A 140,891-nucleotide genomic window follows, 5' to 3' on the forward strand; every position below is an offset into this window, starting at 1 on the left:
ATCTGCTGATGATATTAGTAATGAATCCCTGTGAGCTTGTGTGGATTTTTCCAGCATGGGTATTGTAAGGGCAAGACAACATGTTTGCTTGTGTGTATGTGTCTGCGTATGTGTGTGTGCATGCATGCATGGATGGGGCTCTGTGTGTGTGAGTGACTGTTGTGCATGGGGATTGCAGGTGTGTGGCTGTGTGTGAGTTGTGCATGGGTGTGACTGCACGAGCATGCGCTTTCACGTAGGTGTGTAGCCCTACGTGTGTTCGAGTGCCCCTTTCCATGCATGTGTGTAATCAACTGTGCACATGTACATCTGTGAAAGCATCTGAATTGGCTTGTACGTATGTGCGTGTGCAACACTGTGTGAGTGACTCACGCCCATGGATTCAGGTGTGTATATGTATAGCATGTGTGTGTAACACCAGAAGTGTGTCTGCACATGTTTAGATGTGAGTGCCAGAGGGGAGCTTAATGATAATTGGAAAAATGAAGACCCACATCCTACCTAACAACTGGTCCCGATGCCAAGTTCCTGATTTTGAGAATGTACTAGAGTTATGTAAGATGTTACTACTTGGTTGGGGGGGAAGGCAGGGGGTACAAGAGAATGTCTGTGCTATTTTTACAACTTCCTGTAAAGCCTATAATTATTTAGAAAACAAACTTTTTTTTTAAATCTAAAGATGAGAAACATGAATTTCACATATTTTCTTGTCTCCTCAAAACAAGCAGTAGAAAAATGGAAAAAACCTAAGCTGCCAACCAAAGATTTCTTTTCAGTGAGGTTTTATCTGAGAACATGGTTGATGTCCCCAAGTCTCCTGGGTGGGGGATGGAGATACAGGCATGCATGCTGGTGAGGTTGGGGGAGGTGGGGAGGCTCAGGTTGGCCCCAGGCAGGTGCAGTCAGTGTTAGCAGGCACATGGCTGTCTAGTGACCTGGGAGGGGACTGGGAACATGCAGAGTGAAGGGCAGCATTGGTGAACACACGGGACTTCACAGGTGAAGATGAGGAAATTTAATCAAGGCGGAGAGGACAAGTCAGCAGTGTCAAATTGCTTGGGTTGGCAGGAGAGGGAGGGGCAGAGCAGCTAATCCCTGAGTTTCAAGTTGTCTGACCACCTGCCTTAGTGGAGGTCCGCCCTAGACCCCAGGGTCCCGAGTTGAGTGGGTGTCGGGGTACAGAGGGAGGCAGAGACATGGAGATAACATGGAGATACAGAGAGAGAATGTGAAAGAGAGGAAGAGAGACAGAGGCCAGGCAGAGAAACAGAGAGAGAGAGAGGCAGAGACACACAGAGAGAGACGAGAAAGAGAGAAAGACAGACAGACACGTAGAGATAGAGAGAAAGAGAGACAGAGAGAAAGCAAGCTTTTATTGTCTCTGTTGAGCCTCTGTTTCCTTGCCTAAAAGGATAGATCAATTAATTGGTCCATGAGGGGCATTCTCGCAACAGGGCAGTAATTTATCAGTTACATTGCTGTATTAACAAACCACCCCAAAACGTAAAGGTTCAAACAACAACAGTTTATTATTTTTCAATTATTCTGTGGTCTGGCTGGGTGGTTCTTGCCTGGGATCATTCATGCAACTGGACTCAAAGGGCAACAAGTTGGGCTGAAGTTCTAAAATGGTCTCATCCACATGGCTGGGGCATCATGAGGTTTCTGGAAGCCTGGAGTCCTCTCCTTCTACTTCTGGGTCTGGAAGCTTAGAAACGACATTTCCCAGAATCCTATGCAGCTAAACTTTGGAGGCAATTACATTCTGTTAAGGGAATATGGTGATGCAGAGGCTGTGTTTCTGTTTTATTTATTTTTGGCTGTGCTGGGTCTTCGTTGCTGCGTGGACTTTTCTCTAGTTTCAGAGAGTAGAGGCTACTCTCTAGTTGCAGTGTTCAGGCTTCTCCTTGCAGTGGCTTCTCTTTGTCGTGGAGCATGGGCACTAGGGCACTCAGGCTTTAGCAGTTGCAGCACATGGGTTCAGCAGTTGTGGCTCCCAGGCTCTACAGTACACAGGCTCAGTAGTTGTGGTGTGTGGGCTTAGTTGCTCTGAGGTATGTGGGATCTTCCCAGATGAGGGATCAAACCTCATCCTGCACTGCAGACACCTGCAGTGTCTCCTGCACTGGCAGATGGATTATTTACTACTGAGCTACCAGGGAAACCCGAGGCTGTGTTTCTGCCACACCTGCGCTGTATTTCTTGGAAAGCAGGGTGGTGATACGATATGAACAGAGGCATGAAAGTCCAGGTACCATTTTTTTGGTGGGCATTGAAAGGCAGGACGTGGGGGAATCAATTTTTGTTGCTGTTTTCATGGACATTTATTGACCAATAACAACCTGTTTGAGATGGGTTTTCTGTGACTTGCAACCCAAAGCATCCCAACTGATGTGGTCAGGAAGGTGAAGTCTTCACGGATGGATGTTTTATACACAAGGAAGCAGAGGAATTAGATTAAGGAAAATGATTTCCATGAGATCAGGTTCCCAGCTCAATCAGAGCAAAGAGCAAAAATGCTGGAGCCACGTAGGATAGCAGAGACAGAATAGCCCTCAGAAAAATGTTACTGGAACCACAGCAAGGAAAACGGTCCAGCGGGAGCAGAAAGGCTTGCCCAGGATCACGTCATGATGCCAGATGAAGCTCTCTTCCTGTTTGTGGCTGGGGGGAAGGAAAGATGTGGGAGGGAATGGGAGGAAATTTCTCTGTGTACAGAACAGGAATAGCAAATGTGTCATCAGCAAGATAACTGAGAGATAGAGCCTTAAAATGTCACTGGTCTGGGAAGGGCCAGCTCTGATAAAAGATGGAGAGATGTACAGACAGACATCAGGGGAGATGGTGGCAGGGATGATGAGTGTTTTTTAAGCTCTCGATTTAGTCTCTGAATTCCTGGCTGAAGAGCACACAGTAGCTGATATTACCAGGATCCCAGGGTGCAAAAATGGCCTCTATTGTCCTAGCTATGGCCATACCAACAGTTATAACATGGCATACTGTATCAGGTAATGAAAAATCTCTGCTTGTTTCTGTGATGAAAACAGTGAGATTTCAGAAAAACCAAGGATGTATCATTTAGGGAAGGCTAAGGTTTGGCTGCTGTAACAAACATCCCCCAAATCCCAGTGGCTCAAAACCTCAAGATGTACTTCTTGCTTGTGCCAGCCCCTCTATTGGGATTTGGCTGAGGGCTGTATATGGACTTCTTCAGGACACAGGTTGATGGAGTCACCACCGTCTCAAACTTTACTGGTCACTAGTTGAAGGAAAGAGACAATGTGATGCATTGTGCTCTGGCTACTAAAGTTTCCACCTAGAAAGAGCAACTCCCTATGGTAGTGCTAATGGTAAAGAATCTGCCTACCAATGCAGGAAACATAAGAGACATGGGTTCAACCCCTTGGTGATCCCCTAGAGAAAGACGTGGCAACCCACTTCAGTAGTCTTGCCTATAGAATTCCTTGGACAGAGGAGTCTACAGTCCATAGGGTCCCAAAGAGTCAAATAGGACTGAAGCAACTTAGCACACACACAAAGAAAGGGCACGTGTCACTTCAGTTCAGTTCAGTTCAGTCGCTCAGTCGTGTCTGACTCTTTGCGACCCCATGAACCGCAGCACGCCAGGCCTCCCTGTCCATCGCCAACTCCTGGAGTCCACCCCAAACCATGTCCATTGAGTCGGTGATGCCATCCAACCATCTTATCCTCTGTCATCCCCTTCTCCTCCTGCCCTCAATCTTTCCCAGCATCAGGGTCTTTCCCAACGAGTCAGCTCTTCGCATCAGGTGGCCAAAGTATTGGAGTTTCAGCTTCAACATCAGTCCTTCCAATGAACACCCAGGACTGATCTCCTTTAGGATGGACTGGTTGGATCTCCTTGCAGTCCAAGGGACTCTCAAGAGTCTTATCCAACACCACATGTCACTTAAGCTCACATTTAACTGGCTCAAGGCAATCTCAATGGCCCCCAGCTGACTCCATGGGGGGACAGGGAAGTGCAATTCTGCCTGGGAGAAGACTGGAAATTTTAGGGAAACAGCATTTTTGGCTAACTTGAAAGACAGGGGAGGGGAAATGTTTTCTAGAAATGAGACACTCATACCAGTTTTTTTTTTAAATTTATTTGGCCAGGTCTTAATTGCAACACATCGGATCTTTAGTTATGGCACACAGACTCTTAGTTGCAGCATATGGGATCTAGTTCCCTGACCAGAGATTGAACCTGGGACTCCTGCTTTGTGAGTACACAGTCTTAGCCACTTGACCACCAGTAAAATCACACTCATACCAGTTTTTTTTTTTTTTTAAAGACTAACTATTTCTAAGGCCCTTGGATATTGGCTCTATTCTAAGCATTTGATATGACTTTACTAATTTAATTCTCATGACAACTCCTTCTGACAGATAAGGAAACTGAGCCCAGAAAGGTTGGTTAGGTATCCTAAGAACCCAAGAACTAGCCTAAAAACCCAAATTCTGAAGTAGCAGAGGTAGGGATTTGAAACCAAGCAGTGTGACTCTAAAGCTGGTGCATTTAAGCACTACACTATAATGCCTCAAATCCAGAGAAGACTTCAGGGTTAAAAAAAAAAAGAGGCCAAGAGATGTCAGTGGCTGTTGGACCCCATGGGAGCCCCTAAGGACTCTCAAGGTGACAACCAGCCCAAGGACAAAAGTAACACACTTGAGGATGTTAGGATAAGCTTTGGGCACACTGAAACATTTCTGAGCCAGGCAGGCACAGGAAAGCTGTGAAAAGATGTCTGCACTCACTTAAAGATATGGAAGACATTTGTACAGAGGCCATGGACCAAGAGAGCTTTGAACATGGGTCTGTGGTTAGACCCAGGGGCTTTGGACCATACAGACTCAAACCCTGGCTTGTCTGCTTCTTAGCTGTGTGACTTTAGGTCAGGAACTTATCCTGTCTGTACCTCAGCTCTCTCATGCTTGGGCAGCCCTTTGGAGAGACCCACGTGGTGAAGAACTGAGGCATCCTATCCACAGTCATGCAAGGGCATCATTCTCAAATTCCCGCCAACCATTTGCTTAGTCCTGATAACAATCTGATTGGAACCTCATAAGAGACTCTCAGCAAGCATCAGCCCGAGTCTGTCCTGGACTTCTGATCCTCAGAAACAATAAGATCATAAATATTGTTTGAAGCTTTAATGTTTTGGGGGAATTTGTTACCTTGGACAAGAAGGAGATCAAACCAGTCAATCCTGAAGGAACTCAACCCTGAACACTCATTCAGCTGAAGCTGAAGCTCCAATACTTTGACCACCTGATGTGAAGAGCTGACTCATTGGAAAATACCCTGATGCTGGGAAAGATTGAGGACAGGAGGAGAAGGGGGCAAAAGAGGATGAAATGGTTGGATGGCATCACTGACTCAATGAATGTGAGTTGGAGCAAACTCTGGGAGATGATGAAGGACAGGGAAGCCTGGCATGCTACAGTCCATGGGGTCACAAAGAGTTGGAAATGACTGAGTGACTGAACAACAAACACTACCACAGAGAACTAATATACTGGGGGGAGGAATGGGTTCCATGTGGGCTGAATTGCAGGATTAGCAGACGGTTTGGGAGCCAGGTCTAGCTGGTGCAGAGGAGCTGGGAACCAGGTAGGTGGAGCCAGGGAAAGCCAAGGAGAACAGTCAAGGACAGTCTCCCAACAGGGGGCCACACCTGCCTATGCCATCCACAGTGTTCCACCTTGAGACTGCTCTGGTGGTCCAGGGGCTAAGACTCTGTGCTCCCAATGCAGGGGACCTGGGTTCAATCTCTGGTCAGGGAATTAGATCCCACATGCCGCAACTAAGCATTTGCATGTTGCAACTAAAGATCCTGCATGCCACAACTAACAGACCCCACGAGCTGCAATGAAGATCAAAGATCCCACGGCTTAGGCTGCAGCTAAGATTCAGTGCAGCCAATTTTAAAAGGAAATCTTTATTTTTTTATTGGAGTATGCAATGGCACCCCACTCCAGTACTCTTGCCTGGAAAATCCCATGGACGGAGGAGCCTGGTAGGCTGCAGTCCATGGGGTCACTAAGAGTCGGATACGACTGAGCGTCTTCACTTTCACTTTTCACTTTCATGCATTGGAGAAGGAAATGGCAACCCACTCCAATGTTCTTGCCTGGAGAATCCCAGGGATGGGGAAGCCTGGTGGGCTGCCGACTATGCGGTCGCACAGAGTCGGACATGATTGAAGTGACTTAGCAGCAGCAGCAGCAGCAGCCAATTTCAAGGTAGAACATTTTTTTTTTTAATTTGGCTGCACCAGGCCATTACAAAGAATGAAATAATGCCATTTGCGGCAACATGGATGGACCTAGAGATTGTCATACTGAGTGAAGTAAGTCAGACAGAGAAGGAGAAATATCATATCCCTTATACGTGGCAACACACTCCAGTATTCTTGCCTGGAGAATCCCGTAGACAGAGGAGCCTGGAGGGCTACAGTCCATAGGGTCACACAGAGTCGGACACAACTGAAGGGACTTAGCATGAGCACATAGCCGTTAACACACAATGTTGTGGCGGCTTCAGGTAGACAGTGAAGGGCCATACATATACACGTATCCATTCTCCCCCAAACTCCCCTCCCATCCAGGCTGCCACGCAGCATTGAGCAGTTTCATGTGCCATATGGCAGGTCCTTGTTGGTTATCATTTTAAACATAGCAGTGTGTACATGTCCCTCCCAAACTCCCTAGCTACCCCTTATCCCATCTTCAGTAATTTCAGCATGCAGGCTCAAGAGTTGTGTCACCCGGGCTTGGCTGCTGCACAGCATGTACGATCTTCCCGGCCCAGGGATCAAACCTGTGTCCCCTGCATTGGCAGGTGGGTTCCTAACCACTGGCCCACCAGGGAAGCCCTCTGGAGTTTTCCTGGCTCCCTGTGACACACCTGCCTCCCCCTCCCATGTCCCCAGGCAGCTCTGGGAAATGTCAGCCTGAGCTAGTCACTCTCTTGCATAAAAGCTTCCCACGAGAACAGAAAATGGTACCACCTCTCGGGAGAACCACTTGACAGCTTTTAAAAATGTTAAACATACACCTCCCTTAGGAGCCGTTGCGATCCTTGATATTTACCCCAGAGAAAGAGAAACATATGTCCATATGAAGATATGTCCATACATGTTTATAGCAGCTTTATCTGTCATTGCCAATCGAAAGAAAGCTGTTTAAAAGTGACAACTTCCCATGAGGGCAATCGGATGACATCTACCAAAATTACAAATAAGCCTGCCCTCAGACTCTATAATCGCACTGCTGAGAATTTACACTCCAGATGGGGCCACACACGTGCCAAATGACACACGTAGAAGACTGTTTCTCACAGCACAGTGTGTGTGCGTGTGTAACAAAAGAGTGTAAACCACATAAACGCCCATCAACTAGAGGCTGGTTAAATCAATTACGAGAAATCCATGCCATGAGATATTATACAGTGAGTGAAAGCAACGAGAAAGCTCTTTATGTACTGAGAGAGAAGCTCTTTATGCACTGAGAAATACCTTCAGGATGTTACTATTAAATGAAGAAAGCAAAGTGCCTAACGGTTTTTACCAGTTGATCATGTGTATATGCGCATGTGGGTGAAATGTTTCCATTCAGAGTCTTTGCAGTGGCTGTTTGCTTAAAAGGCTCTTCCCTTGGGGACTTCTCTGGTGGTCCAACGGTTAAGAATCTGCCTTCCAGTGCAGTGGATATGGGTTCAATCCCTGGTCGGGGAACTAAGCCCACGCACCACAACTTCTGAGCCTTCAAGGCATGTAGAAAGAAACCGGCTTACCAGTGAGGATCTGCGTGCCAAGACTAAGACCTGCCCCAGCCAAATAAACAAATAAGTATTAAAGTGCTCTTCACTTGATAAACTAGAGGGATGGAGGGAGCCTCAAGAAGGAGGGGATATATGTATACTTACAGCTATTCACATTGTTGTACAGCAAAAACTAACATAACATTGTAAAGCAAGTATCCTCCAATTTAAAAAAAAGTGCTCTTCCCAGGATTTCCCTGGTGATCCAGTGGTTAAGTCTCGGTGCTCCCAATGCAGGGGGCATGTGTTCAGTCCCTGGGTGGGGGACTAAGATCCCACATGCTGTGTGGCCAAAAAAAAAAAAAATGCTCTTACTATAGACTCTACAGGTCTCATTCCCTCTACTTTAAGCCTCTGCTCAAATGTTGACTTCTCAGCAAGGCCTTCTTTGGGCACCTTATCTAAGATTTTTCACACAACTCCCATCTTATATCTCATCTCTTTTCCTTAATTTATTTTTCTCCATAGCATTTAACACCATCTAATATATTTATGTACTGATACTGTTTCTTAACTCTTTCCCCCACAACAGTGTGAACTCCACCAGGACGGTGATTTTTTTTTTTTTTCACTTGCTTTTTGCATGCTGTGTCCCTGTTCCTATAATAGTGCCTGGTAACCGACTTCACTTTCACGTTTCACTTTCATGCACTGGAGAAGGAAATGGCAACTCACTCCAGTGTTCTTGCCTGGAGAATCCCAGGGACGGGGGAGCCTGGTGGGCTGCCGTCTATGGGGTCGCACAGAGTCGGACACGACTGAAGTGACTTAGCAGCAGCAGCAGCAGCATACAGTAGATACTCAGCAAATGTTGGTTAAATGAGTGAGTGGATCTCTCTCTGAGGTCTGAAGCTGCCCACAGGTATTCTAGATGGCCACCACAAACAAATGGATGTTTAAGCCTCCAAAATCTTGGCGGCTGCCTTTGAAACATTTCCTTTGTAGCAGTCCATTTCCTGCTCTAATAGTCAGCTATTACTCTGTAACAAATTTCCCTAAAGTGTAGCCATTTAAAACAATGAACATGTGTTATCTCACAGCCTCTGCCAGCCAGGAATCCAGACCTGCTTAGCTGATTGGTTCAGGCTCAGTGTCCCTCTTGATGTTCTAGTCAAATTCTTGGCCAGGGCTGTATGATCTGAAGGTTTGACTGGGTCACTAGAGGAGCTGCTTCTCAGATTGCTCATATATTTGTTGGCAAAGGCTGGATGGTATTCAGATTTTGTTTCCTTTTATTTTACTTTGAAATAATTTTAGACTTACAAAATATTGCAAAAATAGTACACAGCAAACCTCTCTACCCTTGACTCATCTTCTAATCTAACACTGTTGATAACTGCAGGAAATTGCCACTTATACAACACAGTGAACTGATTTAAGATCTTATTCAAGTTTCCCTAATTGTCCCATTGAATACTATTTAACTGAACTATAGACCTTGAGATTTATCCAGCCCGGCATTCTGCTTGATGTACTCTGCCTATAAGTTAAATAAGCAAGGTGACAATATACAGCTTTGATGAATCACAAGCTGGAATCAAGATTGCTGGAAGAAATATCAGCAACCTCAGATATGCAGAGGATACCACTCTAATGGCAGAAAGTGAAAAGGAACTAAAGAACCTCTTGATGTGGATGAAAGAGAAGAGTGAAAATGCTGGCTTGAAACTCAACATTCAAAAAACTAAGATCGTGGTACCCAGTCCCAACACTTCATGGCAAATAGATGGAGAAAAAGCGGAAGCAGTGACAGATTTTGTTTTCTTGGGCTCCAAAATCACTGTGGACTATGACTGCTGCCATGAAATTAAAAGATGCTTGCTCCTTGGAAGGAAAGTTATGACAAACCTAGATAGCATATTAAAAGGAAAGACATCACTTTGCTGACAAAGGTCTGTATAGTCAAAGCAATGGTTTTTCCAGTAGTCATGTATGGATGTGAAAGTTGGACCATAAAGAAGGCAAGCACCAAATAATTGATGCTTTTGAATTGTGGTGTTGGAGAAGACTCTTGAGAGTCCCTTGGACTGCAAGGAGATCAAACCAGTCAATCCTAAAGGAAATCAGCCCTGAATATTCATTAGAAGGACTGATGCTGAAGCTCCAATACTTTGGCCACCTGATGCAAAGACCCAACTCATTGGAAAAGACTCTGATTCTGGGAAAGGTTGAGGGCATAAGAAGACAGCGGCAGAGAATGAGATGGTTAGATAGCATTGCTGACTTAATGGACACGAGTTTGAGCAAACTCCAGGAGATAGTGAAGGACAGGGAAGCCGGGCATGCGGCAGTCCATGGGGTCGCAGAAAGTCAGACATGACTGAGCGACTGAACAACAATAGATCTTACTCAGATTTCACCAATTTTTCCTCTTAATGGGATTAATATTATTGGATGATTAATCCTATTATTATACATATTAACCTAATCTTCTTAAATATTAATAGGATTCTGGTTCAGGCTCCCTCATGGCATTTCATCTCCTCCTGTCTTGTCTTTCACAACCTTGATACTTTTGAAGAGCATGGGTCAAATCGTTTTGTATAATGTCCCCTAGTCTGGGTTTGCCTGAAGTTTGCTCATAACTGGATTGAAGTTAGGCATTTGGGGGAAAGGATGCCACAGAAGCAATGTGCTCTCAGGGCATCTTCTGGAGAGGCATGTAATGTCAAATTGTGTCATCACTGACGATGTTCACCTTAATCACTTGATTACAGTGGTGCCAACCAGGACTCTCCACTGGAAAGTTACCATTTTCCCCTTTGTAATTCATAAGTATCCTGGGGAAGATACAACAAGATGATGCGCATAACCCGATGATTTGAGCATGTGGATGGATGTGGAGGATCAAACCAACAGGATATCCCAAGTTTCCAACGCCCCCTCCACATCCCCTCAGCCCAGCTCAAATGTCACCTCTTCTTCGTTCAAGAATGTGGTAAACTGCGGTATTCTCTGGCTGGGCACTGAACTTGGTCAGCATGTCAGGGAGCTACTACCCCAGGAGGGACCCTGGAATGATCAATTAAGGAAGAGGCAACTCCAAGGTGCATCCCATTGGAGCACCTTCTGCCAGCCCCCTGCCTGCTCTGTCTCTCTTCCCTCCCTGCTTCTGGGGCTTCCTCTGCTCCCACATGAGCTATCAGTCTTCAGATCTTTTTTTAAAAAATATTTTAAGGAGAAGGAAATGGCAACCCACTCCAGTGTTCTTGCCTGGAGAATCCCAGGGACAGGGGAGCCTGGTGGGCTGCCGTCTATGGGGTCGCACAGAGTCGGACACTATTGAAGTGACTTAGCAGCCGCAGTGGCAGCAGCCATCTTGAACCTACAATGACACTACATCTTTGATCTTGTTTACATCCTGTAACTTATTCAGAGTGTGCTAAGTATGTGCTGTGTGTTTACCCTCAGGCTTATAAAACCAATTGTGAATTCTGTTCAGTCTAAATATTACCATGATCTTTTAAAGCTGTATTTAGAGTATTTTAAACACTATCTATTAGATATACTAATAAAGCCAAATCTGTTCAATATTTAAAAAAAAAAATATTTTAACTTATTTATTTGGCTGCACCGGGTCTTAGTTTTGACGCATGGGATCTTGAGTTGTTGCATGTAGAATCTATTAATAGTTCCTAGACCTGGGATCTGAATCCAGGGTCCCTGCATTGGGAGCGTGGAGTCTTAGCCACTGGACTACCAGGGAATTCCCTGTCAGTCCCTAGATCTTGTCTCTGGAGCTGCAAAGAACTGGTGTTCAAGGCATTCTTATGAGCTCCAGCTTGGATACAAAGATTTTTTTCTCTCTCTAAAACAGCTTTAGAAGAGTGTGCATGCTCAGATGTGTCGACTTTTTGCAGCTCCATGGACTGCAGCTCACCAGCCTCCTCTGTCCATGGAATTTTCCAGGCAAGAATACTGGAGTCGGTTGCCATTTCCTCCTCCAGGAGATCTTCCTGACCCAGGGATCAAACCCACGTCTCTTGTGTCTCCTGCACTGGCAGGTGGATTCTTTACCTCTGAACCACCTGGGAAGCCCATAAAACAGTTTATTAAGATATAATCCACAGGCCATACAATTCACCCCTTTAAATATACAATTCCTACTGGGTTTCTTTTTCTTCTGTTTTTAATATATTCACAGAGTTGTGCAGCCACAGTCTAATTCAGGACACTTTCCCTCCCCTGGAAGGAAACCCCGTGCTCATCAGCAGACCCTCCCCATTACCCCTCCACCAGCTCCTGGCAACCATTAATCCACTTCCGGTCCCCACGGATCTGCCTGTTCTGGATGTTTCATATAAATGGACTCAGACACTATGTGGTCTTTTGTGTCTGGCTTCTTTCATCGCAGGCATCAAGTTTTCAAGGCTCATCCACGTGTCACATGAATCAGCGCTTTGTTCCGTTTTGTGCTGTGCTGTGCGCTTAGCCGCTCAGTGTGTCTGACTCTTTGCAGCCGCATGGACTGTAGCCCGCCACGCTCCTCTGTCCCTGGGGATTCTCCCGGCAAGAATACTGGAGTGGGTTGGCCATACCCTCCTCCAGGGGATCGTCCCAACCCAGGGATCAAACCCAGGTCTCTTGCATTGTGGGCAGATTCTTTACTGCCCAAGCCACCAAGGAAGCCATGTTCCTTTTTAAGGCTGAATAATATTCTATTGTCTGGGTGGACCACATTTTGTGTGTCCATTCATCCATCGATGGACATGTGGATTGCTTGCACTTTCTGGCTGTTATGAATAATGCTATTACCAACCCTGGTGGGTACATTTTCCTGTGTTGTAATTTGTCTTGGGTGGACTCCCTGGATCACATGGCACCTTATTGAGGAGGGGGTGCTCCAAGCCCAAGGCTGAGCAATTGTAACCGCTGTCTCTGATTGTTTCTTACAGACTTTTTGGTTTGTCTCTCCCACTAGAAGGTCAGCACCATCAGGACAGGGGTTTCCCTCTGTTTTTTTTTTCCTCTGCTGCATTGTCACCAGGGTCTAGCTCAGTGCCTGGCATGTAGCAGGTGCTGGGTAAATAAGTTAAAGATCAAAATGAGGTCCATCCAGGGCTCAGTGCAGGGTCTGAGAGCTTGTGAACACAGGGTACCTGTAACTACTGGTTTTACTGCCAAAATACCTTAGGGGCGGGGCGGAGGGAAGGTCCTGGGCTGGTTCTATCACTTGAGTCCCCGCCTGAGTCTGTTTAGCCTCCCCCTCACCCCCCACCACTCATGCCTCCCTCCCTGGGAGGATCGCCCAGGCTTTCTCTATGGTGCACCGCCCCCCGCATCTCCCTCTGACAGATGTCACTTGTCGGTTCACGGGCCTGAATCACTTTCTCTCTTTTAGTGTTTGGTTGTTTGCTTCTTTCTCCTCTCTCTCTCTCTCTCTGTTTTTCTGTCTTTTTCTTGTATTTCTCTCCACGGCTCCCCCTACTCTGGCCCATCCCTCTTCCTTTTTTCTCCCAGTCCTCTGGGGCTCTCCCCCTTGGAGACTCTGTGTCTTTCCATCTTTGTCTGCCTTTATCTTTGCACTCTTTCCCTCCCCGCCAGACTTGCGGTCTGTCTTCAGCTTCTTTGTCTCTTCCCCTCCGGCTCCCTCTATCTCTCCATCTCTGAACTTCTGTGTCTCTGGCTCTCCTGCTCTCTTTCTCTCTGCCTTTCTGCCCTATGTGACCCCCTGCGCATCTTTGTCCTCCATGTCTGCCTCTCTCTGGGGCTGTCCTTCCCCTCCTCTCTGTTCCCATCCCCCATTAAGTGCACACAGGAGGGAACAGCAGCCCTGTGGGCCTGGGGACACCCCCTCCTTGGTTGCCAGGGTGCTGGGGCCTGGGAGGGGCTGTGGGCTCATTACCCTAATGGTGTCTGTGGTGGGCACCCAGCCGGCCCAGGAAATGGGCCACTTAAGCCTATTGGAGCTGATAGCAGCCTGCGGCCACTTCTCCCCTGCTGCTTTCAGGCGGAGAGCTGAGAGAGGGGAGAGAGGGAGCAAGCAGGGACTGGGAGCAAGCGGGGAGCAGTGGAGAGAGGGAGCGGGGGCAGGAGAGAGAGGGGAAGGACGTGGAGGGGAGGGAGGGAGGAAAATGCCTCTTCATCTCAGGCCTGGTAGGTCCTGGAAAACTGCACTGGCTGGACCCTGGACGCCAGGAGCAGGGCCATCCCTTGTACACACAACTTGCACACCCCAGAGAGCGCCACCCATAGGTTTCCACTCAGTGACACCATACGTCCCCACCCCGGCCCCCACCCCTTATGATCACAGATGTCATCAGCACACCCATGCATCAGGACAGGCGCAGACCCTCACCGATGGTCATAGTTGTACAGCTCACGCACACACTCACGCTCACACAGGGCACTGACACATGCGGGGAACTAAAAAGCAGGGGCGCCCACGAGGAAACCTCTCACACGCAACCAGACACACACTTGTGGGCTGCGGGAGCATGGACAAGACCCGGTGACCACATCCCATATACGTGGTCCACAAATCCCCCGTCACACACCCTCACACCATGGTCAGGCACAATCCATGCTACACAGACCCACAGATTCACAAACCTGCGGACACCCACAGAAGCGGCAGCATCAGAGACAAACGACAGGTACAACCACAGCCAGCCACGTCTCGCCCCAGCCTCTGCTCACGGCCACATGTCACCACAGAACAGCAAGCCTCGCTTGGCCAGATCCAACCATTTTTTCTGGAGAAGCCCGAGATCTGGATTTTTATGTGAAAGCATTTAAAAAGAGGATAAAATGTATGCCACTCTGGGACTTCCATGGGGCTCCAGGGGTTAAGACTCTGCACCTCCACTGCAGGGGGTATGGGTCTGATCCCTGGTCAGGGAAGTTCCACATGAGTTGTGGCCAAAAGAGACAAGAAAGAGTGTGTGCTTCCCAGACCAGCAGAACTGATGGTCTAACCTTAGCCTCTATTTTCAAAGGCCCCCAGCTACACCATGAGTAGCTGGGCAACCCTAGGCCTTTCTAGGCCTCCACCTTCAGTCCCTGGGTCAGGAAGATCCCCTGGAGAAGGAAGTGGCAACCCACTCCAGTATTCTTGCCTGGAGAACTCCGTGGATGGAGGAGCATGGTGGGTTACCGTCCATGGGGATGTAGAGTCGAACACAACTTAGTGACTAACACATACACCCTCTTCTAGAAAACTCCGTAAGAAAGAACCTCCTTTCCCAGGCCTGATGTGAGGACTGTGGCATGATGCCAACTGAGCCATGGGACAGAGGGAGGGCCTCCTGCCCTCTGCATATCCCCGTGCCTGCCTGCCTCTGCTCCTCTCCTGGGTCCTACCCCTTCTGTGTCTTTTTGTCACATGCACACACACACACACACACATTCACACAAGTGGCCTGGAGTCCCAGCCAGGAGGAGGCAGAGAGGCCACTGGACTGAGCTGGGTTCTCATAGGGTCTTTGATTTTGAAGAATCTGCAGAGAAATGTAAGTGTGCGTGTGTGAGTGTGTGCATGCATGAAGGTGACTGGTGTGCCCGCATTTGCATGTGTACCTTTGCCTACGTGCAGGCATGAGCTCACAGGTGTGTGGTTCTATGTGTCCTAGGCAGATGTTTGAAGTGGGTGGTAGGGTGGGCCGTTCTGAGACCCATCTCTGCCTAAACTGGATCTTCATCTTCTTAAAGAGAGGGCCCTTCATCCCTCTTCCTTGGGTGGGGTCCCCATCCCAGGAGCTGCATTCCACCCCTGCTCCCATCTCTGAGTGCCGCTCATTCGCTTGGAGCCATTTTAGACAACCAAGCAACCACTGCCACACCACCACCAATGACGCAGAAAATATGGCACTCAAATCACCCCCCAAAGGACACTTGTTGACAATCTGAGTGAAATCAGAAGACAGGAATTGCCTGGCTCAGCCTCAGCAGGGAGAATGCATGGTGGTGATACATTTTTCACCATTCTGCGCACGTCCAGGAATGACCGTGAAAGTCAAACACATTGCTTTGGAGTTACAAAAAAATGTTAACAATGAGGTGATTTTGCATATACCAAACCTGAAAATGGATCTTCTGTAGGGCTCAGACAGTAAAGAGTCTGCCTGCAATGTAGGAGATCTGGGTTTGATCCCTAGGTCAGGAAGATCCCCTGGAGAAGGGAATGGCTATCCACTCCAGTATTCTTACCTGGAGAATTCCATGGACAGAGGAGCCTAGAGGGCTACAGTCCATGAGGTCACAAAGAGTCGAACATGACTGAGTGATTAACTCTTTCATTTTCAAGCCTGAAAATAATGAGGATTGACTCTATAAAGAATGTGTATCCAGGGCCCAGTGGCTGGGACTCTATGCTGCTAGTGCAGGGGGCACAGGTTCCATCCTTGTCCCTGGTCAGGGAACTGAGATCCTGCTTGCTGCTTATTGTGGCCAAAAAAAAAAAAAAAGCCCCCAAAGAACGTGTATTTAAATTGCATTATTGCTGTCTGTATTCCCCAGCTAAATTATCACCTGGGCAGGTGTCTTGATCGCTCTTGTTCACAGCTATGTCACCTAGCTCTAAAGAGAGAGACTGGCACACAGTAAGTGCTCAATAAATACTTACTGGTGGACAAAGAAAGAACCAATAGATGCCTTTCTTTTTTGGCCACATAGCATGCGGGATCCTGGTTCCTAAACTGGGGACTGAACCCTCGCCCCCAGTATTGGAAGCATGAAGTCTTAACCACTGGACTGCCAGGCAAGTCCCTGATGGATACAGTTTTAAACAGCTATCTTGTGGTATAATTGACATAGAATGAACTGCATTTAAAGGGCTTCCCTGGTGGCTCAGTAGTAAAGCATCCACTTGCCAATGTAGGAGACATGGGTTTGATCCCTAGTCAGGGAAGATCCCACATGTCTTGGAGCAACTCAGCTGGTGAGCCACAACTATTGAGTCTGTGCTCTAGAGTCTGGGAGTCACAACTATTGAGCCCATGCACCCTAGAACCCATGCTCTAAAACGAGAGAATCTACTGCATGAGAAGCCCAAGCTCTGCAATGAAAAGTAGCCCCTGCCGTCCACACCTAGAGAAAGCCCTGAAAGCCATGAAGACCCAGCACAGCCAAAAATAAATAAATTAATTAAATTATATATATATAAAAGATTACTATTTAACCAAAGAACAAACAATGAAGTGATTTTTTTTTTAAAAAGTGTACAACTTGCTAGTTATTGACATCCATGAAGCCATCTACTTCTACTACTACTAAGTCACTTCAGTCGTGTCCGACTCTGTGTGACCCCACAGACAGCAGCCCACCAGGCTCCCCCGTCCCTGGGATTCTCCAGGCAAGAACACTGGAGTGGGTTGCCATTTCCTTCTCCAATGCGTGGAAGTGAAGTCGTGTCTGACTCCTAGCGACCCCATGGACTGCAGCCTTCCAGGCTCCTCTGTCCATGGGATTTTCCAGGCAAGAGTACTGGAGTGGGGTGCCATTGCCTTCTCCATCACCACCATCCAAATAGTGAACACATCTATCACCCCAAAAGTTTCCTCCTGTCCTTTGTCATCACTCCCTCCTACCCTCCCCTGCCAATTCCCAGGCAACCACTGACCTGTCAGTCACTAAAATGAGTTTGCACTTTCTAGAGTCGTCTGTAAACGGAATCCAACCATCTGTACTCTTTCTGTCTGGCTCATTTAGCTATGGATAACTGTATGAGATTCATCCATGTGTTGTGTGGATGTATTGTTTGTTCTTTTTTCTTAGTGCATAGTATTCCATTGTGTGGATGTACCACAATCTCTCCATTTACCTGGGATGACATCTCCGTCATTCCTGGGCTTTTTGTGATACAGTACAATACAGTTCTGACACTAACCACTTGGAGTTGAGGCAGACCCCATAAGGTAAGGGCACAGTTGCCGACAAGACTGTCCTCACTTCAGATTCATTCACCAACCAAGAACCTCTACCAAGCTTCAGTGCTCAGAGTTTTAACTGGAGTTTCATTACATAGGTATAGGTTCATTTCCTGGGTCAGGAAGATCCCCTGGGAAGGAAATGGCCCACTCCAGTATTCTTGCCTGGAGAATCCCATGGACAAAGGAGCCTGGCAGGCTACAGTCCACGGGATTGCAAGAGTTGGACACGACTTAGCGACTAAACCACTACCTACATAGGTATGAACGATCAAATCATTGGCTGTGAGACTAAACTTAATCTTCAGCCACCCTCCTGTTCCATCCCTTAAGGTCAGTCAGTGTTTCCTGCACGACCAGTCCCCATCCTGAGTTGTCTCATTTACATAAACTCAGATGTGGTCAAGCCGCACCGTCAACAATCGACATTTCTTTTGTTCATGGAAAACCCAAGGATCTAGAGGTTGTCTTTCAGGAACCTGGGACAAAGACCATATATATATTTTTAAAAACAATACAATAGTTGGTTATGAATAAAGCTTCTATGAACATTTGTGTACAAGTCTTTTTTGTTGTTCAGCTGCTAAGTTGTGTCCGACTCTTTGCAACCCCATATAGTGTAGCACGCCAGGCTTCCCTGTCCTTCACTGTCTCCCAGAGTTTTCTCAAACTCATGCCCACTGAGTCAGTGATGCTGTCTAAGCATCTCATCCTCTGTTGCCCGCTTCTCTTCCTGTCTTCAATCTTTCCCAGCATCAGGGTCTTTTCCATTGAGTTGGCTCTTCAAATCAGGTGGCCAAAGGATTGAGAACCTCATGAACACAAGTCTTTATACGAACATAAATTCCCTTTTCTCTTTGTTAAATATTATTACATAGGAGTGAAAAGACAGTCATGGCATTTTTTAAAGTTTTTGTTTTTTTAATGTGGACCATGTTTTTTAACAATCTTTATTGAACTTGTTACAATATTGTTTCTGTTTTATGAGTTGTGGGTTGTTTTTTTTTTTTTCTGGCCTTGAGGCATGTGAGATCTTAGCTCCCTAACCAGGGATCGAACCCATACCCTCTGCATTAGAGGGAAAAGTCTTAACCACTGGATCACAAGGGAAGTCCTTGGGTCATGGCATTTTAAAAGCATTTGATTTGGGGAACTTTCAAAACACAGGCAAAACGAAGAGTACAGAATAGTGACTTCCCATTCCCTGTCCCTGTCTCAAATTTGTGGTTATTGGTTGTTGTTTAATTGCTAAGTTGTCTCCAACTCTTTTGCAACACCATGGACTGTAGCCCACTAGGCTCCTCTGTCCAAGGGATTTTCCAGGCAAGAATCCTGGAGTGGGTTGCCATTTTCTACTCTAGGGGATCTTCTGCCCAAGAATCGAACCCAAATCTTCTGCATTGGCAGGTGGATTCCTTACCACTGAGCCACCTGGGAAGCCTTTGTGGCTGTTTCCAGGCATTACATCTCATTTACAAATACCCTAATGGTCTATAAAAGATAAGGGCTGTTTAAAAAAAAAATGTAATCCTAGTATTATCACCACTCTTTTAAAAGCTGGCAATAGGGCATGTCAGGAAAGGCGGGCAGCTGCTGAGCTCAGTCTGGTCTTCGCTATCTGTCCTGGGCTCGTAAAAAAATAAAAAAAAAAAAAAAAAATAAAAGCTGGCAATAGTCTTTAATAAACTTAGTAGTGTGGACTAGGAGCCTGTTAGAGCTCATAACATTTTTATACAGTTGGTTTGTTCAAATAGCCCACATATGGTGCTGGAATATGGTGTTTTTTTTTTTTTTTTTAATCTAAAGGAATGCTCACCAAAAAGTTACCAGTGTGGTGGGGGGCGGGGGTGAAGTTACCAGTGGGAAGTGGAAATAGGAGTGCCTGCTATTTTCTTCTGGGTATAGCTGGTAATAATGATCGTTAAAATTTATTTTTAAAATGTGCTTACCTCAGTGTCTGTCGGCTGTAGACTTTAAGCTTTTATTACTATTTGAGTGTTTGCTGTGTTCTCAGCACCAAGCCCTTTAGTACATGGTTTATCTTATGTTATCTGGACAACCGCTCCCTGTAACAGGCATGGTTATCCCATTTTGCAGATGAGGAAACTGAGGCTCAGAGAGGTGAAATGACTTATCCTCGGGGACACCCAGCTAGAGACCAGGTGTGCCCAACTATATTTCCAAGTCAAATCTGGGACGTCCCTGGTGGTCCAGTGGCTAAGATTCTCCATTCCCAATGCAAGGGGTTCAATCCCTTATCAGGGAACTAGATCTACATGCCACAACTAAGAGTTTGCATGTTTGTAGCAGGCAACATGCTACAACTAAGAGTTTGCATGCTGCAGCTAAAAATCGGACATGACACAACTTAAAAAAAAAGATCCTGTGCTGCAATTCCACAACCAAGACCTGGCAAAGCCAAATAAATAAATAATTTAAAAATTTTTAAATAAATAAACAAATAAAATCTGTATATCCTAAAGGCTTTATTAGTACAAGAAATATCTATGACTTTAGGGGAAAACAGGGTGTATTCATCTCCTGCGGCTGCTGTAACAAATGATCCCAAACTCGGTGGCTTACAACAACAGAAATGTCTCCTCTCACAGCTCTGGAGACCACAAGTCCTACATCAAGGTGCCAGAAGGATTGGCTCTTTCTGGAGGGCGTGGGGAGAAATTGCCCCATGCCTTTCTCCTAACTTCTGGTGCTTTCCCCAAATCCTCAGTGTTCCTCGGTGTATAGATGTACCCGTCAAATCTCTGCCTCCAGCTTAGCATCATCCTCTCCTCTGTGCCTCCCTGGGGTCCCCTCCTCTTAGAAGGACACCAGTCATTGGATCTGCAGTCGTGACCAACTCTTTGCAACCTCATGGGCTGTAGCCTGCCTTCAGGCTCCTCTGTACTTGGAATTCTCCAGAGAAGAATACTGGAGTGGGTTGCCATTTCCTCCTCCAGGGGATCTTCCTGACCCAGAGATCAGACCCAGGGATTGAACCTGGGTCTCCTGTATTGCAGGCAGATTCTTTACCATCTGAGCCACCAGGCCCTTGGGTCCGGGGCCCATCCCAAATCCAGCATGACCTCGTCTCAACTAATTACCTCTGCAAAGATATAATTTCCAAAAAATGGTCACACTTGGGGATTCGAGGTAGCTACAAATTTTTTTTTGGGGGGGACACATCAAACCCACTACATAGGGTTAACTTTTTAAAATATTTATTTATTTATTTGGTCACACTGGGTCTTACTTGCGGTACACACGATCTTCAATCTTTGTTGCAGCATGCTTGATTTTTAGTTGTGGCGGGTGGGATCTAGTTCCCTGACTAGGGATTGCACCCAGGCCCTCTGTGTTGGGAACAATGAAATCTTAGCACTGTTAGCATTTTAGACTCAAAAAGGCAGAAAGGAGGACCTTTCACCTATTCTCCATAGCCTTATTCTCCTAGAGCCCTCGACTTGACTCCTCCAGCCAAGATGGGGCCGAGTTTCTGGGCTGGGGGCAGTGCAAGCAGGGAAATGGGGCATGTGGGCAGATGGCCCCAGATTATTGGCAACACAGTCAGGAAAAAAGCCTGGCTTCACGGCTCCAGGCTTCTAGGCTCCTCCTGCACTGTGGGCTTCTGACACTTCCAATCCCCCCCAAGCTCAGGATGAGGACATAGAAGTAACCAAGCAAGGCAAGGACACTGAGGTTCTAGGGACAATACCCCCATCTTCTCCCTGGGGCCAAACAGCTCTCTTTGTATGAAGGAATACCTTTTGTGGTATTTCTTCTACTTTGGATGGAGACATCACCTGCTCATGTGAGGCAGACAAATCTTGTGTGTTCAGCGTACTGAGACCACACATGTGTAGATGTTGTAACCACCATCCTGCTGGTTGTGTGGAACACTCTGGGGCTCCCCCAGAGGGTCCTGGGAAATCTTTCAAATGGGAAGTGTGGTCCTGCCCTCCCTCACCTAAAATCTTTCCATGTCCCTTCACCATGAGGATCACACTCATAATCATCACCATGATGACTGCGCTCAGTGTACATCAAGCACTTGATCTGCCTCACAGAGCTTGTCTGCACGGACTGCCTTTCCCTCCTGATATCCTTTGGACACGGAGATTCCCTGGTAGCTCAGCTGGTAAAAAATCCACCTGCAACGCAGGAGACCCCAGTTCAATTCCTGGGTTGGGAAGATCCCCTGGAGAAGGGGTAGGCTACTCACTCCAGCATTCTTAGGCTTCCTTGGTGGCTGAGATGGTAAAGAATCTGCCTGCAATGCAGACAGGTTCGATCCCTGGAGGAGGGCATGGCAGTCCACTCCAGTATTCTTGCCTGGAGAATCCCCATGGACAGAGGAGCCTGGTGGGCTATAGCTCACAGGTTCTAAAAAAGTTGGACATGACTTAGGGACTAAACAGCAATGCTTATTATACCCATTTCATAGATGGGGAAGATACTGCATGGAGTGTTGGAGTCACTGGGCTATATTTGAAGCCAGGTCGTCTGGCTCCAGCCCCACCTCCAGATAGTCATGGAGGCTGCTTCTTGTGACACAGCTGTGTGCCTGAATGTCACCTCCTGTGATCCCTAGCACCTAGCAGTCTGGGTTGAGAATTCAGGACAGGGCACCAGAGATGGGGAGAGACAGAGTCAAGGTAGGAATAAAAAGGCAGCGAGAGAGACTTCCTGGTGGTCCAGTGGTTAAGACTGCTCGCTTCAACTGCAAGGGCATGGGTTCCATCCCTGGTGAGGGAACTAAGCTCTCATATGCCCCATGATGTGGTCAAAGTGGGGAGGTGGAGACAGAGACAAAGAGAAAGAATCGAGGAAAGAGAGAGAAACAGAGAGGGATTCGGGATTCGACAGAAAGCAATGGATGGACACAGACTTGTCCCAGGTCCCTAGTACGTGCTTTGAATTTGTGGGTGGCTGGGGAATGCCCATGAGATCATCAGACACTGATGCTGATCAGGGAAAGGGGAGAAGCAGCAAGACCCCAAATATAGGCACCTGGCACAGAGGATGGGTGAGAGGGCGCGGCGGTGTGCCAGTGTGTGTGTGCGCGCACGTGAGAGCCCTGCGTGGGTGCAGCAGTTTGGCCTTATGGCCGGGCGAGCATCCTTTCTCCTCTCTCCCAGTCTCTCTCCCCCATCCTGGGTCTCCCAGCTTTCCCCCTGTCTCTCTGTTTCTTGTCTTGGAGTCTCTGCGTCTCCCTGGCAGCCAGTGCTGGGTGTATGTTGGCACAAAAGGCACCTCCTTGGGGTGGGGTCCCCATGGCAGCGGCTGATGCCTCACACACACTCATTCACAGCGGAGTTCTTCTGCCCCCACCACTGAATCCCCAGGAGGACTCACCCACGGCTGACAGTCACAGTGTGGTAAATGGCAGCCCCCATCCCATCTCACCCACGAAGTGTGGATTGCAGACCCACAAGTGGCCTGCTCTGACACCAAGAAGGGGAAATGGATGGGAGCCCGTCTCCCTCAAAACCCGCAAAACCTGGCCGAGGAAGGATCGTGAGGCCTCTCAAGCTAGGCCAGGATGAGGACTCCATCTTTAGGATTCCAGGCAGGGAGGCTGGTGGTGGTGGTAGGGTGTTCAGGAGGAGGAAGAGGAAGAGGAGGCAAGGGGCTCTGGAAACAGAGGGGACTCGGAGTGGAGGGGGCACAGAGAGGGGAAGTCAGAGAGGAGCTCAGAGAGTGGGAGGGGGCTCTGAAAGAGGATCACAGAGAGTGGGGAGGAGACAGCACCCAGGATTGAAGACTCCCCAGAGAGGGCCTGCAGCAATCCTGGAGAGCTTCCAGGAGGCCTGGCCTGCTTCCCCCTGGGAGAGTCCTTCCCACCCCACCTCCCAGCTTGAAAGAGTGGACCCCAGAGCCCACCAACTAATGACCAAGGGACTGACCAGCTGACCCTTGTTGACTAAGGAAAGCCCGTGTCCTGTTCAGGGGTATGTGTGTGTGTGTGTGTGTGCGCGCGCGTGCACGCACTTGCCAAGGCTGTCCTGTGGACCTTTCCCCAAGGAGCCCTGTTGCCCTTCCAGGTCCCCAGGGCATCCCTGTCTTCCTAATAATGTCTGAGGGAATAGGCCTGGCCAAGGACAGAACCTGGCTCCTTCTGCGCTTTTCGGGGGTCGTTCAACTGCCCCCTCTGCACAGTTCCTGTGGGCCTGGTGTGCCCCCACCCTGGATCACATGATCCCCTACCCCCCTTCCCTCCCGCTTCCTCCTCGGCCCACTCGGCCCCCTGCCGTCTTTAATTGGCTTTTGTGGAGCTGAATTCATTGGGACTCTGCACAGCCCTGCGAGGTGGGGCCTGGCTGCTGCTCTCCCGCCTCCCTCCCTGGCTAATTGGGGGGCTTCATTGTCTAGAGGAGGCCCCCCCAAGCCACCGCCCGCTCCCGCTGCTGTCTGCTTGCTCCCGCAGACAATGCTGGAAGCCTGCTGTCCTTAGGGGCGGGCTGCTGTAATTTGGTTTAATTCAGCCCCGGAGACAGCGATTACAGCTAATAAATAGACCCCAACCCTCCTTTGTCTCATGCTTCCCTCCATCCTGCCTCCACCCTTCCCCCCAGCTGCTCTGTTCCTCTCCCTTCCCACAGCCAGAGAGGGCAGAAAAACAGACAGGGCCTCCAAGCCTCAGTTTTGCCGTCTCAGTTCAGTTCTGTTCAGTCGCTCAGTCGTGTTCGACTCTTTGCGACCCCATGGACTGCAGCACGCCAGGCCTCCCTGTCCATCACCAACTCCCAGAGTTTACTCAAACTCATGTTCATTGCGTCGGTGATGCCATCCAGCCATCTCATCCTCTGTCATCCCCTTCTCCTCCGCCTTCAATCTTTCCCAGAATCGGGATCTTTTCCAGTGAGTCAGTTCTTCGTATCAGGTGGCCAAAGTATTGCAGTTTCAGCTTCAGCATCACTCCTTCCAATGAATATTCAGGACTGATTTCCTTTAGGATGGACTAGTTGGATCTCCTTTCAACCATCTAGGAAATGGTTATAGCATGGGTCCCCAGGAGCTGGTGCCCATCTGTCTCCCCTGCACCTTGGGTTGGGTATGGGCAGCAGCAGCTTGCTCAAATCAGCACCCTGCCATGTCCTAGACACACCAGTGGGCCCCATTCTTTAGTGGACTCTCTCTTACTCCATCCCCCCCAAATCAAGGTCAAGGTCTGGGAATCTGGGAAAGGACTATGGACCCACCAGACTGGGTACTCCTCCCCTCACATATATTAACCCTGACATGAAACCACTCCTGATGATGGCTTGGAGCACAGAGAGGGTCAGACACTTATCTGATGTCACACAGCAATTAAGGGGCAAGGTTGAGGGAATTCCAAGAAGGTCCAAAGTCCAGTGATCAGGACTCCGAGTTCCCACGGTAGGAGGTATGGGTTTTATCCCTGGTCGGAAACTAAGATCCCACAAGCTGCATGGTGCTGCCAAAAAAAAAAAAAAGAGGTGGGGGATGTGGGCAAGGTTGAGATGTGAACCAAGGCTTTAGGGATTCAATGCCCAAGTTCCTAACCATTATGCTATAGTAACTTAGAGGATGAACTTGCCTTAGGGGATGGACTTTGTTTTAGGGGGGCTGTTTTTGTTTTTAAATATTTATTTACTTGACTGCGCAGGTTCTTAGTTTCAGCATGTGGGATCTTTAGTTGTGGCATGTGAGATCCAGCTCCCTAAGCAGGGATCAAACCCGGGCCCCCTGGATTGGGATCAAGGAGTCTTAGACACTGGACCACCAGGGGTTCTGGGGATGAACTTTGAATGTAGTAGAATCATGGGCAAGTTGGCTAAAGGAAAGAGATTTCTAGAAGGAAGTCACAAAACATTCATTCATTCATTCACACAGTTAATGTCCTTCCTGAATACCACAGGCTGTGTACCATGGACAGAGCCATGGCTCAGATAGGTAGGCAATGCTTGGGGAGAAGCAGAAACGACAAGGAGATGTCCGAGGGACAATCTGGAGACTGAGGTGTTTCCCTGCCTGAGTGGAGACAGGTCAGGGCACAAGTGGGGAGGGGACTGAGCTGAGCAACAGGAGAAAGGACTCCACTGACTCGCCAGGAGCCAGGGGTCTGCGGTAGGAAACCCTTCCTGCACTTTTTTGCTGTGCACTCACAGCTTCCCAGGTGGCGCTAGTGGTAAAGAACCTGCCTGCCAACACAAGAGATGCAAGAGACTCAGGTTTGATCCCTGAGTTGGGAAGATCCTCGGAGAATGAAATAGCACCCCACTCCAGTATTTTTGCCTGGAGAATCCCATGGACAGAACAGCCTGACAGGCTGCAGTCCATGAGGTCACAAAGAGTTGAACACGGCTCACACACACACACACACACACACACGGCCATCCATGAGGGAGTACTATTTTTATCATCTCCGTTTCATAGATGAGAAAGCTGAGGCTCAGAGAGTGAAAACCACCTGCCCAGTGGCACACAGTGAGGCTGAGTTCACCAGGCTGCCCAAGAGAGAGTAAGAGAGGAGTGTAGTCCTGGGCAAACTCCAGTAGGATACTTATGTGCGTGTGTGTGTGTGTGTGTGTGAGGGTCGGGGAGACAGATCTGGGGAATGAGAAAATCTTTCTCGCATCCCTCTATACCCTGCCCCCACCACATCCATCTCCCCCCACATTTAGCCTTCAGAGAATGACGGTTTGATTGTGCAGAGCTAAGAATAACCCCAACTGTAAAGTACCCTGGAACTGCAGGGAGGTGAGAGGCAGAGCCTGTAGGAAGGAGGCGGGGAAAAGGGCAGGTCTCATCCACACATGCCCCCCACCCCGGTGCCAAAGCTCTCCACTCTGTAGCTTCTACCAGCAGCCCAAGGCTTCTGCTTCTCCCATCAGCCATCCCTGTCTCCCCATGACAGAAATAACAAGCTCACTGTGTCATCATCTCTTGACGGAGAAGGTCCTGTCTATATTTATAGGTGCTAGGTTAGCCATGGAGAGGTTTAGAATCGTGCGTTCTGGAGTCAGAATGCCAGGTTAGAGTCGGTGCTCCCCAGCTGGCTGAGATGAATTCATCTCTTTGGGCCTCAGTTTCCCCATCCATACGATGGGATTAATGATCATACCTCTCAGTGTCACAAGGATGAAGTAGGTTAGAAGTGCACCCAGCGCCTACGAGGTCTTCCCTTAATGTTCTCTGCAGTTGTAGTAATGGTGATGGGTGGAATAGAATTTAAGGACCTCCCTCTCTGTGTATAGCACCAGGAGCTCAAGTCGCTGCCCTGTGATGACCTAGAGGGGTAGGATGGGGGTGGGTGGGAGGAAGGTTCATGAGGGAGGAGATGTATGCATACACATAGCTGACACATTGTTGTACAGCAGATACTAACACAACATTGTAAAGCAATTATACTCCAGTTAAAAAAAATCTAAAAATTAACAACAAAAAAAGAATTTATGGGAGCCCCCACCCCCAGCACTAGGGATTGTCTTCAGATGGCAGGGGTCGGGGGAGGAATCCACATGGGCTGCAGGCAAGAAGGCATCATTTCATAAATCAATGAAAATTATAAAGATAAGGTGGGCAGGGGAGTTCCCAGCTACTGCAAACCTCCCCAGGTAATCAGTCAAAGAATTGATTCATTCAAACATGACTGTTGTGGTTCCAACACCTAGGGAATAAATAGTTTAAAAATATTTCTCCATAGCAAAAAACAAGTGAGCGAGGTTGTTTATGAAATTAATCTCTCTGGGTGTCTGTCTTCCCAGTACACTGCTTCTTGTGTAACTTAAATCACCAAGCCTAGTTTCCCCATCTGTAAAATGGACATAATGAGAGTTATGATAAAGAAATTACGGAAACACGTAGTTCAGGGGCTTCCCTGGCGGCTTGGTGGTAAAGAATCTGCCTGCCCAGGCAGGAGATGTGGGTTCGATCCCTGGTCTGGGGGGATGTCACATGCCTCGGAGCAACTAAGCAGGTGCGCCACAGCTACTGAGCCTGTGCTCTAGAGCCTGCTGAAGCCTACGTGACCTACAGCCCGTGATCCACAAGAGAAGCCGCACAATGAGAAGCCCTCGACCACAACTACAGCAGAGTCCCCGCTCTCTCTGACTAGAGGAAAGCCCGTGCAGCAGTGAAGACCCGCCACAGCCAAAAATAAATAAATAAATAAATAAAATTATTTAACAATAATAATTAAAAAAAACTAGTTCAGGACCTGTCACCTTAACTATCATTATTTAACTACTAGTTAACCAATTCATTAGCTAGTAGTTCACTATCATGATTTTTGTAAACTAATTTCTAATCGAAAATGTGATTGATCCCTGGTCTGGGAACTAAGATCTCACCTGCCAAGTGGTACAGCCAAAAAAAAAAATAAAATAAAAGGTTTTTGCATTAGAGCCACGATTCTTCTGTCCCACAAGTTTTTCTGTATGTTTGGAATGGTTTCCAAAATAGGGATACAACTTGTACACAAGCTGAGGAGTAGAAAGTCAGTCCTTGGAGAAGGCAATGGCACCCCACTCCAGTACTCTTGCCTGGAAAATCCCATGGATAGAGGAGCCTTGTGGGCTGCAGTCCATGGGGTGGCTAAAAGTTGGACACGACTGAGCGACTTCACTTTCATTTTTCACTTTCATGCATTGGAGAAGGAAATGGCAACCCACTCCAGTGTTCTTGCCTGGAGAATCCCAGGGACGGGGGAGCCTGGTGAGCTGCCGTCTATGGGGTCTCACAGAGTTGGACACGACTGAAGCAACTTAGCAGCAGCAGCAGTATATGCTCTATTGGCAGTTTTTAAAGTATTGCCTGTCAAGGCTTAATAGGGATTTGAAACAGGATAAAAATTATTATAAACATGTAAACACAGATACTATTTGCCACTTCTACAATTTTACAATAATATTTCCATTTTGTGTACTTAGTCCTGCAACTGTTTAACTCGTTAAGTGGTTCAAGATGAAAATATAAATAATCCTGTGATTATTTTCCCCCAACATCTTATGACTGATGTTTAATGAGAGAAAGTAAGAAAAGACCACATGTTGCTTCAAAATTAGCAGCACAGAGCCTCTCCCTCTTACTTTCAATATTTATAGTTTAAAAAATTCTAGAATTTGGCTGCTTTTTAAAATGACAGATTCAGGAACAAAAAATACATTTTTTCCTGAAAAAAAAAAAAAAGAAAGTCAGTCTTGCCCAAACCCCCAGCCCCCAGCCTACAGGAGCCTCTCACCCAGAGGTCATAGGCAGTTACCCTTGCTGCCCATTTCACAGGCTCCTTCCAGGGCTATTTTGTGGGCACACCTCACCATGTTCATATACATTTGTGTCCTTTCTGGGTTGTGATTATTTTGATAAACGCTGGCATAGGCCATACAGTTGCCCAGACTGCCCCAGTTCAGAACATAAAGGGTCTTCTCATTTATCACACAGCTGTGGGTGGACAATTGGGCTGTTTCTTCTCTTAAAAAAAAAAAAATTATTTGGCTATCAGTTCAGTTCAGTCGCTCAGTCGTGTCCGACTCTGCGACTCCATGAATCGCAGCACGCCAGGCCTGCTTGTCCATCACCAACTCCCGGAGTTCACTCAGACTCACGTCCATCGAGTCAGTGATGCCATCCAGCCATCTCATCCTCTGTTGTCCACTTTTCCTCCTGCCCCCAATCCCTTCCAGCATCAGAGTCTTTTCTAATGAGTCAACTCTTCGCATGAGGTGGCCAAAGTACTGGAGTTTCAGCTTTAGCATCATTCCTTCCAAAGAAATCCCAGGGCTGATCTCCTTCAGAATGGACTGGTTGGATCTCCTTGCAGTCCAGGGGACTCTCAAGAGTCTTCTCCAACACCACAGTTCAAAAGCATCAATTCTTTGGCACTCAGCCTTCTTCACAGTCCAACTCTCACATCCATACATGACCACTGGAAAAACCATAGCCTTGACTAGACGGACCTTTGTTGGCAAAGTAATGTCTCTGGTTTTGAATATGCTATCTAGGTTGGTCATAACTTTCCTTCCAAGGAGTAAGCGTCTTTTAGTTTCATGGCTGCAGTCACCATCTGCAGTGATTTTGGAGCCCAAAAAAATAAAGTCTGACACTGTTTCCACTGTTTCCCCATCTATTTTCCATGAAGTGATGGGACCGGATGCCATGATCTTCATTTTCTGAATGTTGAGCTTTAAGCCAACTTTTTCACTCTCCACTTTCACTTTCATCAAGAGGCTTTTTAGTTCCTCTTGCTGCTGCTGCTGCTAAGTTGCTTCAGTTGTGTCCGACTCTGTGCGACCCCATAGATGGTAGCCCACCAGGCTCCCCCGTCCCTGGGATTCTCCAGGCAAGAACACTGGAGTGGGTTGTCATTTCCTTCTCCAATGCATGAAAGTGAAAAGTGAAAGTTAAGTCGCCCAGTTGTGTTGGACCCTCAGCGACCCCATGGACTGCAGCCCTCCAGGCTCCTCCAATCCATGGGATTTTCCAGGCAAGAGTACTGGAGTGGGGTGCCATTGCCTTCTCCGTTAGTTCCTCTTACTGGATCTTAATTGTGACACGTCAGATCAAACTTTGTTGTGGCATATGGAATCTAGTTCCCTGACCAGGGATCGAACCCAGGGCCCCTGCATTGGGAGCACGAAGTCTTAGCCATGTAACCACTTGGGAATCCTGGTTTCTGTTCTTTTGCCCAGAAAGCTCTTGGTCTACTATGTCTTAATATTCTCATGAATGACCCTGGTAGGGCCCAGGCCGAATGTTCTAGTCACTGATTCCTGTTCAATGAGCTTTTATTTTATCTTTAGTCATCTTGATTACCTTGAACTTCATCTATGTAGTATGCAGTCTAGTTTTGTGCCATGAACTTTGGAGCCAGACCACCTGTCTTTGAATCTCTAGTCTATCATCAAGTTGATGTTGTTTAGTCACTAAGTCGTGTCCGACTCTTGAGACCCCATGGACTATAGCTCGCCAGGCTCCTCTGCCCATGGAATTTCCCAGGCAAGAACACTGGAGTGAATTGCCATTTCCTCTTCCAGGGGATCTTCCCCAACCCAGGGACTGAAACCACTTCTGCATTGGCAGGCAGATTCTTTACCACTGAGCCACCTGGGAAACAACTATTTATAAGCTGTGTGACCTTGGGCAAGTTATTTAACCTCTCTGTGTCTCCTTGAGCATGTTACTAAACTCCCTATGCCTGGGTCTCTTCACCCATTAAAAAGGGAGCTTCTGGGGGGTAGTTGGGGGTTTATTTATTTACTTGACTGCGCCAGATCTTAGTTGTGGCATGTGGGATCTAGTTCCCTGACCAGGGATGGAACCTGGGTCCCCTGCATTGGGAGTTTGGAATCTTAGCCACTGGACCACTTGGGAAATCCCCTAAAAGAGTATAAAATGTGACATTTTCTTAGAAAGGTTCTGAGCTCACATTTGCTGGAGGTAAAAGGGATCTGTTGCAGACAGCCTTTACAAGAGATGTTTCCCAGACTGAAAACATTGAATCCTTACCCACTTCCCTTCTTTCTTTCCTCTTTCCTCTTCTTCCCTCCAACCTTCCTGAAGGCCCCTGGAAGGCTAAGCACTTTGATAGAATAGACTCTGCCTGCTGAGGCTGCCTGCTTGGGGACAAGGACACTTCTGCAAGTACTGGGGGTGGGTGTTAGGGGAGAGAAATCTAGGCCTCAGTGAGGAGCTGGAAGGAAGGATGGGATGTGTGGCAGGAAGGGGATAATGGTGGGGTGGTATGGATAATGCAAGGTGCCTGTGGTCTGGGCTCCTGCTGACACCTAGTGGAAAGATGAAACTATCGTCATTTTCATTCGAGGCACCTGAGTTTCTAGCCTCCTCAAGGACATCTACTGGACACAGACTCAGAGAAGGGGAGCGACTTTCTGGGCATCACACGGCAGACTGGCTGCCTTGAGTCAGTTTGAAGGACACAAGAAATGATTGTTTAATGAACTCCTTCAATGAGCTTTTAAAAATGTTTTATTTTTATTTTAAAAAATTATTTATATTTTGACTGGGCTGGGTCTTCATAGCTGTGCTCAGGCTTTCTCTAGTTGCAGCAAGTGGGGGCCACTAGTTGGGGTAGGTGGGCTTCTCATTGAGTGGCTTCTCTTGTGCAGAGCACAGGTTCTAGGCACGCAGGCTTCAGTAGTTGTGGCGTGTGGGCTTAGTTGTCCTGTGACATGTGGAATCTTTCTGGACCAGGGATGGAACCTGTATCCCCTGCATTGGCAGGCTCATTTTTTTTTTAATAATTTAAAAAATGTATATATTTTTGGCTGTGCTGGGTCTTTGCTGCTGTGTGGGCTTTTCTCTAGTTGCAGCGAGCAGAGGCTACTCTTCATTGTACTGCGCAGGCTTCTTACTGCAGTGGTCTCCCCCGTTGTGGAGCACAGGCTCGAGAGCACCGAACTTCAGTAGTTGCAGTTCCCAGGATCTAGAGCATAGGCTCAATAGCTGTGGCCAGTGAGCTGAGTTGCTCTGCGGCATGTGGGATCCTCCTGGATCAGGGATCCAACTCGAGTCTCCTACATTGACGGGTGGACTCTTCACTACTGAGCCACTAGGGAAGCCCCAGCAGGCGGAATCTTAACCACTGGACCTTCAGGGAAGTACAAGAAATAATTTTAAAGAAGGTTTTCTTTTTGTTGTTTTTTGTTTTTGTTTTGTTTGCAGATAAGTGACCTCTCAGATCTTGATGCAGGAAAGAACAGGCTTTGCAAGGTTTTGTCTTTCACCAGGAAGCCTACCTGTGTTACTCCATCCCCATAACCAGGTATTTTCACGCCATCCCTTGGTATTTTCTCTCCTCTGAGCAGCTATTCATTTGTTTGTAATTTCAACACATGTTTCCTGAGCCCATACTGACATGTAGGGAACAAAATAGATTCAAACAAACAAATAAACAAATAAGTAACAACAACAAAAACCCTGAACTGGTAAAGCTTACAGTCCAGTGGGGTAGACAGAGGAGAAAGAAGTAAACGGATCTACATATGGGGTTGTTTCAGAGACCAATAAGTCATTGAAGAAACAGTGACATGATTGGGAGTGAATTTATGGCTGTCAAAGTTAGGGGAGAAGATTAAGGTTAGCTGGGCTCAAGGAAGGCCCCTCTTCAGAAGTAGCATTAAAACCAAGACTTGGAGGAGAGGAAGGAACGAGCCCTGGAAATAAGTAGGAGAACGTGGCAGGCACAGCTTGTGCAAAGCTGTATGGTCCTTGGGGCAGGACCATACCTCGTATGGTGGAGGGACAGCGAGCAGGCCCATGTGACTGGAGCAGAGTGAGGGGGAAGGAGAGAAGGAGAGGAGGGCAGGGAGAAGATGGGGCAGGTTGTGCAGGAGCTTATGGGCCATGGGAGGATGTGGACTTTTATCCCAAGGGAAATGGGAGTCCTGGAGGGCTGTGGGTAGAGGAGTGGTGGGGCCTGAGTCGGGTGCTCACAGGTGCAGTTGTTGCTGTAAGAAACCACGTGCTGTGGGGGTTGCGGGGATGCAGGTGACCACACTGGTCCACATGGGCCATGAGGGGGAGGATGAGAGAGATGGTCACATAATAAGTAGTCAGCAAATACTTGTTGAATGAATGAATAGACGGAATACTATGCAGCTGTCAAAAAGGATGCTGCAGAAGAATTTTTAATGGCAAGGGAAGGTGTAGTTGGCAGAATAATGCCCCCCACAATGTCCACATCCTAATGCCCAGAACCTAATGCCCAGATGCTCCCTTCCATGGGAGCACAAGGGACTTTGCAGGTGAGATTACGTTCAGGGTCTTGAGCTGGAGCAATTATTTTGCATTATCTGAGTGAGCCTGCCATAATCAAACGGATCCTTGTAAGGAGAAGAGGGGACTTCCCCGGGGGGCCAGTGGCTAAGACTCCATACTCCCAAAGCAGGGGGCCCAGGTTCAATCCCTGGTCAGGGAACTAGACCCTGGCTTGTTGTGACTAAGAGTTCACATGCCACAACAAAGATCAAAGACCTTGTGTGCTGCAACTAAGACCTAGTTCAGGAAAAGGAAAACTGTGTGCTTTTCAGTGTGATTTTAAAAAAGATTATGTATTTTGCTGTCCTGTGTCACCAGGGATCAAATTGGGGCCCCCTGCACAGGGAGCTTGGAGAGTTAGCCACTGGACCACCAGTGAAGTCCCTCAGTATGTTTTAAGCAATTTTTAATAGTAAATCCCCGCCTCGAGCCTATGTTGAAAGTGTTATCCATATGTTTGCTTCCATTAAACACAGAAACATAAAATTATAAGTTCTTAATGTTGTGAATTTTAATATACCTACTTTAAAGTTTCAATATTTTCAATGATATTCTGGGGGGAAATAGGACTTAAAAACATGTAAAACCAGACATAGAAGGACACACATTTTTGTTCTTGCTTCAGACTGCAATATGGCTTGGTAAGACACTGCCAAAACCTGTCTTGATTTAACATTTTGATATTTTGTCCACTGTGAGGTTGCTTTTTGCCATTAATTTGATATTACTATCTTAGGATAATGTACTAAAATATTATTTATCTTGATTGTTGAGTTTTTTAGAGCCACCTTAATTTTTGCACCTGAGGTCTGTGCCTCACTTTCCTTCTTCTAATCCTGGCCCTGCAAGGGGCAAAAAAAAAAAAGCAGATTTTAGTAATCTGAATCTAAATCCTTATGATTACCTCCCTTCCTTCCACTATCTCTCTTAAAAAAAGAAATGCTCTAAAATGAGTTAACTCCAGTTAAGATGAAAACTCATTTAAATTATCTTCAATTAACTTCTATGTCCTGATTTTTTTTTTTTCCGCTTCCAAATTCGATGCACCCAGCAGCTAGATCTTTTACAGAAAATTACTGTAGAAAGTGGTTTGGGCTGAAACAGCATGGTTAATATTTGTAGACAGGAAAGGGTTTAGAATAAGGACTCGTGAGACGAACTAACGAAACGTTGACTTCAGGATGGGTTTGAGAGCAATTTCTGTCTTGTTCGTTTTAATAGTGTGTTTGTGCTTGTTGAGAGGGGTTATTTTCCTCCTTCTAGCTTCCACGGCCGGAGAAGGCAATGGAACCCCACTCCAGTATTCTTGCCTGGAAAATCCCATGGATGGAGGAGCCTGGTAGGCTACAGTCCACGGGGTCATTAAGAGTCGGACACGACTGAGCGACTTCATTTTCACTTTTCACTTTCATGCATTGGAGAAGGAACTGGCAACCCACTCCAGTGTTCTTGCCTGGAGAAACCCAGGGACGGGGGAGCCTGGTGGGCCGCCGTCTATGGGGTCGCACAGAGTCGGACACGACTAAAGTGACTTAGCAGCTTCCACGGCGTCAGGCAGAGTGATGGACATTTAGGAAGAGTGAAAATCAACGTGGGGGGACCGAACCAAATGATAGTCATTTCAGGAGCGACAATGTAACAACTTCTGTGACATTGTCTATAATAAACTCAAGAAGTGTGACTCTTGTTCGTTTCCTAGTATAGCGGTTATCACTGTCACCTCCCACAAGAAAGATCCCTGGTTCAAAACCCAGATGGAAACACTTAGATATCTTTACTATGGGACTTTAAAATTTACTACAGTAGAAGTTCAGATTAGGGGCTTTTCAAATTTCTTCTTGTTTTTTTTTTTTTTTAAAGCTATTCTGGAATTGTAGAAGTTATTGCAAAGTAATAGAAATACTAGCTTGATGTTTAGGAAATTTTAAATAGACAGTAAAAAAAGAAAGTGTTAAAAAAGAAAAAAAGCAACCGTTGCGTTGGCCGGGAATCGAACCCGGGTCAACTGCTTGGAAGGCAGCTATGCTAACCACTATACCACCAACGCCCCAATAAGTGAGGGTTCCTCACAATGCCCTTAGTAAAAGTATTAGCGGTTTGGTTGGGTGATACCAAGTTATCAGGGGTGTCTCTTCCCAGCGTCCCTTCTTCGCACAGGAAGACGCCACCCGTGGCACGTCTCACCCCTCTTACTGCGGGGGGCCCTGCTGACGCGTCTCCCCCAAGCGCCCCGGGCTTCTTGGTACAGGCCGGGCCGCAACCAATCCCAGGCCGCCGCCTGGGCCGCTCGACTTCCGGGTCAAAGGGGCCTGGGCTGCCGGGTACCCCGTGTCCGCCGGCCCCGCTGTGCCCCGCGCCCGCCACTTCCGGGGCCGCAGTCCCGGGCATGGAGCCGCGAGTTTAAGGTGCCGCCGGCTCCGGGACGCCCTGCCCAGCCCGGCTGCCGTCCTCGCGCCGGCCCCCAGTCCCGGTGAGCAGCACCCCCACGCCCCGTCCGGCCTCGGCCGCAACCCTGAACCCGCCATTGACCCGCCCCGCTTCAGTCCCGACTCTGGACCCTACGTGGAACGGCCTCCCCGGGGGCCCTCCGTCCCCGCCCCCGCGCTCCCCGGCCCGGCCGTTGACCGTACGCGCGGTTCCTCCAGTCCTCGCCTCCGTTTCCCCTTCGCCCCGCTTCTCTCCTCACTCTTCTCCCGCCAGTTCCCTCCGCTTGCCCGGCCAGCTCTCAATCTCTCCTCTGCCCGGCCTGACCCGACGTCCTCTCGCATCCCGTTGCTGCCCGGGCTACCGGGCTCTGACCCCTTTCCCGGGGTGGCCGCACTCAATAATGCCTTCTCTTCCCCGTCGGCTCTGGAGGTCCCCACCTTGTCCTCTCTTTATACAGACACATGCTACCTATATGAGAGCAGAGGCCACCGCCCCGCCCTGCGTCCGGCCCCCACCCCTTCACCCCACATCCCCACTGGGTCCAGCCCGCTTCCCTCAGCCTCCTTCCCAGCCCTGTCCAGCCATCCACCCTCTTCCAACAGAGTCTTGACACTTCCCCATCTGTGCGGCAGAAGTGGCTCCTGTTCCTTTGAGCGCATCCCTGCCCCGGACTGTGAGGAAGTCACTTGCCTGAGCGGCAAGCATAAACCTTTACAGGAGCTGGGACTAAAAGCCCAGGAAGGGTGCAGTGTGGTCACCAGTCCCTGTAGTCCCTTGCTGGATCCTGGTCGAATTGGCACCTGGTGGCAGGACTTTCCTGCGGGGTGCGGTCCAGGGCGCGTACACAGCGCTGCGGGGCTGTGAGGCATCACTAAGATCTACTGGGTACAGTGAATCAGGCCCAACCACTGGGGACTCGCCAGTGGCAGGAGCATGAGGGGGTTAGTCAGTCCATCTTTTAAGTCGCCGCGTTAATGACACATTTACTCTCTCAAGGTCTGTGAACCACATCTGCAGCTGAAATGGAGGCTCTCTGGACCCTTTAGAAGGTCAGTGGGGTGGGGCGGCTGGAGTGCTGGGTATGAGTGAGTGGGGTTTGTTTGTCTGTTCCAGGATATAGAATCTGGGAGGAAGTGGTTTTCTACAGCCCTGGGGGACAGTTAGCCTGGCCCCAGGCTAGTGGCTTCAGCTTTGCTCTGGTTGGAGACTTTTCTTTCTATTCAGGAAGAGAAAAAAAAGTGTTTGGTGGATGTGTGGCTACACATGCAGACAGACACACCACGCCCACCCTCCACCCCCCACTCCCCATCTGATAGGGTGCCTGGCACTGGGTTCTGGAATGATGTGGATTCTTGCTCTGAAAGGGGCTTGAGTCCAGTTCTCCTCTTGGAGATTTTAAGTAACTTGTTACTTTGTTATTAAGTACTTGTTATTTAAGTAACTATTGATTTTAAATAACTTGTTCAGATGACAGTATTAACTGCCCTGTGGTTTCTATGTGTGTGATTTTAACCCCTGTAATCTCATTCAATCCTCACAGTAGCATTAGGCATTGGCCCTGCCAACAAACAGGGCATTGATCCTGTTTTACAACTGGGGAAATTGAGGCACAGGGGTGTTAGGCGACTCCTTCAAGGTCGCAGTGGTGGAATCAGGATTTGACCCCAAACCTCTCTGACACCAGAGCCCACGAGTGGTGGAATCAGGATTTGACCCCAAACCTCTCTGACACCAGAGCCCACGAGTGGTGGAATCAGGATTTGACCCCACACCTCTCTGACACAGAGCCCACAGTTTTCATCCCTGGTCTGCGGTGAAATCGGTGCTGCTTTCTAGTGACGTTTTGCTTCACTTCCAGGTGATTCTCTATCCTGGGACCAGGCGCTGCTTTCTTTTTCTCTTTCAAATATTTACTTGGTTGAGCCAGATCTTCATTGTGCCATGCAGGATCTAGTTCCCTGACCAGGGATCGAACCCTGGGTCCCTGTGTTGGGAGCACAGAGTCTTAGCCACTAGACCACCAGGGAAGTTCCACTGCTTTATTTTTCTTTAACCATCGGGGCGCCTGTCTTGTCAAGAAGGTGGTGGAGTGCCCCCCACACCAATGGTCCCTTTGACTTTAGACAGCATTCAAGTGAGGACAAGGACCTGTTCATTCAACCTGAGATGTCTGTTGAGTGCATCCTGTCTGTCAGGACCACAGTGGGAAAGAGACAAGTGAAGGTCTGCCTCCATGGAGCTGACATCCTCTTGGGAGTGGTCATCTACCCAGAGAGGGGTTCTCAGCCTCAGCTCTAGTGGCATTAGGGGCCAGATTATTCTTTGTGTTGGGAGGGGGTTTATCCTGCTTATTGTGGGGGCTTAGCAGCATCCTTGGTCTCCACCTACCAGATGCCAGCCACCTGCCTCCCAGTCCTGACAACCAAAACTGTCCTCTGGGGACACTGGGCCTCGCTGAGACCCGTCTGCGTACCAGGATCACCTGACCTGCAGAGGCCCTGGGAGGCTGCACACATCTAAGCACACAAACAGAGAAGGGGTGACTCACAGGCCCTGGGGGCCACCCTGGTATACCACCTAAACCACAGGTGATTTACTTTCATGTCTAGTGTGAGGCTAAGAATCTTACTCAGTTTTTGCCCCCCAGACAGTAAACACAGAGTTTCTTCCCCTTGGCACTTAGGACACTGAGACCAGATCATTCTTGGAGAGAGTGGGGGTGGGCTGTCATGGACACCGTAGGGTGATAAGTAGCATCCCAGACCTCACTGACTAGGTGTCAGTAACCGCCCCCCCCCCCGACCATCAGAACAACCAAAAATGTCAATAGGCATCACCAAAGATGCCCTGGGCAAGGGTGGAGGGCAAAAATTACTCCCACTGAGAACTACTGTCTTAGAATGAGTGCCTGCAGAAATGCTCAGGCATTGAGATGGGGCTGACAGGGTAGCACTTTGGACCGAGTACCAGGAACGACCTCTGAAGAGCTGATACCGGACCCGAAGGACAAGAGGGAGCAGGTCTTACAAAAAGCAGGGCAGGGGTGTTCTAGGCAGAGGGGCTGGGGAGTGCAAAATCCCGGAGGTGGGCTTGCCTGAATGTTTAGGGAGGTTGAGGCCATTGTCGCTGGAGATGGTGGTCAAGATCTGGGAGGAGTGGGGTCGGAACAGCCATCGGGGAGCAACCACAGTGGCGAATGTGGGTTTATTTGATTCCCCAAAAGTGCAGTGGGTGGTATGTCCCTAGTCATGTGAAACTTGCATCTTCTCAGGATTCTCAACTGGGGAGAACTGCCCGCTTCCTGGCAAATACCTGGATAGGCCTTCAGATTTCTAATGTTAGCCCCATGAGAAGGACTTCCCTGGTGGTGCAGTGATAAAGAATCCCCCTGTATATGCAGGAGATACAAAGACACAGGTTCGATCCCTGGGTCGGGAAGATCCCCTGGAGAAGAAAAATAGCTGCCCACTCCAGTATTCTTACCTGGAGAATCCCATAGACAGAGGAGCCTGGCAGGCTACAGTCCATTGGGTGGCAAAGAGTCAGATACGACTGAGCATGAGAAGGCCCTTGGTGCTGAGTGTTCTTTGCAGACCAGAGGGCTGCCTTTGGGTTTTTTGTGTTTTTTTTTTGGTCACCCCACATGGCATGTGGGATCTTAGTTCCCTGACCTGGGATCAAACTCGAGCGCACTGTATAGCCAGGAAAGTCCCGGGAGGGCTGTGTTTGAAGGGGAGCGAGACCTCGCCCCTCCACACTGCCAGAGCTGTAGCCCTGCGGTCTCCCCCCTCTCAGGCTCACCCACCCTGAGGTCAGCCAAGTGGTTAATGCGGAAGGTTAAGAAGCTGCGGCTGGACAACGTGAACACAGGACATTGGAGAAGGTAAGGGGCGCCTGGGGATCCCTGGTCAGTGGGGATATCGCAGAGTTTCCCGAATTTCTAATGGAATCTTAGGTCTGGAGGGTCTAAGACAAACCTTGGTGGTCCCCAGGTTTCTGGTTTTCCCCAAAGTGTGCTTCTGGCTCTTCTGTGAGGGCGGCAGCATGGGCTAGCAGGGTTACTCAGCCTTGGCATTTAAAAAATATATTTTTATTTATTTATCTGGCTGTGCCGGGTCTTAGTTGTGGCCTTCAACCTCTTAGTTGTGGCATGAGGGATATAGTTCCTGACCAGGGATCGACCCGGGCCCCCTGCACTGGGAATGTGGAAGTTCCAGCCTTGGTATTTTCGCCACTGGGCTAGGTCCTTCAGTGCCTGCCCTGGCATTGCAGGAGTGGGGCATCCACCCCCCCCCGCCAAGTCATGACAACCCCAAGTGTCCCCAGACATCACCCAGTGTCCCCTGGGGAGGAGACTGAGAACCACTGGCCAGATGGTCAGGATGTGGGCTTGGGGCTCCTGCCCTTTTTTGTGGGGAAGGTTGGCTGGGCCACTTGACTTCAGAGCCTGCTTTCCAGTCACCTTTAGGGAGAACTCACTTCCCAAGGTTTCAGTGAGGATCAAATACAGTTATCCTCACAAGGCCCAGTCACTCATCCGTTCTACATGTGGGGCCTGGCACAAGAGAAAGTGACCATGAAAATTTCTCAGCTGAGCCAATCTCTGTCAGTATCAGTTTTCTGATCCGCAGGCTCATCTGCTTTCAGTGAGTGCAAGGATCGGGGCAGAGGACGGCAGGCAGGGAACAGAAGACGGTTCTGGAAGACAGGGCTGGCATTAAGTGCGTGATTTGTTACCCAGAAGCGGCCCTGAGTCGGTGTGGTGCCTGTGCATTCAGGCTCCGGTCCACAGTGGGGCTGGGGTCTCCTCTCCCCTGTGCACCGGGTCTGGGGCGGGCATGGGCTGGGCTGCACAAGGACTCAAAGAAGCTGAAGGCCTGGGCGGTGCTAGGGGTGGCCCTCATAGAGTGGAGGATGGCTTGCTGTTTCCGGGGAGCCCCCAAAAGGAGGGGTGCTATGAGGTCCCTAAGGCCACTCCCAGGCATTTCTGGAGCGTGGTGGCACTGGGCCCCACCTCCCTTCGTCTGGCACCTCCTGCCTTCTTGCCTTCCACCTGCTTCCCTCATCACCTGGGACTCTGGCTGATACTCCAGGGGCAGGTGGTTCCAGCTTGAGAAGCGCTGGCTCAGTCAAATCTCAGAAGCCAAGCGGGCCTTGACAGCGTCCCTGCTGGCAGGGCCCGACCTGGGTGCTGGTGGTGGTGTGGGCTGTGGGCAGTCCTATCGATTGGCCAAAAAAAAGGCGTAGGTGGGTCTGGCCTAGGTGGCTTGGAATCCGCTTTCATTTCCCCAGCTGTGTAAACTCTTGACTGAAGAAGCCGAGCCCCAGCTGACGCTGAATGAGGCAGGGCCGGCACAGGCTTGCTTCCTGAGGGCTGCATTCTGTTCACCTGTTCCCCTCTCCGAGCCTCTCTTTCTACCCCTGGGGAGGAGAGAGGCGAGCCGAGGGCCAAGGCCCAGCAGCAAGTGTTGGCCTGCCTGCGAGCTTGGGCTGCCGAGCCACGTCTAGAAGGTTCCTAGAAGGTCCTCCCGATGTTTCATTTCGTTTCTCATCTCCTGGATCGTGTTTTTGCTTCCTGGGCTCTCTGCGCTGATCGGAGGCAAGATCATTTTTATTTTCCTTTGCTGTGGATATAAGCCATGAGATTCCATGAGGGTTTTTGCCAGGTTTGCTTTCTGCCTCTGGGGTCCCCCATGGGAGCACCCGAGGCCAGTTTGTTTTTCTGCCGTGATTGCAGCTGGAATTGTGATGGCAGCCTGGGGCTGGGGGCGAGGCGGGGGGTTTGGCGGTTAGGGGACTTGTCCTGCCTTGGTTTTCTGAGCTTGTTGCCAACAGTGCTGGGGCTGCGTGGGCTCTGTAGCGCCCAGCTGGTCCTGGCCCGGCCCCTTCCCAGCCCCACCCACGGCCCCTGCTGCCGTGAAGGTGAACCGCAGCTCTGTGGCAGGCCAGGACAGGCCATGGGTGCCCCTTGGCAAGGGTGCTATCCTGCCAGGGTTTGCTTTATTTGACCTGAGGTCCCCAAAAGGCTCTGATGGCCTGTGGTCCATATCTTCAAAGCCAGAGTGGGGGCAGCTGGTGTCTGGGGAGCAGTTTGTTGCCCCTCCCCCAGCTCAGCTGGGTCAGAAAGGACCAAGCAGGGCCCAGTTGGAAAGAGGAGTGAAGATCAGCCTGCAGTGGGTGCTCAGCAGCCATGGGTGCCTGCCATATCTCTTGCTTCTGTCGCCTCTCACAGCGGGCAAGGGATCTCGTACTAGCAAGGAGCAAAGCCTTCTGGAAGTCTTAAGGCCCCCACGTGAAGGTGGAACCCTAGCTCTGTCCACAACTTCTTGAAAGCCAGTTCCTCCTACAAGGGAACATGTACATGTGCCCACAGAGGCGCTAATCCCAGAGGATGAGGTATCCCAGAGTCTAAGCAAGACCTCTGGCTATTTGGTGCCCTCACAAGAAATCCAGGCTGGCCTGCCCATGTTGGCTGGCCTCACCAGACGACCCTCGCTCTTCTAGAACCAGGTCACCGAGGCTGTGTTTAGATTTCCATAAAATAAATATTTGCCTGGCCAGTCTAGTTCAGTCAAGAAGCCGCTAGTGCAGGGGGTGGGGAGGGATTACACAGCAGCAACCTTCCCTGGAGTGGGTGGAGAGAGTGGAGTGGCCTCTGGGGAAGGGGGTGCCTGTCCATCCTCTCACCTGAGGCTCTCTGATGACCAGCAGATGTCTGCCTGGCTCTCTGAGCCCCTCTGGTGAGACAGGACAGCTTCCCCTGCTGGCTGGCGAGCTGACAGCATGGGCCACGAGATCTGCCCATCTGCATCTTAGGCTCAGTTCTTGGGGAGTGAGAGAGTGTCTCCCAGTAGAGATTGTCACTCTGTGTCTCTCCAAAGAATGCCTCCTGTGTGCCAGGGGCCGTGTGAGGTTCCAGGGACACTGCCATGGCCAGGACAGACAATGTGGGGGCGGGGAGGGCAGGTGGGAACAGGCAGGGGATCCGTGAACAGTCACCATGACAAAACACTCTGAGGGTGGAGCAGCCAGGGGGCAAGTGAAAGATGGATGGACAATTTTGGTCCAGATGGCCATCCACAGCCCTGACAGACACGCTGAGATCTGATTAGAAGCTAGTCCAGTGTGGAGTGGGGCAGAGGTGTTCCAGGAAGAAGGCTAGCACAGACAAAGGCTGTGGGCTGGGAAGGAGCCTGGCTTGTTTGCAAAGCTGAGAGAAGGCCTAGATTGATGAAGGGGGTGAGGTTTGAAGGCCTGGCAGAGGTCAGAGGACAAAAGCCAGCAAAGGCCATGTGAGTGCTTGGTCTTATCCCAGGTGTGTGTGGGAAACCAAGGAAGGGTTTTAAGTCGCAAGGTCAGATTTGCAACACATGTGAGGTTGAGCTGGGAGACAGTGGCAGTGTTTCAGCCAGGAGGTGCTGGTGGTGGGGGTCTGTGGGTTCATGGCTGGAAAGAAGTGGAAGAATTTGAGGTGTCCTCAGGGGCGGGGCAGGGTGCCCAAGGTTGGGCCTGGCCAGGGGAGTCGGGGGTAGGGGGCAGCTTTTGGGCGGAACTTGGGTGCCACCCTGCTTCTCATCGTCTTCCCGCCTGTCCTTGTCTCCCTGCCCCACTCTCCTCGTAGCTTCTCGCTGAATTCCCAGGGGGCGGAGAGGATGGCCACCGGGGCGCTGACGTCTGAGCGGGGCGACGCGGCGGAGACCGAGGACCCGGCCTCCCGCTTCCAGGTGCAGAAGCACTCGTGGGAGGGGCTCCGCAGCATCATCCACGGTAGCCGCAAGAACTCGGGCCTCGTGGTCAACAAGGCGCCACACGACTTCCAGTTCGTGCAGAAGACTGACGAGTCAGGCCCCCACTCCCACCGCCTCTACTACCTGGGTAAGGCCCCAGGCTCCCCGCCCCTGCCATGTTGCTGGGCCAGCCGTTACGCCGTCCTCTGGTCCCCAGAGGTCAGCCAGTCCAGTGAGTCAGAAGGTCCAGACAGAGGTCTGGGCCTGGGGCAAGCTGTTCCGCAAATGGTGTGGTCCCACCCACAGGTGACAACTGTGAGCAGTGATAGCCTGGGGCAAGGGTCCCCCAGGGCCTCAGCTGTGTGGAGGCCAGCACAGAGGGCAGTCCTGCCCCAGCCATGGAGCAGCAGCTCCAGGTTTGGGCCTGGTAGGTGTGCCCACACCCCTGAGATTGTTTCCAGGGCCTGTCAGCTAGGCCCGCCCCCTGAGTCACTTCCCAGCGGCTTGGGTTGGGCCGGGGTGGCTGGTGAGCAATGTGACTCCCCACAGTGGGAGTGGAACGTCACTCCCGTGGAGCCTTGCCGGCTCATGGCATGTTGAGAAGGACCCGGAGGCTCACAGAGAGGTGGCAGGATTGCATCACCGTGGGCGGATGGTTGGGGGTTTGCTCTCCCAGCCCTGGATCCCCGGATAAGCATATCAGTTGCTGCTCACTTCCGCCTCCTGGGGTGTGCCTCGATGCAGGGCTTCCTACGTCATCGGCAGTTAGGTCTGCGCTTGTGTTCCCCGCTGGCCTTTGGGGCATGGTGTGGCCTTATGCACACCTGTGGCCTGGACAGCCGGACCCTGGGCTGGCTCCTAGGAGGTGGATGACAGATAACCTATTGAGCAAATGAGTATTGCCTGAGGGTCTTCCAGGCCAAGAAAGAATGGCACCAGTCCTGTTCCTTTGGACACAGCCTGACCTGTGATTGTTGATCCGAGGCAGGTTTTTAACCCCAGCTCTGGATCTTCGGGGCCAGGTCACTCTCCACATACCCTCAGCCTGATCCCAGTCAGCCCTTGGTCAGTATTGGAATGAGTGATGGAGCGAACGTACAATTGAAGGTCATCCCCCACCCCATGCTGCCCCCACATCAAGACCCTGACCAGTGCTGCCCTCATGCCAAGGCCTGTGACAGTGACCGTGGGGGCTGCCGGATGCTCTCCCTCCCTGCAGAGGCCCACGTGGAGACCAGATGGCAGTTTGGCAGGCGGAGTCAGAGAGAATGGTCTAGAAGGGCAGGTGAGCGGCGGCTGGCTGTTTTTAGAAATCCAGTTGTGCTGGTGTGCCGCCACACCCGTGGGTGTACAGACCATTTCGGGCGGCTTTCGAGCGTAACTGGGACAGAGGTTATGTGGGCTGCACAGCCAAAAATACTTACTGTCTGGCCCCTATGGAAAAAAGTTTGCCAGGAGAGATTAGGGCAGGCTTCAGGTTTCATTTACCCTGGGGAGAGGAAAAAGAGAGAACTGAATGCGGCCCAGACTCTGTGACCGTGGCAAGCTACAGCCTCTCTTTTTCTTTTTCCTGTGGTTCCGTGGTCCCCAGTCCCTCCCCTATCCTGCATGCAGTCTCACTTGGGTCCCTAGCTTGCTCAAGTTCAAGTTGCCCTCCCAGGTCAAGATACTTGTTTGAGTGTCCCAGGACAGCTGCTGACACTAGTGACCCCTGAACTGGTGGTTTAAAATGACAGAAGTGTATTTTGTCTCAGTGCTGGAGGCAGAAGTCTGAAATCAGTTTCTCGACCGAGAGCCGGGCGTCTGCAGAGCTGGTCATCTTCCTGAGGCTCAAGGGGTTGGGGGTGTGTTCTTTGTCGCTTCCTGCTCTTGGCAGCCATCGGCGTTCCTCGACTTGTGGTTGCATTGCTGCAGTTTTTGCCTCCCTGGTCACATCGCCTTCTCTCCTGTGTGTCTGAAATCTCCTCACCTCCCTCTTATCAGGCTCATTAGGGCCCCCCTGCATAATCCAGCCCAATTCCCCATCTCGAGATCTTTACCATAATCCCAATGGTAAAAGCCCTCTTGCCAGGCAGGTACCATGCTCACCAGCTCCCGGAGTTAGGATCTGGGCGTCTTTGGGAGCCATCATTAAGCCAACCACAGAGCTGCCAAAAGGGCAGAAACGCTCTGAGTTACTCTGAGCCTCATAGTAAAGATGTGGGTGTTAGGGACCTCCTCCAGCCCGCCCCGTGCCTCCCAACACTGAGAAGCCTGAGCTAAATGGAGTCCAGGCATCCGCTTCATGTGTTTCTCTCTGCGGCTCCACTCTCACTTCCCACCTGCCTTCTGCTGCCACACTCCCAGGATCGCATGCCTGGTTCCGGCCACCAGCAGAAACTGACCACCTTTCTCTGAATATGATTCGCTCCATGTAGGTCAGATGTCCACTCCTCTGGTCGGCCTCAGCCTGTGCACGGGTCTGGGCCTGGGGTTTGCAGAAGGTTCTGAGCGCCCACCCCAGGGGTCTGGGCCAGCTCCAGACAAGGGCGGTAGAGCCACTGAGACCCCGAAAGGTGCCCAGAACAGCCCAGAGCCATCCCGCTTCTCTTGGGCTAGATCACCCTTGAGCTGATCCAGTGTGTATCACTCAGCACCCTGGGGTGCCCTTGACCTCACGTCACATCCAGGTTCCTGGATCAGGTCTCCCCCGAGCCCCCGTGTATTTATAGTTCAGTGCTGGGGGAGTCCTGGTAGTAAGACACGTTTATGGATTGAACAGAAAGGACCTCCCAGGTTGATGCCCAGCCTGCTCTGGTGCTCTGAGCATGTGGCCTGTGCCCCTGCTCCTCCGGGACCCCTTCCTCCCTGGCGAGCCCCATCACCACCCTTTGGGAAGTCTCTCTTGGAGTCCAATGCGTGTGGGACAGAGCAGAGAAGAGAACATGCCTGCTGCTGTCCCGGAAGACGGGCTCCGGTTCCAGGGCTCCACTGCTCCTTAGTGGGTTGGCTCTTCCCTGCTGCAGATGGGTGTCACGTGTCCAGTGGAGGAAGGCACTGGGCCCCAGATGGCACTGGGAGTCCCTTCAGGCGTAAGGGAGATCTCTCGTGTTCTGTGTCCAGGTCCTGGGCCACCTGACATGCTGGGGGGCTTTGGGATGGGGTGCTGAGATGGTGGAGCTGGTAAGAGAAGTGACAGCAGAAGTCAGGGGCCGTGCTCAGCCATCCCAGACCCTCACTGTGCACACCGATCCCCACCAACACCAGGGCTTGGGCAGCTGCTTCAGGGAATGTGCCAGAGCGCATGTCCCTTTTCATGTCAGTACTTATTAGTCAGTGGGGAGGGGAGGTGTCTCTGGTGTTCTTTGGTAGGGCTGCACCACCAACTTCCTGTCTGGAAGGCTCGGGCTCCCAGAGAGCCTGTGGACCGGGGCTGTTCAGAGCCCATGGTGCTTGGTTGAGAATGGCCACCTGCCCCCTCCCAGCTGTCCACGCTGGCCCCCACAATGGGCCTTGTTTGTTGTTTAATTGAGAAGTAATTCACGTCACATCAAATCCCTTCTCTTAAAGGCAGATGGCACGGTGGTTTTGGGTACAGTCAGTCACAGGATTGCGCAACCGTCCTCACTGTCTAGTTCTAGAACATTCCATCACCCAAGGCAATCCCCATCCCCGTGAGCGGTCACTCCCCATCCCTGCCCCCAGCCCTGGCAACCACTGACTCGCTTCCTGTCTCTGGACTTGCCTGTTCTGGACATTTTACAAGAAAGGAGTCACCCACCACATGATTCCCGTCCCCATTTGTCTTGTGAACTTCGGAAGGAAGATGTCCCCGTGGGTGGCCTGGGTGGGCGGTATAGAGTCTGTGTCTTGAGCTGAGGGTGAGTCTAGCTGCGGCAGCTTAGAGCAGCGGTTCCCAACCTTTTTGGCACCAGGGACCAGTTTCATGGAAGACAGTTTTTCCGCCGACTGGAGGTGGGATGGTTTCAGGAAGATTCTCATGAGGAGCTTGTAACCTGGGTTCCTCTTTTGTGCAGTTCACAGTAGGATTTGCTCCTGAGAGACTAATGCCGCTCATCTGACACGGGGCAGGGCCCAGGTGGTAACACAAGCAATGGGAGCGACTGTAAACACAGATGAAGCTTTGCTCACTAGTGCTCCCCTCCTGATGTGAGGCCTGGTTCCAGACGGGGTTAGGGACCCCTGGCTTAAAGTCCTTAGGTGTTGAATTGTGAACACTTCTCATTTGTACGTCCAAGTTGGCTTTGCATTTTCACTTCTTTACCAGCTATACTTCATGAGTAAACTGTCACGAGTCGAAAATGCAAGTCGCTTGCTGTATTGAGAAGCTACCTATAAGAGTCACTGTGGTGGGATGGGTATTACTTATGAAGCTCTGTTTAGCTCTAGAGGCACCAAACTTGGGGCCCCAGCCTCCAGTCTTAGAAGTGAGGGTGCATATGAGGCCAGGAGACCAGTACCAAACCCAGTCTTCCTCCTGGAGGAGTTTGGGATTGAAAAGGGGTCAAAGAGAGGCGCCCACTCTCTGTGATCCACTGTCGGTCATGGTGCATTCCTGGCCACAACCTGCTTCCAGGGAGCCCTGCCTCAGTCCCCCAGCGTGGTACCTGGAGAGCAGGGACCCCCAGGCTCCCCGAGAGAACCAACCTGCTCCCACAGCCATCATGCCATTGTCCATCAAGGCAAAGACACTTCAGGTTGGAAAATGTGTTCTTGCCGTATTTGCTGCTGTCTGTGCTGCGCGCTCTATATTTCTTCCCTCATTCACCCACACAGAGTTCTCCCCAGGCAGCCACTCTGCTCTACAGATCAGCAGCTCTCAGTCGGGTGCTCCTGCCCCAGGAGACGATGCTCAGTCGTGTCTGGGGACATCCTGTGGTTGTCACACTGATGGGGCTCTTGAGGGTAGGGCCAGGGAGGCTGCTTCACACCCTCCAGTGCCCAGGATGGCCCCGCAGAAGCTGACCAACCTGGTGTCAGCACTGCAGAGGGGGAGGGGCTGGACTTGAATACACTTCTTCCTGTCATTTTGGAGTTTTGCCCTTCCTCTGATCCGAGACTAATTCCTGGCCTTTGCAAGAGCCCATAGTAGAGCAGGATACATGACCGGAGCCCAACCTGTGGGGAGTTGGGGATCACTAACCCCCCATTTTTTGTCCTCTTGGGTGCTTTTTGTTCAGTAACTGAGGCTGACATATTTGGCTCTAACATTTCAGGTGGAAGAGCCTGCTGCTCCTGCTGGCCAGTGTAAATTCTGTCTATGGATTCTCTGGGGAGGGACGTGTGGCCAAGGGGCTGGAGAAGCGGGAGGAGCCAGCCGGGCCCAGTCCCAGGAGCTGTGGGGAGTCTAGGTCCTAGGACTGTCCCACCTGAGGCTCTCTTCCTGCCCTGAGCTAGGCTAGAGTTGGCAAGGGTGCCCACTCTGCTTTTTTCTCTTCCCCACAAGGGATGCCTTATGGCAGCCGAGAGAACTCCCTCCTCTACTCCGAGATCCCCAGGAAGGTCCGCAAGGAGGCGTTGCTGCTTCTGTCGTGGAAGCAGATGCTGGATCACTTCCAGGTGAGCCCCATGGTTGAGTTGGGCCCTCCCTGTGGCTGAGGCGGGCAGGTGCACTTGGCCTCTGAGGGGGTCCCAGCCTTTCCCCTGGGGAGGAGTGCCTGGCCCTGGACACCTGCCCTACGCCCGCCCTCCCCTTCCCCCTGGGCACCCGAACCGCAGCACAGGCTGGTGATGACAGCGCCTGCTGGAAGCACCTCTCCCTTTAAAAGCCTCATCAAAAGCGTGCGAGTAACTTGGGCTTGAGGCCCTTTTATAGACGTTTAACTAATGACCCATGTGGTCCAATTCATCTCGCTTCCAAAGAGGATGTGGCTGGTGAGTGGGGAGAGTGCCTCTTGTACTGGTTTACACTGACTGCTTTTGGATCATAAACATATGACAGTACTCTGGGGAGAGGACCCATGCAGCTCTCTCCTCTCTGCTTGTCGCCTGTCCTGGACAGAAGCCACCAAGCCCACCAGCTCCTTCCTATTTGCATGGCTTTCCTTGCAGCAGGGGTAGGGGTGGAGGGGTGCTCATTTTGCTTTGGATTCTGCTCTTTAAAAACACATTTCTGGGATCTCTCTTCTGCAGTCCAGTGGTTAGGACTCCATGCTTCCACTGCAGGGGGCAAAGGGTCAATATCTAGTCGGGGAACTAGATCCTGCAGGCCTTGCAACGCTGCCACAGAAAAAGAAATTTAAAAAATAAAAATGTGTTTCTTCCTTTTAATGTTTCTCTGAATTCCCACGTGATGTTCAGAATTCTCCGTGGGGCAGCTGCATGGTGTCCCCCATAATGCACCCGCTCACCTACCAGCTGCCCCCCCCACCCCAGGTCAGGCATCTGGGTGGTCCTGAATCTGCTGGTCCCCTCCCCCGTGCAGAGAGTGGGAATGTGTGGTGGTGGGTGGAATGAGCTCAAATGTTCTTGCAGAAAGGGGCTATGATCGAATATGGAGGGCGGGGTTCTGTAGGGTGGCACTGGTTGGGGGCCTGGCCCTGTCTGTCTGGGAGAGAGTCAGTGGGGAAAGGGGGCCGGGGCCTTAGCTGCTGACGCCGATGTCCCCCTTGTGTCCCCAGGCCACACCACACCACGGGGTCTACTCCCGGGAGGAGGAACTGCTGCGGGAGCGGAAACGCCTGGGCGTCTTTGGCATCACCTCCTACGACTTCCACAGCGAGAGCGGCCTCTTCCTTTTCCAGGCCAGCAACAGCCTCTTCCACTGCCGGGACGGCGGCAAGAATGGCTTCATGGTGAGCTGCGCTTGCTGGTGGGGAGGGCGGAGGAATGGCTGGGGCATCCCACCCTGCTGAGCCAGGCCCCTCTCTCTGCAGGTGTCCCCCATGAAGCCCCTGGAGATCAAGACCCAGTGTTCGGGGCCACGGATGGACCCTAAGATCTGTCCCGCCGACCCTGCCTTCTTCTCCTTCATCAACAACAGTGACTTGTGGGTGGCCAACATTGAGACGGGCGAGGAGCGGAGGCTGACCTTCTGCCACAAGGGTGAGGCTGGGTGGGGGGTGGGGTGGGGGTGGACTCAGGAGCGACCGGAACACCACCACCACTACCTACCAATCCCCTCCCTGTGTCCCTATGTGGAGGGTGGAGGATGGGAACCCGCTCCCCCTTGTGGTCAGTCCCCACAGCCACCACTCCAGCTTCTGCTGGAGACCCCTGCCCCACCATGCGCCCCCACCAGACCACCAGCACCTGCTCAGAGCCTGGTCTCCCAGCCACTGCAACCCCCCACCCCACCCCATCGTAGCCCTGTACAAAGTCTAGCTGCCTGGCTTTCTTCTCTGTGAATCACCCGGGCCATGGGGACCTGGCCTGCCCACTAGTTGCTGCCCATCTCAGCCTTCCTACCCCTGCCCTCCTGTCCGCCTCCACACTTCCAGCCCAGAGCTCACCAGATCCGGGCTTGCCTCAGGCCCCTGCCTGCCCTGTGTGATGGCACCCCTGTGCAGACGCCTGTGGAAATCCAAGGGCTATGGCTGATCCCTGCCTACCATCCTGCCCCAGGTCCCGGTGCCCTCTTGATAAGCCTGAGCTTCTCAGCTGGGGCGACTGGGACACTGGCCATGTGTTGAGACATTGTTAGCTGTCACAATGGGGAAAGGATGTACCTGGCATGGAGTGGGTGAGGTGGCGATACTGCCCTACACCCCATGGTGCCCAGTACGGCCCCCAGAATGGCCCCCACCGTCAGCAGTACCAGGAGAGCAGCCCTCCTCTGAACCAGACTCCTCATCTCCCATCTGGCTCTGTCCTCTCCAGGCTTGTCCAGTGTCCTCGATGACCCCAAGTCTGCAGGTGTGGCCACCTTTGTCATCCAGGAGGAATTTGACCGCTTCACTGGCTACTGGTGGTGCCCCACAGCCTCTTGGGAGGGTAAGTGCCTCTCTGGTTTAAAAACACTTGTGCACAGGACTTCCCTGGTGATCCAGGGGTTGAGACTCTGCGCTTCCACTGCAGGGGATGTGGGTTTGATCCCTGGCTGGGGAACTAAGATCCCTCATGCTGCAAGGTGCTGCAAAAAAATAAACACACTTCTGCAAATGCTCTTCTATTAATAGAAGCACAGTATACATGCTAGTCTACCCTTCACACTTTTCATTTAAGATCGGCCTCGGCTAGCTTGCTGGTGACACTCAGGCTGCTGTTACAGAATACCACAGCCAGGGCAGCTTATAAACAACACTGTTGCTGGGACTGGGAGTCCACAACCAAGGCAGATTCGTTGCTGGTGAGGGACTTTCCCTAGCTTCCGGGTGCCATCTTATCTCCCTGTCCTCACGTGCTGAAGGGGCAGGGAGCTTTCTGAGATCTCCTTTTTGTAAGGAGCACTAATCCCCTTCATGAGGGCTCCACCCTCATGACCTGGTCACGTCCTGAAGGCCCCACCTTCCAGTACATCACACTGAGTGGTGGGGAGCTAGGATCTATCATTTGAATTCTGGGGGGATGCACACATTCCGTCCGTTGCAATCAGAACACGGAGAATCAGTCCTCTACCTGTGGATGTCTTGGGTGCCACAGCTAGAGAGTAGCCCCACTAGCTGAAACTTGAGAAAGCCCACTTGCAGCAGTGAAGACCTATCACAGCTATAAATTAATTTAAAATAAAAAGAGGAAAGAAAAGAAAATCCCGCCTTAGAGAAATTCCCAGTTGGAAGAGAGATGAGTTGAAGCTACATGCACCTAGAAGTTTGGTGGGTTTTGCCAACAAGTTAGGAAGAAGCCAGAGCAGTGGGCCCTTTTGTATCTGTTTTTCTTAGTTGTGCCTAAGGCCGGATGTGTCACCTTTTCCCTGTTCAGCAGAGCACAGTCTGTCTTCTGAGGGAGGGAACAGTCATTTCCGGGGCCAGTGAGTAGTGTCAGACTCTCCACAGCATGAGCAGAACTGGCCCAGGCCTCTGCTGCTCAGAGTCCCTCTGACCTGAGCGCCAGTGGGCATGGGGCCACAAAACCCAGGATCCTGGGGACCAGGCGTTGGTGTCCACCGCCCCAGCCTTGCACCACCCCATCGGCCATCCACAGCCACCTTTACATCAGCTCACCTTTTCCTTAAGTTGATTTGTAAAGAAAACTTCATGGTCCAACCGTGAATACAAGCTTGGCCTGAAAATTGTGCAGTGGGGAGAAACCAGTGCCCTACACTTTAGCCAGCACCCAGGCAGAGGTTGGATTGTCAGGGTTGGGTAGGCTGCTGGCACTCCCAAGACCTGGCGGGGATCGGCGTGTTTCTGGGGAAGACACTGTCCACACTCCTCCGTCTGGCCAGTGTCTTTCATCACTGTAACACCTGGTGTGCCTGAGGCCCACCAGGGAGAAGGGCTCCAGGTCAGAAGTTGGGGTCGGGTCAGGTCACTCTGCTCATGACTCTGCCTGTCAAAAGCAGGTGACTGTCCCACCCTTCGACATCATGGTCTATAAAATGAGGTCTTCTCCCCTTGTCCCTGTGGGCATGGAGGTGGGCTTCTTCTCTGTGGGGGGCTGTGGTCTCCTGAGTTTTCATGACAACCACAGATGTCTCCGGACATGGCATAGGTCCCTTGGGGACACAGAATGACCCCTGCTGTCATCTGCTGGCCTTGATGATGTCAGGATTCTCACTCTACTATTCTCAGCAGCTCAGAAACCCTCAGATAGAGCCCCCGGCATGCAGGAGCCCAGGGGCACTCACTCCGCTTGCTGTAACCAGCACCCTACAGAGCAGGTGTGGACATCTGCAGGCCAAGTGGGCTTAGCCACATTTGGTGGATGATGTTGGTCTACCCTAGCGAGTTAGATGAGGGTATAAGATGCAGAGGGGACCCTTCTCAGCAACCGAGAAAGGAATGGCTAAGGGCTCCATCCCTTGACCTTGGCACTGGCAGCCCCCATGCCGCTTGCTAAGCCAGCAGCTCCTGGCTACTCGCTTCCTTCTCGTGACAATGTTCACGGCACCTTTCTTGCCTCAGCCCCGAATGCTGGTCTGCTCGGGTGGGTGTGACCAAGTCCCACAGATGGGCAGCTTGGACGTCACAGCTTGGAGACTGGATGTCCTAGGTGGAGGCATTGGCAGCTTTGGGTGTCTGGGCCCCACCGTGGTGGAGCAGAATCCTGTGTGGGCAGGAGTGGGGGGCAGCGGGGGGATGCCTGGCACCCTCAGCAGGTGCCCGGCTCCTTCCCAGGGTCAGAAGGCTGCAAGACGCTGCGGATCCTGTACGAGGAAGTGGACGAGTCTGAGGTGGAGATCATCCATGTGCCCTCCCCTGCGCTGGAGGAAAGGAAGACGGACTCCTACCGGTACCCCCGGACAGGTGAGGGCCTGGGATAGGTCAGGGCAGCTTGGAGATGTCTGAACCCTCGTGGAACCCGGTGAGGCACCAACCAGGATGGGCCCACAGGACCCAGGCAGGAATAGACCCAGAGAAGCAGGCTGGGTTCGGGAACAACAGCCGGGCCAGCGCCAGCATCAGTGGTGACTGGCGTCCTGCCTTGGGGCCCAGGAGACAACAGGAGCCCTGGGGAGGTAGTGGAGGGTGTGGCCTCTCTGAAGGCGTGTCGGACACTCATTGCCTTGTGAGAGTACAGTTTGCCCCGTGTCTCAAGAGAAGCCAGAAATCCAGACTCACCCACAAAATCTTCCAATTTATTTTTTTTTTAACGTGGACCATTTTAAAAGTTTTTATTGAATTTTTTTATAACATTGCTTCTGTTTTATATTTCAGTTTTGGGCCAAGAGGCTTGTGGAATCTTAGCCTCCTGACCAGGGATCGAACCTGCACCCCCTGCATTGGAAGCTCCGAGTCTTAACCACTGAACTACCAAGTCCCAGAAATCTACCAATTCTTAAACATGTCTCAAATTATTTAAAAATACTTTTAGTGGGACTTCCCTGGCATCCAGTGGTTAAGACTTTGCCTTCCAATGCAGGGGGTGCAGGTTCGATCCCTGGTTGGAGAGCCAAGATCCCACATGCCATGCTAGGCACAGTCACACAATTTTTAAAAAGAAAAACAAACTTGGTGAGCCACACAAAATACTCATGCAGGCCAGGTTTAGCATCTTTGGGGCCCCCATGGAAGCCTCCAAGAGACTTGTTCCTGCCGACTGTGGGCTGTGCTAGACAGAGCCTTCCTGGGGAAACTTCTAGGCCCTGGTGTGAATGGGGAGGTCAGTCTTTTCCTTCCCTTGCTGGAAAGGTGAGGAAGCAGAGCTCCAAGATACCACCTGCCAGGGTGCTAGAGCCATGGGCCAGAGCTGAGACATGTCATAGGAACTGAATCCCACCCTGGAGAACCTGTCTCGGCTACCCCAGCCTATAGCCTGCCTGCCTCCTGACTGCTGAGCACCAGCTGTCGCCAGACATGGGCCCTGTTTCTGCGTCATGGATGCTTTTATTAGGGGCATGTGCCATCTTTGCACCCAGCTTTCAAGGTCTCCCGAGGCAGGGAGATATCTTCCTCCTGTTTTGTGTCCCTCCATGACCCCCGACCAGCCCAGGCCTGATCTCTGTTCTTACACAGCAGATCTGTAGCCACATCACCACTGGGCCCATGGTCCAGGCTCACAGTCAGTCCTGCCTGGGGGCCTTTGTTCCCCAGGCCAGAGAGGGTGACACACCCACAGAGGGACCTTTGGATAGTTGGTGTCTTCCTCCCCTCCCCCCATGTCAGCTGGGTCACAGCCTGGGAGCATCCCCTGCACCCTCAGCTGCCGCCCCAGCACCTGCTGTCAGCCCTCTTGGTCTACCTGCCAGGTCCACCTTGCTTTCATTTCTGCAGGCAGCAAGAACCCCAGGATCGCCTTGAAACTGGCTGAGTTCCAGACCGACAGTCAGGGCAAGGTAAATGTGGCCGGGGCACCTGGAAGAAGCGTCCAGGTGAGGAGGGGAGGCCAGGGTCTCTGCTGGGAGATCAGGTGGCCAGATCAGAAGCACTCCAGGGCAGGTGCTTCTCTGGCCAACTGAACCCAAAAGAGGCTCCACCCAGAGCCCCGGCTTCCAGGCCACACCCTTCCATCCATCACCCTGAACCTGGATTCAGACAGGGAGTGGTCCTGGGGTGTGGAGAGGGGACCCCTGTGAGTGAGCTTTGAGCGGAGGCCCTGCAGGGATTGGGGTGCCCAGAAGGGCGGGGGTGCAGTCACCTGGAGGATCTGACCTTCGACCAAGGGTACCCCTGTCCCCGCCTCTGGGCAGTTCCTCATCTGTCACTTCAGCAGACGCATCAGTGTTCCGGATCCTTCTCTCCATCACCTAGTCAGCATCACAGATGGGGGTCCTCATCACCCAGGGAGTCACTCTTCAGGATCCATAGCCAGGAGGGCAGGGGAGGCTGTGGGGAGAAGGGTGGAGGCGATGCCCAACTCCATGTGAGGATGTTGGGGGGATGCCCCTCATGTCAGAGATCAAAGCAGGCTGGTGAGCCAGGAAGCCCCTTGTATTTTGGCCAGAATGGCTTCTTGTGTAACATTTCAGAAAAGTACCTGAGATAAACTACACTTATTTTCACGATCTAGGGGTTGGTTTTGGTTTGGGCACGAGTAGGCCCTAACCATGGAGAAGGAAATGGCATCCCACTCCAGTATTCTTGCCTGGAGAATCCCAGGGACGGGGGAGCCTGGTGGGCTGCTGTCTATGGGGTCACACAGAGTCAGACACGACTGAAGCGACTTAGCAGCAACAGCAGCAGCAGCAGGCCCTAACCAAGCCCCTTCTCCACTCCTGACCAGAATGTTCTGGTGGATCCTCCAGGGACCTGCACTAAGCGGCTTTGCTGAGCCCCACCAGCTGTTGTAAATGGTTCCAGGCACCCCCTCAGATGAGCAGGGTCCTGAGATGGCTGGGGGATTTTGCCTACTAACCCACAGCTGGGGGATGCAGAGGTTGGGGGCAGGCCTGGGTGTGGGATGTGCTGGGCCCTGCTGGCCTCTCTCCCATCCACCCTCCTCAGGAGATGCCCCACTAGCCCTGTGTCACCTCCAGGAAGCCACAGGGGCCAGAGGCTTGTCTTGCCCAAGGCCACCTGGCTCTTCAGCAACAGCCATGCCAGAACCCTTGGTTTCCAGTCAGCAGGCTGTCACAGCAAAGACCGCTGGGAGGCTTTAGTCCCCAAAGGCTGTCATCTCCTATTCTGGAGGCTGAAGGTCTGAAACCAAAGTGTCGACAGGGCGGCTTCCTCCGGAGGCCTGGCAGAAGACCTGTCTCTGGCTATCCGAGGCCTGGGAATGCCACCTTCTCCCTGCGTCGTGTCACAAGACAGGATGCACGGCGCCTGTGTCCACATCTCCCCCTATTATAAGGACGCTCATCCTGTGGGTTTGGGCCCCCACACCCCAGACCTCAGTATAACTGCCCCATTTCCAAGTCAGGCCCCCTCCTTAGGTCCCAGCAGTTAGGGCTCCAGTGTGTGGCTCTGGGGAGATACAGCACCTCAGAGCAGTGGCAGCACACGGCCAGGCCGGATGGTAACCCACGTCTGTCTGTTCCCCTTTAGATCGTGTCAACGCAGGAGAAGGAGCTGGTGCAGCCATTCAGCTTGCTGTTCCCGAAGGTCGAGTACCTCGCCAGGGCCGGCTGGACCCAGGACGGCAAGTAGTGAGTGTCATCCCTCAGAATCCAAGACACCCCTCACAGTCACTTCTGCCCTGGGCTGGGCCAGACACACTACACCAGAGCCCCAAAGCATACCCGGGGGCCAGACCTGGCCGGCTGCCCATCACCATGCAGCTCACAAGAATGATTTTTCCATTTTCCAGTGATGCAGGGGCTGGGGATCCAAAGAGGAGTATTTCATCACATGGAAATGATAGGAAATCCATATTTCAGTGTCCAGAGATAAAGCTTTATTGGCACATGGCCACACCTCTGTGGCCACTCACTCCACACAGGCAGAGTTGAGTAGTTGAGAAAGGAACAGTGGCCTGCAATGAGGGCATCTGGTCTGTCTTTCTGTTGAGAGTCAACTTTTCCACCTCTGATGCCAGTAGATCTCTGTCCACAATACACTGAAGTTGGGACTTCCCTGGCAGTCCAGAGGTTAGGACTCGCACTTTCACTGCAAGAGGGCGAGGGTTCAATCCCTGGTCTGGGAACTAAGATCCTGCATGCCGTGCATTACGACAAAAAAAGAAACAAACAGAAAAAAGATTTAAGCTAACTGTCCACTTAGAGCAAGATATGAAGCAAAGGACAAATAAGGGCCGAGGGTTTGGCAGAAGTTGCCCAAGTTCACCAGTGACGCGAGGTGTTTGCAGAACAGCCGGATCATACAGTTTTGTCAGCACCCACCCCACCCCCGTCCCCACCAGCCCCATCTCCCTCCTGGGCATGCCTGCCAGCCAGGGAGGCTTTATGTACTGCGTAGTCACTTGCTCGAGTGTCACTGAAGCTGACAGAGGAGGAGCCATTCTGACCATGCACACGCATGGGCAGGGGGTGTCAGGCCCCGGCTGGCCTGCACCAGGCCCTGAGTTTCCCGTCCTCCCATCTCACCCTCCAGTGCCTGGGCCATGTTCCTGGACCGGCCCCAGCAGCGCCTCCAGCTGGTCCTCCTGCCCCCAGCACTGTTCATCCCTACCACCGACAACGAGGAGCAGCGGGCGGCCTTCGCCAGGGCTGTGCCCAGGGATGTCCAGCCGTACGTGGTGTATGAGGAGGTCACCGACGTGTGGATCAATGTAAGAGCTGGGGTGTGGGCCCTGTCCTCGCGCACCTCCTGGTTTCCCATGTCCCTACCCCCAGGCCCCCAGCTCCTCAGTGTGGAGAAGCCAGCTCAGGAGGGAGGGTTGGCGGGGACTGCCCTCTGGCCAGACTGTCCAAGCCTCCGCTTTCTCAAAGAGACACAGCCTGAGTTTCCCCGCACCTGCTCCTGCCACACCCCCCACTCATGACACCTCTCTCTGCCCCGACAGGTTCACGACATCTTCTACCCCTTCCCCCAAGCAGAGGGAGTGGACGAGCTCTGCTTCATCCGTGCCAACGAGTGCAAGACTGGCTTCTGCCACCTGTACAAAGTCACCGCTGTCCTGCGGCCCCGCGGCTATGACTGGACCCAGCCCTTCAGCCCCGGGGATGGTGAGCAAGCCCAACTAATACTTACTCACCACTCTTGCCTGCAGTTCAAGCCAGTGGTTCAGTGCACGGCTTGTTCACGGGTCCCACCCCACAGGGTGTGGGTGTTTGTGATTAAGAGACTGGCCTTTCCCAACGCCGTTCCTGGTCTGGAAGGGCTATCACAGCCATGACTGGTTTCTTTTGGCAGCAGGGTTCATCCAGCACCAACTGCATGCCAAGGCCCTTTGTGTACCAAGGCTGTGCCATCTGGCCCTTTATAGGAGAAGCTGCCCTGCCCTGCACACAGGGAGGGTCACTGTATAAAGAGACAAATGTGGACATCTCTGCTTTAGAGGGGAGGCAGGCAGACATCAAGAGACGGTGAAAGACAGCAGGAGGCCCGGAGCAGATCAGTGGATAACGTGACACAGGGCAGAAACCTGTGGCAGAGGTGGCCACACAGTGCTCTAGGCAGAGGGCATAGCCGGTGCAAAGGCCTGGGGACAGGACTAGGCCTGGTGTTGGGGAGGGACAGTGAGGAGGCCCATGTGGCTGGAGCAGAGTAGTTGGCGGGGTAAGGGAGGGAAGGCCTGGTGTGGTCGGTGGGACCCTCTAGGCCGTGAGGAGCATGGGCTTGAACCCAGAAGAAGGTTCAGGAGCTCAGAGTGAGTTGGAGCAAGGCAGGGGGACCAGCAGGCTGTGCCATCACCCAGGCCTGCTGGGGGTCTCACGGGGGTGGCTTGGTAACGAGGGGCACAGAGGCTATAGAACCAGAGCAGTGCATTGGCAGGGCCGCCAGCCCCAGAGGAGGCCTGTGCGACTCGGCTCCCCATGTGGGCCCAACGGTGCGGGCATCGGGGAAGGTTTGGGGGCAGGCAGTGGCGCACCCACCTTGCAGTGAGTGAGGGACTGAGGAGTGGCTGTCCCTCCTGGGTCCTTTGGTGATGGTCAGTTAGCCCAGGTCTCTGTTCTGTACGCCCTGTGGATCCGTGTGGGGACATCTGCCCCTCCATAGGATACGTTGACAGTAGTTTGGTTCAGACCCAAGAGAATAGAAAGGATCTGTAGCCACTGCTCATAAACTGTTTTTAATATAAAATTTCAAACACATGGCAAGAAACATTACATATTGTTATTTACCTGATAAGACCTCTAAAGCGAGGACTTCCCTGGTGGTCTAGTGGTTGAGAATCCACCTGCCAATGCAGGGGACACAGGTTCAATCCCTGGGTCAGGAGGATTCCACATACTGCGGAGCAACTAAGCCTGTGTGCCCTGGAGCCCATACTTCTCAACAAAAGAGGCCACCACAATGAGAAGCCCACTCGCCACAACTAGAGAGAGCCCATGTGTAGCAACAAACATCAAGCATGACCAAAAATAAGTAAATAAATATATAAAAAAAGAGAGAGACCTACCCACCCAAAAAAACCTACTGTAACTCCCCTGAGCCTTTGGTCAGTCCCAGAGTTTAGTCAAGACCTGGTTCCCAACCTGTCCTAACCAGTCACAAGTTCAAGGCCTGGAAGGAGGTGGTTTGGCCCGCAGGGTTCTAAAACTGGGTACCTTTTTTTTTTTTGGCCTTATCAGTCTGCATGTGGAATTTTATCAATAGTTCCCTGACAAGGAATCAAATCTATACCACCTGCAGTGGAAGCTTGGGGTCAGGAGAAGCTCAGAGTCCTAACCACTGTGCCTCCAGGGAAGTCCCCAAAATCGGATGCTTTTGATAAAAATGCAGATCTCAGGTCTGCGTCCCATGGCAGGGGCCCAGCCGGTCCACCTGCCTGTCTCCCAGCTGCCTGGGTTTTGCAGCAAGTCCATTTTGTGCTTTGAGTCTGTGTCACAGCTTCCCTGGGCCCCCTTCACCTCTTTTCCTATCCTTGCAGATGACTTTAAATGTCCCATCAAGGAGGAGATCGCACTGACCAGCGGCGAGTGGGAGGTTTTGGCGAGGCACGGCTCCAAGGTACCCGAGTCTCCACACACGCCTGTACACATACACGTGCACAGACACACACACATGGTCCTGACCCCTCCAGACCCTGGGCGCCTGTGGCTTCTTCTCCACCCCCATGCCCCGCACCTAGCCACCCGCTCCTGCTCTGCAACTAAGGGCCATGGGGGCTGCACTTGCCACCAGCAGGAGATCCTGGGTCTGGAGGCAGGGTTGTCTGCGTTTCCTTGGATCCTGGTGGGTGGGACCTGGCCCATTCTCCCTGCCATCAGGAGCGTCCACTTGGCCTCCTTCCGCTGCATGAAGCTACCTGTGGACACTGGTGGGGCCCACCGTGGAACTGCCCTGCATCCATCATTGGGGGCCAGGTCTGCAAAATTCTCAGTTTTACAGAGAGACCCCTTAATCAGACGTCCTGGAGCCCTCCCTCCCTCCCAGCTTTTATAAAGGTCTCCTGGTCCAAAGACTCAGACAGACCTAAACTGTCCAAGTGCCCAAGAGGAGATGTAGGCCAACCTTTTTAAAGCCCAGAGCTGGGTGGCCCGTGTGCTGCCAAGGGAAGGGGCCTTGGCACCCCTGGGCAGAGAGCAGAGGGGGCATCCATCACAGTGTCAACCTGCACCTCATCTGACCTGACAGCCCCCATTCTAGGCGAGACCACCCGGGACACGCTCAGGTTAGCACACAAGTGTGCACTGTTGATATGGTAGGAAACAGCAATGTGAAAACACTCGATCAGGAGACAAGTAACCTCCTTGGGCCCAGGTAATGTAAGGCACGGTGCCCGTGACAGTGGGACCACACTTGTCCCTACTGGGTGGCTCTGCTGTGCTTGAGTCTTGCTGGAGGCACCCCTGGGCTCATAGCCTCGCTTGGCCCAGCCAGCCAGGCACTAAGACTGGGTTTCCTCGCTGCGACATGGGGCCAAACAGCTCCAGCCCTCCCATCTCCACATCAGTGGACACTTGGGGCAACTGTGGGCACTGTGGGTGTGGAGCAGCCTCCCTGGCCCCCACCCCAGCTGTGATGACCACAGATGTGTCCAGAGGCTGCCAAATGGCCCGGGGGCACAGAGCGGCCCCAGGTGAGAACCCTGTTTTAAAGTACTTTGAAGGCCTTTAGCAGCTGGCAGACACACAGGACAGTATTAAAATCTTTCTCTGGGGACTTGCTGGGTGGTCCAGTGGTTAGGACTCAGTGCTGTCTCTGCCAGGGCCTGGGTTCAGTCCCTGGTAGGGGAACTAAGATCCCCCATGCCGTGCTCACGGCTGGGGGGAAAAAAAAAAAACAAACTTTCTCCATGGTCAGAGTTTAATCCTCTGCACACCCTATCTTTTTACCTAGAAATTTTCTTTAAAATAAAAAAGCAACATTTTAAGAAAGAGAAAAGGAAAGAATGTCCTTTGCCGTTCCTTTGCCGTCACTGCCCACAGCCACATGCTCCACCCCTGTGCCCCGGGTCTGGGTGGGTCCCTCACCTGCAGACTCTCCTTCCCGCCCACACAGCTTCTTACAGAGACTTGGTAACAAAACCAGCACACGACTTAACTATGGGTGGTTTGGGATTTTCTAATGACATCCTCCATTTTCAGAAAACCTGCATTTATTTTCCAGTGAGCACATGATAACCAACATACCAGCATTGGTTGTAAAAATTGAATTTCTCTATACGGTCCCCTTCCATCCTCACCCAGGCCCCCGTGACCTGCCTCCATCCTCAGAAGTGACCACAGTGGGGAATCACTGTAGGTCTTTCCTGTTTGCACAGGAACATGAGTATTTTAGAGGGTTTGTAGGGTTGCATGGCTTCTTGTGGCCCCAGAGAGGTGTGCTGTAAGGGTGGAGCCAGCCTGTCTTTAGGACATTTCAGCTATCATCAGCTCTCTCATCTGAAGAGCACTTGGGGCATCACTGTGCCTTCATTTGGAATTTGCCCCTCCAGTGCCATCCTTGGGAGCAGTCCCCAGGGGCATAAAGGCCTGTTCAGAGCATCTGTGCTGCACGGTCAGCCCAGCAAGGCAGTGCCTCTTCCGTCCCCAGAACGAGGTTCTTTCCCCCTCCTCCTGAGGTCCTTGCCTGAGAACCACACCCAGGCCTGACGGGCTTTTCCTCCAGGAAATAGCGGGGCAGGGAGTTACCACTTCTTAACCCTGAGCACTTGGGTCAGAGGGTGGGCTGTCCCCACTGGGGACCAGGACTGGGGGCTGCTGGACCCAGGACAGGCCCTCCCTCGGCCTCGGTATCCCCCCACAACTGTGCCTTCAGTCCCCCTCCGGTGGCTCTGGGCCCGCCTGGAAGGAGCTGTCCAGACTGGGAGTTCTGATTCCAAGTCAGACCAGAGAACATGTGGTTAGCCCAGCTCTAGTGGAGTGGGCTTCTTCCCTGCGGGGTCCAGGACAGTCTCCCAGACAGCTCTCCAGCCGGCGGGCTGAAGCCAGCTCTGGGAGAACTGTCCTCCCTGTTCATAGAACACTGAGCCCTCCCTGGGGGCGGGGAGGGAGGCCCCGGGGGCCATGTCACCAGGAGCTCCTGTGCCACCTGCAGATCTGGGTCAACGAGGAGACGAAGCTGGTATACTTCCAAGGCACAAAGGACACGCCCCTGGAGCACCACCTTTATGTGGTCAGCTACGAGGTGGCTGGCGAGATCGTGCGCCTCACCACACCCGGCTTCTCCCACAGCTGCTCCATGAGCCAGGTGGGCCTCTCCCCAACGTGCCCTCCCTTGGAACATTCCAAAATATCAGGCAGCAATCTGGAACATGACCACAGGGCCACCCCCGACCCAGACAAGTAGGCAGTGTAGTCTGCTGGCTGTAGGACCAGCAAGATGGGGAGGTCTGGGTCTGAACCCGCCCCCAGGTCCCTCAGTCAGCAGCACCCAGGGCCCCCCTGGTCAGGGGACAGGCTCCTCTCACCTTTCAGGGTAGGGGTGGTGGTAACAGCAGGGTCACACGAGCAAACACACCACACGGGGTATGGATGGCAGGCAGTTGATGCAGGTGGAGGTGATGGGGGAAGGCGCCAGCACAGTGGGGGTGATGGGAGGCGCCCCGCGGTCTCAGCGCCCCATCCCGCCCGCAGAACTTCGACATGTTCATCAGCCACTATAGCAGCGTGGGTACACCACCCTGCGTGCACGTCTACAAGCTCAGCGGCCCCGACGACGACCCTCTACACAAGCAGCCCCGGTTCTGGGCCAGCATGATGGAGGCAGCCAGTGAGTAACCCCAGACCCCTGGGACCTTGACCGCGTGCATTGCCGGCTGAGCCCTGGTGAATAACGCGGGTGAGCGCAAGGCAGCAAGCGGCCCAGAGCCCCAAGAACCAATCGAGCGTAACCATAGCCCTGAACTGTCCTGTGGGGCCCCCGAGACAGCCTCAAGTTTCTGTGCTGCTGTCCCAGAGAGAGCACATGCAAAGGGCAGGAGCCGGCTCTGCCAGGTGGAGGGGTCCCTGCTGCTGCTGCTGCTAAGTCGCTTCAGTTGTATCCGACTCTGCGACCCCGTAGATGGCAGCCCACCAGGCTCCCCCGTCCCTGGGATTCTCCAGACAAGAACACTGGAGTGGGTTGCCATTTCCTTCTCCAATGCATGAAAGTGAAAAGTGAAAGTGAAGTTGCTCAGTCATGTCTGACCCTCAGTGACCCCATGGACTACAGCCTACCAGGCTCTTCCATCCATGGGATTTTCCAGGCAAGAGTACTGGAGTGGGGTGCCATCGCCTTCTCCAGAGGGGTCCCTACACAGGGCCAAGTGCACCTGTGCAGAGCAGATGGCCCCTGCCTGGGGTCGGTCGCTAGGGGCCTCGGGGAGTGGGAGGAAGCTGGTTAATTAACCCAGGAGCCTCCAGGGCGGCCAGGCCTCCACCCGGGTGACCCCAGGTTCCAATTCTAGCTGCGGAAGCGAATGCCAGTCAGTTCAGTTCATCTCTCTTAAATGTTTCATTACCTACTGAATGGCCCCGTGGCAGCCCATGAGTTGTAAACTGAATGCAGAGCACCCCGCCATGGGGATCACTCACTAAAAAGGGCCCCCTGGTTATAACTGCCAGGAAGCACAGAAGACGGGGTGCTTCTGGTCCACCCTCTGGGTTTGGGGGAGTGTGGGTTCGGCCAGACGTGGGCCCCGCTCAGAATTGAGCCTGCCTTGGCTCACCCTGGCCCTCGGAGCCACAGCCACTCTGTCTCCATAGGCTGCCCCCCCGATTACGTGCCTCCGGAAATCTTCCATTTCCACACGCGGTCCGATGTGCGGCTCTATGGCATGATCTACAAGCCCCACGCCGTGCAGCCAGGGAGGAAGCACCCCACTGTCCTCTTTGTGTATGGAGGCCCACAGGTAGGCATGCCCCTCCCCCATACCCCCCATCCAGGGCTCGCGGGGCCCCTCCTAGCACTGCTGCCCATCCCCACTGACCTCACTGCACAGCCTCCTCCCCCTTTCACCTGGTGATACTCCCTGTCCCTCTGGGAAGCCCCCCTAAACCCCGTCTGTGTGTCTGGGCCACCCACCCAGCAGTGACCCACTCTTACCCCTGGTCACCAGCTTGGAGCTCTGGGCCCAGCCCTCTGAGAAGGGGACAGGCCAGGCAGGCAGGTTGGCAAGCAGGTGCACCTAAGACAGCGCTTCTCAGCTGGGGTGGCTGTCTCCCAGGAGACACTTGGTGACATCTGGGGACATTTGTAGTCATCACAGCTGGGGTGGAGGTGCTCCTGGCATCTAGTGGGTAGAAGCCAGAGGTGCTGTCAACACCCTACAGCCAGCAGGACACCACCCAGAAGATGAGGAGGCCCCAAACATGAATTGTGCCGAAGTAAGGGACCAGCATAAGCCACATTACTTGGGGGACACACCACCCGGCACCACCAGCCTGCCACACTCCCCATCAGCTTCTGTGTCTGTTTGTAGATAAAATAGAGGGGTAGAAAAGAGGCAAAATGTAGCTGAAGAAATAAGGGAGTAATTCCAGGGAGGAACTTGGGCAGGGGCCTTCCTCTCCGTGCCATCCATAGTCTTCATGATAGAGTGCAGGCCTCATCTTTAGACTCACACCTGCCTTGCCTTCCCCACAGGTGCAGCTGGTCAATAACTCCTTCAAAGGAATCAAGTACTTGCGGCTCAACACCCTGGCATCCCTGGGCTATGCTGTGGTCGTGATTGACGGCAGGGGCTCCTGCCAGCGAGGGCTTCGATTCGAAGGGGCTCTGAAAAACCAGATGGTAATGTCTTTTCCCATTCCCTTCTTGTGTGATGAAGGTGGGGGGACCTGGGGTTTGGGGGAGGCCCTGGGGCACCTTCCTCAAGGACAGTCTTGGCCAGGGTGTCAGTCCTATGGGGCAGCCTATGGAACTAGAGGAATGTCCACTCTGCTGCTCAGCTCTGAGTGGTGCCCCGTGGGGAGACAGGTATACATATACCCTACCTGGTGCCTAAGACCCAGATGCAGCCAGGCATGTCAGTATAGGCCCCTTCAGCAGGAAGCCCCGAGGGCTAGGCCAGATAGGCACTGGTGGCTGTGGAAGTGGTAGTGGCGGTGGTGGTGAGGATGGTGATGATGGTGGGGATATTGATGGTGGTGGGGGTGATGCTGGTGATGATGAGGAATTTGATGGTGATAATGGTGGTGTTGAGGATGGAGGTGGTGGTGCTGGTGGTGGTGATAACACCAGCTGTTTGAGTCTTGGCACACACCAGGCCTCTGAATACAGGATACCTTGCATTTCATTTCATCCTCACACTCACTGTAAAATCCGTACTCTTCATGTTAACCTCCTTATTTTGGGGATGGGGAAACTGAGGCCCAGAGAGGGGATGTAACTTTATCAGAGCCAGCCAGGAGATGGCAGGGCAGGGTTGGTGCCAGGTCCAGCTGACCACCACCCCGAGAGGTTTGCACAGGACCTGGAGAGAGGGTGACTTCCAGAGAGGGCCCCCTGCGAGGGAAGGGAGACAGTGGGGCATGGGCCTGGGAGGAGGCCACTGAGGGGTACCTGGCCTCATTCCCCAGGGCCAGGTGGAAATCGAGGACCAGGTGGAGGGCTTGCAGTTCGTGGCCGAGAAGTATGGCTTCATTGACCTGAGCCGGGTGGCCATCCACGGCTGGTCCTACGGAGGCTTCCTCTCGCTCATGGGGCTGATCCACAAGCCCCAGGTGTTCAAGGTGGGTCCCGCCCCGCCTTCTCCCCCCTGTCTGCCAGCGCCCTCGTGCCCCTTGGAGCCCGCCCCCCCTGGGGGAGGCATCTTGGCAGGGGCCTTGCCACGTGGCTGTTTCTCCCCGCAGCAGCCCCACGGGGACGAGCCCCCCTCCTCATTGCCCGCCACTGCTGACCCCAGGATGGCGTCCGGCTGCACAAAACCCCGCCAGCAGCTCTCTGTGGGAGGCTGAGCTCGGGACCCCGGCCCCGGACGGGCAGAGGTGGGGCATGGTGTGGAGAGCGTCGGGGGAGGGGCCCCCAGGCCGGCGGCGCTGCCAGGGCGATGAGGAGGAGGAGGCAGGAAGGCAGTGGGCCCAGGGAGGGGCCAAGTTCAGCCTGAGCGCTCGCCTAGCTCACCCACCCTCCCACGACAGTGCACGGTCCACGGGGGAGACACACGGAGGGCCCCTCCCCGCCAGCCCCCGTGTGCATGCCCGCTCCTCATGTCCTCCGGGGGAGGCCCCGGGACCACAGGCCAAACGCAGGCTCCCAGGACGTGACCCCTATGTGTGTCTCTCTCTCTTTCTCTGCACCCCTTCACCCACGGTGGCCCCCAGGTGGCCATCGCAGGCGCCCCGGTCACAGTGTGGATGGCCTACGACACGGGCTACACAGAACGCTACATGGATGTCCCAGAGAACAACCAGCTTGGCTACGAGGCGGGTTCCGTGGCCCTGCACGTGGAGAAGCTGCCCAATGAGTAAGGCCCCCTGCCGCCAGATCACCAAGGCCGGCCCTCCCTGAAGTTGGGTTCTCCTGGGGCCGGGTGGGCGTGGCTTCCATACCTGCTTCTCTGTCTGCCGGCGCCCCCTCCCCTTCCTCCATCCGCCTCACAGAAAGCAGGCCCCCGGGTTCTCTTAGCCCAAGGAGAGAGGGAAGCCCCCAGCCCTGCCCCCAGAAACATGGAGAGGAAGCTCTAGAATGATACTACTTTGGACACCCTGGCATCCCTTGGCTCCTAAGCACGTAGCCTGCCGTGGGCCCTGTGAGTCGGTTTTGAACCCTAACCGCCTGTCTTGTGGGTTCTGCCTCAGAACCCAGGTCCACAGTGGTTGTAAAACCTACATGTGTTGGCCCAGCTCTGATATTCCATGTATGCTTTGGGCACTGGTTTCTGATTTTCCCATCGGAAAGAAAATGGCATGGCCATTTCTGATGTACCTTGTGTCTGGTGAACGTCCACCCTGGCCTCACCTTTAGTGCCAAGGTTCTTGTCCCAGACTGACCCCGCCCTGGCCCCTCTCCCTGCGAGGCCGTTCTCTTCAGTCTAGAGGGTGACTCCAGGGGCCACCATGGTGCAGCCAAGCTCAGAACCCACAGCTCTGCAGCCACTTCCATCCACTTTTGCATTCATCTCAGTTCACTGGAATAATAAAAGACAGAAGCCTGGTGGTTGCCAAGGACTGGGAGCGACTGCTCATGGGTATAGAGTTTGCTTCAGGATGATGGAAATGTCCTGTAACTTAGGATCCAGGTGATGGCTACTTGACATTGTGAATGCACCAAATGCCCCTGAATTGTTCTCTTTAAAATGAGTGAATTTTAGATCATGTATCACCTCAGTAAGCTATTTTTATGTCAAAATTTCAAAAGGAATCATCCTCCACCACCCATGCCACATGTCAAGTGCTTGGTAGCTACTGGTGGTGTAGGGTGAGGCAGGTCTAGCACATTCCAGAAGCTTCTGGGACCTCAGGGCATTCCAGGTACCACTGGCCACACCCTCCCCTCCTGGCCAGGTGTCTCCCAGACGTGCCAGTCATGCCAGATCATTGGGTTGCTCCACCATCTGCTGCCAAGTTGCTGCTTCTGCCTCCTCACTGCCATGGGGCAGGGTGAGAGAAGGGGGTTTGGTCCCAGACCCTCACCCCAACCTTGTCTTCCAGGCCCAACCGCCTGCTCATCCTGCACGGCTTCCTGGATGAGAACGTGCACTTTTTCCATACAAACTTCCTCGTCTCCCAGCTGATCCGCGCAGGAAAGCCTTACCAGCTCCAGGTGAGTGGCTCCTCCCAGGAGCTCTCAGGGTGGGCAGCAGCGTGGGTGGGGAGGGGGCAGTGGGAGGAAACCCATGTCCCTGCCCCCATCCTCATATCTGACTGCCTGGCTCCTCACGGTAATTGGTAATTACCCTGGCTCCCTGGGTCCGCGAGTCCATTCAGTAGATGCCTCGCAGTCCACTCCGCCCTCTGCTGGCCACCTCTGGGAACTGGGGGAGCACACGCTCTTACTGCAGGAGCACATGCGTTATTTTAAACCAAGAAGCTTGCTTTGAAGTTCGGAATCCCACCCAGAAAGTATGAGGGGCACGGGGGGAGTGGTTGGAGAGGAATTCCCTGAGGAGGTGACATTTAAGGATGCTAATGAGTGAGTGGGGATTCAGCTAGGCCTAGGGGTCGGCTGTGGAGGACACTAGACAGAGGAGATTAGTGAAAGGGAGCAGCTCAGGGACAAGAGACCAGCGTGGTTGCAGCCAGCAGAAGAGCTGAGGACCAGGGCCGAGTGACCAGCGTGGCCAGGCGGGCAGTGCCTCCAGTGGTGGGCGGGGCCTAAGTAGTAAGGGCGGGGTCTCAGGCAGGGCAGGCCCTCACGAGAGGGTGGGGCTTCGGTGGTAAGGGTGGGGCTTTTGTGGTAAAGGGCCGGGCTTTGGGAGTGGGTCTCAGGGGAGGGCTGTATTTTTTTCTAAGGGTGAGGAAAGGTTGGTCATCTTTCAGGCAGCCGTGTAGACAGAGGCCCATGGGGCCAGTGGGACATGCACCAGTCAGTTGTCCTGGCAGGAAAGGGGCCGGGAGTGAGGAGCGAGAGGCCTGGTGGACTCCAGGGGTGGGACGTGGTCGGGGGGGGGGTGGGAGGGTGAGGGGGGTGGTTGGGGGAGGCCTGATGCTGGAGGTAAGAAGGACAGATTTGATTACCTGCAGCCGCCACGCAGTCTTTTTGCATCCTGGACACCTTCACGTGCTCAGTCCTGTCAGGGGAGGACACGTTGCCATTCAACAGATGGAAAAACTGAAGGTCACCAGGCAGGAGGGACAGGCCTCAAGATCTATGGCTGTGCATGCACTGGCCAGACAGGGCAGGAGGGCGGCGGGGCTCCCACAGGGTGAGGAGCTGTTGGGAGCAACCCTGCCCCCAACCTCACATGCACCCCCAACACAGGCCAGCAGCAGCTGCATATCAGAGTTGAGGAGTCAGGCAGGGCCAGGGTGGATCCTCAAGTATCCCTTCTGAGCCTGAAGGCCTGAGTCTCCTGGTTGGGGTAGCCCCTCTCCCTGAATGACCACAGGTCATTTAACCTTGGGCAGGTCCTTTAACCTTGGGCCTGGTCTCCTTATCTATGAAATGGGCTTGATAACCCCTACCTCTGAGAGGTGTTGAGGGTCAAATGAGTGCTCTCAGGAAAAACATTGGGCACATGGGGGCCTGGAGACTTGTGCCTCTGCCTCCCAGGGGAAGTTGAAAGTGAGACAGGATGCTCCCTTGGAGGGTGGGAGAGGGGGGATGGAGCACACCCACTTTCCGCTTCAGACACCCTGAAACACTTGGCTTGGAGGCTGACAGGCCAAACTTGTTCACACTTCACATTGTTGCCGCAGACCAGGCCCACGACTGGGGGTTGGGAGCAGAGTGGGGAGCCAGATGAGCCTCTCCTTGCCCTCACAACCCAGGAGGAGGAAGTGACCAAGCACCCAGGACCCAGGGTGGCATAGAGGGGTGGGTGTCTGTCCCAGGTTGTGCCACTGCCCCGGGCCCTGAAGGAGTGGGACCTATGAAGCCTTGGGAGCAGTAGGACCCAGGAGTCCAGGTCTTGATCTCAGCCTGGCAACTCCTCTGAGCTGGGGACAGTATGATGAGACTTGTGATTCATCCAGGATGGAATACTGAAGGCAAGGGTGGAGGAGGGCAGATATCTGAGCAGTTAGATGCATTCCTAGGGTGTGAAGCAGGTTTCACACCTGCCCCAGGAACCCTCACTCCATGGCCAGAAGCAAGACCTGCCTCGCTGTCACCATCCACCTGAGAGCCTACTTCCACTCAGCCAGGTCTCAGGGACTGGGTGATTCCTTGGGCATGGGCCCTATCACCAGCACACTGCCACTTCTCTCAGGGGAGGGTCCCCCCTTGGTTATTGAGAGGGCCCAGGAAGCACTTGGCAAAGCCTGGGGGGAGGCCCTCCTAGAGCAAGGGCTTTCTGGAGCCTTGGTGTGTCCAATCCCCAGTGGGGCCTGTTGGTAAAATGCAGTGGCTCAAGTGGAGGGCAGCAAACGTCTCCATGATTTGAAGCCCCAGCCCCTCTGCGGATATGAGTTCCTCACGCTCCCTGGGTTTGGGGGACAGAGGACCAGCACAGGTTCGCAAGGCTTGCATATGTGCTTTCGTATCTGAACTAGCTGGCCCAGGCCACACAGACCCTACAAGGTCTGAATTTTTCACTCAGCCTTCATGGGGGGAGGCTGTCACTTGCCCAGCAAGTTGTCCATGGAGGAGGGATTCAAACCTGGGTCCCTCAGTTCCAGAGCAAGACCTCTTCCCAGGGTGGCAAGGGTGGGACCAAGGCCCTGAGGGGACACGCTGGGAGCCAGACTCAGAGGGTGAGGTTCAGGATGCAGGGTCCTCGGTGCCACCAGCCTTGCCTTCTCTTTCCACCCAGATCTACCCCAACGAGAGACACAGCATCCGCTGCCCCGAGTCCGGTGAGCACTATGAAGTCACACTGCTGCACTTTCTTCAGGAACACCTCTGAGCCCGGGGCCGCCTCGGGAGGGGCCTGCACAGTCAGAGCACAAGTGGCTCCACAGCCGCCATCGCGCATGCAGGGTGCAGGAGGGACCGAGTGGCCTCGCAGGCCCCGCACCGCACCTCCTCCCACCAGCCCGCGGGACTGCCCGCCCCGGGAGCCACCACCTTCACCCCCACACCTTTGATCGTTTTTGTTCATGCTCCTGGGTTTTCTGCCTGCTGCTTCAGGGTTGCCAGGATGGAGCGCTGAGGCCAATGTCCACAAAGCACTTCCTCAAGCCATCCCACTGCTCCCCATTGTCTGGGAGCCTCAACTCCACTGAATGTGGAGGCCTGAAGAGACTCCAAGAAGCCTGGCCTCTGCACTGCTCGCCCCGGGGGCAGGGTGGGGTGGGGGTGGCCAGGCCTAGGCTCAGCCCAGCCAGCGGTGCAGAAGCATGTGGTTGCCTGTCCTCCCCACCCACGCCCACTTGTGATTTTTTTTTTTTTGGCGGGGTGTGGGAGGGGCGTTTTTCTTTATTATTTAAAAGACAGAAAGCTAGGGGTGCCTAAATCTAGAATCTGGGTCTGCCGCCAGCCGCCGGTTTCACCCCAGCCAGCACCCGAGACAGGAGCTGTGCACCCAGCAGACCACAAGTGTGCAGGGGAGCGGGCAGCCCTCCGGCCCGGCTCTCCCTCAGCTTTCAGGCAGGCTCTGAAACGTGACCGGCTGGGGCTCTGCTGGCCAGCGGCTGCTGCCCCTTCTCCAGCCGGGCCATCTGGTCCCACGTTTCTGCCTGGCCCGCACTAACCGGGCTTCCAGGGTTGGGAGTGGAACCCTCCCCGCCTCAGGGTTATCCTTATTCTTCCTTTCCCTCCCGCCAAGAGTTCTGCCAGGGGCGGGTTAAAAAAAAAAAAAGAAAACCCAACAACAAAAAAATCCCACCAGAGAGCCGAACCACCTCTACATATTATGGAAAGAAAATATTTTTGTCAATTCTTATTCTTTTATAATTATGCGTGTAAGAAGTAGACACATTAAACAATTCCAGATGGAAGCATTGCCACCTGCCTGAGGTTCCTTCTAAGCTAAACTCCCTGGGGCTGGTGATGGGGGTTCCGTGGGTGGGCAGGGAAGTCCCAGGAGGGAGCTGAGCCAAGGGCAGGGCAGTCTTGGCAGTGGTAGGAGAGGGGCTGCTTGCTCAGCCTTGCTGCCCTGGCACAAAACAGCAGGGGGTCCCATGCCACGGCTGGAAGATGCCCAAAGGACAGTCTCAGAGGTCCTGAGGCAGCTCGTGGGTGCCACTGAGGGACCCAGCCCAGGCTGTCGTGGGCAGCCTGGCCCTGACTTCCTTTTGCACCTTTCCTTATCCAGAGGCTTGATTCAGTGGTTGGAGCATCAGGACACACCGACAAGTCGGGGCAGGGTGCAGACTCTTCAAGTCTGTCTCAACAGCTGAGAGATGAGACTGGAGACCCTGCCCGAGCTGAGGGCACTCATGGTACTTGAGTTTCTAATGGCACAATGACCTTGGCCCCAGGGCCATCACCCGCTCCATCCTTTGTGAAGGTCCACTTTTATATTTAATGGCTTAAAGAATAAAACAGGGACTTCCCTGGGTGGTCCAGTGGTTAAGAAACCATGCATCCACTGCAGGGGGCACAAGTTCGATCCTTCGATGGGGAAGTTCCACATGCCACAGTGTGGCCAAAAATAAACCAGTACAAAAGGGTATAGAGAGGAAAACGATGCCCTCCCCACCTCTGGGGGTGGTAACCCCTCCCCAGTCTCTCATTAGAAAAAGAAAATGTTATTTTCGGCTGTGCTGGGTCTTCGTTTATGTGCTCAGGGTGTCTCTAGTTGTGGCAAGCAATGGCTCCTCTAGTTGCAGTGGCTTCTCTTGTGGAGCATGGGCTCTAGAACATGCAGGCTTACGTAATGTCGGCAGCACCTGGGCTCAGCAGTTTTGGCTCACAGGCTTAGCTGTCCCATGTTATGTGGAATCTTCCCGGACCAGGGATTGAACCTGTGTCACCTGCATTGGCAGGCAAATTCTTAACCGCTGGACCATAGGGAAGTCCCCCAGTCTCTCTCTTTAATACCTGCCTTCTGTTTTGCTCTGGGAATGCCATAATTTATTTTGCCAGACACTTATCAAGGGATAAGGTTATTCTGGGCTTTTTGTATAAATCAGGGGTCAACAGACTTTGTCAAGGACCAGAGAGTAAATATTTCAGGGTTTGTGGGCCAATTAGTCTCCGTTCCAACTGCTCAGCTCTGGCCCTTGCAACTCAAAAGTAGCCAAGGGTAATGTATAATGTATACATTATAATGTATAATTATAATGTATAAATGAGTGGATGTGGCTGTGTGACAATAAAACTTTATTTACAAAGTCACACAGCTGGCCAAATTTGGCCACAAGTTGTCAATGACCAACCTCTGCTATAAAAGATCCTGCAACAAACAGCCTTGTACATGTTTTGGGCATGTCTGAATTTATAGGATAATTTCCTAGAATTATCAAAAGGCATATTCATTTTTAATTTTGAACAATATTGCAATATTGCCTTCTAAGGAGAATGCCTCCATGTATACACCTCTTGGTGAAATGTGCCCCTTGCTCCATTCCTTCAGTGTTGCTCTTGTTCAGTCGCCAAGTCATGTCTGACTCTTTGTGATCCCATGGACTGCAGTATGTCAGGCTTCCCTGTCCTTCACTATCTCCTGGAGTTTACCCAAGTTCATGTCCATTGAGTCAATGATGCCATCCAACCATCCATCCAATGATGCCATCCTCTATCATCCCTTTCTCCCTTTGCCTTCAATGTTTCCCAGCATCAGAGGCTTTTCCAGTGCGTCGGCTGGAAAAGGTGGCCAAAGTATTGGGACTTTAGCCTCAATATCAGTCATTCCAGTGAATATCAGGGTTGATTTCCTTTAGGATTGACTGGTTCGATCTCCTTGCGGTCCAAGGGACTCTCAAGAGTCTTCAGTACCACCTGTTATTTTTGAAAAGCTTAGGGAGTGAAACACAGCAGCTCACTGTACTCTGAACTCATATTTCTGTGTGTATGAATATTTTCATGCTTTAAGGCACTTGTTTACTGCTAATTATTTGCCAACTTTTTAAATTTCTTTTTGGCTTGCAGGATCTTAGTTCCCCAACCAGGAATGGAATCCAAGCCCTTGATTCCTAACCACTGGACCACCAGGGAATTCCTTGCCCACCTTTTGATATGTTGGCCTCATTCATTTGTAGACCCTCTTTATATGTGAAGGAAATAAGTGCATTGTCATACATGTTGCAACCTGAACAATGTTGCTGATTTTAAAATGTTTGATGGGTAGGAAGCTCAGCCAATGAATGCTAAGAATCATCTCAGGAATAAGAATATATCTTGCCTGTAATCCACTGTGAAAGTGGAGAGGCAACTAATCACAAGTCACAGAATGACAGAAGTTGATGAGAAAAGAGTCACTAGGGTTGCCCAGGAGGCTTGGCAATTGGCAACCCACAACCATCTCAAGCAGAAACTTTTTTTTTGGGTTGGGGGAGCTGCCTTGTGACATGCTGGATCCTAGTTCCCTGACCAAGGATCAAACAAGTGCCCCCTGCGGTGTAAACATGCTCTGGACCACCAGGAAAGTTCCTGTTTGTTTGTTTTAAACTAACCACAGACACATAAGAAGTTGCAAAAACAGTGTGTACTCTCACCCAGCGTACATCTTACCTAACCCTAATACACTGTCTGTCATGCCAGGAACATGATGTGAACACAACGCAATGAACTAAACTCTAGACCTTATTCAGATTTTATCAGCTTTCACAGGCACTCATATGTGTGTAGTTCTATTCCACTCTGTCACCTGTACAGATTCCTAGAACCACCACCACAGTCAAAATACAGAGCTGTTGGGAACTTCCTTGGTGGTCAGTCTGTTGGTTAAGACTGAGCTTCCACTTGAAGCGACCCAGGTTTGATCCCTGGGCCAGAGAACTAGGATCCCACATGTCTCATGGCAGGGGAAAAAAAAAAAAATATATATATATATACACACACACATACATACAGAGCTGTTAAGTCACCACAAGGGAGTTCCTTCACACTCTATGATGTCCACACCCACCCTGTTTATGGTGTCCTAACCATGGAGACAGAAGCCGTGGTAGTTGTTACCAAATATTTTTTGACTGCTAGATTTCATGTCATGATTAAATAGCAGAATCTTGGGAATGATGGTTTTTCTCTTTAAATCCCTTAAGTTTTTTGTTTGTTCCTATTTTGGTTTTTGTTTTACAGGCAAAAAGGAAAAACAGAAACAAGAGGCTGGGGTTCAGTCTGAGAAGAAAACACACATACACACACCTACCCCTCTTGAGTAGGAAACTCAAAACCACTCACAACCAAATATCTTGTCAGCTACAGCATTTGGCCACTAATTGAATCCTTCATAGGGACCCACTGAAGGTCAAACACGGGAAGTAGGGAAATGGAGACATAAAAAGAACTGTGCTGTGTGAAAACACCAAATAGTCTGCCGTCCTCCGATTTATGGAGCCAATTCCTAACAGGTCCACAGCAGCCGGCTGCAAAGAGGGAAGCATTTCTTAACAGGAGCAAATACCCCCACTCAGAACAGGCTGTAAGAAATAAATGTGTTGTTTAAGCCAGCCTGTCTGCTTAAGATATTGTTATAACAACCCAGACTAAGGCAAGCATCCAATCCTAGATCCCAGTTGCCTTTCGACGTCTTAGTCTCCTCATTCTGTGATGGTTCCTCAGCCTTTGTCTTTCCTAACATTTTTAAAGAGAACTGCCAGCTACCTAGGTAGAACATCCTTCAACTTGGGTTTCTCTGGTATCTGCTCTATCAGATTAAGGCCGTGCATTTTGCACAGAAATTCCAAGGAGATGCCACTCAGAATGTCCTCTGTATCCCGTGGTGACTCCATGAAGTCACTGTCTTTTTTTAACGACGTTGACTTTGCTCAGTGGGCTAAAGATGGTGTCACCCCTGTAAAATTACTTACTTTTCTCTTTGTAACTGTTATGTATCTCGGGGGGAAATACTTTGAGATAATGCAAAAATCCTCTTCCCCACCAGTTTTTAGCATGGATCCACGAATCTTGGAGTAACAATCAGAGTTGTTTGCTCAATGGTGATCTTCCATTTCCCTCATTCTGCCTACATGTATTAACCTGAATTTCAGTGGTGCTCCTTTATATCTTCTGCCTACATGTATTAACCTGAATTTCAGTGGTGCTCCTTTATATCCTTCATTCATTGTACACGTACTAACTAGAAGAGTTGAAGGGTCAGTCACTTGGCTAGTGAGGGACAAATGGACCCCAAACCAAGAAACCTATTCCAATTCCTTCAGCCCCAAACGCTCCTGGGACTTCCAAGCCCCGCCCCAAGATGGCAGCCCGGGTAGGAGGGGCGGGGCCTTTCGGATCACGTGGTCGCGCCCGACGCCGACGTGGCCTCCGCCAGACTCCCTACGTGTCCCTCCCCGCGCTCCGTCCGCCGTTCCTGCCCCCGCGAACCTGATTCCAAGATGGCAGCGCCCAGCGGAAGAAGGAATGGCAGCGGCGGCGCGAACTTGTGGGTCTCGCTGCTCCTGGCGGCCGCGGCGCTGAGGCCGGTGGAGACGGTGTCCGAGCCCACGACGGTGGCGTTTGACGTGCGGCCTGGCGGCGTGGTGCATTCTTTCTCCCAGAACGTGGGCCCTGGGGTAAGTACCTCAGACACCCCGGGGGCTTGAGGAATGGTGCTCGCCGGGGCATGGCCTGGGGAGGGGGAGCTGACCGGCGGGGTCGGGGGCGGGACCGGGGGGCGGCCCCGGCGTGGGCAGGGCCTGAGGGTAGGAGGCGGGACTTGGATAAAGAGGAGGTGAGGCTCCTGCGGGCTGGCTTCTTTGAAGGGGCTGAGTCTCTAGCCTCAGTCCCTAACTCATCTCACTTGCCCATTGTGCCCAAGCAGCCCCATCCCTCAGACTGAAGTGTTGTTCTGCAGTCGCTCAGTTGTGTCCGAGTCTCCGACCCCATGGACTGCAACACGCCAGGCTTCCCTTTCCTGCACTATCTCCCCGAGTTTGCTCAAACTCGTGTCCATTGAGTCAGTGATGCTATCCAACCATCTCGTCGTCTGTCGCCCCCTTCTCCTCCTGCCTTCTATCTTTCCCAGCATCAGGATCTTTTCTTATGAGTCGGCTCTTCACATCAGTTGGTCAAAGTACTGGAGCTTCAGCTTCAGTGTCAGTCATTCGTTCTTCCAATGAGTATTCGGAGTTGATTTCCTTCAGGATTGTCTGGTTTAGACTCAAGTGAGCCCCTCCTTATTGGAGGGCAGGATGGGCCCAGAGGTAGGGAGAGGAGAGCTGGAGGCCCAGGGGCATATGCTTCCAGACCCCACAGAAAGTCGTTCTGCCTCAGCTCTGACCAGGAAGGAAGTGGACAGATGTTGCTTTTCCTTCCATTGCACAAGGTCCCCCATCTTTTTCATTGAAATCTGAGGCCAGACCCTCCTTATCTAGAGGCAGCAGGCCTAGGTCTAGTCTAGCCCATCCTCAGCTTGTTGGAGAAATTGCTTCCTCTCTCAGTCCCCCTTTCCAGTCTAACAATGATATCAATAGTCACTATTTGTTTATTTCTTTCTTATAACCTGATATTTTGCTAGATTCTTTATGTGAGGCCCATTTTCCAGGTGAAGAAACAGAAAGCTTTGCCCTTGCCCAAGGCCCACAGCGGAGCAGAGATGTGGACACAGGGACCCCAGGGGTCCCTAATTCCAGATTTCATGTTCCTAAATGGGTGGGTGCTGGAAGAGATGTGATCTCCCCCTTCTAGAAGCCACATGGGTTGTTTGTCCAGAGCCAGGAGATCCCCAAGCGGGGAGGCTGGTGGGGGAGTTTCAGGCCTCCAAGGACATCGGCCTCCAGGGACATCAGCCAGAAGGCTCTGACTCTACCTCCTCCCCCTAAGTGTAGATACTCAAAAGCAGGATCTTGATTCTGGATCTCAGAGGGACATTCAGAGACCCTGAAGCTCCAGCGCTAACAATTATCTACTACCGAGACGTTTTTTCCTTCCATTCTCTAGGACAAATACACCTGTGTGTTCACCTATGCATCTCAAGGAGGAACCAATGAGGTGAGTTGTTCAAAACTCCATGTAGTTTAGTATGATAGCATCCATTGTCATACAGACATGCTATCTAGAGGACACTGGACTATTCTTGCCTAAGCGATAAAAGACAGTGCTCAAGTCCAATGGTGATGGCAGATTCTACTCATAATTCCATAGAGTGAACAGACATATGGACAGAAAGAGGGATGTGAGACCTGAATCTGCCGTTCTCACGAGCCTCCCTTAGCAGTATCGTGTTCATCTGTGCTGAGTAACACAGACTGAGCAGCTTAAAACAGTGCCCAATTATTATTGCATCATTATTTTTTTTTTTTTCAATTATTTGGCTACCGTGGGTCTTTGTCGGGGCATGTGGGCTTCTCTAATTGTGGTGTATGGACTCTGGAGCACGAGGGCTCAGTAGTTGTGGCACGAGGGCTTAGTTACAGTATGTGAGATCTTAGTTCCCCAACCTGGGATAGAACCCAGGCTCCCTGCGTTGGGAGCATAGTCTTATCCACTGGACCTCAGAGGAAGTCCCTGTCCCATGGTTCTAAAGGTCAGAAGTCCCTGTCAGCTCAGCTGGATGCTTCACAAAACCAAGATCAAGGTGTCAGCCCGCCTGGGCTCTCACCTGCAGGCTCTGGAGAGAACCCTCTTCCAGACTGATTCAAGTTGTTGGCAGAACCTGGTTCCTTTCGGTGTGTGACTGAGGTCCCCAGTTCCTTGCTGGCTGGTTTCTCCAGCTGATGGCAGAAGATGGAGTGAGAGAGATTGGAAGCATAAGACAGGTATAGTGCACCACAGCTGACTTTGAGGAGGTAGGATGTGTGGCCTCTAGAAGCTCAGAGCAGCCCCTGGCTGGTAGCAGGGAAATCAGGGCTTCAGCCCTCCAGTCACAAGGAACTGAACCCCACCACAACCAGGTGCGTCGGAAGAGGACCCTAATCTCCAGATCTCTAGCTGGGAATGCAGTCTGGCTTCCAATCTTATTTCATTTATTTCATTGACCGGGCCATGCAGCACATGGGATCTCAGTTCCCCAACCAGGGATCAAACCCACGTCCCCTGGATTGCAAGGCAGAGTCTTAACCACTGGACCACCAGGGAAGCCCCTGGCTGACACTCTGATTTAGCTTGTGAGACTGAACAAACAACGCAGCCCTGCTACGCCCAGATTTCTGACCTACAGAACTGTAAGCCAATGAATGGGTGTCGCTTTCAAGCTATTAAATCTGTGGTAATTCTTCACATAATGTAGTGAGTTGAATGAGGTCCTCCAAAAAAGATGTGTCCACATCTTACTTCCTAGAACCTGTGAATTTAGACAATGTCTAAATGTCCTCCAGTATCTGCTAGAGGACAAAATTACCCCCAGGCGAAAGCCACTGGGCAAGAATGATATGAAGTTGGGGCTTCCCTGGTGGTCCAGTGACTAAGACTCTGTGATCCAAATGCTGGAGACCTAGGTTCAATCTCTTGTCAGGGAACTAGATCCCACAAGCCCCAACTAAGACCCAGCGCAGCCAAATAAATAAATAGATAATTAAAATTAAAAAGTGACATGAAATCCACTTTCCTGATTTTGGATACATTCGATTTATAAATAAATGTCCCCCAGCAACAGAATTGTAATGAAATGTAGTGACCACCTGGTGACACCCTTCCCAGGGGAACCAAGGGTCGTTGCAGCCCTTCCCCCTGCCGCCAGGACCATGGGCATCCTGGGATTGTCCACCGCTCCCTCGGACACCTCCAGGCCTCGCTGCTTCTCTAAGCAGTCCAGTCCACTGTGGGGTGGTGACGTGGTAGAACATTCTACCCCGGTCCATACCTCTTGGTAGAGCCATGCCCCTTCTTGGGCTCCTTCTCCTCATCAGTGCATTCCTTGCCTGTTTGGTTGTGAAAGTGAAACCGTCAGTTGCTCAGTCATGTCCAATTCTTTGCGACCCCATGGACTGTAACCTGCTAGGCTCCTCTGTCTGTGGAATTCTCCAGGCAAGAATACTGGCGTGGGTTGCTGTTTCCTTCTCCAGGGCATCTTCCCGACCCCTGGAATGAAACCAGGTTTCCTGCATTGCAGGCAGATTCTTTACCGTCCAAGCTACCGGGGAAGCCCATGGTTGTGTCCATGGTCAGTTCATAGGATAGTAAAATCGTGATGTCCCCAACCACCTAGCAGTTTACCAGGCGCACCGAGCGGTGCTAAGCCAGGCACATGTCGCGTTTCATCTTCAGAACCCTGGGAGGCTGTCATTACCCCACTTCGCACATGAGGACATGGCAGCCTCTGAGGCTGAGGACCCAGGCCCCCTCAACTGGAATGTGACCGAGGTCCCCAAGGTGCAGACCTTTGACTACTACCCTGAGGTGGGACACAGCCTGCATCACCAGCAGTGCCTCCCTGACAGGACCCTGCAGGTGGACAGTTCACGGGAGAGCCAGGCTCACTCTTGGGACAGCGGCTGGGTCACAGATTCTGAGCCAGCAACAGGCTCAGTTCTTCCATTTTGGATGAGGGAATTCTTCCCAAAGGAAATACCTCAGAGCAGACGTGTCCGGCATGACCTGTTCCAGCAGCACCAGCCAGAACTCTGGTCATCAGAGACTGCGGGCCACCAGCAGAGCATGGGAACACGACAGTGTGACCCACAGGCTCTCTGGCTGCTGGCCCACTGCCCCGGTGTCAGGAAACAGCCCACTGGATCCTCTGTATCTGCCTGTTAGAAATGAGAACTTACGTCCACACAAAGCTCGCACGTGACTGTTCAGAGCAGCGTGATTTGCCATAGCCAACAAGCGGAAGCCACCCAAGTGTCCCTCAACAGGTGATGAATGAACACAGCGTGGTCCCTCACACACAGGAGCATCACTCAGCAATGGAAAGGGGTGAGGCCCAGACACTCGCTACCACGTGGACAGATCCTGAGAACACGATGCTCAGTGAGAGAAGCAGGCACAGGAGGGCACACAGGGTGTGACTCCACTGATGGGAAACGTCCAGAACAGGCCGATCCACAGACACAGTGGTTTCCTGGTTGTCAGGGCCTGGGAGAGTGAGTGCGGGTGACTGCTCATGGGTTTAGGACTTCTTTGGGGGATGGTGAGAATTGGATAGGGGTTTCTTTTGTGTCTCAAACAGCAAAGAATCTGCCTGCAATGCAGGAGACCCGGGTTCGATCCCTGGGCAGGAAGATCCCCGGGAAAAGAGAGTGGCTATACAGGTGATGGTTGCACAGCTTTGAAAGTACAAGGAAACACTGAAGTGTCCAATTAAAAAGAGCATATTGTGTATTATATAAACTGTTTTTCAATAAAGCTGTTAAAGGTGAGTGAACTGTTGATACACATGCAACCACTCAGATTAATCAGACATGTGTTAGGTGGAGTCAGACTGACCGACTCAGGAGATCGTGGCCTGTGTGATTCCGCTCAGGCGGCGTTGTGCAAAGGCACAGCTATGAGGACAGAGCAGATGAGTGATGCCTGGGGATTTGCAGGAAGGGAATGACTGCACAGGGATGGTGAATAGACAGCTGGGGAGACAGAACTGACTTGTGTCGCAGTTGGGTAACTCAGAACAGACACAGTGACTTCCCTGGTGGTCCTGGTTAAGACTTCACCTTCCAATACAGGGGGTGAATGTTCAATCCCTGGTTGAGGAACTAAGATCCCACATGCCTCCTGATCAAAAAACCAAAACATAAAACAAAAGCAATATTGTAACAAATTCAATAAAGACTTTAAAAATAGTCTACATCCAAAAATCTTAAAAAAATACACAAATGGGCCCATTTCACCATCTGTTACTTATCAGTATATCTTAATGAAAAACAATAGCGGTGACCATTTGGGCACTTAGGCCCTGATCTCCCCAGCCTCCCGGGGAAGGTCACAGAGGCTCTGCCTGAACGGGCTGCCTCAAAACACACCCTCATGTGAGTATCTGATGCCAAAATGTGAGCCTCACCAAGGGCACCTACCGCCCACCCTAGCCTGCAGCCTCAAGGCCACAGTCAAGATCATTTAACAAACAACTCAGAGGGAGGTTGGCTAAGAAATGCTTGGTTTTAATTTAGTTTGCTTTCATAGTCTTAAAAAAAATGCTTAAAGATTTGCCTGTCATGGAACTTTTAAGAGCTATAGAACACCATCCCAGAGATATTTCACAGCATAAAACTGTGAGCCCTTGAAACTGTGGGCAGGAGTTTTTTTCCTGTTTGTTTTGTCCAGTTTTATTTTTTGGCCACACTGTGCAGCATGTGGGTTCTTAGTTCGCCGACCAGAGATCAAATCCACGCCCCCTGCGGTAGAAGTGCAGAGTCTTAACCACTGGACCCCCTGGGAAGTCCCAGTAGTTTTTAAATAGAAAATGAATATATGAGTCCACTTGCCTTGCCTGTCCCACCTAAGTGATTGGCTCCGGCCTTCATGCTGCAGGCAGGAGGCTTCTAAGTGACCATTTATTCCCATCATAATTAACATAAAAACGGCCTTGTTTTTACTAGTGGAAAAGCTCTAGTGTTAAAACAGCTTATCAGCAATTGGAATCCATCTTTTCTCTTTCAGAAAGATAAGACACTCTCATTTTACTAGTCAAGCTCAGAAACACCTCAGGCCACCAGACCTTGCATTTGGCCAACTTTTCGGAGGCCCTGAAAATGAGAATAAACTGGTAGTGGTGTGTTTTGGAACCATCTTAAAGTATGATCCTAGTTCCCTGACCAGGGCTCGAACCTGTGCCCCTGCAGTGGAAGCACAAAGACCTAACTACTGGTCCACCAGGCAAGTCCCTAAAGTATTATTTTCTTAATTTAATTTTTTAAAAAAGCTAATACGTGTCATTCAGAAAGAGAAAAAAAAAAAACCATGAAAAGCTCTCCGGCACCTTCCATCTGCCCAGCCCCCACCACGTCCTGTGTGTCACCATGGTTATTGCAGTCTTGCATCTTCTCTAAGAACTGCTCTGCACTTACACAAGCAAGCAGGAGGATACTGTCTTTCCTTCTTTTATTTTTCCCAACAGACTTTATTTTTTACAGCAAAATTGAGCAGGAGGCACAGGGATTTCCCGTATCCCTGTCCCCCCACCATCATCCCTGATCACGTGGATTTGTGAGGGTCAGTGAACCTGCACTGACACATCAGCACCCCAAGTCTAGAGTTGACATCGGGGTTCACTCCCGGTGCGGTGCAGGCTGTGTACCATGTGAGGCTGTGTGTCCTGGGTTGACCTGTCTGTCCTCTCTCCCCAGAAGTGGCAGATGAGTCTGGGGACCAGCGAAGACCACCAGCACTTCACCTGCACCATCTGGAGGTAAGCCAGGGTCCTGGGGGTGGGATTACCCCCTCCTCAGATGAGGCACCTTTGCTCTAGGCAGCCCACAGGCTGACAGAGTCCTGCGGCCCTCCAGGGTGGGGAGAGCTCCCTGGGAGGGCTCCCCAGGAGATCACCTTGACACTGAGGCTGAGAAGGGGTTGAGGGGGCAGGAGGCAGGGGCTGCAGCCCCCGGGAGAGGGGTCGGGCTCCCCAGACACTGCCCCCTTCTTCTTCACCCTCAGTTACATTCATCATTCAAGGGCTTAATCTCCTGCCCTGGGGCTGACACCATGCCCACCCTTCTTGTAACCCCACGGCCTGGAGCCCAGCTCGAGGAGCCTGAGAAGGAGGCGGTCAGCCCCCTGATGGGGAGGAGGGTCTACAGTGTCATCGGATCCTGGCCCTTCTCCTCTGGGCCCTGTGGCCTGGAATGGATCACCTGAGCAGAACTGATTTTTTTTTTAGCTGTGTTGGGTCTCAGTTTCTGCATGTAGGATCTTTGCTGCGGTGCCAGGGGCTTCTCTTCTTGTGGCACACAGGCTTGGTAGTTGCACGACAGCTCAGTTGCTGCATGGCATGTGGGGTCGAACTGGCATCCCCTGCATTGGCGGGTGGATTCTTACTGACTGGACTGCCAGAGAGGTCCCGTAGAACCAATTTCTCAAGCATTGACACGTGTCCAACACAGCAGAAGTCCCAGCCACGCTCTCACCGTCAGGGACTGGAGTCAATCCAGGGGACAGATCAAGAAATGGGATATGATAGAGAGCAGAGAGGGTGACATTTAATCAAAGAAAACGCGTGCTGGCCTCGGTGCAGTCCCCGTCTCCTGCGAGATACCTTACACACAGCAGCAGTACCCCACTCCAGGGTACCGAGTAGTGTGAGGGTGGGAGCCTCATGTCCTCAACACGCCACCACCAGCCCTGTTGAGACCCTATCTGTGCCCCTTCCTGGCCTCAGAGGGAAGCATCTAGAGGAGAGGAGCCAGGGTGGGGCCCCCTCGTTACAGGTTAGTCATCCAAGCTGCATCCCCCTGCCTGTAGACCATCATCTCACATGGGCTTGGGAGTGCCAGCCCTCCAGCTGGGCACAGACTTGGGCCACACAGGCCCAGAGCAGGGTCCTCATCCTGCAGCCTCTTAGTTGACCCACCCAGCAGCAGCCCTTAGGGACACACTCAGCTGTAGACACCCTCCTCTGCTACCTAGTTAACCCCTGTACTCTCACCCTTTGGGCATGTTGCCCCGCACCGCCCCCACTGCAAACCTGGGATGTTGTCCAGGGGATGACAAGTGTTCAGCAAATGGATGCAAGTGTTCCTGTCCTCAAACAGCTCCTGTGCAGAAAGGGAAGAGGCGTGTCCATCGTGGACCTGGAAGAATGTTCTGGCAAAGAGCAGATCATGTTGAGGGCACCCAGTCTGTCCTTCCCCAAAATGGAATCCCCAAATAGATTCTTAGGGAGCGGGGGACACGTAGCCCCAGGCTGATCTGTCTCCCAACCTTTCTTCGCAGGCCCCAGGGCAAGTCCTACCTGTACTTCACGCAGTTCAAGGCAGAGGTGCGGGGTGCCGAGATCGAGTACGGCATGGCCTACGTGAGTGTCGCCCAGACTGGGGGCTGCCTGGCTGGCCCACCATGGACTGTGCCTTGAAGACCCCCAGGTGGGGGGTGGGGAGGCGGCAATAATGAGGAGATGGATACCAAGCCCTTAGAGGGAGGCCTGGGGGTCGCAGGTTGCAGTACCCAGAGGGGATCCCTGTCGGCCCCTAGAGACCAGTCTTCCTCCAGTAAGGCTTTACCAGCCTCCCGCTTACGTCCCCTGCTGGCCAAGCTGGCAGGAAGTCAGGAGGCAGGGGGGCTCAGATCTGGGGATGGGGCGGAAGTGGGCCCAGAGGGCAGGCTCACTGGTATTGGGAGGGCCCCACGTCCTTTGGCCCCAGTGAGCTGTGGTTCACGGCTCAGCCAGCACCTTCCGCCATGCTCCTGACCCACACAACCCCCTTCAGAGCCCGGCCACTCTGCAGAGCCCATGACTGCTTCTGCATCCGAGTTGGGAATAGTTTGAAAACCACTTTATCAGCCCAAGAAGCAGAACCAACAAGAGACAGACATGAGAGATTCACTGTAGGAACTGGCTTCTGCTGTGGGAGCCTGGCTGTTGGCGGGGATTCATCCAGGGGAGCCTCAGCTCTTCCCCTAGGCATCCCCAGGGCATCAAGGACCGTCTCTTTGACTTAAAGTTAGCTCAGGATGAACCTCTGTCACAGCAGTGCCCCCCGCCCCAGCAGCCCCCACCAGGGTCTGATTGCCTAATGCTACCACGGCTCCTTCCAGTTGACACATCAGACTGACCATCAGTCTGTTAACTCATCACTCTCTTGGGTCTCTTCTCACTTTGCGTGCATTCATGCTCAGGCACGTCCAAATCTTTTGGAACCCCATGGACTATAGCCTGCCAGGCCCCTCTCTGTCCATGAGGAGTCTCCAGGCAAGAATACTGGAGTGGGTTGCCATACCCTCCTCCAGGGGATCTTCCCGACCCAGGGAATTGAACCCACATCTCTTACCTCTCCTGCATTGGCAGGTGGAGTCTTTAACACTCCACCACCTGGGAAACTCCACTTCTTAAAGAACAGGTGCCTGGCAGGCTACAGTCTATGGGGTCGCAAGAGTCAGACACGACTTAGTGACTAAACAACCACAAAATTGTGTCTAAAGTAATCTATTCTTACTATAAAACTCCATTATTCTAACTGATCTGAGAAAGACACAGTTCTGATTTTTAAAAATTACATTCAAGAGACTGCCATGCTTGTATGCCATTTCCATACATCAGCTAAAGGGAAAAACTGAATTAGATGCCTCCCTCCTTGGATTTGCAGCAAGGCATGAGGTTTGAAGCCAGTTGATGATCTCGTAAGTGGATTAACCCGCCACTTCCACCGGATTCTCTTTTCTGTGCTTAAAAAAGCATCTTAAGTCTGTCATCTCTGCTGCTCCAGGAAGCAAACCGAGCCGTGTTCTTTCCTGATTAGAAAAGTTTCCACTTGTTCTCTTTCAGTCGAAAGCTGCTTTTGAGAAAGAGAGTGACGTTCCCTTGAAAAATGAGGAGTTTGAGGTGACCAAAACAGCAGGTAGGTGGAGGGGTTTGTGGGGCTGGAAACCAGGTTCTCTAGCAGGGAAGGTGAGAGAGGGGACAAGACCCCCATGAGGGGTCGATCCAGGGACCACTGGTGAGAGGAGGCGGCTATCCCTCCTGTAAAAAGGGCCGTCTGGTAAATATTTTCGGTTTTAGGGGCAGACACCCCCCTTTGAAATAACTTGATCTGCCCCTGCAGGGCCAAGTCAGGCATGAACCACTAGTCAATGCATGTGGGTGGCTGCATGCTAATAAGACCTTGTTTTGTGAACACTGACTTGTGAATGTCATACTACATTCCCATACCACAGGATGCCGTGTTCCCTTTGATTTCTGTTTATAAATGTAGAAGCCACTGCTCATAGGTGGCAGGCATGCTTGGCCCGTCCCTTGCAGAGAACAGAGGGTGTAAAAGTCTGCTGAGCTCCACAGTGGGGTATGGGGGAGGGGGCGTCCTGGGCCCTGTGACAGGTTCAGGCATCAAAGTTGGGACCTCATGTGCGCCACATGACTGGAGAGGCAAGGGCGTCACATCCTGAGGCTCCGAGACCCCTGTGACCTCTGACCCCTGTTCAGCTACAGCCATGCAAGCCAAATGCAGAACAGAAAGAGTGGGTGCTAGACTTGGGGCTCGGAGGGGTGAGAGCAATGGGGGATGAGTGAGTGAGACAGTGGACATGGAGTTAAGCTGAGTCAGGGAGCCTGAGAGTCCTGAGGGACAGGGGAGAAGTGAGATGAGGAACCCATGTGGCCATGGGTGTCACCAGGCAGCAAAGTGGAGAGTGGGAGGGGAGGGAATGTGGTGGTGTGATTGGGGGTTTTAGGAGGGCCTGGAAGGAGGCCTGCCCTGCCCACAGGTCCTCCAGGGAACAGGGCCTGTTCAGAGTGGAGATCAAGGACAGAGGGGCCTGGGATGCTGGCAGACCCTGAGCCCCAGGGAGCACCAATGGGGAGGATAGACAGGGAATGGGAGGCAGGCTGGGGCTGCAGAGCAGGGCATGGCCAGACAAGTTTGCCAGGGCAAACTTCTGACCCCCAGCTGTTCTCAATGTGGCAGAAATAATCACAGCTTTTTCCACCTCAGCCTCTCCCGTGGCCTCTCGTTTCCCTCCAGTCAGGCCCTCGACTTCCCCACCTTTCCCTGTCCATCACCCATAAGCCTCTCAGGGCCAGGAGCCTTTCCTTATGGAGTCCACTTGGAGGCCCCTCCACTGCCCTGCCCACATTGTTGCCCCCACCCCACCCCCCAGCTCAGGACCCAGAGGACTTGCAGAGGCGAGCGCCAACCCAGGGTCTCTTCCTTTGCAGTGTTCCACAGGCCTGGGGCCTTCAAGGCTGAGCTGTCCAAGCTGGTGATCGTGGCCAAGGCAACACGCAGTGAACTGTGACCTGAAGCCCCTCTGAGGGTAGCTTTTCCTTCTCTCTCCGCAAGGAGCTGGACCCCCAGAAGGCCCAGTACTTGTTTTCTAGGTTGGATGGGGGGGCTCTTGGTTTTCTGTCCCAGCTGATGTTGCCCTGTTTGGAGGACAGCTAAGGCCCCAGAATTGAGTCTGGAGGGCTAGGACTCACCTGGCTCCCACCTTCCCTCACCCTGAAGATTGTGGGTCTGAGACCCACTGCTCTTCTCATCAGAAGAGACATCAGAACACATGGCCAGGGGAACAGGGGGGCGTCTCCCTGGAATCATGGCTTTTGTGAAGCCAGGGCATCCCCTCCTCCCCGCTGGGATCAGGCCAGGCTCCAGGATGTTCTGCGGGGGAACCCCCCGCCGCCTGAGACCCCACACCAGCCGCCTTCTCACTCCCCAGGGGACCAACTTTCATACTGGGCAGCAATGAAATATTCTTTCATATTTAAATAAATAAGACAACTAAAAAGCACCCACAGTCTTGGCATCCGGCGCTGGTGCCCCCGCCCCGCCCCGCCACCGGCTGGGCTTGCAGGGCTGGGGTCCCCTACTTTCCTTTGCTGCTGAAGACGGGCGAACTGAGTCACCCCCGGGCAGAGGGAACCTCCTGGTAGGACTTTCGTGCAGGTGCAGATGTACTGGACCTGAGGCAGCCTCACCAAGGCTCACATGGCCTCACCTGTGGGGCCACTCCTAGCTGAAGGGGAATGCACCAGGGAAGACTGGCTCTTCTTTTTTTTTTTTGGCGTGGCATTTGGGATCTTATTTTCCCAGCCAGGGATTGAACCAGCGTCCCCTGCTTTGGATGTGTGGAGTCTTAACCACTGGACCACCAGGCAAGTTCCCAGACCATCTGTTCTGTGCCCTATAGTTGGCTCTGCTTATTTTTTTGGAAGCTGGATTGCAAACTCAGTGACTTAAAAAAAATAACAAAACACCCACAGGCAAACAAAAATAAATAAATGAAATCCCCAAATGCCTCAGCCAGTCCTAGCAGCAGGGCCTGGGAGTCTGACCCCCACTGGACTGTCTGCCTGGCCTCTGACCAGGAGGAAAGAAACCTGTGGCTGTGAATCAGGTCCTTGATGATCAGAATCACCGCATTGGGCTGGCTGAGGCCTCTCTGTGTCTGTCACTCACCTGGCCCGCCCCTCGTGCTGTTGAGGAGCCAGGCGCTGCTGGGACCCCGCCAGCCAGAGAAGAAGCCGGCTGACCGAGGGCATGGGATCCAGCCCCAGGGCTCCAGCACTACTGGTGTGGGAGCCATTCCAAGGGAGGTGCAAGCAAGAAAAACAGCTGCACTCAGAACCAGTAATGACTGACAGGGACCTTGGGCCCACAGGACTTGAGGAAAGAACCAGCAGCCTCAATGGTCAAGTGCACATGACCTGTGCCATTTCGGGAGCACCTCTTTTGTTCAGTTGCTCAGTTATGTCTGACTCTTTGTGACTCCATGTTCCACAGCATGACAGGCTTCCCTGTTCTTCACCATCTCGTGGAGCTTGCTCAAACTCCTGTCCATTGATTCGGTGATGCCATCCAACCATCTCGTCCTCTGTCCTGTCGCCCCCTGGACAGTACAACAGAGCAGCTCTGGACGCACACAAGTCCTTGGGGACGCTCGCTTAACTGAGCACGGCACCCTGCAGGTTTCAACAGGGCCAGGAGACGCTTGCCTGGGGCTGCCTGCAGAAGCTAGGCAGCAGGACAGAGCCAGAGGCAATGGTGCTCCCTGGGCCTAAGCTACGTGAGGAGACCCCAGCCAAGAGGGGTACTGAGTTTTGTACGGTCAGTTGGGAATCACTTACCACTTCCACATCCTGGGTGCTAGCAGAGAGGCAGAGCGCTGGGTGCGATGTGGCAGGGCAGGGCAGAGCATCTCTGGACACAAAGAAGCCTCCCCTTTATCCCAAGGGCCTGGTGAGCAGAGCCGCCCCGCCGCAGGTCACAGTGAGGAGCGATACCAAGCCCCCTCTGTGCTGCCAAAGCCAAGCTGTGCCACCTCTGCTAGGGTGTCATCAAGCCCAGCGGGAATTCAGCCTGCCAGCAGCCTGTGAACCTATGACATTTGTGTGCAATCTGGAGTTATTTTCTTTTTTTATTTCGGCTGTGCTGTGTCTTCGTTGCCATGCTCAAGCTTAAGTTGCCCTGTGGCAGGTGGGATCTTAGTTCCTGGACCGAGGATGGAGGCTGTGTTCCCTGCATTGGAAGGCAGATTCTCAACCACTGGACCACCAGGGAAGTCCCCAAACTTGATTTTTAATAGGTAGAAACCCCGGGCAGGTGAGAGAAGGCTATCAGATGCTTTTATTTACATAGTTCTCTTTGGTTCTTTTTAAAATTCTTTTTATTTGGCTGCACCAGGTCTTTGTTGTGGTACGTGGGATCTAGTACCCTGACCAGGGACTGAACCCGGGCCCCCGCATTGGAAGTGTGGAGTCTTAGCCACTGGACCACCAGGGAAGTCCCGGTTCTTTTTTTTTTCTAAATTAAATCTCAAGTGTATGAAAAGAGTCAAGACAACAAGTCCAAAGCCTTGTCACGTGGATGTCCTTCAGCCAGCAGAGCAGAGGGCAAAGAATTTCATCTGGGGCTTCTCGGTGTAATCAAAATACACGTTTGTTCTTGAACTTGAGGATCTGTCTCTTGGCACACAAAGGGGGTAAGTTGCTTTGGAAGTCGAAGGTAGAGAGGGGAACAGCTGACTGTTGGGTGGAAGCCTTTGGCTTTTTCAGGGCAGCCAAAACCAAACAGAAATGCTGCCCTGGATCTGGGGTCCTAATCTACTAGCCAGCCCAGCAGGCCATGGAGAGGCAAAAGGGAGTGGTGAGGACTGTGGCAGAGCAAAGACGGGCCGCCTCTGCAGCTTCACCAACGGGCAGTGCAGGTGAGTTTTCTAGAGTTTTCAAGATCCACTGATAGATTGGGACATGCAATTTCCTTGGTTTCAAGTGTTGGCAACTAATTCCAAATGTCTCAAACACTGAATGAGGCTAAGCAAACCCATCTTCTCACCTAATACGGCCTGCAGCCCTCCTGTTGGCAGTGTTTCCCCTAAACAGACCAGATTCTACAGAAATGGACACTGTTCCCCCTCCCTCGGGGTGCTCAAAACAACCCGACACAGCCAGACCTGCAGGGGGCTTCACAATCTTTTACAACCTGTGCCCACTTCCAACCAACAGATTGCAGATACACCCCCCACACCCCCACGTGTCCATCCATGCCCCAAGTTAAGCATTGTCCCACCTGCTGGGTGTTGCCAAAGCCAAGGTTTGTTGAGCTTTGTCTCTGAGGCCTGTCTTATAAAAACAAGTGTTTATGTGTATTTGTTTTCCAAATATGAAATGATCCTTTAAAAACAGACATGTGTCTCAGATGGCTTTCCCAACGGCCTTCATCGGAGGCGCACTCTGACCACTCCCTCCTGGGAGTCAGGGCCACGATGCCAAGCAGACAGAGGGGCATCCTCACCAGTAGGCCTGAGCCCACCACAGCCCTCACCACGGCTCCCTGGCGTCATTTTCTGAGCTGCGGAGCAAAGTGCCCAGCCTGGGAGGCTGAGACAACGGAAGCTTGTTTGCTTAGCTCAGGAGGCCCGACATCAAGGTGTGGGCTGGGCCGGTGTCCCAGGCTCTCTCCCAGCTTTTGGTGCTGGCTTGCAGCTCTTGGCATTCCTTGTCTTATAGACACATCCGCCCAGTCTCTGCCTCCACCTTCACATAGCATTCTCCCTCTTGACTCTGTGCACATGTCCCCTTCTCAAAAGGACCCCAAGTCATGGTGGATTAGGGGCTGCCTGGCTCCAATATGAACTCATGGCAACCAATTACATCAGCAATCACCCAATTTTCAGATCAGGTCACATTCACAGGTCCCAGGGGTTAGGACTTCATCCGGGAAATGGGAGGTGGGGTGGGGTGAGACAGTTCACTCTGTAACACCCCCTTTCTCCTGGTTCCCTGTGACCCTCTCTGCGGGAATGAAAAAGCCCAAGTAACACTGAAGTGAGAAGCCCCCAGCTGTCAGAGACACCCAGTGATTTGAGGGGTACAGACGGTGGCTTAAGGGGCATAGTTCAGGTGGTGCCAGAGCAGGCAGGGGTCTCCAGGTGCCTGGGAGAGGCCGCAGGCACAGGCAGACTGAGCCCGGCTCTAAGCCCGGTGAGACTGGGCCCGAGGACAGGGGACCCGGGTCTTTGGAACTGCACAGTCACCTGTGTGTGTGTGTTGGGCGAGGGGTGATTGGCCAGAGTCAGACAGGAAGGAAAGGGTTAGCTCCGTCCCACTTAAAGCTGCGCCCCCTGCAAGCAACCGCAGCGGTTCGGAGGTTGTCATATGCTGTCCTCATCCAGCATCCGGGTGAGGCCGTCGCAGATCCGGCGCAGGTGGGAGCGGTAGGGCTCGGCGGGGCTGTAGAGCGCCGCCAGGAAGTCGCAGTCGGCCAGGTGGCCAAACACGTGGTTGATGCGGCCGTGGGACTTGGCGGTCAGGTGCGCGCCGGCCGCCTGGTGCAGCAGGTCCCGGCACTCGAGCAGGGCGGCGGCCAGCACGCGCCGGTCGAAGGTGAAGTCCACCTGGTGGAAGCTGACAGCGGTCATGGCCAGGCGGCGCGCCTGCTGCCGCAAGCGCTGCAGCCGCGCCAGCTCCTCGGCGCCCAGCTGCCCGGCGCGCAGCAGGACGCTCAGCTTCACCGCCACCTTGACCAGGTTCTTGACCAGCTTCTGGGCCTCCTTGCGGCTGCGGGTGAACTCCTTGGTGGCGCGGTACAACTCGTCCAGCACCTCGCTGCTGGTGTCGTCAATGAAGGCGGACGCCACTGCCCGGGAGGCCATCTTGCTCAGGAGCTTCTTCTGGGCCTGGAGGGCCAGGCTCTTGGTGCTGAAGGTGTCCATCTGTCCTGCGAGGGGAGACACACAGACCTGCCGTCAGCCCGCGGGGCCCAGCTGTGAGGGGCTTTCAGGGGCAGGCAGCTAATGCTGGAGATCTGTCTTCCCCATCCGAGAAATGGGCGTGCGCCACCAGCCTATCCCCAGGGGAGCCCACGTACCCACACCACAGAGGTACTGGGTGTGCAGAGCTGACTGGGACACCTTTCCTCCCCCCTGCACCAAACACAGCAAGTGCCGCCATCTGCGATGCTGCAAGAGCCCTTAGCAGGGGCTCCTCAGCAGATCAAGAAGGCCCTGGACAAAGGGACAGGTAACAAGATGGGGAGGGAATCCCAGGCAGGAAGATTACGGAGCTCCAAGGCCTAGGGAAGAGAAATTCAGAGTTGTTGGAGGACCGGATGCAGAAACTTGTGAACAAATAGCAAAAGCTATTTTTAGGAAAAGCTTGTAAAAACAAACAACATTCACACTGAAGAGATAATGACCCAAGGGACCCTAAGGGACCTAAGGGAATTTGTTTCTTAAAGGAATTAATGTGTAGTGGTAAAATCTGGGCAGGGCCTTCTGTTATGGTTTATTACAGAATATAGATCCCTGTGTTATACCCTAGGACCTGTGGTTTAGCCATTTCTGTAAACAATACTTTGCACCTACTTTTCCCAAACTCCCAACTAATCCCAGACTTGCAACTGCAAGTCTGTTGTCTATGTCTTTATTTTTGGCTGTTCTGGGTCTTTGTTGCTTCGTGGGCTTTCTCTAGTTGTAGCAGGTGGGGGCTACTCTAGTTGCGGATCACAGACTTCTCATTGCGATGGCTTCTTTTTTTTCTGAGCTTGGGCTCTAGGCACATAGGGTTCAGTAGTTGTGACAGACAGGCTTAATTGCTCCATGGCATGTCGGATCTTCCAAGATCAGGGATTGAACCTGTGTCTCCTGCATTGGCAGGCAGATTCTTAAACTGCTCCACCAGGGAAGTCCTGTTCTCTATGTCTGTGGGTCTGTTTCTGTTTCGTTCAGTTCAGTTCATTCACTCACTCATGTCCCATCTTTGCGACCCCATGGACTGCAGCACTGCCAGGCTTCCCTGTCCATCACCAACTCCCAGAGCTTGCTCAGACTCATGTCCATCGAGTTGGTGATGCCATCCAACCATCTAATCCTCTGTCTTCCTCTTCTCCTCCTGCCTTCGATCTTTCCCACATCAGGGTCTTTTCCAGTGAGTTAGTTCTTGCATCAGGTGGCCAAAGTATTGGAGCTTCAGCTTCAGCATCAGTCCTTCCAGTGAATATTCAGGACTGATCTCCTTTAGGATGGACTGGTTGGATCTCCTTGCAGTCCAAGGGACTCTCAAGAGTCTTCTCCAACACCACAGTTCAAAGACATCAATTCTTCCGCGCTCAGCTTTCTTTATAGTCCAACTCTCACATCCATACATGACTACTGGAACAACCATAGCTTTAACTAGACAGACCTTTGTAGGCATAGTAATGTCTCTGCTTTTTAATATGCTGTCTAGGTTGGTCATAGCTTTTCTTCCAAGGAGCAAGCGTCTTTTAATTTCCCGGCTGCAGTCACCATCTGCAGTGATTTTGGAGCCCCCAAAAATAGTCTGTCACTGTTTCCATGTTCCCCATCTATTTGCCATAAAGTGATAGGACAAGATGCCATGATTCTAGTTTTCTGAATGTTGAGTTTTAAGCCAGCTTTTTCACTCTCCTCTTTCACTTTCATCAAGAGGCTCTTGAGTTCTTCATTTTCTGCCATAAGGGTGGTGGTATCTGCGTATCTGAGGTTATTGATATTTCTTCCGGCAATCTTGATTCCAGCTTGTGCTTCTTCAGCCCAGCATTTCTCATGATATACTCTGCATATAAGTTAAATAGGCAGGGTGACAATATACAGCCTTAACGTACTCCTTTCCAGATTTGGAACCAATCTGTTGTTCCATGTCCAGTTCTACTTGATGCTTTTTGACCTGCATACAAGATTTCTCAGGAAGCAGGTAGGGTGATCTGGTGTTCCCATCTCCTGAAGTATTTTCCACAGTTTGTCCTGATCCACACAGTCAAAGCATAGTCAATAATAGCAGTAGTAGATGTTTTTCTGGAACTCTTGCTTTTTCGATGATCCAGTGGATGTTGGCAATTTGATCTCTGGTTCCTCTGCCTTTTCTAAATCCAGCTTGAACATCTGGAAGTTCACAGTTCACATACTGTTGAACCCTGGCTTGGAGAATTTTGAGCATTACTTTACTAGCATGTGAGATGAATGCAACTGTGTGGTAGTTTGAACATTCTTTGGCATTGCCTTTCTTTGGGATTTGAATGAAAACTGATCTTTTCCAGTCCTGTGGCCACTGCTGAGTTTTCCAAATTTGCTGGCATACTGAGTGCAGTACTTTCATAGCATCATCTTTTAGGATTTGAAATAGCTCAACTGGAATTCCATCACCTCCACTAGCTTTGTAGTGATGCTTCCTAAGGCCCACTTGACTTCACATTCCAGGATGTCTGGCTCTAGGTGAGTGATCACACCGTGATTATCTGGGTCATAAAGATCTTTTTTGTATAGCTCTCCTGTGTATTCTTGCCACCTCTTCTTAATATCTTCTGCTTCTGTTAGGTCCATACCATTTCTGTCCTTTTTTGTGCCCATCTTTGCATGAAATGTCCCCTTGGTGTCTCTCAATGTCCCCTTGGTGTCTTTGTTTTGTAGACAAGTTCATTAGTGCCATAGGTCCCACATATAAGTGGTACCATACATGGTATTTGTCTTTCTCTGACTTAGTCCTCTTAGTAGGAGAACCTCTGGGTCTGTCCATGTTGCTGCCTATGGCATTATTTCATTCTTTTTATGGCTGAGTGATAGTCCATTGTATATGTAAACCACATCTTTATCCACTCATCTATTGACGCACATTTGGTGGCTCCCATGTCCTGGCTGCTATGAACATTGGGCTGCATGTATCTTTTTGAGTTATAGTTTTGTCCAGATATGTGCCCAGGAGTGGGATTGCTAGATCATCTGGCAGCGCTATTTTTAGATTTTTGAGGAACCTGCATACTGTTCTCCATAGCGACTGCACCAATTTCCATTTTCACTAATAGTATGGAAGGGTTCCCTGTTCTCCACACCCTGTCCAGCATTTACTATTGACCTTTAACGATGGCCATTCTAAGAGGATGACAGAGGCTGAGATGGCTGGATGGCACCACTGACTCGATGGACATGAGTTTGAGCAAGCTCCGGGAGTTGGTGATGGACAGGGAGGCCTGGCGTGCTGCAGTCCATGGGGTCACAAAGAGTTGGACAGGACTGAGCAACTGAACTGAACTGATTCTAAGAGGTGTGGGGTGATACCTCATTGTAGTTTTGATTTGCATTTCTCTTCTATCAGCGATGTTGAGCATCTTTTATTGTGCCTATTGGCCATCTGAATGTCTTTGAAGAAATGTCTATTTAGGTCTGTCCATTTTCTGATTGGGATGTTTGTTTTTTCTGTTACTGAGTTGTATGAACTGATTATGTATTTTGGATATTAATGAGTAGGGCCTTCTGAATCCCACTACACGTGAGCCCTAGCTCCGGCCTCACAAACCCACTGTAGCCTTGCTGTGAGCTGAGAAGGGCTCAGGATGAGTGAGTACAGGGGGTCCTGGCCTCATTGCACAGCTCCATGAGACAGGGTCCCAGCCCCAGCCTCAGGCTGTTCAGGGTGGAGGAGGAGCGCAGTTAGCAACCCCCCATCTCCCCAACCCCGTGAGTTTACAGCAGACATCCCTAAGGCCTTAGTCAGGCCCTGGATGAGTCAGAGGGCAGCAGCTGGCTGGGGTTCCCCAGGGCCATTTGTGGGGTTTTTGGAAGCACAGCGTTCTGATGACTCCTCTGATACAGAAACACTGACATGCATCAGCTTCCACCCAGGAAAGGACTGGGCAGGTGGCCAAGGTGAGTGGCAGGCTGGTGCTCTTGGAATAGCAGCCACGCCTCTGACTGCAGAAGCCTGGATTTCTGCCTGTCCCTTATGTCCTGCCTACCATGGCCATCTTCCAGATTTCTCAGGCTCTGAAGCCTCCCCCTCAGCACCAGAATTCTTCCTAAACTGAACATCTGGGCATAGTCCTTTCCTTCTAAGAACCAGCTGGAAGCTCCTCATGGCTCTTGAGACCAAGCCCCACACTCCATTTGGATCCCTGCCTCTTCCCTGGTGAACTCCTATACATCCCTCAATACCTTAGCCCCCAAACCCCTGCCTCTTCCTTGGTGGACTCATATATATGCCCCAAAGCCCTGGCCTCCAAGCCCCTGCCTCTTCCCCTGGCAGCTTCATCCTTCAGCTCAGCCTGGACACCACCTCTAGGAAGCCATCCCTGAACAGCCAAACTGACAGGCCCCTCCTATGAGTCACCCAGCACCCAGGCATCCCCCGTCCCTGCTGCACACCCTGGCTTTGCTGCCTCAGTGGTCTGCCTCACCACAGGTCCCAGGGGACAAAATGGCGTGATTCCCTATCCACTCTGTTTCTGGAGACTCCAGAAACATCTGTCCAATGAATGAGGTAGCCTGAGACCCGCCCCCAGCCCTCCCCCGCTGCTGCCCCAGGCTCTGGTCAGAATCCACCCCACCCCAGCTGCAGGCCAGCCAGACCAGGAATGCCATGTGGGTGCCCACTCAGCCACGGGAGCCCCCACAAAGCCCCTCTTTGTGTGAGCTCAGACGCCGGGAGGAGTCCAACCCTCGGCCGCCCTCTTGCTGCCCACAGAGGTCAGGATAGGCCTGGTGATGAATGACCTGGGCCTCCCTGCCCCCTACACCAGTCTCATACCCTGTCCACAGGCTGGGGCCAGAGCGGGGTGCGAGTGACTCAGCATCACATGGCAGGCCCTGAGCAGTGGCCGGTGCCTGTTTCACAACTTCTGCCTGGTATTCTACTGAGCTTGCCCATTTGCAGAAGAAACCAGGCTCAGGGAGGCTTAGCCATTTCCCCAAGGCCACACAGCAACACAGGGACCACCTGCCCCACCCTCTCTGCACCCCAGCTACCTCTGCCTTTCCTAGTTGATTCCTGGGAGTCAGCCTCAGTCTTGGGGTGCTGGGAGATATCCCCTGTGACAAAACCAGCCCTGATATCTGAGGCCTGCTCCTGGCTCTGACCATGTGGCCAAGCAACATAACTGCCCTATGCCTCCGTTTCCTCTGTAAAATGGAAGATGGTGACTGTCAGGATGGAGAACTGACTCCATCCCAGGGCAGAAACTTGTGGCCAACCTGAGAGCCCCCCCAACCCCCAGGCTGTGAGCTTTCCCTGGGCAAGAGGCTGGACCACTGTCTTGACTTCTGACCTTCAAGCTCTGCGTCCTTTAGCTCTCTGAAAAGACCTATTTCTCTATATTCTCAGCAAGGATGCCTTCTCAACAATTTCTCTAGAACAGTCTATTCTTTTTCTTTTTGATCACACTAGGTGGCATATGGGATCTTAGTTCCTGGGATCAAATCCACACCCCCTGCATTGCAAGCACAGAGTCTTAACCACTGGACCGCCAGGGAAGTCTCTAGGGCATTCTATTCTGTTCCCTCTATGGGCACCCCTCCTGCTCTCATCACCTGTAAACTGCTCCCCATTCAAGTCTCAGAGTTACTGTCACCTCCTCCCGGAAGACTCCCGGATGTCCCAGGCTGTGCCGGGTGCCCTTTTGGCTCCCATGGTTCCATGGGTGTCCGTCCTCCATTGCAGCCCCGAGCGCTTGGTTTCAGTGTCCATCACGCCAGGCCTGAGGGTGTGGGCAGGGGCTGTATGTTTCTTGCTCTGGCGGCCAGCCTGGGGCCTAGTACCCAGCAGGCACCCAGTAAGTGTGTGTTGAATGAATAAGGGGAGGGATGTCTGCAGACATTGGAACCCAGAGGGAACTCCCAACACCCTGGGTCCCCCAGTTTACAAATGGACAAACTGAGTCTCAGAGACAGGAGAAGGCCTTTCCCTAGATCCCAAGAACCCTGGCACTCAGGTCTTTCTGCCCTATTCCATTACTGTGTGACCCCAGGCAGGGCTCTGCCCCTCTCTGGGCCTTGACCTTCCAGTCTGCAAGTCCTGAGCTTGTGCATGTTGGTTCAGAGGGGAGGCTGGTCCTATTTACTGGCTTCACCCCACCCTACCCTGCCAAGCATAGGAGGAAGAGGGGTTGGGGGGTGGAGTGGGAGACTCCACACTCTTAGCCCCTCCGGCCAGTCCCCAGATCTGTGACACCTGGACCAGCCCAGCTGCATGGTAGCCCCCCCCTTCTCCTCCATCCATTGTTCTATCAGAAACGCCACCCCCTCTAAGCAGCCAGACAGGGAGATGACTACTCTCCCGGGGGAGCACTCTGGGGACCAAAATAGACCCCAGCCTTCCTTCCTGCCAGCTGTGCTCATCCAGGTCCAAGGGCAGGCCAGCCGGGAGGGGCCTGGCGGGGGCAGGGCCTTCCCAGGGTCTGCCCAGCGGACCCAATGCCAGATCACCCCACTGCCATCACGAGCCAGAAATGCCCAATGAAGCCAGGGCTCGACTGGAACGCTCATTCAGGTTCTCAGTGAGTGTTTATTCAGCACCAGCTGTGTCCCAGGGCTGGGGATATGTGTGCTAAGTCGCTTCAGTCCTGTCTTACTCTTTGTGACCCCATGGACTGTAACCCTCCAGGCTCCTCTGTCCATGGGATTTCACAGGCAAGAATACTGGAATGGGTTGCCATTTCCTCCTTTAGGGGATCTTCCTGACCCAGGGATTGAACCCGGTTCTCCTGCTCGTCAGGCAGATTCTATAGCTGGACCAGAAGAGACTGGGTCCCTGCCTCCCCAGGCCTGCTAGATCCCGTGCCACCTCCTTGTTCCAAAATAATTTGGGTGCCCTCACTTCCCTGAAACAGAGTCCACAGGCAGCATTGTCCACCCACCAGTATAAAAATAAAATTAATAGGTGGTGAGAACAGTGAGCAGGATTGTACAGGCGAACTCTGGAATATTTCTTTAAAAAAAAATTTTTTTTTTGGCCATGCCGCACAGGATGCAGGATCTTAGTTCCCCAAACAGGGATAGAACCTGTGCCCCCAGCATTTGGAGTTGGGAATCTTAGCCACTGGACCACAAGGGAAGTCCCTGGAGTGTTTCAGGTTCTGTGCCTCCATCTGGGTTTACACGAATGTAAAAAGTCATTACAGTGGGTGGTTGCAAAGCAATGTGAATACACTAAAACCCAGCGAATTGTAAACCTTCAAGGGGTGAATTTTATGGGGTATGAATTAGATCTCGATTTAAAAAAACCCGACATTTCTCCAAAGAAGGTATACAAATGGCCAATAAGCAGGTGAAAATTTGCTTAACATCACTGGCTAGGAGGAAAATGGAAGTCGAGCTCATAATATAATACCTCACCCCATAAGAACGGCTACTGCCAGAAATACAGACAATAAACAGGGCTGGCGAGGCTGGGAGAAACAAGCCCTCATCCAAGGCTGGTAGAAACAGAAGATGGTGCAGCTACCATGGGAAACCGTTTTCTGGCAGGTCCTCGAACAAACACAGTTACCACATGACCCAGCGATTCTGCTCCTAAGCATCAACCTCGCCCAAGAAATGAAAATATATGTTCGCGTAGAAACGTACACACACGTGGGCATAGATAGCAGCACATTTGTACTAGCCAAAACACGGAAATGACACAAACACCCACCCACATACAGATGGACAATCAAATGTGGTCCCTCCACACACGGGAGCATCACTCAGCCCTGAAAAGGGGTGAAGCCCTGACACTCGCTACCACATGGATGGACCCTGGGAACACAGTGCTCAGTGAGAGATGCAGACACAGAAGGACGCACAGGGTGTGACTCCACTGACGGGAAGCGTGCAGAGCAGGCCGATCCGCAGACACAGTGGGTTCCTGTTGTCAGGGGCTGGGGAGCACAGAATGGAGAGTGATTGCTAATGGAAACAGGATGTCTTCTGGGGGTAGAAGAATGTTTTGGAATGTGAACACTTTAGTGAATTTTACAATACGTGAATTATACATCATCAAGCTGAACACTCACTGCACCTGTATCCAGTGGACATATTTTATACCTTTGTGCCCCTTACTATATATTTGTTGTTGTTTAGTCACTAAGTTGTGTCTGACTCTTTGTGACACCCTGGACTGTAACCCGCCAGGTGTCTCTGTCCATGGGATTTCCCAAGCAAGAATACTGGAGTGGATTGCCAGGAATCAAACTGACAGGCGGATTCTTTACCGCTGAGCCACCAGGGAAGCCTATATAGATATAATGCCTCACTTTAAAAATGTTAAATAGGGTTTTCCTGATGTCTCAGTGGTAAAGAATCTGCTTGTCAATGCAGGAGAAATGGGTTTGATCCCTGATCTGGGAGCAACTAAGCCCACGTGCCACAACTACTGAGCCTCTGTTCCAGAGCCTGGGAGCTGCGACTACTGAGCCCACGAGCCACAGCTACTGAAGCCCATGCGCCCTAGGGCCCATGCTCTGCATCGAGAAGCCGCAGCAATGAGCAGCCTGCGCCTCAACTAGAGAGTAGCCCCTGCTTGCCCCAACTACAAAAAGCCCACACAGCAACAAAGGCCCAACACAGCCAAAAATAATAAATAATTTTTAAAAAATGTTAAATAAATTGGGACTTCCCTGATGGTCCAGGGGTTAAGACTCTGTGCTTCTAATCCTGGAGGTGTGGGTTCAGTCTCTAGCTGGAGAACTAAGATCCCACATGTCTCATGGCCAAAAAAAAACAAACATAAAATAGAACCAATATTGTAACAAAATTCCAACAAAGACTTTAAGAGCTTCCCCTGGTGGCTCAGTAATAATAAATCTGCCTAAATGCAGGAAACATGGGTTTGATCCCTGATGCGGGAAGACCCCACATGCCGCGAAGCAACTAAGCCCATGAGCCACGACCATCGAGCCTGTGCTCTGGAGCCCGGGAACGGCAACTTCTGAAGCCCGAGCACCCTCGAGCCCAACCTCCACAACAGGGGCAGTCACTGCAATGAGAAGCCCGAGCACTGGAGCAACTAGAGAAAAGCCCACGCAGCAATGGAGACCCAGCACAGCCAAAAACAAACAAAATTATAAAGTAAATAGATAAATGAAAACGGTCCACATAAGAAAACAAAAATCTTCAAAAAAAGAAAACCTCAGGCCCACTGCACTCAAGGATGGAGTGAATCTGTCAGAGGTTTGCCCCTTAATGAAGCATCGCAGTGAACATGTAGATACAAATTTCTATCAAAAAAAGAACTCCAAAGGTACCATCTGTTTGTAGGACATATGGCAGGTTAACCTTAAAAATGCATTCCAGTATACATCAGGTGCAGACAAATACTGTTTGACTCCACTTATACCTAGAATAGTCAAATTCATAGAAAGTACATTGGTAGATGCCAGGACGTGAGGAAGCTATGAGCTGAGGGGCCGCCCTGAGCATGGCTGGATGCCTAGTGTCCCTGGTCCCTGCCCCCGGAATGCAAGCACATCCCGTTATTATCACAAGTGGGGGGAAAAGCCCTCTGAATTTCCAAAACAGCCACCTAAGAGGGGTCACCCCTGCTGGAAGGAGGAGACAGCAGGAACCAATGAACGTGGAATAAACAGGATAATTTCAGAGACGAATAAGGCCTGGGTGGGAAGCAGTGACAGCCAGGGATGGCAGGTGACCTAGGCCAGTGGTCAGGAAGTTTTCCTGGAGGAGGAGCCCCTGCAGCTGGGACTGGAAGGGCGGGGTCTGAAGAAAGGTGAGCCAGGCAGAGGGAACAGCAGGTGCAAAGGCCCTGGGGCAGGGCAGTGCAGAGAGGAGACGGAAGGCTGGTCCCCAGCCTCCGAGGAGCCCACTGTCCAAGTCCTCCCACAGCTCTGAGGTCTCCCCACCGAGACTCCAGACTAGCCCCAGCCCCCGAGGGCAGCTTTCCCATCTGTGAAATGAGTGTCCAGTCACTGAGTCCCTGACTCTGTCAACTCCTGTTCTCTATGTTCTTCTCAGAACCCTGGCCTTCCATCCCTACCTCAGACTTTTGCCCTCTGCCAACCCCACTTTGTCTCTTTGGCTCTGACCTTTGTCCTTGCCCCCATTTTGGACACTCCAGCTCCTAAACTGACCAGACATTGACCTGGAGCCTCGGACTGCTCTAGACATGCAGCATCCTTTCCTTGCCCAGGCAGGGGCAGGGAGGCAGGACTCTGTGAGCCCTCCCAGAGGGGAAGGGCACCCAGCCTGGCAGATCTGTTCCTCCCAATCCTTTCAGTCCCCAAACTCTGGAGGAGGGCCAACCCCCATCCCTGCCCCATCAGTGACCTTCCCCAGTTCATCTCCTCTCTCACTGTCCCTGCAACATGCTAGGCACGGTCCAGCCTTGGGGTCTCCACCAGGTGGGGAGACTCTCCCCACGGCCCTCCATCCAACCTGAACTGAGCACGCTGTGGGTGGCCTCTCCATGCACACATTCCCGGTGCTGGATGCTGGACATGGGGGTGATGGGGATTCCGCCCCAACTCCCAGGGGCCCTTCCTAGGCGCACTGGGAATGCTACATCTCATCCCATTCACCACCTGCTGGAAAGAGCCACCAGCTCTCCGGGGTTGGGGGTGGGGGGGATGTAGGCGTGTAGGTACATATGTATGTTTTCCATAAACCTTCCTGACATAAAGGATGTGTACCGTGCAACTTAAGAAAATAGCAAACCTCGCTGTAAATTTCATGCAGCCAGTTGATGCTCGATAAACATTCTCAGTGAGTTTTGCCTAATGCGGTGGTGGTGGTGGTGTTAAGTCGCTAAGTCGTGTCTATTTTGTGACTCCATGGACTACAGCCCATCAGGCTCCTCTGTCCATGGGATTTCCCAGGCAAGAATACTGGAGTGGGTTGCTGTTTCCTCCTCCAGGGGATCTTCCTGACCCAGGGATCGAACCCATGTCTCCTGAATTGGCAGACGGGTTCTTTAGCACTGAGCCACCAGGAAACCCCAATTGTAAAACTGGTACCAATAGCCAATCTGTGGTTGCTATGGATAAATGAAAGCAGTTCTGACATGGATGTTCCTGGATCTTCTCTTTCATACAAACAGAGAAAACTTGGACTTCACTTACTCGTCAGCCAGGTGACAGACTTTTTTGCAGAATCCAACAGTGGTTTTCCTATAGGAGGGAATATCCCTTCAAGGTTTTTTGTGCTATTTGAAAGCAAGCAACTAGAGACACACCACCCTTTAATTTTCATTATTGACATTACCTGGAATTATACCGGGGGTGGCAAACCCTGGCCAGCTGCCTGTTTTTGTAAAGTTTTATTGGCACTCAGCCATGCCAATTTGTGTACATATTAAAGCACAGCCTTGAATAGAGGGAACAGAGGCTGTACGGCTTACAAAGCCAAAAATATTTACTATCTGGCCCTTTATAGAAAAAGGCTGGCCAACCTCTGGATTAGATGATGACTGAACAATACATCAAACCCTGATTTGTAGCATCTGCCAATATCCATGGTGTAAATTCTCTTGCCATGGCCAGTTTCAAGCTTCCAACCTGACCATGGAGTTGGAACAAACTGCTCACCATTTCCACCAAACAGAAATAACCTCGAGAGCATAGAGGTCATTGCACAATGCAGTAAAATAATTAGAAAGGATATATTTTTTCTTTTCTTGGCTGCACTGCCTGGCATGAGGGATCTTAGTTTCCAGACCAGAGATGGAACCTGTGCCCCCTTCATTGGAAGGTCGGAGTCTTAAGCACCGGACCACCAAGGAAGTCCTGAAAGGATTTTTGACCATTTATGACCTTTGCTTTTTTATAAGTTATTTTGAAGTATTTAAGTCACATACCATAAACTCCATGCTTTTAAAGTGTACAATTCAGTGGGTTTTATATATTCACTGACCTGGGTAACCATCACCACTATTTAATTCTGAAACATTCTCATCCCTCCAGAAAGAAACCCCAGCCCTTGAACTTCCCTGGTTGTCCAGTGGCTAAGATCCCAAGAATGGGACCCAGTTCAATCCCTGCTCAGGGAACTGGATCCCGCATGCATGGCATATAAGAGTTTGTAAGCCACAGCAAAGTTCAAAGATCCCAGTGCAACCAAGTAAATAAAATATATCTATATCTATATATTTTATTTATTATTCTTTCTTGGGAGAAGGAATGATGGATCTGCATTGTTGCACCTGGGCTTTAGTTGCGCCAAGTGGGGCCTACCCTTGGTTGCAGGGTGTGGGTTTCTCATTGCAGTGGCTTCTCTTGTTGGTGCACAGAGGCTCTAGGTGCTTGGGCTTCAGTAGTTGCAGCACGTGGGCTCAGTATTCGCAGCTCACAGGCTCTAGAGAGCAGGCTCAGTAGCTGTGGTGCACGGGTTTAGTTGCCCTGAGACATATGGATCGTCCTAGACCAGAGATCAAACCAGTGTCCTCTGCATTGCAAGGCAGATTCTTAACCACTGGACCACCAGGGAAGTCCCCCTTTTTTTTTTTTAATAAATCCCATCCCCATCAGAAGTCACGCCCCATCCCCTCCTCCAGGCCCTGGCAACCACTAATTTACTTTCCATCTCCATGAATTTGCCTATTTTTTCATATAAATGGAATCACACAGTCTGTGTCTGGCTTCTCTCACTGGGCATCCCATTTTCAAGGTTTATCTGCCTTGTAACAAGTGTCAGGCCTTCACTCCTTTTTATGGCTGGATAGTATTCTGTAGCTCTGTGGGTGTTTTTCTTCTTTTTGGCAGTGCCATGCAGCTTGTGCCATTAATTTATCCACCAGGGATGGAACCTGGGTCCCCTGCAGTGAAAGCTGGGAGTCCTAACCACTGGACCGCCAGGGAATTCCCATCCATACCTTTGTTTTAAATATAATGTATTTGACTGTAAGTTCACAGCCTGTCATTATTTAAAATTTATTTTTTCTTCCAGTTTTATTGACAGTCTGTCATTTTTAATAACGACTGGGTGGCAAAATTGGGATATTAACAACTAGGTGGCAAAATTCCTAACAGTACAGCAAGTGACTCCGATGATTGGGGTGAGGCCGGCTCCGGCATGCCACAGGTCCACGGAGCAGCCTGCCCTCCACATGAATTCTTCATGTCCCAACAAAGGGCATCAATAATTGATGGGCCTGCTCAGCGAGGCCAGGGCTACCACCCCACCTCTCTCCCTCAGCCCCGGCTGCAGGGGCCCAGGGAAGCCTGGGGTTGGGGTGGGGGCTCCGGGCCTCCGCTCTCCATGGTAAATGCCCCCACGATCCTTGTTCCCATTCCATACCCTCCGCCAATACCAGAGCACCTGCTGTTTCCAGCCAACACCAGGGTACCCGCTGCTTCCAGCCCTTTATCAACCATCACTCAGACCTCACATTTGGCGCCCATTTGGATATGTAGAAAGTGGGGCTGGGGGCTACCTGTTTGAGGTGGGGGCTGGGGAGGGGATACCAGTGGTTCTCAAACCGGGTTTCCCAGAGCCTTCGGGGGCCACCCCAAGGATGGGCAGGCTCTGCCTGCCTGCCAGGCTGCGGCAAAAACTGAGACACTTTCCACAGTGGTCAGATCTCCACTGAAGAAAGATCAGGGATTGGGCGAGGGACGGGGGTTGGGGGTAAAGAATGGATGGGCAAAAATGAATGTTGGGAGACCGAAGCCCACCCCACTGCAGAGAAGGACAGGAGAGGCTGGGACTCAGTCTGATTTTTAACAGCAAGTGGCAGAGGTTCGAGGGTCACCCACTGGGAAGGACTGTGGACACAGCCCTTTAGAGTCCGGCTCCACCCACTTCTCACCTCTGCGCAGCCTCCATCCTGTCTCTGGTCCCCGTCCCCTGTCCCGGGTTCCTCTCCGGAGAAGCCGCCAGAGGGCGCTAGTGAACACCCGAGTCCCCCTCCTTTGCCCACAGCCCTTCAGGGCTCCCACCCCCCTCAAAGTAAAATCCCAAGTCCTCCCGTGGCCCACAAGGCCATGCACGACCTTCTCCGTCCCTTCCCTGCGCTCCCCTCCTTCCTCTCTCCCCCTCATTCACTTTGCTCCTGACACACAGGCCTCCTGGTTGTTCCACCAGCACATGGAGCCTGGTGCTGCCCCAGGGCCTTTGCATGGGTTGTGCCCTCTGCCTGGATTGCCCCTCGTCTCTGCATGGCTATTTCTTTCTTGCCATTGAGCTTCAATTCAAATCTCACTTTCTCAGGAGTCCCTCCCAAATTCCCCACCTCAACTAACTTCCCCATCCATCTGTCTCTCCAGTCCTTCATGCAATTACAGCTAAGCCTAATGACTTTCTCTGGATGAATGTCTGTGAGCTGAATCCGGGTGGGAGGGAGGGGTGCACCACGTGGACCTGGGTCATTGCTGGGTCCTAGGCACCCTGCACCAGGCTTGGCTCACAGTAGGCACCCAGAACCAGTTTGTTGAATGAATAGATGGCCTTTCGGTGCCAGAAAGGAAGTCAGAGATGTCGTCCAAGGGCCCCACTATCCAGCCAGGGAAACTGAGGCAAAGAGAAAGACAGATATCCTAAGGTCACATAGAAGCAAAACACGAACCCTTCTGGAAGGGTCTCTTCCAGGTGGACACTCCCCAACCTCCACCGCCCCTTTGGACAGAAGGGAAAAGTGAGGCCAGGAGGATGGAGCCTTGGAAGATCCCAAGGACTTGGCCAGAGGTGCCTCCTGAATGCCTCACGTGGTGAGATTCTGGAGGAAGTCGTCTGATGGAGGGGTATATGTGGGGGATTCTGGGGTGAAAGCCCGAGTTCTCTGTAAGGCCAAGTCCTGCCTGTCTCTAGGTCATCTCAGTCTGTAACACCTGGGGCTGAACCTGCACAAGCATGAGTCATTTCTTCAGCACCTGCCTTTGGAGCTATTTGCATGACAATAGCAGGAGTTCTGTCCTAGGCACCCTGTTGTGGCCCCATTTGACAGACAGGGACATTGAGACCTTCTGAATCCATCACATCAGATCACCAAGCAACCAAGAGGCCCCTCCCCTCCTCAGGCCTCAGATGAGGAAACAGGCTCAGGCAGCCCCTGACCTGCCCAAGGCCACACAGCAGAAAGGGATACCACAGGGCCTCCAACCTGTACCTGCCTGACTGGTCTTTTAACTTAGGGACCCCCACCCTCCATCAGAGTGGTGTTCGAGTCCCCAGTTTGCCTCCCCTCAAGAGATCTGGGCACTCACCCACCACTGGCGTCCCAGGCCACTGGGCCTGCCAAGTGGGAGAAGCTCAGCCCAGGTGTTCCTGTGGCTGGGACGACAGTTCTTTGTTCTGGTTTCCATAGGTACAGCGTCCCTGGGTCGGCTCCTCCTCCGCCCCTCCCAGCCACCCAGCTGCCCAGCCTTGGCCCCGCCGGCCCGTGGCCCGGCCCATCTAGGCAACTTGTTATGTTTTAAAGCTGGCTCCTGAGCACCTGGCATTCAGGTAGAAGGAACAGCTCCTGCAAAGGCCCTGAGGCAGGAGCGTGCCTGGTGCGTTGGTGGAGTGTGGCGGCTGTGTGGCTGGAGCAGAGTGAGTGAGGTGGGTGAGGAGGAGGAGGTGGGGACCAGGGGAGAGACATGCAGGGCCCATGTTCCTGTATTTAAACCTGCAAGCTGCCCTCACCCCTGGGGGAGTTATTATGTCCCTCAGACAGGAAACTGAAGCTGGGAGAATGGAATCAACTTGTTCAAGGTACTGGTGGTGAGCGGCAGAGCAGGAACTCCGGTTTGTCTGATTCCAAATTCTGAGCTCCCCAACCACTGGGCTGAACTGCCCTCACCCTGCTATGCTACCCACCCACCCTCAAACCCAGGATGTTCATCTCCCCCAGCTGGGCTGAGACCTGCTCAGGAAGTAACCTCAGAGGCCTGTTTACAGATGGGGCTGCCCCTCCTCCAGCTGAGCCCCCCCAGCTACAGGGAGTGGTGATGCACACAGATCTGGGTCAGGTCAACTGCCAATTACCTCAGTGACGAAGCCCCAGTTCACAGCTGACAAAACTGAGACCAAGGCTTCAGGCTACTGGGGACTCCCAGGTGGCCAGTCTGGGTGGGCCTGGCTCCGCACTCCCTCAGCTGCCTGGATCAGCCAGAAGTCACATACATCCTCACCTCCACGTCTTTGGCCTGGCTGCCCACACCTGGAATGCCCTCCTGGCTCTGGATTCTGGCCCTGGGACCTGGCACCCTGCACTGTGAAACGGGTAGAGTCCATCAGAGTCCTTGTTGTTGGGTGTGCTCTGGTCTCAGAGCACTACCCATGCGGGGGGTGGGGAGGAGGCAGATCAGATATGCCTCCCCTGACCCACAGAGCAAGAGAGACAGAGGGAAAGGGAGAAGAGAGAGGGAGATGGAAACTGAGGCAGGAATACTGATTGAAGGGGGATTGTCAGGGCAGAGGGAGCGAGAGAAACAGAGAGACCAAGTGGCCCCCGAGATATGCTGAGATGCGGGGCGGCCCAGCACCGCTCGCTTACCTGTTCTCTGGGATTCAGTCGTTGGTTCGACCGTCGAGGTTCTGTCCGGCCGCCTCGGAGAGGCCGTTGCTGTGGCTGCGAGACTCGTGCCGGAGGACTGGGACCCGGCGGGGCGGGGCAGGAAGCTCGGTCCCGCCCTCCAATTGCCCGGCCCTTCTCTGCGGCCCCGCCTCGCCCCCGCCCGCCCGAAAAGGGCCGCAGTGGGGCCGACGGAGGTGGGGGCGAGCGGGGACTTAGGCTCAGCCAATGGCAGCGCGGGCGGTGTACGAAGAGTCCAATGGGAGAAGGTTGCCGCGCGGGAGGGGTGGGGCCTGGGGCGGGGCCAGGCGGCTTGGGGGATTCCTCCGGAATCACGAAAGGGGCCGGATGCCAGCGGAGAGGCCAACCCCGGGCCAGTCCAAGAAAGGAGAGGAAGGAGACTTGAGTCAAAAACAGAGATATGAGGGCCATGGAGACAAAGCGAGCCAAAAAGAAAAACAGAACAACTCTGTGGCTCTGGGACTGCCCCTTTCTCCCACTGGGACTCCGTTTAAAGAACGGCCCCGGGGAACCCTTAACTACAGAATGACCAGGGAGCCCATTAAAAATGTAGATTGTTGTACCCTCCAGACGAGCTGAATCTAACCCAAGGTTGAAGATACATCTTTCTGGGTTGCAGATAAATTCTCCAGGTTAGGTTTCATTCAGTCGCTACGCGGATGGACCCTGGAGATCCCACCAGGGGACTTCCCAGACCCAGGCACGATGTCCGTGGGAATGAGCCAGGGAGATCTGCAGGAGCCTCCAGGCCGCTGGCGGGTGGGGCGGTGGGGCCAGCTGGGGCCCCCGGAGGATGCAGCTGTGAGTCCTGGGAACCGGACCCAGGAGCAGCTCCCAGAGTCCCTGCCGCTCCATTTCCTCCCGGAATCTCCAACCCTGAGTCCCAGTTGCAGCTAGGACCAGGGGGAGCCAGAGCAGGCTGCACAACCTGTGCAGGTTGAGTCCTATCCTCTACATGGGGCACACACAACCCTGGCACAGACTTCAGGAGGCAAAAAGAGATGAAATGTCTCTTTATCCCATCCTTTTTTTTGTTGTTGTTTGTTTTTTTTAAATCAGGGGACTGTGACCCAGAGAGTGGAAGTGACTTGCCTGAGGACCTGCAAGCGAAAGTGGCAGGTCCAGGATTTTAACCCAGTAATTTTTGTCCCACCTCCTCCCATTCACAGCCAGGTACTAGTTTCTCATCCGGGACACTGTGTATTGGCATTCCTATGCACTGACATACTGTTGTGTGGAAATTGTATAAATCTTAATTATGTTGAATTGGTTCATAGTGATTTTCAGGTCTACTATATCCTTCTACAGGGGCTTCCCTGGTGGCTCAGATGGTAAAGCGTCTGCCTGCAATGTGGGCGACCCAGGTTCGATCCCTGGATTGGGAAGATACCCTGGAGAAGGAAATGGTGACCCACTCCAGTACTCTTGCCTGGAAAATTCCATGGACAGAGGAGCCTTGAAGGCTACAGTCCATGGGGTCGCAAAGAGTCAGACACGACTGAGCAACTTCACTTCTTCACTTCATATCCTTCTACTCTTCTGTATATTCATTCTATTAATTTTTGAGAGTTTGATATTGAAACTCCAACTAAAATTCTTTATCTACTTAAAAAAATAATTGTAATATATAGTGGAACTATATGTAACCTTGTTCTGCATTTTCCAAGTCTCCTATAAATGTGTTATCATACTTTTGTAATTTAAAACAATAAAATTTTAAAAAATAAAGCCTACAAGCCCACAAATAAGAATGAATAAAAGGAATTCCTTGGTGGTCCAGTGACTAGGACTCCATGCTTTCACCAGGGTGGACACAGGTTAAATCCCTGGTCGGGAAACTAGGATCCCACAAGCCACGAGGCCAAAAAGTAAAAGAATGAATAAGAAGTGCCCAGGAGGGACTTCCCTGGTGGTACAGTCGTTAAGACTCCATACTTTAACTGCAGGGGGCATGGGTTCGATCTTGGGAAACTAAGATTCCACATGCTGGGCAGTGCAGCCAAAAAAGAAAAGTATCCAGGAGGATATGAAGAAATTAGAACCTTCACACTTTGTGGTAGGGATACAAAATGGTGAAACTTCTGTGGAAAATAGCTTGGTCATTTCTCAGAAAACTAAACCTAGAATTACCATCAGATCAGATCAGATCAGATCAGTCGCTCAGTCGTGTCCGACTCTTTGCGACCCCATGAATCGCAGCACGCCAGGCCTCCACTCCTAGGTATATACCCCAAGGAGTTGAAAGGAAGGACTTCAACAAGTATATTTTTTCATAACAATTTTAATAGCAGTATGATTTACACTAGCCTAAAGACGCTTTTGAACTGTGGTGTTGGAGAAGACTCTTGAGAGTCCCTTGGACTGCAAGGAGATCCAACCAGTCCATTCTGAAGGAGATCAGCCCTGGTATTTCTTTGGAAGGAATGATGCTAAAGCTGAAACTCCAGTACTTTGGCCACCTCATGCAAAGAGTTGACTCACTGGAAAAGACTCTGATGCTGGGAGGGATTGGGGGCAGGAGGAGAAGGGGACGACAGAGGATGAGATGGCTGGATGGCATCACTGACTCGATGGACGTGAGTCTGAGTGAACTCTGGGAGTTGGTGATGGACAGGCAGGCCTGGCGTGCTGAGATTCATGGGGTTGCAAAGAGTCGGACACGACTGAGCGACTGAACTGAACTGAACTGAAAGACAAAATAACCCAAATGTCCATCGACAGAGGAAGGGGTAACAAAATGTTATCCATCCATATGTTATTGTTCAGTTGCTAAGTCTTTGCGACCCCATGGACTATAGCTTACCAAGCTCCTCTGTCCATGGACTTTCCCAGGGAAGAATGCTGGAGAGGGTTGCCATTTCCTTCCCCAGGGGATCTTCCCTGCCCAGGGATCAAACCCACGTTTTTTGCATTGGCAGGCAGGTTCTTTACCACTGAGCCACCTGGGAAACCCAATCCACCCATACAGTGAAATGTGGTGGTGGTGGTTTAGTCACTAAGTCGTGTCCAACTCTAGCAACCCCGTGGACTGTAGCTAGCCAGGCTCCTCTGCCATAGAATTCTCCAGGCAAGAATACTGGAGTGGGTTGTCATTTCCTTCTCCAAACAGGGAAATATAATTCAGTCATAAAAAGGAAGGAAGTTATTCATGCTAACATGCTGCTGCTGCTAAGTCACTTCAGTCGTGTCTGACTCTGTGCAACCCCAGAGACGGCAGCCCACCAGGCTCCCCCATCCCTGGGATTCTCCAGGCAAGAACACTGGAGTGGGTTGCCATTTTCTTCTCCAGCGCATGAAAGTGAAAAGTGACAGTGAAGTCGCTCAGTCGTGTCCGACTCTTAGCGACCCCATGGACTGCAGCCTACTAGGCTCCTCCGTCCATGGGATGTTCCAGGCAACAGTACTGGAATGGGGTGCCATTGCCTTCTGAACCTTAAAAATAGGTTTAAGGACATCTGCTACTGAACACATGTTGTATTTCTTTCTTGTTTGGAAATATTAAAAATATTACCATAACAAAGATTTCAGACAAATAAAAAAAAATAGGTTTAAGATGCCGATCATAAGATGATCAACATTCGGTACTTCCTTGGTGGTCTAGTGGTTAAGACTCCTCACTTTCACTACATGGGGCACAGGTTCGATCCCTGGTCAGGGAAGATCTGCATGCCATGAGGTGCAGTCAAAATATAAGAAAAAAAATAGATGATAAATATTGTGTGATCCACTTATATGAGGGACCTCGAATCAGAGAATCCACAGACAGAAAGTAGAATAGAGGTGGCCAGAGGCTGGGGGGACAGGAATGGGGACTTAGTGTTTCATGAGGACAGAGTTTGTGTCAGGGTTGATGGAAAAGTTCTGGAGATGATGGTGGGGATTCACGACATTGTGAAGGTACTTCATGCCACGGAACTGTGCATTTAAAAAGACTTACATTGGTAATTTTTATTATATATTTGCCATAATTTTAGAAAATGAATATTGTAACATACCAAACCACTGAATTGTATGCTGTAAGTGGGTGAATTGTGTGGTATATAAATTATGTCTCGACAAAATTATTTTTCTTTTAAAGTGCCCAGCAGTATATCTGGCAATAATAATAATACTATAGTTGATGACTTCCATGGTGGCTCAGACCATGGAGAATCTGCCTGCCACGCAGGATACCTGAGTTTGATCCCTGGATCAGGAAGATCTTCTGGAGAAGGGAATGTCTACCCACTCCAGTATTCTTGCCTGGAGAATTCCATAGACAGAGGAGTCTAGTGGGCTACAGTCCATGGAGTCGCAAAGAGTCGGATACGACTGAGCGACTGACACTATTACTACTATGGTTAATATTTACTGAGTACCTACTACGTTCCAGTCCCTAAGCACTTTACATACATTAACTCACCAAATTCTCAAGGCAACCCTACAATGCTGTGACACCCTACAGGTGTCTCATTTCACAGATGATGAAACTGAGGCTCAGAGGAAACAAGTAACTTGTCTCAGGGCACTCAGCCAGGTCATGGCAGAGGTGGGATTAGTGAGGCGGGAGCAATGGATATAGCTCCTCTAGGTGGTCGGACATCCTTAGGGGTCTCGCTAGGGAGTGAGGGTCTGAACAGACGAGGGACTCTATCCGGGGTTGGAGGCTAAGCCTGAAACCAGTGACTTGAGGTCTAGAGCTTAGCTCAGAGTTGGGGCTCAGTGCAGCGTCGGGAGCTCTGTATCATGGGTCAGTTTCAGCCGGGGAGCGGGGAGCTGGGTGGGTGTTCAATTTTGAGTGGGGGATTCCATCCAGGGTACCAATGTTCGTAGCTGCGCGGATTCCGGCCGTGCCCAGCAGGGGGCGTGCTCTGCCCACAGCCAGGGCCGGCTGAGCCCTGGCTTTCCTGGGAATGGTCGCCCTGGTGGGCGGGATATGCAATGCACGACACAGGGTCCCCAAGTCTAAGTCACCCCAGATCCTAGACCCACCCAGCGTCATCTGCACCCCGAGGTCAGACCTCGCACTAGGCGGTGCTGTGTGTCTCGCGACGGCCGACCCCCTTCTCTGGGGGGGGTCTCTTCCTCGCGCCTGCGCAATGGGACCACAGTAGTGGCGGCCGCGGGGGTGATGGAAGGATGGGAGGTAGGAAAGCCTGTTCTCCAGGAACCTCCGGGAGCCCCTTCTCCTCCTCCTGGCGGCTACCTCGCAGCCGGAGCGCTCCACCGCCGATGGTGGCGGTGACCAGCGCGCCACCCTCCCGCGCTCCAAGTCCAGGCGTAACTCCCACGTGCCGCGATCCATCTGTCCCCAGCCCATCAATCTGTCCCGCAAGACCCCTCCCAAGGCCACTTAGGAAAGGGAGTGGGTGGTTGGACACAGATGGAGGACGGGAGGAGGGGCGGACCTTACTTGAGCCTCCTGGCCAGGCCAGGAAATCCTGTGGAACTTTTCCAAGGGCACTGAGCGTGGAGAGCTGTCTTCATCCCAGGGTCACGGGCTCAGCAGGGAGTGGGGGCTCAGGGCCCGTCGACCCCATCCCCCCGCCTCCCCGCCCAATCAGGGAAGCAGAAGGAAAGTGGGACCGCAAGGTCCTAAGAGCCAATATTTCAGCCCTCTGCCTGCGTCTGCCCACCCCGCCCGAGCCCCCCTCCCCGCCCTCCGCATTCCCCACATCTCCCTCCCCGTGGCAGTGAAGGAGCGCAGGAGCGAGTCAGTCCCAGCGCTAGAATGTGTTTACAAGCGTCCGCCGCGCAGACGCCAGTCGGCCGCCTGCGTGTGGGAGGCGGGCGTCTGCGGAGATAAACGGTCAGGTGTGGGTCTGTGGGTTCGCGTGTAGTGGGGGAGGGGAGGGCCGGATCTGCTGCTGCTTCTGAGGGTAGTGAGCCCCACCCTCCCTCCGTTACTCCCGGCTGGAGGAAGCTTCACTTCTTACCAGTCTCAATTGCTCCATCTGGAAGATGGGTGCACAGATTCACAGCACCGGGCCATCATGTCAGAGCTGTGATGGGGAAAGCACAGGCAGCTTTGGGGGCCTAGAGGAGGTACCTGACCCCATCTGGCAACCAGGGTGGCTTCCAGGGGGAGGTGACCGCTGAGCTGAAACTTAAAGAAAGAGCAGAAGTTAGTCACAGGGAAGAAACTGGAAGGAGGGTCTCTTTTATTCTTGGCTTACTGATTTTGGGCATCTCATGGGTCCACTCTGAGCCTGTTTCTTTTACTTTCTTCCCACCACCCCCGTTTTTGTTTTTGTTTTACTATTCATTCATTTATTTGGCTGCTTGGGTTCTTAGTCCCAGCCTGAGCGATCTTCATTGCCCCATGCAGGATCTTTTGTTGCGGAACAGGACTCTAGTTGTGGCCTGAGGGCTTAGTAATTGTGGTGCGCAGGCTTAGTTCCTCTGCACATAGGATCTTTGTTCTCCAACATCCCCCGCGTTGCAAGGCAGATTCTTAACCACTGGACCACCATGGAAGTCCCTGAGCCACTGTGTCTTCATCTGTGAATCAGACTCATGATACCCACCTTGCGGGACAGTTGCAAAGACTCCTGAGAGGATGTAGGGACGTGCTCAACCCAGTGTGAGGATGGGTTATTATCATCTGCCCCCAGGAACTCCCAGGCTCTGGAGGAATAAGGACAGTAGAAAGGGCTGAAGTGCTGATGATGGAAACCTCCCCAGGCGTGAACAAGGGCAAGGGGGTTGGGAAGGTCTAGGGGCTGACAGGGAAAAGCGTGTGTCCTGATGGGACCACAGAGACCTTCAGGACATCAAACGTTGGATATAAAAATCCAGAATTCAGGTCTTCCCTGGCAGTCCAGTAGTTAAGACTCCTCGCTGCCAAGGCAGAGAGCACATGTTTGATCCCTGGTCCGGAAACTAAGATCCCACATGCCACGCGGGTGGCCAAATGATAAAAAATAAGAAGAAGAATCCAGAATTCATCCTGAGGGCAATGGGGAGCCTCAGAAGATGTCAGAGCTTGGATGAGATGAGAATATTGAAATATCTCTCCACTGGCCAGTGTGGGTAGACAGCAATGTGCAAGGCTGGAGTTGGGACGCCAGGGAGGAGGGGGCTGTAGGGAAGGAGGGTGCAGCCCTGGGATGCCCTGCCCCCATTGCACCCCAGAGAGGAGGAGGAGAAGCTGTTGGAGATCTTGAGGAGGGTAGCCGGCAGGCAGCACCAGGGTGCGGAGACCAGTCTGAGCTGTCTCTCCTGGGAGAGATAGTTGGGGTGAGGGACAGTTGGGAGGTCATTGGCAAGATTTGGAATCCAGATATTTGAGGACATGACTGGAGGTGAGGATATGGTAAAGGCAGAGAGAGGTGGGTAAAGAGTGGAGTTTAGGGCTCAGCCTGTTTCCTCTGTGATTTCCGCTCCCCGCCCCCCAGCACTCCTGGTCCCAGACTCTAGGGATCCCAGATTCCACAGTCTCCCCAGGATTTACCTCTTCCGGATTGTCGCAGGCCACCTACTTCCCTCCCGGGGCTGTGTCAACCCCACATCCAAAGAATCTGCCTCCCCGCCCTCCCCTTACCCCCTCCTCCCACAGATCTAGACTGGCCCTGATCAGCAAGAAGATAAGAAACTCCCAAGATCCCCCGCCCTCGTTCAGTCCATCACCTGCGGCGGATCTAACAGGGTCCTACAGACCTTATCCCGGAGTGCCCGGCGCATCGCCTCCCCTCCCCCCACCCGCAACCGCATCACCCTGCCGCCTGATAGTGTTTTCCTGGTTTGTCGAGGACACACTGCTACGCCAGTGCTCATGCGGTTCTCTCCACCTTCAGAACCCTCCTCGCACCCTTCTCAGCGGGTGAGATAGCTCCGCAAGGGAGCAGGTGTAGCTCCTGAATCATCACACAGACCCAGCTGTTTCTGGCTCAGACTGGAGTGACTGTCTATCTGTCGACCAGCTTCAGTTTCTTTCTTTTCCTTTTTTTCCAGTGGCGGGGGGAGGGGGAGGGTGGCCATGGAGAACTTCTCTGACTAGGGATGGAACCCGTGTTTCCTACATTGGCAGTGTGGAGTCTTAACCACTGGACCCCTGGGGAAGTCCCATCAACCTCGGTTTCTTTTATCCACCGCCTTCACAAAGCTGACTTCCCAGAGGGGCTTGAAACAGCGATAATGCAAATCATTTCAAAACTGCAATTGTAGGCTTCACTGGTGGTCTAGTGCTTAAGAATTCACCTGCCAGTGTAGGTGACACGGGTTCAGTCCCTGGTCCGGGAAGATCCCACTTGCTGGTGCAACTAATACCGTGCCACAATAAGAGAAGCCACTGCAACGAGAAGCCTGCACATTGCTCGGAAAATAGTCCCCAATCTCTGCAACTAGAGAAAGCCCGTGGGCAATAAGGAAGACCTAGCACAGCCAAAAATATAAATAAATAAATATATCTTAAACAAAAAAAACTGCATCGTGCAATTCTAAAAGGGAGTGAACATTCAGTGCAATGTGGTATCCTGGATTGGAACCTGAAACAGAAAAAAGGGCACTCATGGAATAAAGGGAGACATCCAAAGGACATCAGGAGCATCTGTGCATCTTAGCGTGCCCAGGCTGCTTTGTTCATTAGGACAGATGTTAAGGTTTTAACATTAGGGAAAGCTGAGTGAAGAGCAGAAACTGTACTATCACTACAACTTTCCCGTAAATCTAAATTACGCCAAAAGAGAAAAAGAAAGGCAAAGAGCAGGGGGCCGTGGGTGGTTTTAGCAGAGCACTGGTGTGGTTGGGGTGGAGAGGTAGGTGTGACTCTGAAATTCATCAGATGATCTCTCTCCTGTCCTGGCACAGCCTCAGCTTTCAATGTCAGCTGCTCCTCTGGGACCTCCGGGCCTCCCCACATCCCCTGATCTGACCAGTCCATGTCCTGACATGTCTCTGGAAAGGGCTGGATATGAGGCTGGAAGTGGCCTGTGTGCACACACGAGGGAGTGTCACATAGCTGGTGTGTATGTCCCTGTGTCCGTGCCCTGCCTCCAAGCTGACTTCTGCACTTGGCTGTTGGCAGGAGGGCCTCAATTCTTTGCCACTCGCCCATCATCACGCGCTGCTTGAGTGTCCTTTCAACATGGCAGCTGGCTTTCCCCAGAATGGATGAGCAGAAAGAGAGCAAGAGAGAGCCAAGAGAAAGCCCTGGCTTTCTGTGTGTATGACCTCATCTCAGAAGTCACACTGTCACTTCTGCCATGTTCTAGAAGTGAGTCACTCAATGCAGCCTACACTCAAGAGGAGGGGAATTAGGCTTCCCTTTCTGAAGGGAGGTGTGTTAAAGAATTTGGGGGCATTTTTAATTTATTTTAAAAGTAACTGTGTATTTTAATATTTTTATTTATTTATTTGGCCGCACCGGGTCTTAGTTGCAGCATGTGGGATCTTTAGTTGCGCCATGCGAACTCTTAGACGTGGCTTGCAGGATCTAGTTCTCCCACCAGGGATAGACCCTGGGCCCCCTGCATTGGGAGTGTGGAGTCTTAGCCACTGGATCACCAGGGAAGTCCTTGTGGGCATATTTTTAAAACACCACCATCTCCCAGATAAACTACCCGCAGCCTTGTCTTGGTGTCTGCTCAGCACTAGTAGGAGAGTAGAAAATTAGATAGAGAGGTCAGTTGATATATGATTTGTCATGACCCACTTGAGGTTCAGTCGTGCTGAGCTTCTGGAAGACAGTGTAGACTACCCCACAGAGTTGTTCCACCCCAACAGCGAAGGAGCTGGGATAGTCATCCTCCAGCCCTAAACCAGCATTGCCTGAGGCTGCTCCCAGGAATGTTGGCCCTGGGCAGAGCGAAAACTTCAAGATGAGCCTTATAAGTATTTGCCAGTGCCGCAGAGACACAGGGCTCCAAGGGCATCTGCTGTAGCACACAGCTCAGTATCAGTCAAGGGGAACCCGCCCTGGGACGTGATTTATAAGACAGGAATCTCTAAACTGGGGAAACAAGAGCTGGGAGCTGCTAAAGATCAGCTGAGAGGTCAGTCTGCTGGACACAGAAGACAATGGAGGACAGCAGAACCAAGGCAGAGAAGGAGACTGAGTTCTGAGGCTCTCGCTCCAACTATGCCTGAAGCCCCTGGACTTTCTAGCATCTAGAACCTGTAGATCCAGCCAAGGACATCTTCTTGGCACCTCATAGGATGTATGTATAGGGTAGAGGGCAGGAGCTGTGAAGCAGGGGAAAAGTTCATAGCACTATAGACCTCCAGAAAAGAAAACCTTAAAACTGTCTTTATTCATTTCATTTTCACAATGTAAACTCCCTTTCTCTTTATGTGCCCAGCCTTGTACTAGGAGATCACAGAGCCAGAGTGGCTTCATTCTCCAGACATAGGCTTCAAAGATTCCCCACTCTGGGGGAAAACAGAGCTCTACTCAGACTCTTCCTGCAGAGGGAGGCTCCAGAGCTCAGGCAGTAGAAGGGAGAAAGAGTTTGCCTGTGAAGGTCCTAGTGGGCTGCATGGAAGCAGGGGCATGGGAGCTAGGGTGTTGATGGTTGAATAGGAGTTTTTGAAGATAAAATAGAAGCAGAAAAGGAGAGTGTTCCAGGAAGAGGGGCCATCCCAGGAAAAAGGCTTAAAGGTGTGAAAACAGCAATTCACTCACAATGGTTGAGTTAAAGGATCCACAGGAACCATAGAAATCTTGACCTGAGATTCAACAACTAATGTGTAACAACTGGATATGCCCCTGCCAAAGGCTGAAGTTGGACCTCAGCCTTATTATTATATGTAAAAATTATATGCTGAAATTTATATGTAAAATAAATTTATATGCTCAAAGGTATATGTAAAAATTAACTCAAACTGGAACTGAAACATAAATGTATGACCTAAAGCTATAAAACTCCAGAAACAGAATGAAAACAAAAGAAAACAGAAGAGTAAAATTTTAAGATCTTGAGTAAGACAATGGTTTCTTAGATACAACACAAAACTATAGGCAAAAAAATAGAAAAACTGGAAAAATTGAACTTCTTCAAAATTAAAACTTATGTTTGGCATATGATATAATTAAAAAGTGACATACAGATGCTCATGGCAGGTTTATTCATAATAGTCAAAGAATATCCAATGTGTGGATAAATAAAAGTGTGTAGGTATATCCATACAAAGTGATATCACTTGGCAATAAAGAGGAATGAGATACAAATATATGCTACGAGAACATAACTTAAAAACATAATAAAGAAGTCAGTTACAATGAGCACATATTGTGTAATTCTATTTGTATGAAATGCCCAGAATAGGCATAACTATAGAGACAGAAAAAAAAAAAAAAGAAAGAAATCTTGACCTGAGATTTAATCTTCACATTAGGTGACCAAAGCATTTGAGCTTCAGCATCAGACCTTTCAATGAATATTCAGGATGGATTTGCTTTAGGATTGACTGGTTTATCTCCTTGCAGTCCATGGGACTCTCAAGAGTCTTCTCCAACACCACAGTTCAAAAGCATCAAAGCTTCGGTGTTCAGCCTTCTTTAGAGTTCAACTCTCCCATCCATACATGACTACTGGAAAAACCATAGCTTTGACTATATAGACCTTTGTCAGCAAAGTAATGTCTCTGCTTTTTAAAATGATGTCTAGGTTGGTCATAGCTTTTCTTCCAAGGAGCAAGTGTCTTTTAATTTCATGGCTGCAGTCACCATCTGCAGTGATTTTGGAGCCCAAGAAAATACAGTCTGTCACTGTTTCCATTGTTTCCCCATCTATTTGCCATGAAGTGATGGGGTTGGATGCCATGATCTTTGGTTTTTGAATGCTGAGTTTTAAGCTAGCTTTTTCATGCTTGTATTTCACCTTCATCCAGTAGCTTTATAGTTCCTCATCACTTTCTGCCATAAGGGTGGTGTCATCTGCATATCTGAGGTTATTGATATTTCTCCTGGCAATCTTGATTCCAGTTTGTGCTTCATCCAGTCCAGCATTTTGCATGATGTACTCTGCATATAAGTTAAATAAGCAGAGTGACAATATACTGCCTATCATACTCTCTAACACAAAAGGGAGCCTCAAAGGAGTTCCAAGTAAAGTAGAGCCCATAATCATTTAGGGGCTCTAAATGGACATCAAGTACAGCCCATAATCACCATGAACTCATTGCCAATTCTTCACTGAACAAACCGTCATTCAGTTCAGTTCAGTTCAGTCGCTCAGTCGTGTCCGACTCTTTGCGACCCCATGAAACACAGCACGCCAGGCCTCCCTGTCCATCACCAAATCCCGGAGTTCACTCAGACTCACATCCATCGAGTCGGTGATGCCATCCAGCTATCTCATCCTCTGTCATCCCCTTCTCCTCCCCCAATCCCTCCCAGCATCAGAGTCTTTTCCAATGAGTCAAATCTTCGCATGTGGTGGCCAAAGTATTGGAGTTTCAGCTTTAGTATCAGTCCTTCCAAAGAACACCCGGGACTGATCTCCTTCAGAATGGACTGGTTGGATCTCCTTGCAGTCCAAGGGACTCTTAAGAGTCTTCTTCAACACCACAGTTCAAAAGCATCAATTCTTTGGCGCTCAGCTTTCTTCACAGTCCAACTCTCACATCCATACATGACCACTGGAAAATTATAGCCTTGACTAGATGAACCTTTGTTGGCAAAGTAATGTCTCTGCTTTTGAATATGCTATCTAGGTTGGTCATAACTTTCCTTCCAAGAAGTAAGCGTCTTTTAATTTCATGGCTGCAATCACCATCTGCAGTGATTTTGGGGTCCAAAAAGATAAAGTCTGACACTGTTTCCACTGTTTCCCCATCTGTTTGCCATGAAGTGATGGGACTGGATGCCATGATCTTCGTTTTCTGAATGTTGAGCTTTAAGCCAACTTTTTCACTCTCCACTTTCACTTTCATCAAGAGGCTTTTGAGTTCCTCTTCACTTTCTGCCATAAGGGTGGTGTCATCTGCATATCTGAGGTTATTGATATTTCTCCCGGCATTCTTGATTCCAGCTTGTGCTTCTTCCAGCCCAGCATTTCTCATGATGTACTCTGCATAGAAGTTAAATAAGCAGGGTGACAATATATACAGCCTTGACGTGCTCCTTTTCCTATTTGGAACCAGTCTGTTGTTCCATGTCCAGTTCTAACTGTTGCTTCCTGACCTGCATACAGATTTCTCAAGAGGCAGATCAGGTGGTCTGGTATTCCCATCTCTTTCAGAATTTTCCACAGTTGATTGTGATCCACACAGTCAAAGGCTTTGGCATAGTCAATAAAGCAGAAATAGATGTTTTTCTGGAACGCTCTTGCTTTTTCCATGATCCAGCGGATGTTGGCAATTTGAACTCTGGTTCCTCTGCCTTTTCTAAAACCAGCTTGAACATCTGGAAGTTCATGGTTCACGTATTGCTGAAGCCTGGCTTGGAGAATTTTGAGCATTACTTTACTAGCGTGTGAGATGAGTGCAATTGTGCGGTAGTTTGAGCATTCTTTGGCATTGCCTTTCTTTGGGATTGGAATGAAAACTGACCTTTTCCAGTCCTGTGGCCACTGCTGAGTTTTCCAAATTTGCTGGCATATTGAGTGCAGCACTTTCACAGCATCATCTTTTGAGATTTGAAATAGCTCAACTGGAGTTCCATCACCTCCACTAGCTTTGTTCGTAGTGATGCTTTCTAAGGCCCACTTGACTTCACATTCCAGGATGTCTGGCTCTAGGTGAGTGATCACACCATCGAGGTTATCTTGGTCATGAAGATCTTTTTTGTACAGTTAGGTGTATTCTTGCCACCTCTTCTTAATATTTTCTGCTTCTGTTAGGTCCATACCATTTCTGTCCTTTATCGAGCCCATCTTTGCATGAAATGTTCCCTTGGTGTCTCTAATTTTCTTGAAGAGATCTCTAGTCTTTCCCATTCTGTTTTCCTCTATTTCTTTGCATTGATTGCTGAGGAAAGCTTTCTTATCTCTCCTTGCTATTCTTTGGAATTCTGCATTCAGATGCTTATATCTTTCCTTTTCTCCTTTGCTTTTCACTTCTCTTCTTTTCACAGCTATTTGTAAGGCCTCCCCAGACAGCCATTTTGCTTTTTTGCATTTCTTTTCCATGGGGATGGTCTTGATACCTGTCTCCTGTACAATGTCACGAACCTCCGTCCATAATTCATCAGGCACTCTAACAGATCTAGTCCCTTAAATCTATTTCTCACTTCCACTGTATAATCATAAGGAATTTGATTTAGGTCATACCTGAATGGTCTAGTGGTTTTCCCTATTTTCTTCAATTTAAGTCTGATTTTGGCAATAAGGAGTTCATGATCTGAGCCACAGTCAGCTCCCGGTATTGTTTTTGCTGACTGTATGGAGCTTCTCCATCTTTGGCTGCAAAGAATATAATCAATCTAATTTCAGTGTGGACCATCTGGTGATGTCCATGTGTAGAGTCTTCTCTTGTGTTGTTGGAAGAGGGTGTTTGCTATGACCAGTGCGTTCTCTTGGCAAAACTCTATTAGCCTTTGCCCTGCTTCATTCCGTATTCCAAGGCCAAATTTGCCTATTACCCCAGGTGTTTCTTGACTTCCTACTTTTGCATTCCAGTCCCCTATAATGAAAAGGTCATCTTTTTGGGGTGTAGTTCTAAAAGGTCTTGGAGGTCTTCATAGAACCATTCAACTTCAGCTTCTTCAGCATTACCAGTTAGGGCATAGACTTGGATTACTGTGATATTGAATGGTTTGCCTTGGAAACGAACAGAGATCATTCTGTCATTTTTGAGATTGCATCCAAGTACTGCATTTTGGACTCTTTTGTTGACCATGATGGCTACTCCATTTCTTCTAAGGGATTCCTGCCCACAATACTAGATATAAGGGTCATCTGAGTTAAGTTCACCTATTCCAGTCCATTTCAGTTAGCTGATTCCTAGAATGTTGATGTTCACTCTTGCCATCTCCTGTTTGACCACTTCCAATTTGCCTTGATTCATGGACCTGACTTTCCAGGTTCCTATGCAATATTGCTCTTTACAGCATTGGACCTTGCTTCTATCACCAGTCACATCCACAACTGGGTATTGTTTTTGTTTTGGCTCCATCCCTTCATTCTTTTTGGAGATTTCTCCACTGATCTCCAGTAGCATATTGGGCACCTACCGACCTGGGGAGTTCCTCTTTCAGTATCCTATCATTTTGCCTTTTCATACTGTTCATGGGGTTCTCAAGGCAAGAATACTGAAGTGTTTGCCATTCCCTTCTCCAGTGGACCACATTCTGTCAGACCTCTCCACCATGACCCGCCCATCTTGGGTGGCCCCACAGGGCATGGCTTAGTTTCATTGAGTTAGACAAGGCTGTGGTCCGTGTGATTAGATTGACTAGTTTTCTGTGATTATGGTTTGTGTGTCTGCCCTCTGATGCCTCTCGCAACACCTACCGTCTTACTTGGGTTTCTCTTACCTTGGACGAGGGGTATCTCCTCACTGCCGCCCCTCCTGACCTTGAAAGTGGAGTAGCTCCTCTCGGCCCTCCTGCACCCGTGCAGCCACCCCTCCTTGGACGTGGGGTAGCTCCTCTCAGCCGCCGCCCCTGACCTTGGGTGAGGGGTAGCTCCTCTGGGCCACGCTTAGGGGCAGCTGAGGGGAAACCGTCATTAGATGGGTTCAAATCCCTGCTCTGCCAGCTACTTGCTGTATGACTCCAGACAAATCATTTGTACTCTCTGAGCCTCAATTTTGTCATCTGTACAATGAGCACTTAGTGTGCTGGGCCTGGTATTGGCTGGAAATAGTCTCTGGGGACAGAGCTGGGGACAGTCCCTGCCCTTGGAAAGCTCACAGCCTAGAAACCAGGGCTGCTGCTGTGAGCTGGGGACTTGAGGATGATCTTCGTGTTTAATCTGCCCTGTGAGGACTTCCCTGGTGATCCAGAGGACAAGAATCCACCTTCCAAGCCAGAGGATGTGGGTTTGATTCCTGGTCTAAGGAACTAAGATCCCACATGCCATGGGATGTGCCCCAATGAAGACCCAGTACAGTCCAAATATATATATATATATATATATATATATATATATATAATCTGTCCGTGACCAGGCACAACTTCATCCACTTCTCTTCCAGGTGCGTTCACATCACCACATCATGCAGAACTTCTCTCTCTTCTCCAGGCCTTTGCCCATGCTGAGCCTGCTGCCAGATACCCTCTTCTGCACCCCTTGGCCTGGAGATCTGTTCACTCCCCAGAGGTTGTCTCAGAAGGAGCTTTCCCCCCTGATCTCCCTCCCCAAGCTGAATCTGGTCCTCCTCTGGGCTTCACAGAACCCTAGGTGCCCCCCACCACAACCATAGTCCCCCTGTATCTTAGCAGCCCAGTGACATGTCTGTCTCTGCCAGCCTGAGAGCCCTGGGAAGGCAGAGCTGGGTCTATCTTGTTCACTGCTGTGTTCCTGGTGCCCCAAACAGGGCTTAGTACACAGTAGGCACTCACTAAATATTTGTTAAGCTCCTTGAGGAGACTTTTCTCTCCACTTTGTGGCTGAGAAAGCAAGAGTCCAGAAAGGACTGGTCTAGAGTTTCAAAGCGAATGAGTCTGAACTAGGATTCTAACTCAAACCTAACTTCCGATCCTGCTTTCCCGCACATTCTGGACACTTCTCGTGGTCCTCTGACTATCCTTTCCCCCATCTGACCAGCCTCTGGGTCCCTACTGTTTCTCTAAGATCCTCCCCCTAACAGCTCCCTGCAAGACCCCTGAGAGTCAGGACAACTGGGAAGGCTTCCTGCAGGAGGGGTCTCCTGGGCAGCGAAGTGTGCTGAGGGTTGCATCTCACAGCCTGTGGAGTGTGATGTTCCCCTTGGTTTGCTCATCCTCACCTCTCCAGCAGACACAGGGCGCAGGTGGGGAATCTATTTCCGCCGCTGTCCTTACACCCACCCGTCTCTCTTGGTGACTTCATCGGGGCCTGAGCTGGGGGTGCCGCTGACCTCATCCTCCCACCTTCGGGAGGGTGTGTGAGCCTAACCTTGACACCCTAAAATAACTCAGCGGCAGCACACCCAGCCAGAATCTGGGGCAACAGGCACCTTCTGCGCGTTATCTGAGTCCCTGCCGCAGCCCCAGGAAGGAGGAGTTGTTATGGTCCATCGTTAGCAGATAAAAACTGAGCCCAGAGAGGGATTTCACTCGCCTGGGGATACAGAGCAAATGAGAGACAAAGCTGGGACTGGTCTCCCCTCGGCCGTTGCGCTCCCTTTTCAATGCATTTTCCCCGCGCCTGCTAGAGGGCGCCCATGAGCACCTGAGTGAGGCCGCGCCTCTCCTCTGCCCACAGCCCTCCAGGTCTTCCACCTCCCAGAGATCAAAGCCCAAGCTTTCTGCTCCTTCACCCCTCCCCTCCTGGAGAAAAGACCTTCAGCCCACCAGTGGGTTGTGATTATAGGAAGTCCTTCCTCTTTCTGAGGACTCTCTTTTTCAACCTGTAAAATGGACAGGTTGTTGTTCAGTCGCTCAGCTGTGTCCGACTCATTGCTATCTCATAGACTGCAGCACACCAGGCTTCCCTGTCCTTCACCATCTCCTGGAGTTTGCTCAAACCCATGTCCATTGAGTCAGTGATGTCATCCAACCATCTCACCCTCTGTCATCCCCTTCTCTTCCTACTTTCAGTCTTTCCCACCATCAGGGTCTTTTCCAGTGGCCAAAGTATTGGATCTGTGATAGGGTTAAAGCAAAGTGAGTCGCTCAGTCGTGTCCAACTCTTTGCGACCCCATGGAAAGTAGCCTGTCAGTTTCCTCCATCCATAGGATTTTCCAGGCAAGAATACTGGAGTAGGTTGCCATTTCCTTCTCCAGGGCATCTTCCCGAGCCAGGGATCAACCTGGGTCTCCAGCACTGCAGGCAGACTCTTTACTGTCTGAGCTATAAGGGAACCCCTACTATCAAATCAGATCAGATCAGTCGCTCAGTAGTGTCCGACTCTTTGCAACCCCATGAATCGAAGCACGCCAGGCCTCCCTGTCCATCACCAACTCCCGGAGTTCACTCAGACTCACGTCCATCGAGTCAGTGATGCCATCCAGCCATCTCATCCTCTGTCGTCCCCTTCTCCTCCTGCCCCCAATCCCTCCCAGCATCAGAGTCTTTTCCAATGAGTCAACTCTTGGCATGAGGTGGCCAAAGTACTGGAGTTTCAGCTTTAGCATCATTCCGTTCAAAGAAATCCCAGGGCTGATCTCCTTCAGAATGGACTGGTTGGATCTCCTTGCAGTCCAAGGGACTCTTAAGAGTCTTCTCCAACACCACAGTTCAAAAGCATCAATTCTTTGGCGCTCAGCCTTCTTCACAGTCCAACTCTCACATCCATACATGACCACAGGAAAAACCATAGCCTTGACTAGATGGACCTTTGTTGGCAAAGTAATGTCTCTGCTTTTGAATATGCTATCTAGGTTGGTCATAACTTTCCTTCCAAGGAGTAAGTGTCTTTTAATTTCATGGCTGCAGTCACCATCTGCAGTGATTTTGGAGCCCAGAAAAAGAAAGTCTGACACTGTTTCCACTGTTTCCCCATCTATTTGCCATGAAGTGATGGGACCAGATGCCATGATCTTCGTTTTCTGAATGTTGAGCTTTAAGCCAACTTTTTCACTCTCCTCTTTCACTGTCATCAGGAGGCTTTTGAGTTCCTTTTCACTTTCTGCCATAAGGGTGGTGTCATCTGCATAGCTGAGGTTATTGATATTTCTCCCGGCAATCTTGATTCCAGCTTGTGCTTCTTCCAGCCCAGCGTTTCTCGTGATGTACTCTGCATACAAGTTAAATAAGCAGGGTGACAATATACAGCCTTGACGTACTCCTTTTCCTATTTGGAACCAGTCTGTTGTTCCATGTCCAGTTCTAACTGTTGCTTCCTGACCTGCATACAGATTTCTCAAGAGGCAGGTCAGGTGGTCTGGTATTCCCATCTCTTTCAGAATTTTCCACAGTTGATTGTGATCCACAGAGTCAAAGGCTTTGGCATAGTCAATAAAGCAGAAATAGATGTTTTTCTGGAACTCTCTTGCTTTTTCCATGATCCAGCGGATGTTGGCAATTTGATCTCTGGTTCCTCTGCCTTTTCTAAAACCAGCTTGAACATCTGGAAGTTCATGGTTCACGTATTGCTGAAGCCTGACTTGGAGAATTTTGAGCATTACTTTACTAGCGTGTGAGATGAGTGCAATTGTGCGGTAGTTTGAGCATTCTTTGGCATTGCCTTTCTTTGGGATTGGAATGAAAACTGACCTTTTCCAGTCCTGTGGCCACTGCTGAGTTTTCCAAATTTGCTGGCATATTGAGTGCAGCTATGGACAGGTAACATTTCGCAAACCTATGCCAATGACTCCTTACATATTCAATTTTCCCTACACCCATAAGTGTTTGATTAAGATTTTCCTTTACACCTGCTCACATCGAAACATCAATACCTGTATGGATTTTTTTAAGGTTTCTTTTTTTAAAAATGTGTTTGTTGAATTTGTTACAGTATTACTTCTATTTTATGTTTTGGGTTTTTGGCTAGGAGGCATGTGGGATCTTAGCTCCCTGACCAAGGATCGAACCAGCACTCCCTGCATTGAAAGGCAAAGTTTTAACCATGGGACTGCCAAGAAATTCCCTGTATGAGTTTTTCAAAGTCCTTTTCTCTTAATCACAAACATAAAAGAAAGATCAGCATTTCTCATCATATCTAGAAGGTAACTGAAAATCCAATTTAATCTGAATCTCATTGGTTACTGATGCCTGCAGGAGCACTGATCCTGTGACGGGATTAGCAGGTAGAAAATGTGTAACAGACACCCCCTCCCCCAGGACCCAACTAAGACGTGGGGAAGATGGAAATGACGTTTAAGAAGAGTCTCTTTGCAGCTGGAGTTTGAGGTTATTTCTGCTGAGCACCCTCTGAAGTCATGTTGTTCTCGAACAAGGGGCATGCAGCTCTGGGCAACACTGACTCCCCATTCTAGGGTCAGGTGCAAAGATATCACTCCCTCGGGCAGACTCATCCTGGTAGCAAACATCAGATATTCTGTCTGCTTCCTTGACTGTGTTTTCTGTCTCTCTCAGTGAGCTTATGTTTCATGAAGGCCAGAATGGTTGTCTGCCTTGTTGCCTGCTGTCTTCAGTACCTAAGACAGCTTGGCATACAGTAGGTGCTCAATAATGTTGGCGGAAGTAATGAATGTATCCACATCTGCATCTCTTTGTGGTTGGCAGGATAATAACTCCCCCTCAAAAAAAGAGGTCCCCATCTTAATCCCCACAGCCTCTGCATATATCAACTTATGTGGCAAAAGTGACTTTTTGCAGATGCAATTAAGTTAAGAATCTTGAGATGGGGAGGTGATCCAGGATTACCTGGGTGAGCTCAGTGTCACCCCAGGAGGGAGGCAGAAATGCCAGAGTCTCAGAACAAGATGTGATAACAAAGCAACAAAGGCAAAGTGAGAAAGTGCAATAGTTTGAGAGAGACGTGATCAGTCTTGGCTGGCTTTGAAGATGGAGAAAGAGGCCATGGGCCAAGGAATGCAGGCAGTCTCTAGAAGTTGGGAGAGCCAGAAAGTGGGTTCTTTCCTAGAGCCTCCAGAAGGAGTAAAATCCTTAATTTCAGCTCAGGGGAGCTCAGGATGGATCCCAGTGGAAAGATAAGAGGAGTCAGGACCGGGGAGAGCGCCACCCAGATCTGGTGTCCACTCAGCCAGTGTTTACTCCCAGGCGTTGTTCTGGATGCTGGGGCTGCAGCAGTGGAGGAAACAGATAAATCCCTGCCCTCAAAGGGCTGACCTTCCAGTGGGGAAGACATATAATCAACAGTTCAATAAAACGCATAATACAATGGCAAATTCTTTCATCAAACATGAAGCCGATTGCTGGAGGGACAGGGTGATTATGGAAGGCTTCTCTGAGGAGATGACATTTGAGCAGAGACCTAAAGGACGTGAGGAGGAAGCTGTGTAGATATCTGGGCAGTCAACACATGTGCAAAGGCCCTGAGGCATTAACTCTAGAGAACTGTGGATTTGGGAAATGATGGAGGAGAGTTGATGTTGCCGAGTGCATCCACCCAATGACCCACTGACTCCATATTTAATCATAGTCCTCAGGGAAACACTTTGCCTAATACATAAAGAGATGTGTGTGTGCTAAGTCATTTCAGTTGTGACTGACTCTCTGCAACTCTGTGGACTGTAGCCCACCAGGCTCCTCTGTCCATGGGATTCTCCAGGCAAGAATACTGGAGTGGGTTGCCATTTCCTTCTCCATTAATCAGCTATACTCCAATAGAAAAATAAAAGGTTTAATAATAATAACAATAAAGGAACTTCATATAATTAAAACAACAACAACAGAAAAGCAGGAATTGACCTAAAAAAATCCATAGTGTAAATTAGGGCATATTCTAACAATGCAATAGTGTAGAATAGTCAAAAAGGACATAATTAAATCCATACAATAATGATTTCTAGGGACTTCCCTGGTGGTCCAATGGCTAAGACTCCATGTTTCCAGTGCAGGGGGCCTGGGTTCAATCCCCGGTCAGGAAACTAAGAGCCCATATGGCACAGCAAAGACCTGGCATAGCCAAATAAATTCATTAAATAAATAAAAAGAATTTTTTTTTTTTAGTGTTTCATTTGATATTTATTAGATAAAAAGATCTCAGTATTTGGTCTTTTGAGTGTTGAATACAGAAGTTAATTCCTCTTCTCAAACTTTAAGTCAAACAGTAGAGAGGGAGGTTCAAAATACACAGTAATATTCCGGGAAAGCAGCTCTTTGGAAGTAATCCTGCCTTTTAGCAATTGCAGATTTCTCTGGTATAAATACTCCTGCTGCGGCTGCTGCTGCTGCTGCTGCTAAGTCGAATCAGTCGTGTCCGACTCTGTGCAACCCCATAGACGGCAGCCCACCAGGCTCCCCCATCCCTGGGATTCTCCAGGCAAGAACACTGGAGTGGGTTGCCATTTCCTTCTCCATTGCATGAAAGTGAAAAGTGAAAGTGAAGTCGCTCAGCCGCGTCCCACTCATAGCGACCCCATGGACTGCAGCCTACCAGGCTCCTCCATCCATGGGATTTTCCAGGCAAGAGTACTGGAGTGGCTTGCCATTGCCTTCTCCAAAAAGAATTTTTAAAAAATAATGATTTCTAACATTTATTGAGCACCTACTATGTACCAGGTACTGTGCTAAGCACTCTATGTGTAATAACACACAGCAACTCTTAGAAAGCAATCCTAAAATGACTACTAAAGAGTACCCACTGAAAAGGAGAGAGCATCAGTATCTGTATTTTCCCAAATGTGGCAATTTTAAAAGAAGTCCCTGAATTCTTTGACAGTTTATTCAACAGGTGGAGCCCAGTTCTCCTCTTTCTGAGGGTGAGTGGACTCAGCAACTGGTTTTTCACGCATAAAATAAGGCAGGAGTGACTAGGATGTAAAAGGCTCTCTGGCTTCCTTCTTGGTGTCTTTCTTGGATCACTCAGTTGATGGGGGCAGGGAGTGAGGAGCCAGCCGCCATACTGTGAGGATGGTCAAGCAGCACTATAGCAAGGGAGAGGAACTGAGGCCTCCTGCCAGCAGCGGGGTGCATGGACTGCCTTGAAAGTGGCTCCTTCAGCCCCAGTTGAGCCTTCAGATGATCCAGCCCCAATCAGTGTCTTGACTGCAACCTCATGAGGGACCCCAACCCAGAACCATCTGGCTATACCACTTTCAGATTTCTGACCCTTAGAAATGAGACAATAATAAGTGTTCATTGTTTTAAACTGTTATGTTTCAGAATATTTCGTTATTCTGCAATAGATGGTGAGGAAACTGAGACACAGAGAGGTTAAGGAACTTTCCCAAAGTCACAGATTCTTACATGGCAGAGCTTGAATTCGAACCCAGGCAGTCAAAAATACAATGTTAGTAAAATCATAATAATAAGTTGCACAATTATATATGCCATGAGTACATTAATGTCTTTTTTTTTTCTGCAGCACTGCACAATTTGTGGGATCTTAGTTTCAGCCAAAGACTGAACCCAGGCCCTTGGCCATGAAAACGCAGAGCCCTAACCACTGGACCACCAGGGAATTCCCTGCATTTTTTAATGCACAAAATAATCCTATTCACTGTTCCTGGATATAAATGTGCTTGAGAGAACATACAGATATAAGCACCCCCACATTTTGTTTGTTTCTTAAAAAATGAAAAATGACCTGAAGCAGATATGACAAAGGTTAACCATTCATTGTCAGCCCTGGGTGGGAGACACACAGGTGTTTGCTATGTTCATCTTTGCACTTTTCTCAAAATGAGAAATAAATGATTATAAGGAGGAGAAAAAGTTAGTGGTGGAGGACTTAAATGGGAGGGGAGGAAGTTCCAGGCAGAGGCAGCAGCTGAAGCTGGTGAAGACCTGAAGGCAGCGGTGAGCTCGGTCTTTTGGGGAAATGAGGAAACCTAGAACCTCTCATTCTACACCCTGGTGGCACCTTTGGGTCATGTATGCAGCCCCCACTTCAGACCAATTAACTCAGAACCTGAGGGCAAGCAGGGACAGGGTGGAGGACAGTGGCAGGGTTTAATATGTCCCAGGTGATTCTAGCATGCGCACATTGTCGGGAACCATTGAATACACAGTCTAGTGCAGTAGCCACTTAACACCTGTTTGCTGAGAGTCATAGAGAAGCTGAGGGGGATGGATAGGCCTCTGCCAGCCTGTCATTTGGACTTGGGAGAGACCATCATCAGCCTAAGAGAATCCCAGGTGATAACAAGTGCTGTAAAGAAAATGCAGATAATAATGAAATTAATTATATCTTCTTCGGTGTCTGTTGATAACATTTTAAATAATAAATTGTTCTTGTTAAATTGTTTGACAAAAGAAATAAAGAAAATGCAAGAAGATGATGCGATAGGAAGCAGCCAAGCAGCCTTTTGAGCCAGCTGGTCAGGAAGAGCTTCTCGGAGGAGGTGACTCTTGAGCTGAGACCTGAAGGGGGAGCTGGCCCTGGAGGTGTGTGGGAAATGTGTGCCAGGCAGAGGGAACAGAAAGGGTGGAGGCCCTGGGGGAGCAACAAACATATAAACAGGTGGCTTGCAGCACAGGGTGAGCAGGGCTGTTCTGGGGGTCTCTAGGGGTGGCAATTCAGCCCACCACAGCAAAAATGCCCCCTCCCACTTCCCCACAGCCTTGAGAGAAACAGCACCTGAATAGAAGCGCTTATTTTTTTCCCCCAAAGGAGAGCAAGCGTGAACACGATCACCCTATATCCATCTGATTTTAAATTTAGCCCAGTGCACATGGAACGCAGTTCAGGGGAAAAACAAGGAGTTACAAAAATATAATTCCATTTTCCGTCATGGGCAGCAGCAGAGGGAGTGGAGCAGGGAGAGATGGGGGTGGGGTGGGGTGGAGGATGAGGAAGAGGTAAAACTCCCAGAGCAGCTACACGATATGGCCTGCTGGGACAGAAGGCTTCTGGGGTCCCATCCTGGGTTCCCCACTTTCTCCAGTGCTGCCCCCCGACAGCTCTGTCCCTGCACAGACATAACGAGTAATGAGAATGGCCAAGTTAAAATCCAGCTCCGTCCCATCCCACGCTGCCCCCAAACGCCCATGGGTCCCCACTGCCCTGCCAGCAAGACACAGACTCTCTCCTTGCCCCGCGCTGTGTTCCTGCCCGGGTTGGGAAAACCGCCTTCCAGCCTAAAGAAACCACACATGCTGGCGACCAAGAAATGACCCCAAATGTAAAGACTGTAAGCAACGCACGTCACTGCCCATCGTTTCTGTGGGTCAGGAACCCAGCTCGGCTTAGCCAGATGCCTTTCTTCAGGGTCTGGTGAGACTTCATTCAAGGAGACACCTGAGGACCCCATCTCATCCACAGCACTGGGGCAGGCTCAGCCCTACAGACTGGCTGCAAGCTGTTAGTGGCTCTCGGAGTCCTGCCAGGTGGCCTTCTCCATCGGGGCAGGCTTGTGGGGAGACAGAAAGAAATAACAAAGCTGAAGTTACAATCTCATGTAATTTAATGGACTTCAGAAGTACCATCCCATCATATTTTGCTATACTCTGTTGTTTAGAAGTGAGTCTGAGGGACTTCTTTGGTGGTCCAGTGGCTAAGACTCTCACTCTCCCAATGCAGGGGACCCAGGTTTGATCCCTGATCAGGGAACTAGATCCCGCGTGCTACAACTAAGAGTTTGCATGCAGCCAAAAAAGATCCTGCGTGCTACAATTAAGACCCAGCGCAGCCTAATTAATTAATTATAAAAAAAGAAGTGTCAGAGACCCCGTTAACACCCAGTTGGAGGGAATTGAACAAAGTGTGATAAAGGAGGAGGTGGGGATCCTTGGAGGGCCATTCTAGAACTGGGGCTTCATTAAGGGTATCACTTCAGGCTCATGCTGTGGAACCCTACACAGCTGTTAAAAGTGATAGGGGAGTTTTGAGTTAGAATGTTATTCTGTTGGACTTTCCTAGTGGTACAATGGATAAGAATCTGCCTGCCAATTCAGGGGACACAGGTTCGATCCCTGGTCCAGGAAGATCCCACATGCTGCCAGGCAGCTAAGCCCAGGTGCCGTAACTACTGGAGCCTATGCACCTAGATTCCATGCTCTGCAACAAGAGAAACCACTGCAGTGAGAAGCCTGTGCCCCACAATGAAAAGCAGCCCTCGCTGTCAACGACTAGAGAAAGCCTGTGTGCAGCAGTGAAGACCCGGCACAACCGAAAATAAATAAATAAAACTAGAGAGAAGAGAAGGGAGGTGAGAAATCTGTAAAAAAGAAGGAAAAAGGAATATTACCCTGTTACTATTACCCTGTTACTATCCCTCATAATCTAGTAATGGTCTTGCCTCAGGGCCTTTGCAAGTGCTATGCCCTCTCCCTGGAATGCCCTCTCCTTCATATCTTTGTATGGCTCCCTCCTTTATCTCTTTCAGATCTGTGCTCAAACTTGGAGAGGCCCTCCCTGATCACCCTCTGTTAAAATAGCACCGTTCCATCCCCTATCCCCCCTAATTTGTTCAGTCCACAGCTCAGCTCACCATTTGACTTTACATATTTATCTTGTTAGTTCTCCACTTCCCACTGGAATATCAGCTCCACAGAAGCGGGGACTTCTGTCTGTTCTGTCACTGCTGAATTCCCATCACCTGGGCACACAGTAGGTGCTCAATAAAAATGGATTGAACAAATGAATTTAGACAAACATGCCCCCTCCCCACAGATTCTTTGCTTAATGTCTTCTCCCTGATGAAAATCCTGAATGTCAACTCTTTTCTTATATGCCACCTCCACCCCCAGACTCAGACTCTGGGACATCAGTGGTCTTGATCCTGTCTGTCAGCTTCATCTTTGTTGCTAGGCAACCCAATGCTCTTGACTTCCCCACCCCCAGCCCCTTAATCCACATTCTTTTCTTGGAATAGAACAGACTAGCTTGTCCCACCAGCCCACCTCCTCCCCACTAGCCCCTAGACCCCTGGCCACCCTTTCTGAATCAAATCGGCTTCTGAATGAGGGTCCCAATGCAAACCAGCCCTTCCTCATCTCTCTCCACTTTCCCAGGATCATCCAAGTCTATAGTGATCCCTCTGACTCCATCTTTCATGTGTTCTAAGCGCTTTCTCTGCGCAGATTTGCTTAATCATCACCCACTGAGGTGACACCCTCATCTTCCCCCATACAGATGAGAGAGCTGAACTGTCAAAGAGGGGGCACAGCAAGCAAGAACCAGTGGGACTCACATCTGAGGCTTCAGGGGCTCCCAGGCGAGGTACTGTGTGACCTTGGGGAGGTCTCTTTCCCTTTCTTGTCCCCCACCCCGACTCCTAGCCAGGCAGTGAGGAGAGAGGAGGCTCTGGTTTAGGTGGGAAAATTAAGGCTGCACCAAAGAGGGACTTGGAACAGGGGCACTAAAAGATAAATTGGTGACCAATCACTAGGAAGAAAAGATTTTGGGGGACAGGCATCCTAGCAGACAGCACAGCAGGTGCAAAGGCCCTGGGGCCGGACCCTGCCTGGTGTGTTGGAGGAACAGGGAGGAGACCTGTGTGGCTGGAGCAAAGTGAGAGAAAGGAGAGAGGGAAGAGGGGAGGGAGGGGATGGGGCAGGTCACCCAGGGCCCTGTGGGCCATGGAGAAGACTTGGGTTTTTTATCTCAAGGGAGGTGGGAGCCCTGAAGGGCTGTGGGCAGAGGGAGGATGGATCTGACTTAGATTTTAAATTGATCATTCTGAATTATTTCACAGAAGAAAAACAAAAATCTCAGGCAAAAGTAACAAACTGGGAGAGTAATATTGACATATGTACTCTGCTGCTGCTGCTGCTAAGTTGTTTCAGTCATGTCCGACTCTGTGCGACCCCATAGACAGCAGCCCACCAGGCTCCCCATCCCTGGGATTCTCCAGGAAAGAACACTGGAGTGGGTTCATATGTACTCTACTACGTGTGAAATAGTGGAGACCTGCTGCATAGCTCAGGAAGCTCAGCTCAGGGCTCTGTGACGACCTAGAGGGGAAAAATAGGGTGGGGAAGGGAGATTCAAGAGGAAGAGGATCTATGTGTACATACATAATAGCTGATTCACCATGTTTCAGAACAGAGCCTAACACAACATTGTAAAACAGTTATACTCCAATAAAAAAAATACTGACTCAGTGAACATAGAATTTGATCAAACTCTAGGAGATAGCGGAGGACGGAGGAGCCTGGCGTGCTACAGTCCACAGGGTTGCAAAGAGTTAGACATGGATTAGTGACTGAACACAACAAAAGCAAAATAATAGGTGAAAAAGAAAAGTGACGAAACAGTAACTGCGATCCTTAATTGAGGTCGGTTCTTATGCAATAGTATTCTCTGGACTTTATGTTTAAAAAGAGAGAAAAAAAAAAGTCCCCAAATATAAACCAACTATTAATAATACATGAACAACGACAAGTTGAATTTGATTGTTGGGCCTTCACCTCCAGCCCCAGCTGGAGCCACTAACCGGGACATCCAAGGCCTCCCTCTGGCACAGTTGGCCATTTCCTGGGGCTGGGCACCCATGTCACTGCCCACGCACCTTAGTCTTTCTGGCAGGGAGCCTAGCTTCTTCCCTGAACTTGACGAATTCCTCAGCTCTGAAGGCCTAATTGTGCGTAAATCCAATCGAGTTATCAGGCCCTGATGAGCAATTCCCGAGATTATTTAGCTCAGTGAAGTAAATAATGACATTAGCATCTCCTGCGAGTTCCTGGAGCCCCCGTCCCCCACTTCAGTCTTGTATTCATTTTCTGCATGGTCTTTTGAATGGTGGGAATAAAGATGTGGAGGTGAGGGTAGAATCTTCAGATGTTAGCATAGGAGGGACTCAACACTTTCCTACAGATGGGGAAATTAAGGCCCAAAATAGGACGTGTCACACAGAAAGTTAGGGCCTCTGGAATCCATCTGCACCTCTTCAACCATGGCTGCAGACACTGACAACCCACATGGGCATCTCCCAGCTCACTTCCATCCTTGGATGTGCCAAGGCAGGATTCAAATACCAGCAGGAGTGACATTCAGAGCGTGTGTGTGTGTGGGTGTGTGCCGGGTGGTGGGTAGGGGAGGCTGTAGTGTTCATGAATCCTAAGATCTTGTCTTATTGAGAGAGACAAAGAGACACTGATTGACTTTCTGCTGTGGTAAGCTAAGTATGCCTGATTTTTTTTTAAGTATGATAAGAATGACTACTTAGAGGACAGAAATAGAGTGAATGATTTTCAAGCCACTAGAGAGAATAATAAAAGGAAATAGAGAAAATCCCACAAGTTCAGCAGGAGGTTGAAGAGAAGGTAAAAAGGAAGTAATGGGAAAAAATGGTGTTGACCATAAAACACTATAATAGAAAGCGATGGAAATATATCCAAATACATCTGTAAATTCAACAAATATAAGTGGATTAAACTCAACAAATATAAATGGATTAAACTCACTACTCGAAAGACATAGACTCTCAAATTAGACACATAAAAACAGCAACAAAGAAACAAAATCCATCACTGTGTTCTTTTGAGGACACACACCTAAAACAGAATGCTGATCATCAGCAAATAAATTGCAAGGAAAAAAAGACATAAAGAGACATAAAGAGAAATCAAACAATTATGTGTGTGGATCTTGTCTGGATCCACTTCAAAGTGTAGGAATTGTTTTTTTTAACTTTTTTTAGACTTCCTTTGTGGTCTACTGGTTAAGACTCAGCGTTTCCAATGCAGGGGGCGAGCATTTGATCCCTGGTTGGGGAACTAAGATCCCACATGCCACACAGCATGGCTAAAAAAAAAATTATGACTTTATGCAACTGGAAGTTTAAAGGCTGATGGATTGCTGGACGATATTATGGAAATATTAATATTTTAACCATGAATCCTTATCTTTTAAAGATACAAACTGATCTGTGTATGTCTACATTATATGATTCCAGAATTGTCTTCAAAATAATACTAATGAAGATGAAACAAGATCAGTGATGAATTGATAAGTTTTGACATTGACAATGCTTACATAGGCTTCATTGCATTAATCTCTACTTTTATATGTTTAAAATTTCCCATCATAAAATGTTTTTATATTAAAAAAAAGAATGATGCAGATAAGCTTAAAAATTAAAGAATAGAAAAGAATTTACTAGGGAAATATGAACTCCCTAAAGAGCCCCCAGAATAATAAACCAGGCTCACCTCTGCACGGGTGGTGATTCTTTACCAACTGAGCTAACAGGGAAGCCCAAATGAATCTGTACCCCTCAACAACTCCCCCCCATCTTCAGGCCTCAGTGTCCTCTCCAAGATGGGCAGAATTCTTGCCCTCCAGGAGTTAAAGCAGAGAAACCAAAATCAGGCACACATTGTAGGGACTTCCCTGGTGGTCCAGTACTTAAGAATCCACCTTGCAGTTCAGGGGTGCAGGTTCAATCCCTAGTCAGAGAACAAAGATTCCCATGTGCCAGAGCCACTGATCCTGCGACAGCTATACACTGCCTGTGCCACGCCAAAAAATCCCGCGTGGAGCAACAGAGAATCTGCCTGCTGCACTAAGACCCAACAACAGCCAAATAAATATATATTTTTGATGTTGTTTAAACACACACACACACACACACACACACACACGGTACTGATTGAATAGTGCCTGTCTGCCCTGCCACTCCCACTGCTCCTGGACAAATTCAAGACTGCTTGGAACCTCAGAATGGGATTTTATTTGCCACTGGGGTCCTTACAGATGTAATTAAGGATCTTGAGATGGAATCATCCAGACTTAGCTGCTGCTGTTGCTGCTAAGTCGCTTCAGTCGTGTCCGACTCTGTGCAACCCCAGAGACGGCAGCCCACCAGGCTCCCCCATCCCTGGGATTCTCCAGGCAAGAACACTGGAGTGGGTTGCCATTTCCTTCTCCAACGCATGAAAGTGAAAAGTGAAAGTGAAGTCGCTCAGTCGTGTCCGACTCTTAGCGACCCCTTGGACTGCAGCCTTCCAGGCTCCTCCGTCCATGGGATTTCCCAGACAAGAATACTAGAATGGGGTCCCATTGCCTTCTCTGATCCAGACTTAGGGTGGGGCCTAAATCCACTGTGCTTCCCTGGTGGCTCAGACGGTAAAGAATCTGCCTGCGATGCAGGAGGGAGAAGGCAATGGCTCCCCACTCCAGTACTCTTGCCTGGCAAATGCTATGGACAAGGGAGCCTGGTGGGCTGCAGTTCATGGGGTCGCTAAGAGTCGGACACGACTGAGCGACTTCACTTTCACTTTTCACTTTCATGCGTTGGAGAAGGAAATGGCAACCCACTCCAGTGTTCTTGCCTGGAGAATCCCAGGGATGGGGGACCCTGATGGGCTGCCGCTTATGGGGTCGCACAGAGTCAGACACGACTGAAGCGACTTAGCAGCAGCAGCAGCAGCAGTGATGCAGGAG

General features: G+C 51.2%; 3 protein-coding genes, 1 long non-coding RNA gene and 2 other non-coding genes across 10 annotated transcripts; 2 read left to right on the top strand and 4 right to left on the bottom strand.

Annotated features, from left to right (window-relative positions):
- Window positions 1-35,422: 35,422 nt before the first annotated feature.
- Window positions 35,423-35,494, bottom strand: TRNAG-UCC (transfer RNA glycine (anticodon UCC)). The gene has a single exon. It is a non-coding gene; the product is annotated as a tRNA-Gly (tRNA).
- Window positions 35,495-35,739: 245 nt separating this feature from the next.
- On the top strand, window positions 35,740-72,617 carry DPP9 (dipeptidyl peptidase 9). 4 transcript variants are annotated; one of them, XM_070373888.1, is made up of 23 exons: window positions 35,740-35,917; window positions 36,871-36,923; window positions 38,266-38,462; window positions 39,670-39,757; window positions 43,496-43,749; window positions 49,048-49,160; window positions 50,222-50,395; window positions 50,477-50,645; window positions 51,420-51,533; window positions 53,819-53,947; window positions 55,415-55,476; window positions 57,128-57,228; window positions 58,133-58,310; window positions 58,545-58,707; window positions 60,576-60,655; window positions 63,188-63,340; window positions 63,727-63,862; window positions 64,837-64,982; window positions 65,717-65,863; window positions 66,652-66,804; window positions 67,396-67,538; window positions 68,725-68,836; window positions 71,487-72,617. In XM_070373888.1, the coding sequence occupies exons 4-23, from the start codon at window positions 39,702-39,704 to the stop codon at window positions 71,577-71,579; spliced, it is 2,676 nt and encodes an 891-aa protein (XP_070229989.1). In that variant the 5' UTR covers window positions 35,740-35,917; window positions 36,871-36,923; window positions 38,266-38,462; window positions 39,670-39,701; the 3' UTR covers window positions 71,580-72,617. The 4 variants fall into 4 exon arrangements, with proteins under 4 accessions (XP_070229989.1, XP_070229988.1, XP_070229990.1 ...); XM_070373887.1 differs by lacking the exon at window positions 38,266-38,462; XM_070373889.1 differs by lacking the exons at window positions 38,266-38,462; window positions 39,670-39,757.
- Window positions 37,829-37,901, bottom strand: TRNAG-CCC (transfer RNA glycine (anticodon CCC)). Its single transcript has one exon. It is a non-coding gene; the product is annotated as a tRNA-Gly (tRNA).
- LOC138988518 (uncharacterized) lies at window positions 57,514-77,311 on the bottom strand. 2 transcript variants are annotated; one of them, XR_011464787.1, is made up of 5 exons: window positions 77,108-77,311; window positions 69,751-69,803; window positions 68,970-69,068; window positions 65,177-65,363; window positions 57,514-57,733 (listed from the first exon to the last, which is right to left on the bottom strand). It is a non-coding gene; the product is annotated as an uncharacterized lncRNA (long non-coding RNA). The 2 variants fall into 2 exon arrangements; XR_011464788.1 differs by lacking the exon at window positions 68,970-69,068 and having other exon boundaries at window positions 57,520-57,733; window positions 77,108-77,265.
- MYDGF (myeloid derived growth factor) lies at window positions 77,093-89,032 on the top strand. The gene is made up of 6 exons (XM_005909022.3): window positions 77,093-77,295; window positions 78,662-78,712; window positions 83,944-84,005; window positions 85,526-85,607; window positions 87,075-87,147; window positions 88,461-89,032. Exons 1-6 carry the CDS (start codon window positions 77,119-77,121, stop codon window positions 88,538-88,540), a joined length of 525 nt encoding a protein of 174 aa, XP_005909084.1. The 5' UTR covers window positions 77,093-77,118; the 3' UTR covers window positions 88,541-89,032.
- Window positions 89,033-92,583: 3,551 nt separating this feature from the next.
- TNFAIP8L1 (TNF alpha induced protein 8 like 1) lies at window positions 92,584-110,069 on the bottom strand. Its single transcript, XM_070373892.1, has 2 exons — window positions 109,929-110,069; window positions 92,584-93,459 (listed from the first exon to the last, which is right to left on the bottom strand). Exon 2 carries the CDS (start codon window positions 93,452-93,454, stop codon window positions 92,894-92,896), a length of 561 nt encoding a protein of 186 aa, XP_070229993.1. The 5' UTR covers window positions 93,455-93,459; window positions 109,929-110,069; the 3' UTR covers window positions 92,584-92,893.
- Between the last annotated feature and the right edge of the window lie 30,822 nt (window positions 110,070-140,891).

The sequence above is a fragment of the Bos mutus genome, chromosome 7 (genome assembly GCF_027580195.1).
Source record: "Bos mutus isolate GX-2022 chromosome 7, NWIPB_WYAK_1.1, whole genome shotgun sequence".
NCBI classification, from domain to species: Eukaryota; Metazoa; Chordata; class Mammalia; order Artiodactyla; family Bovidae; genus Bos; species Bos mutus.

Excerpts from the sequence above, each read along its gene's own strand:
- DPP9 (XM_070373888.1), top strand. The coding sequence starts at position 39,702 with ATGCGGAAGGTTAAGAAGCTGCGGCTGGACAACGTGAACACAGGACAT. Across the intron at positions 49,161-50,221 it reads AGATGCTGGATCACTTCCAG|GCCACACCACACCACGGGGT; the intron begins GTGAGCCCCATG and ends TTGTGTCCCCAG. Across the intron at positions 57,229-58,132 it reads TGGACCCAGGACGGCAAGTA|TGCCTGGGCCATGTTCCTGG; the intron begins GTGAGTGTCATC and ends CTCACCCTCCAG.
- MYDGF (XM_005909022.3), top strand. The coding sequence starts at position 77,119 with ATGGCAGCGCCCAGCGGAAGAAGGAATGGCAGCGGCGGCGCGAACTTG. Across the intron at positions 77,296-78,661 it reads CCCAGAACGTGGGCCCTGGG|GACAAATACACCTGTGTGTT; the intron begins GTAAGTACCTCA and ends TCCATTCTCTAG. Across the intron at positions 78,713-83,943 it reads CTCAAGGAGGAACCAATGAG|AAGTGGCAGATGAGTCTGGG; the intron begins GTGAGTTGTTCA and ends CTCTCTCCCCAG.
- TNFAIP8L1 (XM_070373892.1), bottom strand. The coding sequence starts at position 93,454 with ATGGACACCTTCAGCACCAAGAGCCTGGCCCTCCAGGCCCAGAAGAAG.